The sequence below is a fragment of the Sciurus vulgaris genome (genome assembly GCF_902686455.1).
Source record: "Sciurus vulgaris genome assembly, chromosome: 15".
In the NCBI taxonomy this organism is placed as follows: Eukaryota; Metazoa; Chordata; class Mammalia; order Rodentia; family Sciuridae; genus Sciurus; species Sciurus vulgaris.
Window position 1 is genome coordinate 47,871,823 of NC_136476.1, and position 144,179 is coordinate 48,016,001.

At 33.5% G+C, this 144,179-nt stretch overlaps 1 long non-coding RNA gene across 1 annotated transcript; it reads right to left on the reverse strand.

Annotated features, from left to right (window-relative positions):
- Nucleotides 1-22,680: 22,680 nt before the first annotated feature.
- On the reverse strand, nt 22,681-105,901 carry LOC306645080. Its single transcript, XR_013759536.1, has 4 exons — nt 105,823-105,901; nt 105,400-105,464; nt 76,382-76,433; nt 22,681-24,855 (listed from the first exon to the last, which is right to left on the reverse strand). It is a non-coding gene; the product is annotated as an uncharacterized lncRNA (long non-coding RNA).
- Between the last annotated feature and the right edge of the window lie 38,278 nt (nt 105,902-144,179).

Genomic DNA, 144,179 nt, shown 5'->3' on the forward strand with positions numbered 1-144,179 from the left:
AAAGAAAAGTAAATATGTTTCTTCAGTTTTTATAATAGTGATGGCAAAAGCTTTTCTTTTTCCCTATCAAGTTGGTGTATTTTATGTAAGATTAAGAATATTATTTAAAATAACTAAACTAAATTGAAAACAGGTTAAAAAACTCTCAAAATACTGGAAAATCATTGCACAGAGGGAGGAAATCCTTTTATAAATACTAGATGTAAATGAAAATAACTAGATATAAATGAAATAAATGCTAGTGTAGAGGAAAATAATCAGTCAAAATTTAATCAAAACCAAAATATACATGAGTCATCCTCAAAGGGAAACCAAAATAGTGTTATTCTGAAGGATCAAAAGGGAAAGTATAGAGATTGCCCAAGTAGACAATGTAGAAAAGATAATGATCATAATGATAACAATATTATATAAAATTATAATTAAAGTTAATTCAAAGCATGAATCATTAAATGAAGCAGTAAATTTAGTGTTCAGAAAGCTTTTTGTACCCAACATCCTATTGTTAGTCTATAAATAAAAGATTGACAGAAACAATATAATAATATAATTTATTAACATTCACCCCAATATTGACATTCTAAATACATATACAATAAAAAATAGGGTATAGTATGTATATAACTGATTTACTGATATTATATGTATATAGAATATTTTAAAACATACATATTAATAAACTAAACACTGCAGACTTTTATATACCTACTTACTGTACCCACAGAAAACATACAATGTGTAGTCTGTCATATATTGATGAGGAAGGAAATTATAAAATTCCAAAAAATAGAAATAGTGGAGAATTACCCTCTGATTACATTTCATTCAAAACCAAGAATAAATTGCAAAAGTAGAAAAAAATCCTAACATTGTGGAAATGTATTCATTTATTCCCTAAACAATGATTAGATGAACATGATAATCAAATTTTAATTGCCAAATAATTATAACTGTATATTTGAAATTATTAGTTGTAATTACAGAGTACCATGAGGAAAATTAACAGCTAAAGCCCTTCATTATTCACAAAAAGAAATATTGAAAGTCACTTTCAATTTGATGCCCCCCCCAAAATAAAAACACTTAAAAATAAGGATTATAGCTTATAAGTATAAAAGGAGAAAGTTTTGAAATGGAAAAGAGATACATAAAAGAACTAAAAAAGAAAAGTGATGATACTAGGAAAAATATAAACTAATAGCTGATTTAAAGGGAAAGAAAGGAAATTTTTTAAAAGAGTCTTTCAAAGCAGAAATTATACCAGAGATAAACAAACAAAGAAGGCTATGCAAAGGCCACCTCACTGGGAAAGGAGGATAGAATGCAACTGGAACTCAATTTTGATTCAACACAAGTTTTATTTCTCTTCAAGAGATCTACTTTCTTATTTGTTTTACCCACAGGAAAATAAAGTTTTTCCTATTTTCTTCTTATATTTTTTTACTCTGTATTCTTTTAAAAAATTTTTTTAATTTGTTCTTTTTAGTTGTACGGGACAGTAGAAGGTATTTTGACATATCATACATACATAGAGTATAACTTCCCATTTTTGTGGTTGTACACGATGGGGTTGCCTAACTTCTTGACAAAAGAGTTTTGTAAGTTGGAGTTAGGGCTCCAAAGAATTTAGGTTCTTACTCCCACAGGGACTAGAAGATGGGGCATTGTCTTTCTTGCTAGTTACCATATTAGTCAGTTTTCCAACACTGTGACAAATATCTAACCTAATCAACTTATGAAGAGAAAAGCTTTATTATAGCTCACAGATTTGCAGGTACTAGTCTATGACCAGACAAGCCCATTCTTCTTAGGCCTCTGGTGGAGGTGCCATCTGACAATGTAGGGGAGTGTATGCTGAAGCAAAACTGCTCACCTCATGGTCGGGAATGAATAAAAAGAGAGGAGTGTGAAGGGGTCAGGACCCCACTGTTCCCCTTCAAGAGGATCCCCCTCGGTTACCTATAGACCGCCCACTAGGCTCCCATCTAGGAAGTTCCCCACCTCTCAAACCACTCCCTGGGGATCAAGACCTTAACACACGGATGATTGGGGGATATTTAAGATCTAAATCATAGGAAAGCAAAGGGATGACTCTGAGGTCCTCATCCACTCCTGGGTTTTAAAGCTGGCAAGAGACTTTTGAAAGATGTACATTTAAAAGGGACAGGATTAAAAAAAAAATTATAGTTACCAATTTTTTAAGGTAAATATTCTAAGAAAAGTGAGGGCAGGAGTCTAGAGTCAGGCAGAAGCCTAGCTAAAGTTTAGAAAGTCAAGAGAACAGTAAGTTTTTCTTGGTCGATACTCTGGAGCCACACATCACTGTCTCCAAACTTTAGAACATGTACTACCTGTGATAAGTTAATGGTTTTAGAACACAGAAGGTAGAGATACTCACTACTCTTTGACAAAGGCAGCACATTACACTTATATTTAAATATTAAAATCTAGGTTACTAAGTGTAAAATATCAGTCGATTTCATTTCTCAGACTTTACACATGTACACAGGAAAAAAATTCACTAAATTTAACATTATAGATTAAATCCTGCTGACAATAAAAGAATAACTACTGAAAGAGTGGAGTTGTGTCTTAGTCTAGATTCTAGTAGGGAAAAGATCTTATACTCAACAGGAGTTAATTGAAGAGAAGTGACTAAAGGGACTATTTACTAGAGTGTGGGTCAGGGTAAGGGAAACAGCAGGGGTAGTGAAACTCTCAGGGATGAACAATAGTGACAAGGAGTGATAAGGACTATCACTTAGATTCAAGATCATACATTATATCAAATACTGAAGGCAAGTGACATAGAATAAGGTTAATGGAGTGCAGTGAATAGACAAATCCTTGGTTTTGAAAAATATACAGCCACTGTCAGACTACTGCAGAGTAAAAAGGAGATGCTAAAATAAATACCGTTCCTCATTTCTTCCCATGCTAAGAACTCCTGAATGTGCTTCCTGTTGGTAAAACACAATAGGAAGGCAGAGGGCAGAAAAGCCTTTGGGAGGACAAGACAGCAGGGCAGAGAGAAAGTAGTGACCATATATGGGCTTTAGGAAGGACAGAAAGGACAGTGAGTTCAGGATCAGGAGATATGTTGTACTATATTGAATCTAAGACTACAGTTATTAGAACATGTCATTTTGTTTCACGAAGAAATAAAAAATCCTGGCAATTGAATTATAACATGATATTTTCTAATCAGATTTTTTAAAAATTCATACTGATTAAATTTTTAGATTAATTTTCACAACACATTTTATCCATATCACTGTTTGTCTACATAAAAATGCAATATGTGCAAAAATGAACTGAAAAATTCTTTTTTTTTTTTTTTATTTTATTGTAAACAAATGGGATACATGTTGTCTCTCTCTTTGTACATGGCGCAAAGGCATACCATTTGTGTAATCATAAATCCACATACAATAATGTTGTTTGATTCATTCTGTTATTTTTTCCCCTTCCCCCCACCCCTCCCATCCCTCTTTACCCTCTATACAGTACTTTCTTCCTCCGTACTTGCCCCCCTCCCTAACCCTAACTCTAACCCTAACACTAACCCTTCCCTCCCCCCCATTATGTGTCATCCTCCACTTATTAGCGATATCATTCGTCCCTTGTCTTTTTGAGATTGGCTTATCTCACTTAGCATGATATTCTCCAATTTCATCCATTTGCCTGCAAATGCCATAATTTTGTCATTCTTTATGGCTGAGTAATATTCCATTGTGTATATATACCACAGTTTCTTTATCCGCTCGTCAATTGAAGGGCATCTAGGTTGGTTCCATAGTCTGGCTATTGTGAATTGAGCAGCTATGAACATTGATGTGGCTGTATCTCTGTAGTATGCTGATTTTAGATCCTTTGGGTATAGGCCAAGGAGTGGGATAGCTGGGTCAAATGGAGGGTCCATTCCAAGTTTTCTAAGGAATCTCCACACTGCTTTCCAGAGTGGCTGCACTAATTTGCAGCCCCACCAGCAATGTATGAGTGTACCTTTCTCCCCACATCCTCGCCAACACCTGTTGCTTGTATTTTTGATAATCGCCATTCTAATTGGGGTGAGATGGAATCTTAGGGTGGTTTTGATTTGCATTTCTCTTATTACTAGAGATGTTGAACATTTTTTCATATGTTTATTGATTGCTTGTACATCTTCTTCTGTGAAGTGTCTGTTCATTTCCTTAGCCCATTTGTCGATTGGATTATTTGTATTCTTGATGTAGAGTTTTTTGAGTTCTTTATAGATTCTGGAGATTAGTGCTCTATCTGAAGTATGATTGGCAAAGATATTCTCCCACTCTGTAGGTTCTTTCTTCACATTACTGATAGTTTCCTTTGCTGAGAGAAAGCTTTTTAGTTTGAATCTATCCCAGTTATTGATTCTTGCTTTTATTTCTTGTGCTATGGGAGTCCTATTGAGGAAGTCTGGTCCTAGCCCGACATGTTGAAGATCGGGACCTACTTTTTCTTCTATAATCTGCAGAGTCTCTGGTCTGATTCCAAGGTCCTTAATCCATTTTGAGTTGAGTTTTGTGCAGGGTGAGAGATATGGGTTTAGTTTCATTCTGTTGCATATGGATTTCCAATTCTCCCAGCACCATTTGTTGAAGAGGCTATCTTTTCTCCATTGCATATTTTTGGCACCTTTGTCTAGTATTAGAAAGTTGTATTTATTTGGGTTTGTGTCCGTGTCCTCTATTCTGTACCATTGATCTACCTGTCTATTTTGGTACCAGTACCATGCCGTCTTTGTTACTATTGCTTTGTAATAAAGTTGAAGTTCGGGTATTGCGATACCCCCTGCTTCATTTTTCCTGCGAAGGATTGCTTTAGCTATTCTGGGTTTCTTATTCTTCCAGATGAATTTCATGATTGCTTGCTCTATTTCTGTAAGGTACGTCATTGGAATTTTAATTGGGATTGCATTGAATCTGTATAGCACTTTTGGAAGTATGGCCATTTTGACAATATTAATTCGGCCTATCCAAGAACATGGGAGATCTTTCCATCTTCTAAGGTTTTCTTCGATTTCTTTCTTCAGTGTTCTGTAGTTCTCATTGTAGAGGTCTTTTACTTCTTTTGTGAGATTGATTCCCAAGTATTTTATTTTTTTCGATGCTATGGTGAATGGGGTGGTTTTCATAATTTCTCTTTCTGAGGATTCCTCACTTATGTATAAAAATGCATTGGATTTATGAGCATTGATCTTGTAACCTGCCACTTTACTGAATTCACTTATGAGTTCTAACAGTTTTCTTGTGGAATTTCCTGGTTCCTCTAAGTATATAATCATATCATCCGCAAATAGGGATAGTTTGAGTTCTTCTTTTCCTATTCGTATTCCTTTAATTTCCTTGGTCTGTCTAATTGCTCTGGCTAGAGTCTCAAGAACGATATTGAATAGGAGTGGTGAAAGAGGGCATCCCTGTCTTGTTCCAGTTTTTAGGGGGAATGCTTTCAGTTTTTCACCGTTTAGAATGATATTAGCCATGGGCTTAGCATAGATGGCCTTTACAATGTTAAGGAATGTTCCCACTATCCCTATTTTTTCTAGTGTTTTGAGCATGAAGTGGTGTTGTATTTTATCAAATGCTTTTTCTGCATCTATTGAAATAATCATGTGGTTCTTGACTTTAAGTCTATTGATATGGTGAATTACATTTATTGATTTCCGGATGTTGAACTCTCACCACTGGACAGATCTTCCAAACAAAAATTGAACAAAGAAACCATAGATCTCAATAACACAATCAATAATTTAGACTTAACGGACATTTATAGAATATACCATCCAACCAAGAGCGAATACACTTTCTTCTCAGCAGCACATGGATCCTTCTCTAAAATAGACCATATATTATGCCACAAAGCTAATGTAAGCAAATACAAGAAGATAGAGACACTACCTTGTATTCTATCAGATCATAATGGTTTGAAGTTAGAAATAAATGAAAGAGTAAAAAACAGAAGCTACTCCAACACCTGGAGATTAAACAATATGCTATTACATGATGAATGGATAACAGAAGATATTAGGAAGGAAATTAAAAAATTCCTAGAGGTAAATGAGAACAAAGAAACATCATATCAAAATCTTTGGGACACTATGAAAGCAGTACTTAGAGGGAAATTTATTTCATGGAGCGCATTCAATAAAAGAAGTAAAAATCAACAAAAAAACAACCTAACACTTCTGCTCAAAGCCCTAGAAAAAGAAGAACAGACCAACACCAAAAGTAGTAGAAGACAGGAAATAGTTAAACTCAGAGCTGAAATCAACAAAATTGAAACAAAAGAAACTATACAAAAAATTGACAAAATAAATAGTTGGTTCTTTGAAAAAATAAACAAAGTTGATAAACCCTTAGCCACTCTAACAAAGAGAAGACGAGAGAAAACCCAAATCACCAAAATTCGGAATGAACAAGGAAATATCACAACAGACACGATTGAAATACAAAACATAATTAGAAGCTATTTTGAAAATCTATATTCTAACCAAATAGAAAATCTCGAAGACATCAACAGGTTTCTAGAGACATATGAATTGCCTAAATTGAGCGAGGAGGACATACAAAATTTAAATAGATCAATTTCAAGTAATGAAGTAGAAGAGGTCATCAAAAGCCTACCAACAAAGAAAAGTCCAGGACCAGACGGGTTCTCAGCTGAGTTCTACAAAATCTTTAAAGAAGAGCTCATTCCAATACTTCTCAAAGTATTCCATGAAATAGAAGAGGAGGGTACCCTCCCAAACTCATTCTATGAAACCAATATTTCCTTGATACCCAAGCCAGACAGAGATAAATCGAGGAAAGAAAATTTCAGACCAATATCATTAATGAACATTGACGCAAAAATTCTCAATAAAATTTTAGCAAATCGCATACAAAAATATATTAAAAAGATAGTGCACCACGATCAAGTGGGTTTTATCCCAGGGATGAAAAATTCTTAAAATGCCATCAATCAGTCTGATTATTTGAATTCATTTTGGTTCAGGCTTCTCACACTGACCCATCATCTGCCACATCAAATGACATTAATGTTGTGACTTAAAAAAATGCCTTATCACCATGTTCAGGATTTTCTTAAAACCATGGGCACTCACTTTATTAGTTTTAATGCTAGAACTTTCTCTATGTGTTAAAAAGCATCAGTAGAAACTTCCTAGAACGTCCTAAAAATTCTCTTTTCTAAATCAATATTATTTTGAGTCATTGCTACATACAAATGAACCTATATTACATTATAGAAAGACACTGAAGAATTATTCAAACTCTGATGAATAAAGATGTTTTAAAATGGAAAATGAATGTGTATATTTTTAATCTACTCTTTTCTTTAACATAAATTTTATAATCTATTTTAGGGGAAAAAGAATTATGATCCTTGACTATTAATTTAAAGGAAACTACAGAGGAGACCAAAAGGACCATTATGAGGCACATTTCTAGAGACCTGTTAGTGAAAAAAAGTGAATTTAGTGGGAAGAGCAGCTGTGGAACTAACTGCCTGCTGAGTGGGAAAAGGTCAGGCAGAACTGCAGTATGTTGCTGTGACACAGTTTTTCATTCTGTTTTATATTTTCCCCTTTTCTTCCAGGCAGGGAAACTGCTAGGAAGTTGGAGGGAATGTTCAGAGTGATAATTAGGTGTGTGAAAAAGCTCTTTAATGGCTTCTCTTCAGTAGGTTCTAAGTATGAAATTAAAAGTCCATTTTCCAAGAGGAAGGAGATACTGAACAAAAGCAACCTGCCAAGAGACTGTGCGTAAGGGCACTCTGGATCCCAAACATGTTGAATCTAGCATTAAATATTGCTCCAAAAACAAACAGGGAACTGGTACACACCCATCCCCCAACTTCAGGCAGTACTGCTGGACCCAGGCTAGGCTTACAGATAGAGCCTTTAGAATTGCTCTGGTTCCAAGCAGAGACTTGCAACACAGTGAGACAGACCTGGGTGTGCCCTTAAGAGTGGGTAGTCCCTTTCAGTTATGAGACACAAGTGTGGCCCAACCTATTGCCAGTTTTGCCTGCCAAGAGACGATCTCCACTAACACTACCCCAGTCTTGGGGTAGCATAGTGTGGAGCAAGACTCTACTTGCAGTGGGCAGAACAGTGCAGTAAACAAAGGAATTTGCCTTGTAACTCAGTGCTAGTCTAGTAAAATTATCAGTAAGCAGATTCTAGGGTCTCCATTCCCAGGCCTACCTATGAACAGAACCTCTGGAATAATCCCAATACCAGGCAAGACATATAGTCCTGGTCATTGTTTTCATGCCAGTGTCAACTGTAGTTCATTGTAGTATTCTTGGACCACAAGTCCACCTCAGCAGTAATTAGTCCAAAGAACTGTGTCCTATATCATTGATTTGCTGGTCTTGGCAGATATGGGCTAAGGTTATGACACAGTGATGTGATATTGGTGGTCACAGGTCTGGCAAAGGAGCCTGGGGCATGCCCTTCCGTTGGGATTATGACTACAGCAGGGCAGAATTTCACAGTGCTTTGACCATAGGCCAGAGCCGGGATGAGGCCTCAGTGCTTAACCCAGAGAGATTTGTAGGAATGGACCCTTTTTGTGTACATTTTCTGTTCATGCTGAACAACACAACAACTTCAGATTTGGGGAAATTATGTGCTTGGATCACTCTCCAGTGCTAGAATACTGACAACGCATCAAGGGACTTGCTACAAACTGGACTTAAGTCACCACCTAGCGTCGAAATAGTGCAAGTGACTACAGGTTCAGGAAAGAAGCAGCCTGTTTAGAACTTCTGGCCAGGCAGACATACACAAAGCAAGATTATGAATACTGAAATAAATGTCTAATTCTTTAGTGCACAGATGGCATAACACACCAACAAGCATAGGGAATTTTCATAAAACCACGACCTCATGAAAATGGTCAAAGTAAGGCACCAAAAAACAATCATGTGGTGACAAGTATGAATGAACTCTCAGATGGAGAATTTAAAACAGCTGTTTGGAGGAAGTTCAGGAAGATTTAAGATGACACAAAGAAATAATTCAGTTCTATAGCAGAGGAATTTCACACAGAAATTGAAAAGCAATTACAAAAGAAAAATGAAACAGAAATCCTTAAGCTAAAAAATACACTAAACAAGATTAAAAATGTAATAAAAGGTATCAATAACTGAATAGATCAAACAGAAAAATTAATGGGTTCAAAGGTAGGCTTTTTGAAAATATACAGTTGGAAAAGAAAAAAGAAAAAGGGATGAAGAGGGAAGAAGAATGCCCATGAGAACATTAAAAAGTGCAAATATTTAGATTGTTAGTGTTAAAGGGACTTCCAAATACAAAAGGGGTACAAAGGTCATTCAAAGTGGTAACAAGAGAAAGTTTTCCAAATATAGAAAAGGATACAAATATCCAGGCACAAGAAGGTAAAGGGTCACACCGCAGATTTAAGTCAACCAATTCTATCCCATCACGTTATAATCAAGTTCTTGAAGGTGAATTATTAATAGAAGATTCTCAAGCCCGCAAGGGAAAAGAAAGGAATGCCATATAAAGGAGTCCCAGTTTGCCTAACAGCAGACTTCTCTGCAGAAACTTTACAGCTTACAGTTACAGTATTATTATTATTTTGTTTTTTGGGTTGTTAAGGATTGAACCAAGGGTCATGTACATGTGAGGCAAGCACTCTACCAACTAAGCTATATTCCCAACCCTCAGTCTACATTATTAATAGCAATAATACTCTAACAAAGTTGATTACCTAGAAGAAATGAACAAATTCCTGGACACACACACTTTATCAGGATTGAATCCTGAAGAAACTGAAAATCTGAACTAATCAATTCTGGGTAATGAGATTGAAACAGTAATTTAAAAATCCTTCATCAAAGAAAAGTCCAGGATAAAATGGCCTCAGCATTGAGTTTTACCAACATTTCAAGAAGAGCAATACCATTTCTTAAATTATTCCAAACATGTTTCATGAGGTCTGCATTATCCTGATACCAAATCCAGACAAAAATACAACAAAACAGAAGGTCACAGGCTAATATCCTTGAGGAACATAGATGCAAAAATCCTCAACACCTATACTACTAAACTGAATCCAATAATACATTTCAAAGATTATTCTCAAAAAACAAGTAGAATGCATACAAGGATAGTTCAACATATGTAAATCAACATATGTGATAAAACACATCAACAGAAGAAAAAAAAGAAAAACTTGTGATCATCTCAGTAGGTCCAGAAAGGGTATTTGATAAAATTCAATATCTCTTCATGATAAAAACTCTGAACAAATTAGGTACGGAAGGAACATAATAAAGAGGAAATATTATAAGCAACTAGCTAAGGTCATACTGAATGGTTTTGGAACAAAATATATGTATAAGGTCATTACTTATTCTCACCATAGTGCTTGAAAAACTAGCCAGAGATATTGGCCAGAGAAAAAATTAAAATGAATCCAAATTGGAAAAGAGGATTGCAATGTCACTGATTACAGATGACATGATCTTTTGTATATATAGAAAATTCCAAAGATGTCACCAGAAACTATTAGAAATAGGAAAGAAATTCAGCAAAATTTCAGAATACAAAATAAATGTAACAAGACTGATGCTATTGCTACATGCCAAGAGCCTATTATCGGAAATATAAATCTAGAAAGCAATCCATTTACAATAGCTACAAAAGCAAAATAAAATAAAATTCCTAAGAATAAATTAAACCAAAAAGGAAGCAATATTATTAAAATGTTCATACTACCTGTTTTTGTCAGATTTTTTGCTGTTATGACTAAAAGACTTGACCAGAACAATTTTAAAGGAGCAAATGTTCATTTGAGGGCTCATGGTTTCAGAGGTCTTAGTCCATAGAAGGCTAGCTACATTCCTTGAGGCTCAAGGTGAGGCAAAATATCATGGCAGAAGAGTGTGGTGAAGGAAAGCAGCTCACAAAGAATCAGAAATCAGAAAGAGAAAGAGAGTCCACTCTCCAGATACAAACTACAAACCCCATAACCACACCCCCAATGAACTACTACTCCAGTCACACCCCACCTCCCTCCAGTTACCACTCAGTTAATACCATCAGGGATTAATTCACTGGTTATGTTAAGGCTATAACCCAAACATTTCTCCTCTAATCCTTCTTGCATTGTCTCATATGTTAGCTTTTTGGGGATACCACATCTAAACCATATTAGGACCCAAAGTACTCTACAAATTAAACACAATCCCCATAAAAACACCAGTGGTATTCTTCACAGAATTAGAAGAAACAACCCTAAAGTTTTTATGGAACCACAAAAACAACAACAACAAAAACAGTCCAAGCAATCTTGAGCATAAAGAAAAAAGTAGGTGTCAATACTATATGATTTCAAAATACATTATTAAAGCAATAATCATTAAAATAGCATGACATTGGCATAGAAAGGCACATGGGGCAACCCCTATATGCATCTCCTCCTTGCCTTGGTGGGAATTCTGTTTCTATTCTTCATACCTGAATAAATCCTACTCATTTCATTCTGGGGGAAGAAAATAGGCACATAGTCCAATAAAACCCAATAGAAAGATAAGAAGTAAACCCGTACAACTATGGCTAACTGTTTGGCAAAGGTGCTTAGAACATGTACTGGAGAAAGAACAGCCTTTTAAATAAACATCAATGGGTATATTGGATATTAATATGCAGAACAATTCAACTATGCCCCTATTTCTCGCCACATACAAAAATCAACTCAAGCTGAATTTAAATATTAGACTTGAAACTATGACAAAATTACTAGAATTACTAGAAGAAAACATAAGTGAAATGCTTCAGGTTTTGGAATAGGCAAGATTTTTTTTTTAAATAAGGTCACAAAAACACAGAGAATTAAAGCAAAATTAGACAACTGAAATTACAGCAAAGCAAAAAACTATACATCAAAATAATCAATCATAAGAATGAAGACAATATTTGCAAATTGTATATCTGCAAGGAGTTAATGTGCTCAATAAATAGATAAAGAATACCAACAACTCAATAGCAAAATTCCACCTCACTAAAAATAGGCAATAGGCTGGGTGCAGAGGCACACAGCTGTAATCCCAGCGGCTGGGGAGGCTGAGGCAAGAGGATCTGGAGTTCAAAGCTGTTCTCAGCAAAAGTCAGGCACTAAGTATCTCAGTGAGACCTGTCTCAAAATAAAATACAAAACAGGGCTGCGGATGTGACTTAGTGGTCAAGTGCCCCTGAGCTCAATCCTCCGTATCAAAAAAAAAAAAAAAAAAAAAAAGTAAAAAAGTAATAGATCTAAGAGACATTTCTTAACACATACTAATGGTGAACAATTATATGTAAAAGTGCTCAACATCACCGATTGGAAATGTAAATCAAGACAACAATGAGATAGTACTTCCCTCAGTAAGAAAGGCTCTTATTAAAGAGACCAAAGGGGAAAAAAAAGTGCTGGTATGGATGTTAACAAAAGGATCTCTTGTGTACTATTAGTGGATATAAATTAGGGCAGTCATTAGAAAACAATATGGAAATTCCTCCAAAATTTGAAAGTGAAACTACCATTTAATCCAGCAATCCTGCTACTGGGTATCTATGTACCAAAAGGAAATGAAATCAGCTTGCCAAGGAGATATCTGCTCCCAATTTCACTGTTGCACTAGTCACAAAAGTCAAGAAATGGAAATAACCTAAGCGTCTATCAATTTGCGAGTGGAAAAAAATGTGGTACATATACACAGTGGAATACTATTTTGCCATTGGGGAATGAAATCTTGTCATTTGCGACAACATGGATAGAACTGGAAATATCATGCTAAGTGAAATAAGTGAGCACAGAAAGGCTAGTACTGCCTGATCACACTCACATAAGGAATATAAGAAGTTGAACTCATAGAAATTCTGACTAGATGGTGGTTACCAGAGGCTGATGAGAATAAGGGAAATGGAGGGATGAGGAAAATTTGATTCATAGTTACAAAGTTAAAGTTAGATATGAGTCAGAAGTTCCAAATTGTATTGCATAGTAGGGTGACTATAAATAGTGATGCTGTATTACATATTTAAAAAAATTTAGTAGAAAGGATTCGAATATTCTCACCATAAATAAATGATAAATGAGGAGATTTGTTTTATCTGATTTAAACATTACAGAATTTACATGTTTCCAAATACCACATGGCAACTCACATATTAGTTAAAAATGAATTTAAGAAAAGGAAAAGATATTGCTCTGGAATATTTTTGCTTCCCACAGAGCTTTTGTATTACTTAACTTAAATATCTGTTTCCTGCTTCAGACTATGGTAAGAACAGACACATGATTTGTTTGTGTATCAACATTACGTTTACAGAAGTTTTTCTCCAATAGATTAACAACAGTTAAAGTTTAATCAGGAAATCCTCAAATGAAATTAAATTCTTCCATTCTTTATTCTGATTGTTTCATCATTTTTAATATGACATATTAATGTTAGCCAATGCTTCATCTTTGCATTTTATCAAGAAATATTCTTTCCATGGGAGAGAAGGAATAGAGATTTATATTTAAAATTAATTCACCAGAATTCCTGGCTGTTTCAGATTAAAATATACACATAATATGTATAAATATGCATCTTTATTTGTTGTATAGATAGAAAATGGATGTACATAGATATATAACTTTGTGTTTAATGTATTCCATGTAATAAGCTTTTGGTGAGGATACAAAAAGGAATCAATGCATCCTTTTTTTCATACCTACAATTATGATTAATATTTTTACCTTGATAGTTTAGACAATACTGCTTACAAAGATTTTTTAAAATTTTCTTTTCTCACCATGTACATTTTATATATATATATATATATATATATATATATATATATATATATATATGTATGTATATGCTTTTGAAAAGAATGCACTTTTTCAGTTGTGTTCCTAATCCCTAAATGTCATGTCAAGGTCATGTTCAAATCTTTGATGTCTTCATTGGGTTTTTTGGCTTCCTGTTTAAATTATTAAGAAAAAGGTGTTTAGATCTACTTTCTCTATGTGCTTTACGCTTTAACTATATTTTAGAGTCTTTTAATAGAGTTTTAAAAACCTGATTTTTAAAAATTTCTCATGAACTTACATATTCATAACTGAACTGTCCCTCTTTAATCTTTATAATCTTATTTATTCTATTTTGACAGATCTTTATAATGACAATAATTTTTTATACTTGGTATTGCACATGTATCCTTTCCTGGATTTTTTTTTTTTTTTGCAAGTCCAAAAAGTTTTATTTAAAAGATAGAACAAAAAGAGACAAGAGGTCCAAGTTGGTGCCCTCCTGTTTTTATGGATCTCATATTTCCTTTGTTCTCATGCCCTCTCCTCCCAACCTGCCTATGTGACCCAAAAGGTGAGTGATCCAGGGGTAGGAGTAAAGCTACCCAGGGACACAGACTGGAAGGAACCATACAGGGGCTACAACCAGGGGCTACTCATTAACTCCTTTCAGGGAGGAACAATTCCCTAGAGGCAGGTAACCTTGGCAATAGGTGGAGGAGGGGCAATTGCTCTGGAGGTATTAGCATTTTATTTCCTCTTGAATTAGCACCCCCCCATCTTCCTGACCCAATCATTTATTACCTACACTGACTGTCCTTTTGCTTCAGCCTCAACAATCCCTTTGATAATGGAACCCTTACTGCTTCAAAGGGAGTGGACGATGACCACTCTGGCTGCTTTGAGCTGGGTGGGGATGACATGGGGCAAGCAGTTTGAGTTTCCCTTTTAGGAATGTTTTGGGTTAGTCAAAGGGTCTATGGCAAAGTCTTATTTGGAAGCAAAAGGTTGTAAAGTCATCTGGGAGGTGGGTGCTTCTATCAGAAAAACAAGAAGGTATGAGTACTGGAATAAGATAATACAAAATAAACATCATAGCATCTGGAACATGTCAATGAATATCATGATGATAATAGAAACTAGTAATTTTCATCAGGAGGTGCAAGAACTAAGAAGTTATTCCCATGACAAGACTGGTATTCTATTTGGGAATGTAACTCTTTAAGGATATTAGTTACATTGCCAGAGTTAAAGAATATAAACACAACACTTAGTTTTTATAATATCACAGATACTCCTATCAGAGGTAGTTGAGACATCTAATGTCATGTGATTTTTGAAAAATATCTTTTTATTTGACATAATATCTATGTTTAATAGAGATCTCTTTATTTCTGCTACTTAGGGCTAGATATGCTTCTTATGGCTAGATAATTATACTAGAAACACAAATCAAGCTTATCTGTGCAGTAGGTTAGGAAAATTCATAGGCCTTAAATTGACTATTGACTAAAAATAAATCTTCTGACTCTGATAGTCTCTTTTGATAGTTATCAGGTACTCTTAAGAATTCCTCTTTTGTAGCCTCCAGTCTTACTTACTCTTGGTTGTAATAACACAAGTTCTTTTACATTAAAAGAACTATTGTCTTTCCTTTGAAATGTGCAGGTATGGCTGTACTTTGTTGTAACTTTTTTGCTAGGTGTTTAAAACCAAACTGGTTAAAGTGACCTTGTTCCTATCTATTGTTAAAAGTCAGTTGAGTTCCCTCAGGGTTCACTCTTGGGAACTTGAGAGAAGCTTCTTAGTTCCTCTAGAGACACATGCCAAGAAAGTTTATGATCTCCTTGACCACGTGGCTTCCCATCAGGGCCATCTCCCTCTCCAACAACCCTCCTCTTTGCAGCATGTGTACTGGTTGATTTTCTGTTCTCCAGGGTGTCATTAATCTCTCTGATCTGGAGATCATGTGGCCTAGAGTTGCAAAACCCTTAGAGATATTCCCTTTTTTCCCTGGGTTCAAGTTGACTCAGAGGGTAAGAGCCAAATACTGGCTACTTTTTCTTGTCCCTTTTACTTCCTTATCTTTAGTCTCTAGCTATGGTCTTAAACATCCAGCAAGTCAGTTTTATCATTCTTAAAGTAAGAGTACTAGCTTTTACCTTTAATGTCTATAATGTTACAGTTATTTATGCCTTCTATTTAATTGGAGTTTGTCTTAATATTGGAAGTTAGCCTTACAACCTGTCTCTCCTATAGATTATGGAGATGATCTCAAATTAACTCAGATTGTTATATTAGAAGTTGTACTTCTGTAAGGCACTAACAGATAATAGTTATAAAGTTTACAAGAAGAATATAAAATAAAGTTAATGAGTAAAATCGTATTTAGTTTGTATAATAGCTATAAACTAAGAAACATAATTTTTGTAATCCCAAGTCTTTATTTTAAACTTTAGTTTGAAGAACACCAGTTTGGTAAAATGTTCTTCTAAACCTTGTACTTTAAAGACTTGTATACTTGGAAGATATGAATATATTTAGTATACAAAGAGGCCAGTCTTAACTGAATTGTATATTTACAATATGCCACTTATCCCCTGTACTGGAGATTTTGCCTATATATTTCATTACTAATCATAATGATTTTCCCAGGGTTTTTAATTTAGGTTTGTCCGTACAGTGACCTTTGAACTCTTATTATAGCACTTTACACTCAATACAAGGATTTTTGCAGTTACACAATTCCATTTAACAAAACATTTTATGTTCTTGTTACCATATTTTTATTACTATGTATGTTATAAATTACTGCATATGCTGTTGCTTTTTGTTTCAGCAGTTGTTACACTTTGAAAAAAATTAAGAAAACATTGCTCGTTTATACACATATTTACAATATCTTGGCCTGTTTAATCCTTTGTTAAGATGGAAGTTTTCATCTGTCTTGAGTTGTCCTCATCTTGAACTTCAGTGGTCCTTTCCTTTCTTTTACAGAGTCCAGTCTTCTATTGCATCATCTAAAGGATTTGTTATATCTGGCATTACATGTTTCATTTTTTTCCCAATTCTATGGCACTCCTCTTTCTCTTTCTTTCTGCATTTTTTTGGTAATCCCTAAATATTCATTATATACACCTTTCTGGTAAATTTTGTAATATGCTTATAAAACTTATTGCAATGTCCTGACTTAAGCCTGTGAATTTTTAAATATCTTTTTTTAGTAATCTTTTGTTTTCTACATTTGGTGCCAAATTTTCCTAACTCCTTATATGTTTAGTAATTTTTATTTTACTTTATTTTGCAATTCCTCCACTGTATGAGGGACTTAGTTATGACTCACTGATGAATGTTGAGATTTTTTTCTAGCATGTTATACTACTGGTGGAAAACCTTTATACTATAGATCATAGATCAGCCAACTTTTTTGAAAAAGGGCCAAAAAAAATCAATATTTAACTTTTGTGACTTTACAGGTTATTGTAACTACGCTATTCTGTTGTGCTTCAATAAAACCTGACTAGGAAACTATAGTTTTTACTTCATACAGTTTTTACATGTCATGAAACATTGTTTTTCATTTTTTATTGATATAACAATATAAAACACATTCTTTCTTCATAGACTATAGAAAATGGCTTGTGACTTGTGGGTCCTCCTATGGAGACTTGGCTATAAGCTTTTGAGGATGAATCAAGTCTTCCTTCCTTCTTTTCCCCCTCCCCCTTCTCTTCCTCCTCCTCCTCCTCCTCCTTCTTTTTCTCTGTCCTCTCTTTCATCCTTTCTTTTTTTCTTTCTTTCTTTCCTTCTTTCTTCCACTCCTATGCTATAACTCATAATCAAGGGTTTTGTTCTTTAATCTTAAACTGAGGCACTTGCACAGTTTCAAAAGGCAGTGTAAAAGTTTGTCAAAGTCATTATAACACCTCTCTAAATTAGTGGGACTTTCACTAGCTAATAGTTCTACTTGTGTTTTCAGTAAGTGATCTCCATGAGTTTACTAGATTTTCTCCCTGAACCTTCACAGGTGGCAATCAGTGAAGCATATGGAAAAATTTGAACTTGTATTTCGGAATGTCCTCTTTTGGCACTCTTTTCTTTTATTCACTTGTCTATTTATTTTATTTGTTTTTTGATTGACTTAATATTATGGAGAACAACATTATATATGTGCATACAATGTGTAGTAATCAAATAAGAATAATTAGCATTTCCATTTCCTCAAACATCATTTTTATCTGTTAGAGAACTTAAAACTCTCCTCCTCTAGTTATATTGAAATATATTTCTGTTTGGAGTAAAGTACTTCCAAATGATACTCTTTTCTGTTTAGACTTTATAATTGTTATTGTCGTGTAAATTAGTTCAATACCAATTGATTTATAATTATCTGAAATGGAAACTAATCTCTTCAGGTGTTTCAATTCTAATGTATATCCCAGTATTCAGATCTAGGTAAGTGTTGATCTCACAGTCTATAATTTTAAATACTTTGTTAATTGGATTATGAGTTGAGCTCTCCTTGATTTACCATTATTAATGATAAACTATTAAATTAACTTTTTTTTTCATTTGTTCAAATTTCTTACCCAACTGGAAATATCTAAGAAATATGATAAACTCATTGGTTGAGTATTATTTCTAGTCTGTAAACAATTACAGTAAGCAAAATTCTATTCCTGCTTGTGGACTTAAGGTAAGTTTTATTTGTGAGAAGTTATTCTCTTTTATGTCTCTCCCAAGGCAGTAAGTAGCCTCGTATGGTATGTAAAACTGTTTGTTTGGAGTGACTAACTTTGTCAAAGTATTTATTTGGAGTGACTGCCTTCTGGGATTTTAATCTGTCATCCTTGCTTACAAAAGCAGACAATTATTCCTTGTTTGTTACACAAGTTAGAAGAACTATCAAGCAATGACTATTCATTAAAAAATGATATTAGTCTCTTATTTGACTAAATCTAATATCATTACCTTAACAAAACCTGCATCTCCAATGTTGTTTTCTATAGGGCTACACAATTTACAGATTAGATAACCTGACTTTTCATATATAATTCATTAATTGAGATTCCTTCATGACAGGTCAGAATTTGGAGAGAGAGATGAGAGAGGCCTCAGAAATTTAAAAGAAAATTTTGACACTTAGGTTCTGAATCTCTATCTGTAACATAATTTATTGCTTCAACTGGAACCCGCTGAAATACTTCTTTACTGATTTAGAAGACAGTGGCATTGGTGGTTAATTGGTACTTTGTACATGAGGTAGGAGAGTAGTTGAAGGGCAGCAATTCATATGCAAACAGCACAAATGCCACTTCTATGGTTAGTCTCCTCACTTTTCTAAAACACTGACAAAGACAGAGTTCTCTATCCTCAGTATAAATGCGGACTTCAAATAGACCCTTTCTCAAGTGTGTCAAAGAGACTTTAATGGGGACATTATATTGTAATATCTTAAAGGACCAGTTTAATGGCAGAATAAGTCCTAATTAGTGGGTCCTATCATTTTGCTATTTGATTATAATGTAGCTTCTTAGCAAAGCATCATAACTCTTTCAAATCACTGGAGACACCGAAAAACCTTGCTGCCAAGAGCAGAACACTGATGTGCACTAAGTGTTTAGACTTCATTCAAGTAAATGTGCTCCAAAGTTAGAGTGCAGAAGCATAGCTTCCAGGACAAGCATTGACTATCCCCTGATTCTGAAGGCTTCAGCAGTTTGGTTCAGAAAAGATCATTTGGTTATGTTTGAAAGGTAGATGAAATTCTGACTCAAGGTCTGAAATATATCTTATATCTGATTCTTAAAAATAACATGAAAGGAAATAAAGATATGATGAAGTGTTGATTTTGCTGAACATTGGTCCTAAACAGTTCATTTTGGCATCACAATAGGGTTTACATATGATGATACAAATAATGTAAGAAATATGAGATTCAATCCTTGCTACTGATTGTTTTGGTCAATCACACTATCAAATCATATTGGTGTTTCCCAATATTCTTATTAACAAAAGAAAATAAAATTTGTTGAATCACTTTATCATATCTAATGTTTTCAAATCAGTTTTAAAAAATTCTAGTACATAATGTGATCTCTTTTTAAAAATTGTTCTTTAACTTCTCACATTTGATAAATATGAGAAAAATATTGTGTTGAATGATAACATTCAGATTAATAAGATGTTTGAAAAGCACAATGGAGAAGTATTTCTTATTTAAGTAAAAGTATGACTTCATGGTGATTAGATAATTAAACATTATGCTTGGCTAATAATTATAAAAAAGACAAAGATGAGAGAATGAATGAACTATAATGTGTATCTCAGCACATAAATTAGCTTGTCTATCTAAAAAAAAAAAAAAAAGTATAGGGTATTTCCCAAGCTACTACGATGAAATATAATCTAAATATTGTTTATCTCTGTTTCTCACAGGCTGGAGATTAAGTCAGGGAAATCTATGTGAACCATTATCTATCTACTATACATTCCTTTTATTATCTTCTAATATGCTAATGAACATTGTTCATTTTTATGAATCACTTCTGTAGACTAACTACCTACTATTCAATTTATTGGACACCTACAATCTACTCAAGACTATTTGATGCTATGTAAAACAAAGAAGTGTAAGAAAATCCCATTGTGTTTAAAAAACTTACAATTAGTTGAAAAACAAATAAGCAAACAGCATTAGGCAATTGTTATTGATATGAAGTGTGGTCTAGTGAAAATTCATCTGAAAACTAATAAAAAGTGAAGTAGGATAAAATTCAGAACTAAATTTATTCATTAAAAGCTTCATCTGGTAATTGCATTTGAGTCAACTTTTGAAGAATGAGTAGTATTTACATGAGTAGAAAGAAGAAAATATACTGAATATGTAAGGTAACTAAGGAAGGTAATAAAACAAGTTTATGTAATCCTAACTTTATAAGAGAGAACGAAGGAAGAAAAGCAGTGAGAAAACAGCCTTGTAACCATAAACAACAAAATTGCATTTTATTTTTATTTGTATGCATGCATGTAAGTGTGTGCGAGTGTGCTGGATATATTTACAAAAGCTAGTCCTGAAATAGATTGAAAATGTAAAGGCAAAATAATCATTTGACTTTCCTTATTATAATTCTGTATCATATATCTTATGAAAAATTTATTTCGTTTAAGTACTTTATGCACCTCATGTATATATTGTTATGTGGACAGTGTAATGGCATAAGTAATATTCCAATATCTTATTAATCCTGGGGAAAAGCATAAATAAATTCCTAGTAATTTTGCTTATTCACCAAAGATGTAAATGGAAAATGAATATCGTGCTGCACTAAAGCTATCACAGTTGGGAATGTGGCACAAACATCATTTAAAAGACATTTTTAAATGTAACTTTGAGTTGCATAAGAACATAGAAAAATCTGGGGGAAAATGGTGAACTGTGTTAAAATCAAAATAAGAAACAATAAGAGATCAAGTGTTTGCAAAGCATATATCTCACAAAGACCGCATATCTTTAATAAACTTATGGAACTTCTCCAAATTAAAAAGTACACAAAAGGGAAAAAATGAAAAAAAAAGTGTTGAATAGGAACTTTATCAAAAAGAATATTGAAATGACCATTAAATATATGAAAATATGTCAACTTACCATGAGGAAAATGTACATCAAATATAAAATGAGGGGGCTGGGGAGATAGCTCAGTTGGTAAAGTGCTTGCCTTGCAAGCACAAGGCTGTGGGTTCAATTCCCAGCACCACAAAAAAAAAAAAAAAAAAAAAAAAAAAAAAATATATATATATATATATATATATATATATATATATATAATGAGGTACAAGCATGTATCTATCATTGAGACTAAAATTAAAGACTGACAATAACAACCATGATATGATATTGATTGGAATTATTTAAACTGCTGTTGGAAATTCCAAATGCTACACATTACTCAAGCATCTTTGAAAACTTGATGTTACCTATAAAACTGGATCACCATTTCTCAAATTCCCAGCATTCACCTCCTAGGTATATACACAACAAAATTTCATAAGCAGTAGCTTAAAATTGGAAGACTTTAAATATATATCTCTCAATATTCAAACAATTAGTCATCATGTGAAATATATATGGCACAAATAATGACAGTTACATGAAATAATGTGAAGGATTCACAAATAGTGAAAGTCACAAACAAACTGCTGGGCAAAAGAAGTAGACAGAAAATACACTTGTAATGTTTCCTTATGATGCTCAGATAAACAAAGGTAAATCCATGGTGCTAGGATATGGTTATCGTTTGGTAGTTAATGATGAGGAGAGGCAGGCAGAAGGTTTTATGTCCTGCTGTTAACAATCTATTTTTTTATTTTGAGTGGGTGGTTACATGCATGTGTTCAGTTGGTGAAAATTCATTAACCTATAAACTTATTTGTGAATTTGTGTATGTGTGCATAAATATGAGAAAAGTAAATGCAAGAGATTATCTTTAGGTCTCAGTAGTGGTCAGCTAAACTGAAATCTTGATTAAAATGATATGCCATTTTTATATCCATTTGACTGGCAACAATTAAAATATTAATAATTGGAGATGATGAGATTCAGTAAGATATGTTAATCTTTTTGTGAAAAAATGCTATTACTTTATAAAGTGCAATCGTATTAAATTTAGAAATTTTGCCTTAACTCTAATATCATAAATAATTTCTTACAATGTGCACCTTAAAAAATCAGGAGTGTAATAGCAGAATTGTTTAAAAATTAAAACTCTGTTACAACCAATTGTCCATTTGCAGGGGGATGGACAACACACTTTGGAAGAATCACAAAATGAAAACACTCAACAAATGGACATGTATAAGTTGAAACTTTATTCAACAAAATGGATGAGTCTTATAAATTGTAATATACAGTTTAAAAATAAGTTGTGGAGATTATCTATCATAACATTTTAAAACAAAGGCCAATTAAAATAGTAATTCATTTTTTCAGGAACTTTTACAGAAGCAAGGAAAGAAAGATCACAGAATTGTGGAGGGTTTCTAATTCAGTTCAGGGTAGTCAGGAACTTGGATGGGGCAGGACCAGAAATTGGATAATTTAAGTTCTGTTAGTGTTCTAGGTTTTGTATTGAGTAGTGAGTTCATTGATAGCAGACCGATATGTAGATAGATAAATAGACTGATGATCAGATATGTGACAGACACTATTACAATCTGTCATAAATAAAGCATGTCTTTTCCTGAGTTCATAAAAAGGGGGGAAGCTAAGAACTAAGAAAAAATTTTAAAAGTAGTCCTCAGATCAATGAAAGCTAACTTTCATCAAATAGAATATAATATTATAGATAGTTCTAAAACACTATCTACTTTTAAGATTATGTTATCTATAAAGACTCAGATAATTTGAGAGTGTTCTAGTATAAATACAAGAAAATTAATCTTTTTTGGCACTATATGTTAGGTTTTGATTAATTTCATAGTATATAATACTTCAAATGATATATTTGGGGAGAGTTTTGTACCATTATTTATTAATTCCAAAATATTCTAATTTTGGTGCTGTTGAAATTATTTGTTTTCATTTTGCTAAGTATCTTACAAAATATTATTTTCAAAGAGTAGCACTTCTTCTTTTCAATCTTCAAACTGAAATAAACTATGCTGGTTAGTAGAATTAGTTTACTCCTGCTTTGTGTTTTCCCACTATACTTCCCTTTTATATATTTATTGGTGCACTTAACAATCTGGGTATTAATTTAGTGAAGAATATTGTCAACTCCAATTTCAAGGTTTCAATAAAGGGAAGTTTAGAATTTTGGCCTTTCTTTTTGGGGGAAATTCAGTCTAAGAACTTTGAATATAACATATGCACATTCGGTTTTATAATGCTGTTTATAATAAGAACTTTCATTGGACATGTACTTTAATAACAGTAGCTAAATTCAATCACATGCCAAATAATCTAAGTGATTTTATACATGGTCCTATTCCTCACAACAAAATTATGTCTCCGTTTCTTTGTTTGCAAAATGAGGTTTAAATACACATCATGTTTCTAATAATGAAAACATACCATAATTTGTTGACAAGAAGTAACCACTAGCTACTTTTCTCCTTACAGAGATGAATTATTTATGTTCTAGTAAATTAACACATTAAAAGTAATTAAGAAAAAATTTCCAGCTGAACCCTAAATTTTAATTAATTATTCAGTACTATCGAAGATAACATTAAATTTTATGTCGATATTAAATTTGGTGACTTTAAAAAGAAAATCTTCAGTTTACATCCTCACCACTGTCATGAAATGATCACATCAAATAATCAGATACTATTAGTGGGGGTGGGAAAATCGCTATTTATGTGAATAGTAACATGGTGCAGCCGTGAGAGACATACAGAGAGAGAGAGAAAACTGGAATTAAAATTTGTAGCATTTACCCGCTATATAATGCTAACAAGCAGTGTAATTTCTCTCCGCTTGATTCATTCAGCTGTTAATGCTCAAAACTTATGCATGAAGCAACAGTCACATTGCCTCCACTTTCTTTATGTTGATATATGGTGTTGACCAGCTTAACAGTGGTCATAATCTCAAAGATGTCAGAGTTGATGCATTACACTGCAAACCATAAGACCCGACATGAATGTTGTAGATTATTCCTCAGATAAGTGAGGAACTCTACTGAACAGAGAATAGGGTCCTTTATATTTCAGTATCTCTTTCCATCCGTCTGTTGTTGAATGAATCTCTTTCAAGAATTTTTTTGGGTAACTATATCTGTCTCATTCCACAATTTTTCATACCTCACCTCTCATTTCCTTCTACAAAATCTAAAGTTCTTCCATTCTTCTCACCTCCAACTCCTCCACCTCCATTATATATCATCATCCACTTATCAGGGAAAACATTAGGCCTTTGGTTTTTGGGGATTGGCTTATTTCACTTAGCATGATATTCTCCAATGCCATCCATTTATCTGCACATGCCATAGTATTATTCTTCTTTATGACTGAATTCAGTCTGTAAAAAATAAAAAAGAAACATAATAAGGAACAAAGCAAAAATAATTTTGGGAGAGTTTTATTAGGTAGTTTCCCTCAGGTCTCACTGGCTCTAACATTCTATAATATTATCATTTGCTTTAATTCTTTCTTTAAACTTCTAATGTGTACATTTGTAAGTATTAAGACAGGACAATTTTGTGATTTTGTTTCAGTTCTTATAAACTCTCAACATCCTGAAGAGGCCATTATGTGAATTCTACACAGATGAGCTAACAAACCATGATAGGTGAAATTAAATGTTACTTTTTTTCTCTTCATTCTTCTAATATGTGTTCTCTTATAGATTCTCCATCTATGGATTATTGTGACAAAGAAGTTTCTTTGGAAAGGTGACTTACCTTTGTTTTAACAAATATGGATTACCGCCGCTCCCAGCCTGGGTTGCTCCAAGCGGCTCTCGCTGCTTTTTGCTCTTATGCCAGATCGCGGGACAAAAGACACGTACTCTTCAGAAGTTCATGAAGCAGCTTCCACTTTATTCAGATAACACTCTCAATGTATAAGCAGTCTCATACATAAGTAATTGTAACCAGATATGTCCATCCAATCCTGTTAAATGTCAAGCGATCACTAGCTCAAGCATACATGTAAAGTATATCTGTCCACACGCTAGGCAGCTAAACTGATTATTATACAGCCAATTGTAAAGCTTTCTGCCTTTCTCCAGGCATAATCAGGATGCCATTTGCTCTCTGCCAGTCGCCATCTTTAGATGCACGTGGTGTAACCCTGGGTCTTGCCGCCACAACAATTATCTGCATCATGTTATAACTGGTCGTATAATCATTCTGGATTGCTAGCTGGGTGAGGTGTAGGGGTAGACAAAAGTGGACAGGTTGGATCCTGAGGACCCTAGTGCTGCAAGATGGTCCTTTTCTCTCAGTTCAGTCTCCCTCCTTAGCTGGTTCAGATGATCCAAGACTGAAGAAAAGCAATTCAAAGGATATTAAATTAAAGATCAAACATTCTGTATTTGTTGTACTCTTAGACTGAACTAGGCTGAGAACATTTTGTATAAGAAGAATCAATAGGAAAAGAAAAACACCAATCATGAGTTAAATAGGCAGCCTACAGGATTTTAAAAGTAGGCATGTGTGTGTGACTTATAGGATGTTAAGAGTAATATTATTTTTCTGAACTCAAAACAGCCTATGTTGTGAACCATATTTTTTAAATAACAGATTTTTTTCTTATTTTATTGAATCAAAATTTACATAACATAAAATTAATCAGTTTAAGTATTCCATTTCATTGTAGTTAGCATATTCATGACATTGGACCATCACCCCTCTGTCTAGTTCCAAGATACTTTCATTACTCCTGAATGAAAAACCCTGAACCTGTTAGCTGTCAATCCCCATTTCCCTCTTCAGCCCCTGCCTGGCATACACCAATCTTCTTTGTGTTTCTATTTTGGATATTTGTCGTCACCTGACCTAGTTTTTAGCATTAGAGTTTTATGTGTTTTGTACCGTGTATATTTTTGGTACTCATCTTCGAGGACAGTTAATAATCTTCTGGTGTATCACATCAGACCATTGATAATGAGATTGCAGGAGAAAGAGAGTTTGTATCAGATTTTATACCTACTTTGTTTTTTTAATCGCTGTCATGTTCCAGTAGCATTCCTTTCTAGTAAAAATAAACTTCATCTGTGATGGAGTTAGGTGAGTACCAAATAAACTGTCCTTATAGCAATGCAGAAGTTTTGCATCAGTTGTCATGAAATTGTGTTTCAGTGTTTTGGAATAACAGTCTTCCCGACATTTGATCAAATACATGTGCACCTCTATGTGTGTGCATGTTGTTTATGAGTGTTGAGGTGATACTATTTTTAAAGAGATAAAGGAAGTAAAGCTACAAAATGCGGGGAGAAAATATTTATTTTCTACTTCAGTTGGTTTCATGATTTTGCTTTTTTGACTCCAAGACCTACCTAGAAAAAGTATATATATGCTTGGATAATGCAGTATTGCCAAGTTACCTGAGAACTTTATAGCCATCTCTTCTGCTTTTGATTAGGGTCTGCTAATAATTGGATGCACCAATGTTTTCTCCCCATCTGCTTACCTGAGCCTGGTGATAAATTTGTGTATTTTCTTTCTCTTGGATCAATGAAGGAATAGGATACTGAGTTTTGGATTTCTACTTATAGATAAATAGGAAAGCCAAATTTAGCCCATAGGTCTTCAGTTCCATATTACAGATCTCTGCTTTACGTGTATGAAATGCTTGTAAAATTATTCATGAGGCCATTGACCCATATGTGTTGTTTACTTGTGTAAAACTTATAAGAGAAAAACAGTAGTGATTAACTGCACAAGAATCTGGCATTTGTTTCTCACTAATAAGTAAATAAGTATATTAAGAAAATGCATCAACTTCTAACTAATATCAATAAGGTAGCTGCTCACTTACTCATCTGCTTCTCCTGTCTATGCTGTCTAGGACTGGGTATAGAATGAATAGAGACTAATCACTTGAACAATAATGAAAACAAAGATTATTTTTATTTATTTGTTATTTATCTATTTAATTTATTTTTCATACTGGGGATTTAACCCAGGGATGCTTTACCCCTGAGCTATCTCCCCAGTCCTTTTAATTTTTATTATGAGGCAGTGCCTCACTAAGTTGTTTAGGGTCTTGCTAAATTGCTGAGGCTAGCCTCAAACTTGTGATTCTTCTACTTCATCAAACCAAGTAGCAGGGATTATAGGTGTATATTGCCACACCTGGTAAAGATAATATTTTTAAAACATTTCATCTCATGGTATAATATTCTTTGCAAGGATTATAAAAAATTAAATTCTAGCAAGACTATTTACCACCTATTGAATAAAATATAAATACCCAACTAATTTCATATCCATAATAAGAACTATGATAGTAATAATGGTAGTTAAAAGGGGTGAAGTTAGAACCTCCAATGGTTTGTTCTACCCCAGTTATATTGAAAAAAAAACTAATAAAAATTATCCGAATCAACCTTCTCTGAACTCTAAAAGATAGTCAAAAGTTTACAGCAAGTGAAATCACTTTAAAAAGAGGATAAAGGAATTTTTTTTTTTTACATTTAAGTTTTATTTCAATAAAAAAGCTTACAAAGATTATATTTTACAAAGAAAAACTCCATTTTCTCAATTTTTTTTTATTTTACTCTTTTACTTTTTTATTTGTTCTTATGAGTTATACATGACAGTAGAATGTATTTTGACATATTATACATATATGGAGTACAACTTCCCGTTCTTCTGGTTGTACATGATGTGGAATTACATTCATTGTGAATTCACATATTCATATAGTAAAGTAATGTACCACCATTCTGTTATCTTTCCTATTCCTATTCCCCCTCCCTTCCCTTCATTCCCCTTTGTCTAATCCAAAGCACTTCTGTTGTTCCCTACCTACCCCCATTGTAAGTTAGCATTTGTGTATCACAGAGAACATTAAGCCTTTGGTTTGGGGGGATTGGCTGATTTTACTTAGCATGATATTCTCCAGTTCCATCCATTTACTGACAAATGCCATAATTTCATTCTTCTCTTCATGGCTGAGTAATATTTCATTGTGTGTGTGTGTGTGTGTGTGTGTGTGTGTGTGTGTATATATATAATACATTTTCTTTATCCATTCATCTTTTGAAGGGCACCTAGGCTAGTTGGGATGGGATCAAATTACAAATCTTCTTCACAGTAAAAGAAACAATTAAGAATGTGAAGAGAGAACATACAGAATGGGAGAAAATCTTTGCCACCTGCACCTCAAATAGAGCATTAATCTTCAAGTTATATAAAGATCCCAAAAAGTTAACACCACAAAAACAAATAGCTCAATTAGTAAGTGGGCAAAGGAACTGAAAAAGCACTTCACAGAAGAAATATGATTAGTCAACAAATATATGAAAAAACCTTCAACATCCTGAGCAGTTAGAAAAATGCAAATTAAAACTACACTGAGATTTCATCTCACTCCAGTCAGTATGGCAATTATCAAGAACACAAGTACCAATAAATTTTGGTGAGGATGTAGGGTAAAAGGGACACTCATACATTGCTTTTGGGGTTGCAAATTGGTGCAACCACTCTGGAAAGCAGTATGGAGATTCCGCAGAAAAACTGGAATGGAACCACCATTTGTTCCAGTTATTGCACTCCTTGGCAGATACCCAAAGGACTTAAAATCAGCATATCAGTTACACTGCCACATCAATGTTTATAGCAGCTCAGTTCACAGTAGCTAAACTATGGATAAAGGAATTTTAGGCAGAGCTGGATAGTTTTGTAGCCTTTTGACTTAACTTTGCTCTCTCCCCTGTCCCTGGCATAGTGGTGGTTTTGAGATGGTAGCATTACTAGCATAAGTACCTGGATGTACAGGCAGTGGAGCAGATCTTGTTACCAAGAAATTTGTTTTGCTCCTTTGATATTTCTGGAGTTCCTTGAAGGACTGACTCAAGTGATGTGCCTCTTGTAATGTTCATCTCAGGATTCTCCCAGGGAAAAAGTGGCTATAAGGAGACTATTCCTCCAAAAGCATTGCAAGCTGAGCTAGTTGTAGTAGTGCCTGTAATCCCAGCTACTTTGGAGGCCAAGGCAGGAGGATTGAAATTTCAAGGTGAGCCTGGGCAATTTAGTAAGACTGTGCCAAATAAAAGAATTGGGTGGATGGGATATAGCTCAGAAGGTATAGTGCTTGCCTAGCATGAACAAGGCCCTGGATTCAGTCACCAGCAGTACAAAATAAGCAACACCAACAACACTGAAAGACAGATAAAGAAGTTACTAACTCTTGAAGTAAAACAAAAACACAAAGTCATGGAAAAACAAATGGGGAGTGAAAAATTTTTGAGAAATTAGGCTTTGAAAAGTTCCACCTTTAGAAGAGAATCTAGAAAACTGTGCACGTGCCCAGGGAAGGATACACTCACATTCAAACTAACTCTTAGTCTCAGCATGAGCAGTATGAGAAGGCTAAGGTAGAGCAGAAAAAGACAATGTGGGGAGACGTTGAAGAAGGGTTCCAATTCAGACCCAACATGCAAAAACCTGGAGACTATCAGAATAAATTTAACCAAAAAGGAGTACAACATGTACACTGAAATCTGTGAAACATTATTAAGGGAAATTAAATGAGACCAAAATATGAACAAAGCTGTTAATGTTTATGAATTGGCAGATTTAATATTGCTATAGTAATACTACACAAATTGATGTACAAATTCAAAGCAATTCCTATCTAATCCTATTGAATTTTCTTTGAATAAATGGAAAAACTGGTTCTAAAATAAATGACAGTTTTTGAACTCAAAACTTACCACAAAGCTATAGTCGTCAAATCTGTGTGGTATTGGCACAGGATAGATGTGTAGAACAATAGAATAGGATTGAACAAAATGTGATTTAACCAAACAATGTAATATTATTCAGACATGAAAAAGGAGTTAAATGAAGATACGTGCTACAACATGAATGAGTCTGGAAAACATTATGCTAAAAGTTGAAAGATGCCAGATTCAAAAAGACCAGTATTATATAATATTACTTATAATAAATCCGTAGCATAAGAAAATCTATAAGTACAGAAAGCATATGAATAGTTGCCAGGGGCAGAGAGGAGGGTGAAGGTGAGGAGTGCCTGTTTAAAGGGTTTGGGGTTTCCTTTGAAGTAATGAAAAGTTAGAGAATTAGATGGTGTTACCAGTTGCTCAACATTGAGAATGTACTTCGTGCTGCCTAGTTAACTTTAGAATGACTAAATAGTAAATCTAATGCTCTCTGTATTTTACCATAATAAAAGAAAGCCAAGATAAGACAAAGTAACCTGCTTTTCTCCCTTCTATCTGAAACCAACTAAATAAGACAATATATTCTATTGAATCTATGTTAGTAACCCTGATAATCTGTCTATAAATTGATCTCCATGAGAGGTAAAAAAAAGAATTTCTAAGACTCACCCACTGACTTATTTCAAGAACTATTTGAGGAAAAAAAATACATGGAACAAATGAGAATAGTTATAGTATTTGTCACAATGATGTACAATATAGCATAGGACTCCTAAGAGAGGGATAAATAAAATAGAGAAAGCCAAATTATTTAAAAAACATTGTTCTTAAAACTATTAAAAGGCAAAAACATACTTTTCAACTAAACATAATCTGCAATTTGCAATACAGTAAAAAAGAATAATTGCTTAGTCAAAACCATTGGTCCTACATATTTTGATCAGTAACTAAAAATGATACATGGTTTCTAAAATATTGATAACATTCATGGTTGATAACCTTGAAAAAGATTTAAAATTAACTCAACAAAATTTATTGTTGGTTCACAGTATCTTCTAGCACCAGCCATTTGTGGTGGTACCTCCCTGCTTACGTACTTCCGGATAAACTATTCTCCTTTCTTCCCCTCCCTTTAAGATAAATCCCTGTTAATCATAAGACAGTCTTGAAAACTGAATGCTAAATGTAGTGTCCAACTCTAAAAATTACTGCTTTTTGGTATATACTCTAAGAATATGAAACTTTTAATCTTCCTTCTAAGGAGGTACTTGGCATATGACTTTTAACTGAGAATTTCAGCAATTCTCTACCCATGTGCATATTCCCCAGAATTTATGAAATGAAAGAACTGGGTTTGTCTTTTGAACATCTGTGTATTCTAAACCTGGCTGGGATGGGCTAAAACATAGTTTGTGCACTTACATTTATATTCAGTTACTGACAGGGAAAAATTGCACTAATGCAGGGATTAGCATGAAAGAGATTATTCTGAATGCGTGAACATCATATAGTAGAGATATGCTCAGAGGTGATAGTCCTGCTCCAATTTCAACTCTTCCATCTACTAAGTAGCACCATGTGCATTAAGTCTCATTAGTGCATTTTGAACAGGGGATAATGTGTGTCAATGCCAGGTCAGAGTGATTCATTTCCCCCACTCCTTGGACTCAGAAACCTGACATAGAAGTAGACATTGCCCTATAATGGAGAGTTCTGATGAATGTTCAAGTAGAAGGATACTTACAGACAAGGCTCACCAGGATTCAACTTTATCTGAGCAAGAAATAAATACCCTTCCTGTTAAATAGCCAGGATTTTGAGATCTGGTATTATAGCAACCATAGTTATATTAACTAATATATCAAATATAGTTTATTCATTCTTCAACAAATTCTTTAGAACTGGACATTTATAAACAGCTTGGTTGTATTTGGATATGGTAATAAGGGTGATGTGTTCAATAACGTAAACATCCTGCTGCTGAAAGGATGAAAAATTTTAGACATTTTCTTGTGAATTTTCTGCCTTTTGGGTGTCACGAAGCAGAACTATCACAGTACAGTCGAGAAACTGATGAAATAAAAAGCAGTAGCCTAGCTAGCAACAGCAGTGTGACCAGTAGGTGCCAAGCAATTTTCCTTACTGACTTTGAGAAAAGAAGTGAAGTGAAGAAGCTCATCCTCAAGAAATAGAGGCTTATACAATGAATTTTCTTTAAATAGCTCTTTTCTCCGTAACTGATGCCATTTCATGTATGCAAATTCATCAAAACCAACTGGAAACAAAGGTGGTACTTACTGCCATTTTTCAAATATTAAAATCCAATGGTAATAGATTCTTTTGCAACATTGAGTCATGAAAACATTTTTATGGATATGGATACACAGATATATGTATAGAGAGATATACTTATATGTGTACATTCGTTACCATTGTGCTGAGTATAAACACCTATGCTTTCAAAAATTTATCAAGGACTTCTCTACTACGGATTTCAATCTAGACCTAAAATTTGAAATTAAAAAAATTCTAGATATTTAGGTAAGATAAATACTGCTCAACAGAGCCTAATTTATCTTTATATAATTTTTCCTTAAGTATTTCTAAAAATTATGAAGTATTATTTCATAATTGCTCACATAGAGAGATATATTTCCATGGCATAATGGTAGAAGCCATGACACAGGACATAGATTCAGGTAGATAATTCCAGGAACATCAGGTATATTTCCTGTGATTGTCAATCTTATGTTTCAATTTGGTTGACTCAAGGGGTACCCAGGTATCTAGTAAAATATTATTTCTTGGTGTATGAGTGAAGGTATTTTGAAAGAGGTGGTCACTTTAATCAGTAGGTTAAGCAAATATCCACCCACACCAATTTGAGTAGGTATCTATCAATCTACTGAAATCCTGAATAGAACAAAAGGACAAATTCACTCTTCTTCAGTTGGGACAACCATATTCCCCAACCTTCAGATATCATAGCTCTTGGCTCCTGAGCATTGGATTCCTAGACTTACAATAATAGAATTCCTAGTTCTCACACCTTTAAACCAAGACCAATTTACGCTAATAATTTTCATGGGTCTCCAACTCATAGTAACATTGTGGGACTTCTGAGTCATAATTGCATGATCCAATTACTATAATAAATTTATTTTTATATATCTCTCTCCATATCTTATTTTTTATATTTCTCTGGTGAATCTAATACATTTTTATATCTCAGACAAACAGATATTTTGATAGCAAAACAAAGTACTAGAGAAATATTTTTCTTTTCTCTATGATGTCTCTGAGATAACCAGGACCATTATATTCCCTGGTTATAATATAATATAATATAATATAATAATGATAATAATGTTATATAGTAAAATATTATATAATATAATATATTGCATTATATGCATTCTGCCTTCAGTAAGACCTTATTTTTTATACTGCTTTCTTACTATTAGTGACTAGAATTGGAATATGTGAAGAGAAAGAAGTAGTATATAAAATTCTATTTCCATATCCTGTGGACTATAAATTAGCACCAGGTGAGAACAGAAAGATAAATAGTAGAGGATAACACAGTGAGATTTCAGACAAAACCAATCTTTCTTAGGTCTTAAATATGGCCAGGTTGTTTTTTTAATATGGTTGTATAATTTCTCTACATTGAGGTATATTGAGTGGCAATGTAGTTTGCTCTGACTCTTGAAGTTTATATAAACTCAAGTATCTGTACCAAATGTCCCAACTTGTAACAAAATGTGAAATATCTTTGTGACCTTGGAAAAAATAATATCTTAGAATACAGACATCTCTAAGTATAAATGCAAGAAATATGTCAAATAAAGTACTACATCAAGATTAAATACCTATGCATATCAAAACACCCCTCACAGACTAGGAGAAAATATTTGCAATATACATCTTATAAAATACTCTTTTCTAAAATATGTAAAAAATTCTTAATATTCACTAACAAGAAAATGGCACTCATTAAAATATGCAAAGTATTTCAACGTACATTACACCAAAAATGGTACGCAGATGGTAAATGACAAGATCATATGCCTTACAAAATTGCAAAGTAAAACAACAATGAGATACCACTTACATAATTGCAAAGTAAAACAACAATGAGGTAACACTACATATCTACTAAAATGTCCAACATCTGAAACACCAACTCTACTAAATGCTGATGAGAAGATGACACATCAGGAGTTCTTTTTCATTACTGGCGAGAAAGCAAAAATAGTTCTTACACTTTGGAACACAGTTTTGATAAATACATGTTTACCACACAATGTGCAAATGAATTGAAAATTTATACTATACACACAACAAATGGAACACAAGCATTTATTTTAGCTTTATTTATAATTGCCCCATATTATAAGCAACCAAGATATCTTTCAATAGATGAATGTATAAACAAACTTCTGTATATCCATAGAACAGAAAACACCACATAATTTTAGTGTGAAATAAAATAAGATACTAAGACACAAAAGGATATGGAGAAAATTTAAGTGCATGGGGCTAAGTGAAAGAAGCCAATCTGAAAACTATATGACATTTTGTAAAAGGCAAGACTTAAACTTTTAAGGATTTTGGAGGGAGACAAGGACAGATGACTAGGTGAAACAAAATTTCTAGGTTTGTGAAATTATTCCTTATGCTAATGCTGAATATATGACATTATGCATAGCTCATAAAGCTGTACAACCTAAACAATGTACCTTAAACTATGTGATTTAATTAATGTTCATATATTGCTCTTGTTCATCAATTGTAACTAATATACCATACCAATGCAAAATTCTAATGAGGGCTATGGAGATAGAGTATATGGGAACTCTGCACTTTCAGCTCAAAGTCATTTAAACCTAAATCTTCCCTCAAAAACGAAGTGTACAAAAATACCAAAATGTGACTGCTGATTCAATGAAAAACTGTGAACATTATAAATTACTTTAGTATTTATATACAAAAAGCAGTATGCTAACTGCATATTAACTATTGATTATAAATGAGTGTGCTAATACAAGCTGATGTCATATGCTGCTGGTATTACTACCTTTTTCTAATCTTACTACAAAATTAAGGAGTCAGTTCACAAAAGGTGCCAAACTAAGAAACATGTATTTTGTTAACTTCACATATGGAGTCTTAAAGGGGAAGTAGATAGTAGAATCCTATAATTAATTTTAAAGTAAATCATCATTTTTATCCTTTTTCCAAAGCAAACACTGCTTATAAGGTAGTCATAGAGTAGACATTCTAGTATTTCTTCAAATACATAATATAGAATATGTCAAAAGAAGAACCACATTAGCAATCAAATCACAAAATATTTTTTTCTATTCCTCATGCCTCTGAGAACTATAATATGCCTTTCAAATGAAACAAACATAATTTCATGTTTCTGGGTTAAACAATACTAGTATCATACACACTTCTATGTCATTATCTCATAAAATGCAATATTCAGACATATTTTCCTGTTCCTATGTAAAACAGTGGACAAGCCAAAATATCAGAACTACTTGCAGTTAAGAAAAGCTTGCTCCCAAAAGATAACAGTAGGGATGACAAGCAGCTTATTTATGTCTAAGTAGTTTTCTAATCAACAGGTTCTTCAGAGTTTCCAACTCCATGAGCCATCGAACCAAAACCTCAGCCTTGGTTTCCCTTATTAAAGTTTTGGATTGGTGTGGTATATTTGTCACATCCCTGTCCAGACCTAACTAGTTTTCCTCTGTGCAAAACTGATTTTAAAATTATTCACACATTTATTATCTTTTAATTGCTTTTCCTGAGTGTTAATGGTGTCAGAAATATCCATGAACAATATTTCAGCACTGCATAGTGGGGGTTTAATATAGGATAAAGATTCATAATTGGATAAAGTCTTAAAATGGATTCAATCACTGAAATAAAATATGAAATAATATAGTTTAATGCGGTCATGGATTTTTTTAAATTTTATTTTGGTAAGAACATTTAACATTAGATCTATTGTTTTTCACAAATTTTTAAATGTACAATGCATTATTATTGACTCTGGTATGACATTATACTGCTGCTTTCTAGGATTTATTTATATTGTTTGGCTGCAATTTTATACTCATTGATCAGTAACTCTCTATTTTCCACTCCCCAATACTTGACAACTGTCATTCCACTCCCTGATTCTGTGAATTTAACTATTTTAGAAAACTTATATAAGTGAAATCATAAAGTATATGTCTTTCTGTGATTGACTTATTTCACTTAGAGTAATGTCAAGTTTTATCCTTGTTGGCACATATTGCAGATTTTCTTTCTAAGACTGAACACAAAAGTATACATCACGTATTCTGTATTTGTTGAACATTTTATTTATTTCCGTATGTTGGCTCTTTGTGAATAACACTCCGAAGAACATAAGAATGCTAATATCTCTTTGAGAATTAATTTCAATTGTTTTGTATAAACATCCAAGGGTGGGACTACTGAATCATATGTTGGTTTTATTCTTAATGTTTTGAGGAACTTCTAATTGTTTTCATTATAGCTGTATCATTTAGTATTCCCAGGAACGGGTTACAAAGTTTACAATTTCTCCACATCCTCAACAACACTTGCTTTTCTGCTTTTGATAGTAACAAACCAGTCTTTTATGACATGATATCTCATTGTCATTTTGATTTTCATTTCCCTGATGATTAGTGAAATTGAACATTTTTTTTTTCACGTAAGTATTGGTCATTTGTATATCTTAGTGAAATATTTATTCGCATTCCAGTCCATAGTCCATTTTAAAATTTGAATTTTTATTTACTATGGAGTTGTAGGAGTTCTTTATGTATTTTGAAATTAAACCCTTTCATAGATTAAAAAGAAAAAAGAAGTCTTATATGAAATCAGAAATTAAAGGAGGAGACATTACAACTGATGTCACAGAAATTAAAAAAAAACTTGTAAGATACTATAAGAAACATTATATATAAATTGGATCATATAGGAGATACGGATTAAAAACAAATTGTTAGAAATCTACAAGCTATCAAGACTAAATCATGAAACAATAGAAATTCTGAAAAGATCTGTAACAAGGAGGGAGATTGAATCACTAATCCAAAACCTCTTAACAAAGAATAACTCAGAATTGGATAGCTTCCCTGGAGACTTCTACCAGCATTTGAGGAATTAATATCAATGCTTCTCAAACTCTTAGAACAGTATAAAAAAATGAAAAAAATGGGACTACACCTAATTTCGTTCTATGAGCCAACATTACCCTAATACAAAAATCAGACAAAAATACCAAAAGACAATTATATTGTGAACATTCCTGATAAATATATGGATAGAAAAATCATCAACAAAATATTACCAAACTGAATATAAGAGCTTCTTAAATGGATTATACACAATGACCAATTGGAATCCATCCCTGGGTTTCAAGAATGGTTGAATACAGAAAAATCTATTGATAAAATATACCACATAAGAGAATAAAAGAATAAAATCACATTATTGTATTGATAGTTGCAGAAATCATTTGAAAAAATTCAAGTTTCCCATAATAAAATCTGTCAACAAACTAGAAATGGAAGAAATTACTTTGGTTTTCTAAAGCCCATATGTGTTTTTTTTAAATTTATTTTTATTGTAAACAAATGGGATACATGTTGATTCTCTGTACATGGAGTAAAGTCATACCGTTTGTGTAATCATACATTTAATTGGGTAATGTTGTTTGATTCATTCTGTTTTTTTTCCCTTCCCCCCACCCCACCCCTCTTTTCCCTCTATAAAGTCCCTTCATTCTCCATTCTTGCCCCCTTCTCCCCAATATGTGTCAACATCTGCTTATCAGCGAGATCATTCTTCCTTTGGTTTTTTGAGATTGGCTTACCTCACTTAGCATGATATTCTCCAATTTCATCCATTTGCCTGCAAATGCCATAATTTTATTATTCTTTATGGCTGAGTAATATTCCGTTGTATATATATACCACGGTTTCTTTATCCATTCATCAATTGAAGGGCATCTAGGTTGGTTCCACAATCTGGCTATTGTGAATTGAGCAGCTATGAACATTGATGTGGTTGATGTGGCTGCATCTTTGTAGTATTCTGCTTTTAAGTTCTTTGGGTATAGACTGAGGAGTGGGATAGCTGGGTCAAATGGTGGTTCCATTCCAAGTTTTCTAAGGAATCTCCACACTGTTTTCCAGAGTGGCTGCACTAATTTGCAACCCCACCAGCAATGTATGAGTGTACCTTTCCCCCCACATCCTCGCTAATGCCTATTGTTGCTTGTATTCTTGATAATCACCATTCTAATTGGAGTGAGATGGAATCTTAGGGTAATTTTGATTTACATTTCTCTTATTACTAGAGATGTTGAACATTTTTTCATATGTCTGTTGATTGCTTGTAGATCTTCTTCTGTGAAGTGTCTGTTCATTTCCTTAGCCCATTTGTTGATTGGATTATTTGTATTCTTGGTGTAGAGTTTTTTTGAGTTCTTTATATATTCTGGAGATTAGTGTTCTGTCTGAAGTTTGGTTGGCAAAGATTTTCTTCCACTCTGTAGGCTCTCTCTTCACATTGCTGATAGTTTCCTTTTCTGAGAGAAAGCTTTTTAGTTTGAATCTATCCCAGTTGTTGATTCTTGCTTTTATTTCTTGTGCTATGGGAGTGCTGTTGAGGAAGTCTGATCCTAAGCCGACATGTAGAAGATTTGGACCTACTTTTTCTTCTATAAGATGCAGGGTCTCTGCTCCGATTTCAAGGTCCTTGATCCATTGTGAGTTGATTTTTGTGCAGAGTGAGAGATAAGGGTTTAGTTTCATTCTGCTGCATATGGATTTCCAGTTTTCCCAGCACCATTTGTTGAAGAGGCTATTTTTTCTCCATTGCATATTTTTAGCACCTTTGTCTAGTATGAGAAAATTGTATTTATTTGGGTTCGTGTCCATGTCCTCTATTCTGTACCATTGATCTACGTGTCTATTTTGGTGCCAATACCATGCCGTTTTTGTTACTATTGCTTTGTAGCATAGTTGAAGGTCTGGTATTGTGATACCCTCTGCTGCTTCACTCTTCCTGCTAAGGATTGCTTTAGCTATTCTGGGTTTCTTATTCTTCCACATGAATTTCATGATTGCTTGTTCTATTTCTGTAAGGTATGTCATTGGGATTTTAATTGGAATTGCATTGAATCTGTATAGCACTTTTGGTAGTATGGCCATTTTGACAATATTAGTTCTGCCTATCCAAGAACATGGGAAATCTTTCCATCTTCTAAGGTTTTCTTTAATTTCTTTCTTTATTCTTCTGTAGTTCTCATTGTAGAGGTCTTTCACCTCTTTTGTTAGATTGATTCCCAAGTATTTTATTTTTTTTCAAGGCTATTGTGAATGGGGTAGTTTTCTTAACTTCACTTTCTGAAGATTCATCACTTATGTGTAAAAATGGGTTTCAAGAAAGAGTAAATAACTGCAGATACATTCGAAGAAACAACACTTAGGTTATTGATGACATTCCAGGTTGTCTTTCCCTGTGAAGATTGTCCTCTTTACTCAACTCTTTGATTTGAGGCACTTCAGCACTCTAGCACTTTATATTTCCAAAGTCAAAGAGACAGTAACTCAGGCAGCTCCTACAAAGTGTTGTCACTGAAATGTGCTTTCTTTGAATAAAACCAATGTACGACATGTCTTATGCAATAAATTCAAACACACATTCATTAGATTCAGGGTTCTAATGAAGGCAGTTAGAACAAGGAGCTAGCCAACCTACAAAATGGGGAAGACCATACAAAAGAGAACTTTCATTTCACCATAATTCATGCTAATAATAGAACTTCACACAAATTAAGGAATAAATAATTTATATTATTAAGAAATACCAATCAATGATCTCAGAGTATTTTCTTTGAGTACAGTAGAAGAACAACTATTTATAATCAAAGAGTCAACTGAATTAATTAAGAGTACAATTTTAGAAACCTCAAATTTTCTGATGGAAAAATAAAAGATGGAGGTTACATCTAACAAGGATAGTCAAAATTGATCAAATGCCTTCCATGTTGTCTGATGTGTTAATTACATGAGAAGGCAACATCACAATAAAATATTTCATTGTGAGAAAACAACCCTGTAATCACAGTATTAAATTTTCAAGGACAATTAACATAAACACGACAGTAATATAATAAATATATTAGCATACAGTAAAATTTTATGAAGAGACCAATACAGTTACTGTCAATAATTTCCATGATGTTTAGCAAATTACTAAGCACTGCACTGCATTTACTTTATCTAACATGTAATGTGTCAGGATTTTGCTAAAATGATTCTGGGACCCATCAAGGTCATCAATGTTTAACTATTTTCTAATAAACTTAGTTTCATATTTTCTTGTGTATAAATATTTTTCTCAACAGTACTTCATTTCCTTTATGCAAATTCATTTCACTGTCAAAAATAAATGAATCTGAGAAGCGATAAAATGAACAACTTCTTCTTACTTAGGGTAGAGCACAAATCTAATTCTAAATCAAAACTCTTTTCATCATACTATACTACTTACCTGAACACTTAAGATTTCCACAACAAAAAGACTTTATCATTTTCAGATCCCAGTGGATTCTTGACCATGTCCCATAAAGTATAGTTCTGTGCTAGAGAATCCAGAATCTATTCCTACTCTGTAATTTTGTACCAATTGCCCAGAATCATCACAAAGTAATTGTGTTTGTGGTGATGGACAAGGTAGTTTCCCAAACTTGATCATTACCACATTCCATACATATGTGGAAGCACCACAGTGTACTACCTAAATTTGTGTAATTATTATATCAATGAAAAATAAGACTCACTCCTATAGTAAGAGTTCACTGTTGAGATTTGCAAGCATAGTTCATTTATATTTCATTTAAATTAAAGCTATTTATTAAGTTTCAAGGCATCAAGATATTATTTACTGAGTGAGTGCAGATCATCTGAAGAATAAAAGAGAAAAAGAAATCTGATTTTACAATCTGGAATTTTTTTCCCCCAGCAATTAGAACAATGAAATTTGCTAAAACACTAATGAAATAGAGCAAATCATTTATAAATTTAAAGGCAAGAAAGCATTTAATTGGTATACAGAACTCATGCACATTAGCCTTCTAAGGTTTTCTTCCTTCAATTGACAAATGCTGTCAATAACAGGAACTAATTATAGAATTTCTTGTGTTTTATACCTTGTATTATGCTCAGTAAAAAGGCTTAACTAACATAAATTGATGCAGTAATTAAAAAAATTCTCATTTTACAAATGAAGGGATCAAGATAAGGGTAGATTAAGTAATTTGGTTAAGGTATTAGGTTGAGAAATTGTAGAGTTAGAATTCAAAATCATTTAGTTTAATGCCACACTGTACTTCATAAATATGTATAATTGCTATCTTTAAATAAAAATAAAAAGTTTTATTACTATACTGAGAGTTTAACGTTGGGAAAATTTGCAAAGATAACTCCCTTGTGTTTCATTTAGTCTCCATGTTTTTCAACTATCTTATCATATTTCATATATTATGAAGATTTGCTGAAATAAATGTCTGGGAATAATTTATGGTGCCCATCATAGAAGAATCTCCCATTAATATTATTTCTTTTTTTTTTTTTTATTGTAAACAAATGGGATACATGTTGTTTCTCTGTTTGTACGTGGCGTAAAGGCATACCATTTGTGTAATCATAAATTTACATAGAGCAATGTTGTTTGATTCATTCTGTTATTTTTTCCCTTCCCCCCACCCCTCCCACCCCTCTTTACCCTCTATACAGTAGTTCCTTCCTCCATACTTGCCCCCCTCCCTAACCCTAACACTAACCCTTCCCTCCCCCCCATTATGTGTCATCCTCCACTTATTAGCGATAACATTCGTCCTTTGGCTTTTTGAGATTGGCTTATCTCACTTAGCATGATATTCTCCAATTTCATCCATTTGCCTGCAAATGTCATAATTTTGTCATTCTTTATGGCTGAGTAATATTCCATTGTATATATATACCACAGTTTATTTATCCACTCATCAATTGAAGGGCATCTAGGTTGGTTCCACAGTCTGGCTATTGTGAATTGAGCAGCTATGAACACTGATGTGGCTGTATTTCTGTAGTATGCAGATTTTAAGTCCTTTGGGTATAGGCCAAGGAGTGGGATAGCTGGGTCAAATGGTGGTTCCATTCCAAGTTTTCTAAGGAATCTCCACACTGCTTTCCAGAGTGGCTGCACTAATTTGCAGCCCCACCAGCAGTGTATGAGTGTACCTTTCTCCCCACATCCTCGCCAACACCTGTTGTTGCTCGTATTCTTGATAATCGCCATTCTAATTGGGGTGAGATGGAATCTTAGGGTGGTTTTGATTTGCATTTCTCTTATTACTAGAGATGTTGAACATTTTTCCATATGTTTGTTGATTGCTTGTAGATCTTCTTCTGTGAAGTGTCTATTCATTTCCTTAGCCCATTTGTTGACTGGACTATTTGAATTCTTGGAGTAGAGTTTTTTGAGTTCTTTATAGATTCTGGAGATTAGTGCTCTATCTGAAGTATGATTGGCAAAGATATTCTCCCACTCTGTAGGCTCTTTCTTCCCATTGCTGATAGTTTCCTTTGCTGAGAGAAAGCTTTTTAGTTTGAATCTATCCCAGTGGTTGATTCTAGCTTTTATTTCTTGTGCTATAGGAGTCCTGTTAAGGAAGTCTGGTCCTAGACCAACAAGGTGAAGATTTGGACCTACTTTTTCTTCTATAATCTGCAAGGTCTCTGGTCTGATTCCGAGGTCCTTAATCCATTTTGAGTTTAGTTTCGTGCATGGTGAGAGATATGGGTTTAGTTTCATTCTGTTGCATATGGATTTCCAATTCTCCCAGCACCATTTGTTGAAGAGGCTATCTTTTCTCCATTGCATATTTTTGGCCCCTTTGTCTAGTATGAGAAAATTGTATTTATTTGGGTTTGTGTCCGTGTCCTCTATTCTGTACCATTGATCTACCTTTCTATTTTGGTACCAATACCATGCCGTTTTTGTTACTATTGCTTTGTAGTAGAGTTGAAGATCTGGTATTGCAATACCCCCTGTTTCACTCTTCCTGCTAAGGATTGCTTTAGCTATTTTGGGTTTCTTATTCTTCCAGATGAATTTCATAATTGCGTGCTCTATTTCTGTAAGGTACGTCATTGGGATTTTAATTGGAATTACATTGAATTTGTATAGCACTTTAGGTAGTATGGCCATTTTGACAATATTAATTCTTCCTATCCAAGAACATGGAAGATCTTTCCATCTTCTAAGGTGTTCTTTAATTTCTTTCTTTAGTGTTGTATAGTTCTCATTGTAGAGGTCTTTCACCTCTTTTGTGAGATTGATTCCCAAGTATTTTATTTTTTTCGAGGCTATTGTGAATGGGGTATTTTTCCTAATTTCTCTTTCTGAAGATTCATCACTTATGTATAAAAATGCGTTGGATTTATGGGCATTGATCTTGTAACCTGCTACTTTACTGAATTCACTTATGAGTCTAAGAGTTTTCTGGTGGAATTTCCAGGTTCCTCTAAATATATAAGCATGTCATCAGCGAACAGGGATAGTTTGAGTTCTTCTTTTCCAATTCGTATCCCTTTAATTTCTTTGGTTTGTCTAATTGCTCTGGCCAGAGTCTCAAGAACGATGTTGAATAGAAGTGGTGAAAGAGGGCATCCCTGCCTTGTTCCAGTTTTTAGGGGGAATGCTTTCAGTTTTTCACCATTTAGAATGATATTAGCCATGGGCTTAGCATAAATGGCCTTTACAATGTTAAGGAATGTTCCCACTATCCCTATTTTTTCTAGTGTTTTGAGCATGAAGGGGTGCTGTATTTTATCAAATGCTTTTCTGCATCTATTGAAATAATCATGTGATTCTTGACTTTAAGTCTATTAATATGGTGAATTATGTTTATTGATTTCCTGATGTTGAACCAACCTTGCATCCCTGGGATGAAACCCACTTGATCATGGTGCACTATCTTTTTAATATGTTTTTGTATGCGATTTGCTAAAATTTTGTTGAGAATTTTTGCGTCGATGTTCATTAAGGATATTGGTCTGAAATTTTCTTTCCTTGATGAGTCTCTGTCTGGTTTAGGTATCAGTGTGATATTGGCTTCATAGAATGAGTTTGGGAGGGTTCCCTCCTCTTCTATTTTATGGAATACTTTGAGAAGTATTGGAATGAGCTCTTCCTTAAAGGTTTTGTAGAACTCGGCTGAGAACCCATCTGGTCCTGGACTTTTCTTTGTTGGTAGGCTTTTGATGACTTCTTCTATTTCAGTACTTGAAATTGGTCTATTTAAATTGTTTATGTCCTCCTCATTCAGTTTAGGCAATTCATATGTCTCTAGAAACCTGTTGATGTCTTCGAAATTTTCTATTTTGTTGGAGTATAGATTTTCAAAATAGCTTCTAATTATGTGTTGTATTTCCATCCTGTCTGTTGTGATATTTCCTTGTTCATTCCGAATTTTAGTGATTTGGGTTTTCTCTCGTCTTCTCTTTGTTAGTGTGGCTAAAGGTTTATCAATTTTGTTTATTTTTTCGAAGAACCAACTATTTATTTTGTCAATTTTTTGTATTGTTTCTTTTGTTTCAATTTCATTGATTTCAGCTCTGAGTTTAACTATTTCCTGTCTTCTACTACTTTTGGTGCTGTTCTGTTCTTCTTTTTCTAAGGCTTTGAGCTGTTGTGTTAGGTTGTTTATTTGTTGAGTTTTACTTCTTTTATTAAATGCGCTCCATGAAATAAATTTCCCTCTAAGTACTGCTTTCATAGTGTCCCAGAGATTTTGATATGATGTTTCTTTGTTCTCATTTACCTCTAAGAATTTTTTAATTTCCTTCCTAATATCTTCTGTTATCCATTCATCATATAATAGCATATTGTTTAATCTCCAGATGTTGGAATAGTTTCTGTGTTTTACTCTTTCATTTATTTCTAACTTCAATCCATTATGATCTGATAGAATACATGCTAGTGTCTCTATCTTCTTGTATTTACTAACATTAGCTTTGTGGCATAATATATGGTCTATTTTAGAGAAGGATCCATGTGCTGCTGAGAAGAAAGTGTATTCACTCTTGGTTGGATGGAATATTCTATAAATGTCCGTTAAGTCTAAATTATTGATTGTGTTGTTGAGATCTATGGTTTCTTTGCTCAATTTTTGTCTGGAAGATCTGTCCAGTGGTGAGAGCGGCGTGTTAAAATCACCTAGTATTATTGTGTTGTGGTCTATTTGGTTTCTGAAATTGAGAAGGATTTGTTTGACATACATAGATGAGCCACTGTTTGGGGCATAGATGTTTATGATTGTTATATCTTGCTGATTTATGCTTCCCTTAAGCAGTATGAAATAACCTTCTTTATCCCTTCTGACTAACTTTGGCTTGAAGTCCACATTATCGGAAATGAGGATGGATACTCCAGCTTTTTTGCTGAGTCCATGTGCATGGTATGTTTTTCCCCATCCTTTCACCTTTAATCTATGGGTATCTTTTTCTATGAGGTGAGTCTCTTGCAGGCAACATATTGTTGGATCTTTCTTTTTAATCCAGTCTGCCAGTCTATGTCTTTTGATTGATGAATTCAGGCCATTAACATTCAGGGTTATTATAGAGAAATGATTTGGTTTCCCGGTCATTTGGTTCATTTTTAAAATTTTGTTTATTTATTTGTTTGACACAACTTGTTTCCTCCTTTATTTGACAATTCCTTTAGGATAATTCCTCCCTTTGCTGATTTGCTTCTTTGTTTTTCATCTCTTCCTCATGGAATATTTTGTTGAGAATGTTCTGTAATGCTGGCTTTATTTTTGTAAATTCTTTTAGCTTTTGTTTATCATGGAAGGATTTTATTTCATCGTCAAATTTGAAGGTAAGTTTTGCTGGGTATAAGATTCTTGGTTGGCATCCATTTTCTTTCAGGGCTTGAAAAATGTTGTTCCAGGACCTTCTAGCTTTTAGGGTCTGGATTGAAAAATCTGCTGATATGCGTATTGGTTTCCCCCTGAATGTAATTTGGTTCTTTTCTCTCACAGCCTTTAAAATTCTGTCTTTATTTTGTATGTTAGGTATTTTCATTATAATGTGCCTTGGTGTGGGTCTGTTGTAATTTTGTGTATTTGGAGTCCTGTAAGCCTCTTGAACTTGATTTTCCATTTCATTCTTCAGATTTGGGAAATTTTCTGATATTATTTCATTGAATAGGTTGTTCATTCCTTTGGCTTGTTTCTCTAGGCCTTCCTCAATCCCAATAATTCTTAAATTTGGCCTTTTCATGATATCCCATAGTTCTTGTAGATTCTGTTCATGATTTCTTACCATCTTCTCTGTTTGTTCAACTTTGTTTTCAAGGTTAAATATTTTGTCTTCAATGTCTGAGGTTCTGTCTTCCAGGTGTTCTATCCTATTGGATATGCTTTCTATGGAGTTCTTAATTTGGTTTATTGTTTCCTTCATGTCAAGGATTTCTGTTTGGTTTTTTTTCAATATCTCTAACTCTTTATTGAAATGATCTTTTGCTTCCTGTATTTGCTCTTTTAACTGTCGATTGGTGCGATCAATTAATGCTTGCATTTGCTCTTTCATCTCATCATTCAATGCTTGCATTTGCTCTTTCATCTCATCGTTTGCTTCTCTGATCATTTTAATTATGTACATTCTGAACTCCTTTTCTGTCATTTCTTCTGCCATGCTGTCATTGGGTTTTATTGATGTAACATCCAGATTTGTTTGCAGCATTTTCTTTCCTTGTTTTCTCATATTGTTCAGATATCAGTGGACCGCTGATATATTGCAGATTTCCTCTGTTGATTTACAATGTCCCTGAAGATTTCTATATATATCCCCTCTTAGCCTTCAGTAGGCTGAAGTCTTGGAGGAAGTTGATAATGCGGTGCTCCACAAGGAAGCTGCCTCTCTAGGAGTGGTGGCCTTCAGGTGGGGTATATTCCCTGCTAGTGGGCAGAGGTGCCTCCATTTGTTGACCAATGGTCATCCAAAGGGGACCTAGGCTGTGGGCTGAGTCAAGGCCTGTTTGGGCCTGTGTCTCTGGTTTTACCGTCCTTGTGGGGAAACCTCACCAGGCAGGGAAGACTCACCCAGTGGGGAGGTCTCGCTGGTCAGTTTCCTCCTAGAGGTTCCCCTCAATTTACAGCTACTGCCTGGGCTGGGCTGCCTTCCTCTGCAAAGTTTCCAGGGGCCCGGCCCTACCTCCTGGGCCTGGGAGCCTCACCCTTCGCAGATGAATCTCCTTAGGCTGCCCCTCCTCAGAGAATTTGCCCATAGGCCTGGAACCTTTGCTCCGCCCTAAGCCTGTCTCTGTGCGGCTCTTCCACCCAGAAGCCTCCTAGATCCTGGGACCCTGTTCTGCACCTAATCGCCTGGCTGCGTGGCCCCTCCTCTGAGCAGCCACCTGTGGCCCCGAACAATCGCTCTGAGTCCCAGAGATCCGCCACAGGCCTCTTCCTCCAGACAGCCGCCCAGTATGCCGGTGCGGTCACTAGGAGTCCAAGAAACTCACTTTGTGCCTCCTCCTCCCACCAACCACCCGTAGCCCGGGGCAATCAATCACTCCGAGTCGAAGTGACCCTCCCCGTTCCTCCTCCTTCTCCAGATAACCCCCCGGGTGTTCAGGAGCAGTCCCTCTGAGTGGCTCTGAATCCACGTGACCCGCTGCACGGGTCCTCTGGGCACGGCCCGGAGCTCAGGTGTGGCCTCTCAAGACCAAGCGTCCCACCACGCTTCTCCTCCAGGCAGCCCCCCTGTGTTCAGGAGCTGTCACTTTAAGACCAAACAACTCACCACTCGCCTTCTCCTCTGAGCAGCTGCCTGGAGGGCTAATGCAGTCACTGCGAGTCCAAAGGACCCGCCGCGCTCCTTCTCCTCCTTCTCCTACTCCTCCGGGCAGGCCCCAGGGTTCAGAAGTGGTCAGAGTCCAAACAGCTCGCCATGCAGCCCCTTCTCTGGCAACCGCCTGTAGCTCCCGTGTGGTCACCCGAATCCAAGCGGCCGCTCCTCTTCCTCCTCATCCTCAGGGCAGGCCCCGGTGTTCAGAAGCGTCGTTCTGATTCCAAACAGCTCGCCGCACAGCTTCTCCTCTGGCAACCGCCTGCAGCTCTGGTGCAGTCTCTCCGAATCCAAGTGGCCACGCTCCTCTCCTCCTCCTCAGGGCAGGCCCTGGTGTCCTGAGTCCACACAGTTCTCCCCGCCACTCCTCCCCCAGGCAGCCGCCGGAGCCCCAGTGGCTGCTCCGAGTCCCAGCGCTGTGCCGAGCGGCCTCCTCTACGGCGCTCCCCAATATTATTTCTGATTGATACTATCAACCTGTAATATTTAGACCTAATTGTAGAAGTAGGGAAATACAATATTATATTCTTCTTCATCATCATCATCATCATCAACAACATGATAATGAATGTTCTGAAAGATAAGGGCACAAATAAACTTTTAAAATATTTCTCTGCTTTAAATTTAATTCTGCATGGAAACTAACAAGGAAGCAGTTACCATAAAAACAAAATGCCTTAACATGAAAATAAAAACGACTGTAAGAGAAAGTTATATAATCCTACACAGTCTGTTGATATTCAAAACATTAATATTTTCTTTTCAAACACAATGTTTTGTTGATATTATTTAAAATTTTAGGGGCATATCTGTTTCTTGAGGTAATTTGCTGCATTCTCTGAAATCATGATCCAATTTAAATCTCGGCTTCTGTATGCTAAGCATAAATTCTCTTTGATTTTCTCAAAATTTAAAACACAAAATATTCATGTTGATAGCAAGGTAAAGCAATATTTTCAATGATGCAATATAGCAAAATAAAACAAAATTAAATATTAGACACTCCTGTCCTCAAAAGTCCTTCCTTGAAACCAGCAAGTAGAAACTTCAAGATCTTCACTCTCCTAACCTATTTTTGAGACATGGAGTCCAACAAAAACGTCATTTATACTACCTTAATTTTTTTCTTCATTTGAATATACCTACTCCTACTCAACTTAAGATCTGCTTTGACTTAGAAAAAGAACATATTCAGTACATTAGCATTTAATGGCTCATAGAACTTGCTAACCTTAATAATTTCAGGGAATTTTCTTCTTTTATTAATCAAAATAGTGCAGCCCAGATATTTAATGTCTGCCTACTATAAATAATGATATCCCTTTCCAAGACAGTCTAAGTTAGAGTCAGTTTTGATCATTAATATTTCCCCAAACAGATCTGGCTACATAATTTGTACAACCTTGGCCAAAAAGCAGGTGAAACACTATACACAAAAGATCACATACTGCTTGATTCCATTTATGTGAAATAATTAGAAAAGGCAAATAGAGAAAGAAGCTTAGTGGTGGCCCGGAACGGGGAGGGTGAATGGGAAATGTTGAAGCTTGTGAATTTGACAGTATTTGACCAACTTTTAAATTCAAGATGGCACATTCCAATCTCCTTTGAGGCTGCAATGTTGGTTATTTCAATTATTTATATGTCTCGATCCAAAATTTATTGACAATAATTACTTTGATGAGATTCCACACATTGTGGTTAGTACAACTGGACTCTCAAGTGACCTCTAAAGTCACATAGTTCCTTGTCACTAAAGATTAAACTCCTGGGGAACAAATGCTTTTTGTTGATGAGAAGTTATTTACTTACTCATATCTCTTTTAAGTAACAAAGATTTGTTTTTCTTTTCTCTGCATAACTTTACTGATACTAAAACTTCATTTTCTGTTTTTATTTCATTTATGTTGTACCTTTTATTTCTTTTTATCTTTAATTGTATTTATCATCCCATTATTTCAATACTCTTCTAATCAGACTCTTTGCCTTTAGTCTCTATTCAACTCAATCTCTAATTCACACTGTTACCCAAGGGATTACTTTAAATTATGCACTTTGTTTGAATCGCTTTCCTTCTTCAAAACATGTTTTGGTCTCTCATTGCCTCTTGCATAAATTCAGACTCTCCAGGGATGTTTTATACAATGTATGAATCACCTGATTGAATAGGCAGGATTGATCAAATGGAGATTTATGAAAGGGAGTCAAACTGCAGAATCTCCATAGAATCTCCGTAAGAAGACAGTAAGTTATGTCATAGTCACTTCAATAAGTTCATTTAGAAAGTCAGGAGAAATGTTGGAAAGAGAAATAGAACATAAAAAGAAAATGGAAAGAGAAATAGAACATAAAAAGAAAAATCAGAAAAAAATTCAATACTTTTCATTCTTGCTGCCATAAAAGAGATGGTTCCCCAAAATGGAAAATTATAGCCAAGAAAGTAAAAGTAGTTACTGAAAGGAGCTCTGTGTGTACTCTACTTCCTGTTGGGCTTTCTATGGCCACTATTTCTTTCTATGAAACCCCCTTAGGATGATAGTGAAAAAAAAAATTTTTTTTCCAGTGGGAGAGATCTTTTCCATTTCCCCTCTATTATTTCATTATGTGAAAAATTGTAACATTCTTTAAGATCAATACAAGATCTTCTCTGCTGTGAAATCTTGTGAAGAAACCCCCTGTCAGTAGTAACTATCCCCATTACAACTCTGTAATAATTTATATGCACTGCACTTCTATTATTAAGTTGATGGTATTTACTTATATCTGTGTCTCCAAAGATTTCCATTTCACTCTGGATAAAACTCAAAGTCCTTATTAAAGGTGTTAAGCCTGCGTGACCTGGCTCCTGGCTATCACTCTCACCTCATTTACTTCTATCCTTCTCATGTTCAGGCTTCTGTAGTCACTCTGACCTCCTTACTCTTCCTCTTTCTGCCTCTCCAGGACCTTTGCGTTACTGGACCCTTTTACTGAACATCTTTCCCTTTAGATATATGATGGGTTTATCCCTTCATTTCTCTCTTTAAATTGACTTATCAAAGAGATTCTTCCTGACAACTGCACTTAAAATGAATCTCTTTTCAACCATGTTGCTTTCTCAATTTTTACCAACCTTTAGGTTTCTTCATAGTACTTTTATTCACTGATTCTTAAAGTCTATTTATTTTGCAAATTTTTAAAATATATTTATTTACTTCATATCGTTTATATAGTCAATCAATACAATGTATGTTTCATGAGAGAAACATTTTAAAATGAATTTTACAATAATTGAAGATTCATATGTCATTATTAAAATTTGTACAGAGATACCATGTACTTTTTACCTGGTTTCTCCCCATTTTATGGTTCAGCTTTGATATGTCCTCCCCAAACTCAGGTGTGAGGAAATGCAGGAAAGTTCAAAGGACAAACAATTGGGTTATGAGAGCTTTAAACTAATCTGTGCATTAATCCACTGATAGGGATTAATTGAGTGGTAATTATAGGCAGGTGGAGTGCAGCTGGAGGAGATGGGTCATTGGGCGCATGCCTTTGGAATTCATATTTTGTCTCTACCAAGGAAAGTATCTCTCTGCTTCTTTTAAAAATTTTTTTAGTCTTTGATGAACATTTATTTTATTTTTTAAATTTATTTGTGGTGCTGAGAATTGAACCCAATGCTTCACACATGCTACGTAAGTGCTCTACCACTGAGCCACAACCCCAGCTGCTCTCTGTGCTTCTTGATGGCCATATCCTGAGCTGCTTTCCTCCAACAAACTCTTCCATCGTGATGTCTGTCTGATTTCAGACCCAGAACAATGGGGTTAGCTGTCTATGAACTGAGACCTTGGAAACTGTGAGCCCCAAATAAACTTTTCTTCCTCTGAATTTGTTATTGTCAACTCTTTTGGTCACAGCAGTGAGAAAAACTGACTAAAATACACCCAACAGTAACTTCTTGCAAAATTATTCTAAAATATAGCAAATAGGATATTGGTGTTGATTCAGTCAAGACATTGACGTTTCCATCACCACAAGAGCAGAGGAATTTTCTTTTGTTTTAAACATATTATTTCAATATTTCAATTAAGCAAGATGAATCATAGGATTAGGATCTTGTATAGCTTCTTCCAGGTTGGATGGAGTAATTGCTATGACTATGATGATAAAGTTATTAAAAGGAAAGCATCATTGATGATAAACACTTTAAGAATTACTCAGCCAAAATAAGCAGGAAAAAGTGCTTTTATGTGTTTTTTTTTTTTTTTTTTTTAAATACAATTAATCTCCTTTCTGTGTTGCAAGTTTTCAGGTCATGATACTGCAATGGACATGGGAAGGCAAATTAGTAGAGTATTATGTCTGTGCCTAAACAATTTAAAAAATAATTACTAAATGGACTGAAATAGGCAAAAGAAGCACCTATGAAATTGTACCTGTCAAATCTTGGCTAACAGGTTAGAAAATCATATCTAAAACAATTTCAGATTAAATTGTTGATATAACTGTTCAAGTTAGAAACTGTGAAACATTCAGTGAGACTTTAGATAAGAAATGAGTATGAGATAGATGTGACAGGCAAGTAAGCTGCAAACAACTGGGACAATAACTCATATATTCTCTAATTCCCCCCCACACATAAAGACTGCAGTCTCTCATGAGATGGCATCACTGCAAATGGGAGAAACTAAAAACAAAATTGGCATTTTGGAAACGTTTCATTCATGCATTCACATATCCATCACTGGCTGAACCATGGCAAACATTCAGGCAAAGAGGATTGAAAATAGAAATATTGTTTCTATAAAAGCTAGGAGCCTAGTGGTTGAAACACAAGTTGATTGATTATCCACACAAACATATTTGTAATTATAAATTTAATACATGTTAAGTGAGGAATATGTGTTACGGAGAAGAGGGAACCGAACTGCCTGTTTAACCGCACTCACCTCTTCTTCAATTTTAACCACAGTCATTTTTTGCATGGCTAATGTCTTTTGCCCTGTTCCCTTTCCTTCCTCCTGGAATCATCTTGACTAAAGGTGAAAGGCCTGGGGCTCCAGCATGTGTCTTAGGAAAAGAGCTTAGAAACTGGGGATGACAATAAGAAGCTTTTTATCTTGACATTGTGGTCCCACTGTAAGCCCACTGGACCTACCTAAAATAAACTAATTAAACTTATACAGTTATGTGGGTAATACTTGGTTATATAAAGCCAAATACATCCCACCAACAGCAATAGAAATAGAATATTATTCTATCTAATATTTCAAGAATATTGCAAAATTTCTCTGTATTTCCCCAGAACCATTCCTACATTTTGTGACACTAGAATTGAGTTATTTACTAATTACAGCACACCAGAAGCACATGTGTTTTTTTCTAATTCTTACCAAAGTTGAACAGATAGATGTTCTAATTTTCTTTAAAATGAGGAAACTGAGGTATAGCGAAATTAAGTAACTATTACAAAATTAAAGCTGCTAGTGAGTTAAAGGTGCCAGGAGTCCAATCTCTTTTATAACTTCAAAGTCCAGGATTTTCCCAATAAAACATGGCAGAAATCTAATCATCCTGACATTAATTTGATTCAACATCTTTTAATTGTAAAACTAGGAAACCAAGAGATTTAATTAATTAATTTTATCCTTAGAATGAATGGGTGAGTAGAGCCTCAGATCTCACACATGGAGGCATTTATTGTTGTCACACTGGTTTTTAAATTAGTGCATCTTTCAAATAAGTAGGATAAAGATATAGAATTGTTCATTAAACATCATGAAATCAGGATCCAGGTAAATAATTATTCCAACTATACTATAAAATATAGGCAATTATTTCTGTGCTTGAATAGAAGATTTTACCATAAATTCATAATTTGTATAGTAAAATCTTTAATAATATAAAATTCATGTAATCCTTTATGTATATACACACACATCCACGCACACACACACATAGACATAAACACACACACATATTCGCTTCTGGATGTAGCTGCAATTACCTCCATGTAATTGTTCAAATTTTATAAAATGATGTTATCTAATTATTTTAAATGGACATTTAGTTTGAAGAGTAGATGATATTAGAGAGAAGTGTTTATTAAAGATGACAGCATTGCTCTCCTGTGTGTCAGAGTAAATTTTACTTTTCATCATTTCTATTATCACCCACAGAAATTTAGGTTATTGCTTTAAAAGGTTTCAAATACAATTTTTAATGAAATTCTGATTTTTTTTTTCTGCCTCACTAATGCAACCTGTTAAAGCCAATAAAGCATTTTAGAACTGTTTAGGAGTAAGCGAACTCAAGGGAACAGTGTTTTCCAGGGAGATGATAATGGGATACACACCTTTCTTTTCTGGGTCACTAGTTTGAAAGTAGCTCAGACTGTAAGTGATGGAAAGTCATTACTGTTCAATGGCCTATGTGAAATTAGATGGTGGTTTCAGTCCAGTTCCTAGTGAACAGGCGTTCACATCCCAATTGGCATTAATTGGCATGTATGTTGACAGTTTTATTATGAGGATCAAGGTCTGTGGACATTGAAATTTGATTTGGGGCCACATAAGAAACAATAGGACACAATGCTGGGGAAGGCAAGTTCCTAAGAATGTAACCATGGAGAGTTTTAAAAGGTTTCTTTTATGCTCAGAATTTTTAAATGCCAGAGGGACATTTACAATATTGATTTTGTATATCTCTATCACCAAATCAATTGTTTCAGATTTACCAGATATGATTTTTAAATCCCCAATTATTGGAAACATCAAACAAAACGAATAATTGTTACTTAGACTACCTCCACAAACTATCAGTTGTCTTAGATCAATTAAGTTATATCCTCCTAGCTGGATCTAGTAATCAATATTATGTGTTTTCATGGATTATATTCAACTGACTTTGGAAGTGAAATGAAATGTCTTTTCTAGAGATTCAGTAAAATTTCTTCACTCAAATTGTACTAAATATGATATTTAAAATAGAAACTTAACTGTTGTCTATATCTGATCTCTCTTAATTATTTGTTAGGTATATTGGTAGGGGCTAGGAAGCCAATTAATCAGAATTTCAAAAAATCAAGAAAATAAAAATGTAATGAACAAGGCAATGATTACTAATTGCTCCAAATGGTGAAACTGGATAATAATGTCTCCTAAAAATCATTCTCTAAATGTGGTGTGCCTCCTCCCTCTCTCTCTTTCTCTCTCTCTCTCTCTTTCTCTCTCTCTCTCTCTCTCACACACACACACACACACACACACACACACACAACCCAATTAGGATATAAGTCATATGGTAACTATTTATTGAGTATCTATATCTTTATCTTTACATGTTTATATATTATATATACATACATATATGTATACACACACACACATATATATACACACTATATATATATATATATATATATTACTTTCTAGCAACTTTAAATGTCCTCAATATGATGGTTTATTAAAAACTGGCAAGACACCTAAGAGTTGCCATTCTTATTTCCACTTCATAGGTGAAAGAAGGGTCTTAAGGAAGTAAAACTTCTTATTCATGTTCCAGTGACTGATAGGTTCAGGTTTCACATTCTATGTTTCCTTGACTTCAAAATCCATATTTATTCCACTACATGAAGAAGGGACTCTTATTTGAAATTATCTTTTTAGAATCCATAATCAAGTAATTGCTACTTTTTTAGGTATGTTATGTATAAATGAGATTTGAACTAGATACATTCTCAAATCTCTGTTAGTTCAACTGTCATCAGATTCTAATGATGTTTTATGTAAGCACAGTAGGATAAGAATTAGGATCGTCAAATAGTATGTTCTATTTAGAGTGCATCTTTATGGCAGGCCTGATGAAGAGTGCAAAGTAGAAATGGAAGTTGTCTAAATGTCAAAAAACATCTTAGTGACTAATACAAACATTAAGTTTTAAGTAAGGAAAAAGGTGAGGGTGGCAATGGATAAGTGTTCATTGCTAGGAGTAGGAAGAAAAGGGGAAGATTAAAACAAGAATACTAAGAAGCATACTAAGAAGACTGTGGTAAGTGTGGAAACAAGTTTCAACAAGTATGAATCCAAGATCAATCCTGGGTGGGATTCATTGCTACCTCTTCCACTTTTGAAGCCTCTGAACTTAGGTCCCCAGGATTTCAGGTACTTTTTATTGTTACATCAAACTAAAGAAAGATTACACTATTGGATAGATACATAGGCATAATATCGTGTATGTGCTAGTGACTTGATTCACTCTGGGATGACAAGAGAACTAACCTAAGGAAAATGAAATAATTTTTCCATGTACTTCTGAATTTGAAATTCTGATATCAGAATTACTGAAATTCTTGGTAAAAGAAGATTTTTTTGGTCTTTATTTAGTAAATTGAACTTAGTACAAACCAATATTAGCAAAATAAAAGAAATTGGACATTAAAAATCAAAAATCTAAACTGAACAGAAAAATTTCACTTGACCAGTTAAGGAGCCAAAGTAGTGGCTCTTTACAATAAAAGACCTGTGTTACAATTTTTTAAATGTGGAAAATTATAAAATTTCTTAATACTGTGCACTTCAATTTATTCATGTTTATAGAAAATATCCATGGTACCTAATTTGAACAGAAACTTTTATATTTTCTGCTAAAATAGTCTACAGATCTCAGGGAATGTTTCTTTAAAAATAACATACACAAAGAAAATTTTCATCCACTTAAGGATGAGTTTGATTTGGGGAAACAGTAAGACCCAGTTTAGTACCAAATATGGTGAATTAGATGAAAAACTCTAGGTGTAAAATACTGTTTTTGATCAAATTGAAGTGTGACTACAGGGTAATATGAATGATTTGTGTGTCTGTGACTTAAAAAATAGGACTGATTGCAATTCCAAAGGAAGACTAAAAAAAAATTTAAGAACTTTCACAATATTTGAACAGTGTCCAAAAATCTCTTGAAATGGCTATTTTTCAAACCATTTGGTATGTTTCTTAGAAATTTAATTTCATATAATTGTCTATAATATAGGAAGCAAATGTAACAAACAGAATTAGACATAATAAAATTGATGTTAATCCTAAGCAAAGAGAGAACTGTTTTCTTCAATTTAGTGATTGTGCTGTCATAATTATTGTAATACAACAGTGAGAAAAGTAAAACAATTAGACTAGAGCTTTGAAAGCCTGGATTCTCTTCCTTGCTCAGTAACCAAGGCAAGATGACACCAGATATATCATTCAACACATTTAACTTTCATATTAGTAATGCCCAGGCTTATTTTGGGGGTTATTATTAAAAATTGTCAGGGACATTGTTTTTTTTCAAATTCCAAATGTGGCAAAAAATTTAATATTTTGATTGGGGCCATATCGATTTTCTTCTCATTGTCAGTGTTATGTTTCATGCTGTATCAGGTAGGATGCTTTATTGAACCAATAATATATAATTCAGAGGTATATAATTTCAAAGGTGTTTAAACAGTAAACCTACTCTCATCTAACATTAAATTCAAGGTACTCAAGCATCGAGTATGATGAATTAACTGGCTCAGTGATGTGAATGTAGCCAACAATCCTTTGTTCTTCATTTCATCATCCTGCCATATTTTACCACTCCTGTGGTATTTCCAAGCATCACATGCAAATACAGAAACAGTTGAAAAGAGAAAACACTTCACTGTTGAAAATAAAGCAGTATTCTTTCAGACATTCACTATTCCCAGGTAACTCAGTCTTGTTGAACAGAGCTGGGTTACCTGACAACACTAGAACAGACACTGACAAAAGATAATATCATTATGGGGCCTTAGACTAACTGAGATTTTCCCCAAATTGGGGAATGATAGTATTCCTAAAGAGATGATTACCTTAACTAGAATTCAAGGCTCTGTAAGAAAGATATCAACATTCATATATACCTTGTTACTGGAAGATATTCGTTTCATATTTTTTTCCAGATCATCAATGAGCCAATAATAGCATAATGATAAAAAATTTCATGTTATTCATAAAAATCTCACATTTTTGTAATACAAGAGCAGTGCTTCATTTCTTATTCCAATAAGAGCCAAAAGGCGGATTATGAGTTGTTTTTAAAAATTTAAATTTAGTATCCTAATTTGTTTACATTTTTTTAAAATTCTTTTGGTACTGGGAATTGAACTCAGGGGCACTTAACCACTAAGCTACATCCACAGTCCATTTTAATGTTCTTTTTTTAATTTTTTTGTTATTTTTATAGACTGCATTTTGATTCATTGTACACAATTGGGGTACATCTTTTTGTTTCTATGGTTGTGCACAATGTAGATTCATACCATTCATGTAATCATACATGTTCATGGGGTAATGAGGTCTGTCTCATTCCACCATTTTTCATACCCTCCTTCCTCTCATTTCCTTCTACATAATCTAAAGTTCCTTTCCTCCATTCTTCTCTCACTCCACACTCCCCTACCCCCATTTTATATCATCATCCACTTATCAAGGAAAACATTCAGCCTTTGGTTTTTCAGGATTGGCTTACTTCACTTAGCACGATATTCTCCAATCCCATTCATTTATCTGCATATGTCATATTATTATTCTTTATGGCTGAATATTTCATTGTATATATATAACACAGTTTCTTTATCCATTCATCTGTTGAAGGGCTTCTAGGTTGTTTCCACAATCTAGATATTGTGAATTGAGCTGCTATAAACATTATTGTTTACGTTGATACAGGGTCTCTCTAAATTATTCAGATTGACTTTGTATTTGTGATCCTCCTACCTCAAACTCCTGAGCTGCTGGGATTATATACATGTGTCACTGTTACCAGCTAGTATTTGTATTTGATTGACCAAATTAATTAGAACTTTTCCCATAAATTTGTAATAACTTAATTGCAATATTTATCAGATTTCACAAATATATATTGTGGTATAATATCATAACCGCAGGCCATTTTCATCTCTTCAAAAAGTTCCCTTATTTTCCATTTTAATTCATCTCCCCCACTCCAGAGCTCTGTCAATTGCTGATTTTCTGTCATTTTATGCCTTTTCTAGAATTTTATATAAGAATTTAACACAGAATTGTGTAGCCTGTTGTGTCTTATTTCTTTCCTTTGCATTCACCTTTACAAGATACATTCATGTTGTGACATTTAAAAGTAATATGTTCCTTTTTTTGCTTCATTTCATATACTGTATGTGTTAATTTCTTCACCAGTTCTACATTATTAATATGACTAAAACTAGTTTGCATTAAAATGTATGTATTTTTGTGAACATGTGCTTTCATTGCATTTGGGTAAATTCCTGGGAATGGAATTGCTAAGTTAAAGGGTGAAGCCATGTTTACTTTTCTATATGTTTAACCTTATTAGAAACGATTCCTCTGTTGTCTGAAGGGGCTGAACCATGCTGGGTTCTCAGTCTCAAATATGAAAGATCTGATCGTTCCACATCTGCTAACTGAATATTGTAAGCTCATTTTTATTTTATCTATTCTACTCTGTGTAGAAATATGTCATTATTACTCTTTGTAAACAAATTTTTAATAGGTGTATTTTAAATATTTTATTATAGTCTTCTTCTTAACAGTAGCTTTGGAAGAGCAAAAGATAGTTTTTCCTTATATACTTATTGTTTTGTTTTGTTTTGTTTCACATGTACTATCTGAAAAAATTTGCCTAACAAAAGATCACAAATATTTTTGCCGATGATATCTTCTATCAGTTGTATCATTTTGGCTGTTACTTTGAGCGCTATGACATATTTAAGGCAATTTTTTATGGGGTCAAGGCTTATTTTTTAAGTGTTAGTGTCTAATTTTTCAGTATCATATATTGAAAATGTTATCTTTTCTCTGTTGAATTGCCCTTACACCTTTGCTGGAAGGTCTATTTCAGGACTCTTTTCTTTTCCATCCTTTCACTAATACTACACTGTCTTGATTGATGTACATTTATGGTAAATCTTAAAATCACAAAATATGTCTTCAGTTTTGTCTGATTTCCAAAACTGTTTGCCCATTACAGCAATTTGCATTTACATAGAAATGTCATGATTATCTTGTTAATTTTTTACAAAAATATTACCTGAGATTTGATGAGTGTCGTGTTGAGTGTGTAGAATAATTCGTGAACGATTCATATTTAAAAAACAGGCTCTTCAGATTCACAAGCTTATCTCTTCATTCACCTTTTGAAGTGGACTCTCAGCATTATATTTTAGTTTTCATTGCATAAATTTTACACGTTGTTAAATATTTCACATATTTGATAAAATTTTAAATGTACATTTTAAATTTGAATTCTCATTTCTCATTGTTACTACTGAATAAAAATAACAACTGATTTTTCAATTAAAATGGCATCCCGTGCACTTGGTAAACTAAACTACTTAATTATTTTTGGCAGGATTGTTTCTTATCTTGTTTTTTCTTTTTTTTTTTTTCAGGAGGGATAGTTTTCATAGAAAAACAATTCTAACTTTCTAATAAGGACTTCCACTTTTCAAATTTCCAATGCTTTTTCAAATCCTTCTTTTCATCCTAAAATCTGGGATCTCTGATGCAAACTTAGATAAAAATGATGAGAATGTGAATCCTTAGTTGTTACAGTTGTCAGTTAAAACCTGCAGCCTTCTTATCTTATCCTTAAGTACTTTATTAGTAGTAGGTAAATGGTAGCATATCTGCCCTTTCTTTGGTTAAGATAGCCCTATTATTTATTATTTCAAGTTTGCAAAGGTAATGATAATGGTAATGGTAAAAGAGAATTCGTTTTGTTGGTTTTTTTTTTAACATATTGAGGTAAAAATATTATTTTATAATTTTTATCCTAAGAATAATCATCAATGACACTAATCTTTATAAGGTAACCTACTTACATTCTTGATATTAAATTCAATGTGATTATGAAATATTGTTGGATTTAATTTGCTAAAACTTTTAGACATTGTTGGATTTAATTTTCTAAAACATTTTAAACAATGTTTTGCTTTGGTTCATAAGGAGTATTAACCTTCAGTGTTTCTCTTCTTTTAGCTTTCTTCTCCTAAGTAGTTATTAATAATAAAAAATTCTAAATGAATGTGAAACCAACCATTGAACTTCAAAAAATTACATGAAAATGAAGAGATCTAAAGGAGGAATGGGTAAATCAGCAATTATAGGAGTATATTTAACACATCTTTTAAAGTAATAGAGATTAAGTAAATAGAAATAACTAAGGATGTAGAGACTCAAACAACATTATCAACAAACATGACATGACATATAAAAATACTCCATCAAATGATAATGCAATTTCTTTTCCAGGATCATGCCTATGTCAGCAAGATAGACCACACTATTTATCATAATATCAGTCCAATAAATGTAAAAGACTGATACAAAAAATAAAAAATACCCATAACAGAACAATATCTGAAAAAATACCCATAACAGAATAATATCTGAAAAAAATGGTCCCCAAATTTGAAATTAAACAACATACTTCTGAACCAGATATGAACTAAAGAAGAAATCATAAAGGCAAATTGATATTATATTTAATTAAATGAGGATAAAAATGCCCTATCAATATTTATGAAATAGAGCTTAAAGAGTGAGCACATAAACATTTCAAATCTTCATCTTAGCAGAAACAGGTAAACAAAAATAATGCACAGAAAAACTGAAATTATTGAAATTGAAAGGAGATGCACAATAAAGAAAATAAATGAAACCAAAAGTTGGAATATATTCAGAAAATTGGTTATAGGAAAGAGTGAAAAAAAGACACACATTAGTGAAGTGAAAACAAATGATGATGGGACATCACAACAGTTGCCACAGATATTGAATGTGTAATAGCATAATAGGAAAAACTGTGTCAGTACTTGCTGTAACTGAATGACATGGACGAACTCCTTGAAAGACAGCAACTATAGCTCATTCAAGAAGAAAATCCTGAAGAGTCACATATTTAAGAAATTTAATTTACAGTTAAATTGTCCTACGATAGTTACCCTGTAGTACATATTTCATACTACAGATTGGTTATCATCATGTGTTTAATCTTTGACTAATCCCTCAAGGGTAATGCATTTTAATTCAGAGACAATTAAGATCTAGATAATTATTTGGTGTTATTTTCAAGGGTTTTATACTTTTACCAAATATTTTTATCTTAACTTTGGGGGCTCAAAGCTAATAATGATATACTTATTCATTTAATATGCTTTAGATCATATTTATTTTGATTGCTCACAATATTATACTTCCTTTGGTATAACATGTCTCTATTTCCTCATAGTGTAAAATACTGGTTATAACTCTTGTTTTCAGAGACATGTTTTTTATTCCATTTAATGTATAATGCCACTTGAAAAAATAATGTATCTCACTTTAAATTGGTAGCTATATATAGTCTACAGTAGTTCCAAATTCCTTGTGTTCACTGTCTACAGTCTTTAAAGCATTAATTACACAATTAAAAGGATTTACCAGAACACTCTTTCTATTGTAAAAAATTAATCTGGAAGAAAAAATATATCCAATACGTGAGAATATATGGCCACATTGCTATAGGCATATTTGATAATGTAATTCAATAACCATTCTGGGAAAGACATGTTTAAATTTTGCTAAGTATTGTTTTTTGAAAGGAAACAAATCTGCTTTTGAGTTTGATTGAAAAATGCTTAACTACTCAATTTCTTCAACTAGCTTTGTTTGCACATAATTTGGTTTCACCGCTTTGTGATTGTACATTTGCATTTAAATAGATTCATCTTCAAATGGTTTGCAACATACAATACAAATGTGGGAGTGTGAGACCATTTTGTAGAAGACATTTTTACTGACCTAATAGTCCAAAATGCTGTAATGTTCTCTCTGACATTTTAAAAAGTGCACAATGAATTTTATCACATCTGTAACTCACAATGAAATTGCAATTTGGAATGATTTCTCAATGTGTGGCTTGAACCTGACTCTTTGACTCATTCTTCACCTCATTCTAATGCAAAGTGATGAAACTGAATGTCTCAGCTATTTCCTTAACCTCAAATCTGGGTAAAGGACTCTGCAATTTAAGGTAACTCAAATGACATTATGCACATTTATTGATCTTGCTTCTCAGTAGTAATGTCTACTTGACTTACTAATATTGGCAAGCAAAATCTTTCTCTTTGAAAATCAGGGAGATGTTAAAGCTACACTCAATGTCTTAGTAGTATTATAACAATTGAACACAGGCAACAATAAAATCATTACAGTAGTCCCACCTTTCTAAACCCCACTACATTTTATATATATGTACTGTGGATCACTTGTACCTGACCAATTTTCTCCACAGAAAGTTAACTTGAGAAGACATATCACACAATAGATGGTGTGAATACTCCTAGTATATTCTCAATATTGAGAAGACCAGTTCTATTTTTATTTTATCTTTCAGGTTTCATCTTATTTGTCTAAAATATTAACTTGTTTGATTCTTTCCTTATGATATCAAAATTTTTAATTCTTTCCTTAGCATGTTTCCAATTTTTTGAAATTTAATGTTCATTATTTGTTTTTTCAATTAAGAATGCATAATTATAAAAAAAATGCATGATTATAATTATTGTACTTAGTATAGTAGTGTCATTTATTCAGGCAGTAACCAATTCTTTCTGAAATAACTATTTTTAGATAGAAACTAATTTTTTCCGTTAAGAGTAGGAAATAGAACTCAGGCCTAACGTAATCAGAAAAATTCCAATTTCATGGTGAAAGCAATTATTTCAATAGTGTACATTTGAATTAAATTAATTCAAAGTTTAGTGGAACCCACCCCCAAATAATCCACACAAAAAGTCCTCTCTTTTTTTTCTCATATTAAAAGAACTGTGAACAACCATATTGAGACCATAAAGAAATAACTAACATGATAAAATATAAGGAAAATAAATTTTGAAATATTTTATGTATACAGTATAGGAGAATAGAAAGAAAACAAAAATAAAGTCCCATAAAAAGACATGAAGAAACAGAACTTACAACCTGGTCATGTCCAATGAGTGCTGTCCCACTATCTGAATTTGTACTTTGAAAATATATATTAACATGTTGGAAGAAAATTGAAGTTTGCTCATATTTCTTATGACTGGTAATGTTCATCCTTCTTTAATAGTTTAAAAGTTTCATAATTTACAGTCTTCAAAAATATATATATATATTATATGTTTATATGTCATAAAAAGAGAGGCAGAGTCAAATGCATGATGAATTAAATGTAGATTGTTTCTGGAATCTTTGTTTCCACTGACTTCTTCCTAAATCACAAAAATGGCCCTAGAAATATGTGTACATGATCATGTGTGCTTGTAAAACTATCAACAGGAAGTTATTTAAACAGTCCTTTCAGAGCATCATCTTTCACAACTACCATTTCCCTGCATTTTGTGTGGTGCAGAAACTTACTACAGTTGGTATTTGCTGAAGCCATGAAAAAGCCAGGACAACCCAAGGAATGTATTTATGTACATTTAAATAAAAATGGGTACAATTAAATACTAGAAGATCATATTTGCAAACAGAATGGGGAAGGAAAGAAGAGAATTACAGAAAAGGAAGTAGAACTCTATAGCTTTCCAGTACTATTTGGGGTCAGAAATTCAAGAGGAATATTTGACAAGGTGACTTCATAAAATGCAAGAATAGAAATGAAATAATTGTATTTGGTTATAAGCAATTTATTAAAAATTACCAATTGAAGAAGGTAATGGGAAAAGAGACCAGATAGCAATTAGAAAAAAAAGCAAGAACATATGCTCTTATGCAAAAGGGTGGTCATCTTTCTTGAGATATTTGTGTGAGATGAAGAAATGAATTAGCTCCAGGATTACCCCCAAATTTAATCTTGGATATGAATATCCTACACACACACACACACACACACACACACACACACACACACCCAGAGAGAGATTATGATTAAATAAATGTAATTTCTACTACATATATAATTATCTTGTCTCTAGATAAAATCAAAGCAATATTAATAATCAAAATATTGATAAAATTTTCACACTTAAGAGATTAAACACTTAAGAATGAACTACATAAGCATCAATCTAATGTCTGGGTTTTGTTTGCCCTATTTAGCATTTTACAAAATTTCATTTTGATATAATATACATGTATTTGCTCTAAAGAAATGAAAGGTATCATAGGTATTTGTTGAAATCATGGAAAAGTCATGACAATGTAATGAATGCATATAAATATAAAAAAAATGGACAAAATGAAAACATTGGAATAGTTGGTACAAAATAAGGGGGTAAAATACAATTGCTCATTGCTCAAATCTAGTGGAAGTGATATAGGACAGATAATTTTAGAAAACTCTGTACAAGCTAAAAAGATCTAAATTTTCATGGTATATTTGGCATGGAAGAATTAGTATTCCAAAGCTTGATTTAATGCGTAACAAAAGCCTATTTGGTGTTTTATCAGTAACTATTTTTCCCTCACAATGTAAAGAAGAAATATTATTTCTTTTTAAGGTATTTATTTTTTCCAGATCTCTCTACTCAAGAAAAAAAATTAGATATTTTTTTCTACATTTACAAAATACAGAATGAAATGACTGCTCTGAAGTCATGAACATTTTTCTTCATAAAGAATGGGACACAAAACATTTTTACTCAGCCTTATCTTCCATTGGTTCAGGGCCAAAACATTTGGGAATAGTGCCTTTATTATTTCCATTACAGTCACTGCCATTTTGGGAAAAATTAATTTTGTCTAAATACACAGCTTGCATATTTTGAATCATCATTTCTGGAAATAACAAAACATATAATATCAGGCTTAATGTTATACTGCATATTATCTGAAAATGGAGCATGCTAGCAACTGAATTTTCTTGATTATAAACTTTTTTGAGTATGTATAATTCATTTTTTGCTTAGTAAACTAAATATATCAATGCTCTTTTATGGGATGCACTGTGGGAAGACTGAGGGAGGGAAAGAAAATAGAAAACACTACAAATTGAGATGGGTATTAGAACACCAGAAACTGGTAACTTCAACTTCCAAGCAGGAGGATGTACTGAATCGTCTGGACCCTTGAATTGAAGGAAGTTAAGCTGAGTTTGAATTACTGCTCTACCATTGGCTGCTGATAAATTAGGTATTTTTCTATTTTACTGTTTATTGTGAAGAATAAATTAATAGTAAGATGTTTGATATTTTTATTATAAGATTAGTAATAAATATGAGATATTATCATTGTCTAAAGCAACATGCTTTTAAAAAGAGGATGTGTGGATTCTGAGACAGAGATAAGAAGGAAAAATGTTGGACACTTCCAATATTTGGCACAACTGTGGGATTGCTAGAAATTTGTAAAGACATACTACACAGCAGTGAGTGAGTAAATCTATTTCTGATATCCTCTCAAGAGTATAGTCTTGGAAGTAACTGGTAAGGTAAATGAAACTTTAGGTTAAGATATCTGAAATTTTCAGTGCCTATTTTCAGCCTATCCATTGAATGCTTAATAAATTCACTGTATTTTAAAAATTCACTTGACTAAGTTACTTCAGTCAAAACTTTTGTAAGGATTAAGAATATTAAATAATTGAATGTGAAAGTTCCTCTAGGTTCTAGAATTTCAAAGATAACTTTTAGAATTGATATGTTCTAAGAAGATTTGGAACCAGTACTATTCTCTAAAATCAGGATTATGAAATCCCTTTGATTAAAAATATACATGATCTTCCTTAAACCAGTGTGCCAATATTTAAAAGTAAAGGGCTTACTAAATAGCAGAAGTATATTTTTCATTTTTGTATACTGAGATAAATATAGCTAAATTTTAGTTAATTGGGTCTGTCAATTCATTAATGAGAGATGATTTAAAAAGCTGATTTAATTTTCCAAGAAAAGTTTTGATTTACAGTTTAATTTCTTCAATTTCTCCATTGTCAGCACAGTGTAAGTCAATATTCACTGTTTCACAGAATTCCTATAAGCATTAAATGAGAATAAATATAAAGCAGATATAATCTCTGACAAATGGTTATCTTAAATATGAGTTGTTCTTACTGATGAAAGTATTGGTACAAATATTAAATTGTGAGATCCCAGAAATTCTATCTATACAACTAGCCAAGTTCTATAAATTTGTGTGTATTCTACATTTCAGTAAAGGAAAACAGAGGTGACTAAGATTAGTAAAAGTGGACATAGGAAAAAATAGTAAAAACAGATTTTAATCAGTAATAACTACTGCGATAGGGAAAAGAGGTTAGCATATACTGAGCTCAACCTTGATGAGTACAGAAGTGAACAGATGTTTTTAAAGGAGAACGAGGAAGGAGGGAGAGTGGGGAGTGGGGACTCAGAAAAGTTAAGCTGAGTTTTGTCAATTATCCATTGGGATTCTATATTTCCATAAGACTGAGAGACTGGCATCCTATGTTGGCAGAAATAAAAAGAAAATTCTTTGGATAGCCTTGGTTTTTCTTCCATAGTCACTTCAGGGAGGGTTTGAGTCATCATCATTTTGTGATCTTGAGTTATTAGAAATTATCTTGGTGTTTGCTCAAGTCTTTATTGGCCAGAATTGAGGCCTAGTGGAGAATAAGGTTTGAAGCAGCTTGACTAGTGTTTTGTCAAGAACACAATCAGGAATCAATAAGAGAAAAAGAAAACAAAATATGTGATAAGTGCTTTTGAACATTAGTTCCATTCTCACCTAAGAGATATTTATATTATGTGGCCATTTGATTTTACTTAACTACCATGGATTTCATTATAAATCTAAATCACATGTGAAAGGTTATTTCTTCAGAGTATGAAAAATATCCAAAATAAATTTTAACTTATGATAATTGAACTTCAAAGATTAAGTTGGACTCACTGTGCTAGGCAAATCACATAAATACCTGTCTTCCATATACCATTTTTGACTGTATAAAAATATAATTTTCTTACTAACAGCTCAAATTTCTTTCAGTAGCGTCAAATAAAACGAAAAAAAGTATGATTTACTTTCATTATCTTCCAACCAAGAGATTTTTGTTGCGCATAGTACAAAACACTTTGGAAAACTTTCAAGCCCAAGAAAAATACACCAAATGATTTCTCTCTTCACCTCCAGCATCCTCACCTGACTTTCTTCCTTCCTGTCTTAAATCTGCACTTTCTTTTCAGTCCTAAAGGAAATAGTCTAATGATGATTTAATCATTTCACAACTGAAATTTGAAAATATCTCTTTACCTACCTTGACTCTTTCCACAAACTCAAAAAAAAAAAAAAAAAAAAAAAACTACATAGAGGCTATTCTTTCCTTATTTTCCAACATTATTGATTTTCTTGGTATGCAAATTCATCTCCCTACTATATAAATCATGTGTTGCTAAGTTGGATAGTCCCAAACTTAATGTTCTTTTCTTAAAACAAAAATGGGCAATCCTATATTCCTCATTTCCTTGGAATATATCTTACATATATTCTGTGGGAATATTGTTATTTAAACAATGTTTGACCCAGGAAGTCCTTCTTTCCTCTTGGATTTCTTGATTTTTGTTCCTTTTGACACTTCACAATATCCATTTTTTCTGCTCCCTAAATTCAGGTAAATCTATGCTTAACCTATGTGCCAATTGTATTGACTGGTCCCTCTCAATCTTATTTACAGATTACTATGGAACACTTAACATCTTCTATTAAAGCAAACACTAAAAGAAAACACCTAATTATGAAATTTCAGGAAATTTGAGCTAAAGTATAAAAGATATTCGGGAGAATTATTATACATAAAACATCTGCCTATTTGTGTTGTAACTAAAGCCTACAACATAAAAAGTACAGATCTCATCTACACCAGCATTGTCTGCAGCTTGATAAAATGGGTTTGACCATCATGAAAGATCTCTGCCCAACTCCTAACTTGTCCACTTATCCGGATAAACATAGTCTTGCCATATTTTTTTCTCCAGATCTTAGTTCCCTTCTCTATATGCTCAGGATTATGTTGCACTAAAAACTGACCCGTAAATACCAGGCAATGTAAACACCATGATAATGGAAATTATAATATGACAGGGATGATGATGATAATAATTATAATGTTACTTTCTTTTGATCACTTCCTATTCTCCATCTCCATTTGCCTATATTTGGTATGATATTTTAAGTTCCAAATATATGCTTATTAGCTTTCTTATAATTCCTATTACTTTGTTTCATTTAAATTACCCATGTCCTACATTTTATCCTTTGTTTTATGCTGTTTATCCACAGAGGCTCAATCAGCTCTGGAAGAATGTAATACATGCAAAAAGACCGACACACATCTGTACATGTAGCATTTACACATATGTATATCAAATAGAAATATATATATATAAATAAAGTAGCATCATTTTAGAGTCATTATGCTTTCACATATAGGCACAACAAAGGTTTTACTAATTCATTCAATGTTATTTTTTAGAAAATTTGTTTTTGAGCATTTTGTAATTTTGAGATATTTTGTTGTACTTGAAAAAACAAGTCCCTGAAAACTTGCCTCGATTATCTTTGGTTTCTAGGTGGCCAGCAAACCAAATTTTGGACACAGATTATTATAAAAAATAGGCATTTTGTAGATTCCTACACCCTCGTGGTTGGAATATGTTAAAATACTTACTCTAAAATATTATACAAATAATGATTTTGTCTAGAAAGTTACTATTATTACAATATCCAAACTTTCCTCAAAAAAATTAGAGAAGTTTGCTTCCTCAAGAACTAGTCTTTATTGCTCTGATAATAGAAAAATGCTTTCTTTTATTAGGTATAAAATCTGCTTCCTTTGGACCAACCAATGCAAAGTATTAGTTCTGCTCTCCAGAGTTCTACACTGCGAGTCTAATCCATCTTCCACATGACAGCCCTTCACATATTTGAAGACAGCTTGCACTGCTCTGCTAAGTCCTTAATCTATATATTCCTGTGGTTCAACTACATTTTTGTCAGCTCTAGTTATTCTTTTTTGACTTCCTATGAGGTTCTTTTCTGTCATTCTTAAACTTTAGTTTGTCAGTGCATAGTTTCAAGACAATGTTCACTTGAAACAATCAGTCCTCAAACCAATGAGCATAATATCAAATAGGAGTTATGAAATAGTTGAGTAAGAATGTTTTTAAAAAATCAGTCATCACTTTTCAATTTCTGTGTTACAAAATGTCTTTAGCCTTAGAGTGTAACATGATAATCATTTAATTAAGTGTATAAGTTCTGAGAGCAAAAATTTTATGGGTAATATGCATATGAGGACAGACTGAATCTCTGCTCTGAAATCCTGAGGCCACTTCTGGGAGAACTTAAACAACCAGAATGACTTGCATGTGTTGGTCTTGTAATCACCTGGAGGCTTCTTCACTAACATGCCTGGACCAAGGTAGGGATGAAATAAAGACTGACCTCAGCTGAGGCTAGAGAATGGAGCACACACGTATAGTCTCTCCTTGAGGCTTGGGTTTTTCAAAGCCTGGCAGCTCAATTCTGGAAGTGTGCAGAACAAGCACTGCAAAAACAAGACTGAAGTCGATAGGTCTCTTCTGATCTAACCTGAGAAGACATTTGGGTTCTGTATCACCCTTAAATTAAAGGAATAGAGCAACAACATGTCCCAGTTCCTGGGGTGCTATTAGAGCCTGCCCAGGCAGGAATAACTTACTAAGTATTATCTGGACAATCACTGACTTTGCTCACTTATGCTGGGACTAGAGCAAATTAGTGTTATCAGTAGAAAGCAAGCAAGAAAGCAAGGCTGCTAAGCAAGTCATAGCAGTTGCTTCTTGGGATGCTGAACAAAGAACAAAGCATACTAAAATAATTAATGATGCCACTACTTCTGTAGTCTAACTTAGAAAATCCCTCTCCCTGTAGTGAATGAAGTTGCTCATCTAGCCAGCAGCCACTGGACAAGAGTGTTATGAGGGGTAAAGACACTATTTTCTGGTGAACACTATTGTAGGCCTATGTGAAGCACTGTAAGCATCTTGAGCCATGGAGGTGCACCTGCCCCACTGGTCACCATGGGCCCTTCTCCCTGCCCCATCTCCAGGTGTCTTTCTTTGATACTTAGCAATCTAGCCCACTGTCCTAGCACATCTGGGCTTTGGATGTTGCAGAGTCACTTTAACCAATTTTATTAATGATAAGTGAGTTGCTAAGTACAACCAGATACGAGTACAGGGTAATCTAAATACTTCTCTTGATAGATGAGTGACAGAGGAGTGTGTAGTGCAGTAGATATTGTTGGAGTAATTTTGAAAAAATATTGTTTGTCTCAGTCTGCCCTCTGGATACAATTCATAGTCCTCCACCTAAAATATACACTTACTTCAAAAGACTCACAGAGACTAATCACATAGAGCATCAGATCTAGGTCTGCTTGTAAACTAAGAGGAAGTCATCTTCCTCCATCAACCCAGCACATCAGCATGAACCATGTATGGAATCCTTGGGGTAAACAGTAAACGCTACCACAGGAAGAGGAGAAAGGAAAGGTTCCCAACAGTCATGGTCACATCATCCCATCATGGTTTTAGAGTCCATTTGGGTACATGTTGCCAGCGCTGAAGCCTTCTTCATTTTGTATTACCTTTAGCATTTTAGGTCTAAGTATAAATAATTAAATAAATAAACAAATATGTTATATACATATATTTTTAATTTAGTTTTCTTATATATCAATTTATAATCCACTCCATTGAATGAAAGCCATATCTACTAATTTCTTTGTGACAAGCTCTCTCAACCTTGGACTTCCTACGAGGTATTTGTGGGACAGCTTTAAGGTTACTAGAAGGCTATTCTTCAGCATAGAGCAGCTCTGGAACACACAGAAGGCATTTTGCCCATTTGAAAGAGTCCATGAGGCATCACTTAGGAATTTTTCAAGGATTTTTTAGAGAAGATTTTCAGTCACACTCTTGGCCTTGTCTTTACTCAGAGGCCATATTCTCCTTACAACATGTGGATCAGATGTTTTCCCTGAGTTCCTTTACTAGTTTGAATATCATGCCTTCTGAAAAGGATGGAATTGAGAAATGGTTTTATTTTCAAATTTTAGCAAGCCCGATCTTTTTCAAATGTTCTCTGGTTTTTCTTAAAAATGAACTTTTAAAAGTCTTTAGCTGATTTCCTCTATTTGTACATTACAGTACATAAAGACAACTGCTAGCATTTTTAAAATCCAGAATGAAAATATCCTTAGCAAATTCAACTAGTTTGTTGGAGACATTTTCTATTTTTCATGTTATCTTGGGTGGCAATCAGGTCATGTTTTGCTACCATTTAAGAAGGGTCATGTTTCTTGTAGCTGAATAATATTTGTTTTCCTTTTTATAATCCTTAACAGACAGCTGTGTCAGTTTCTTTCAGGTTTATGCCTATGACTCAGTCTCCAATTCAGAGCCAAATATATTCAGTTTATTTTATTTATATTATATTTCGATAGTAATTTTATTCCAGGTTTCCCTTACTCACAACCACCTACACCAACTTAGTGATATTAAAAAAAAAAAAAAAAAACATAACTTTAACTGATTATGTAATCAAGAATTTGAATTGCTCCAGGAGAAGATGGATTGTCCTCGTTCCCCACGTCTGGGGACTCAGTTAGGAATAATCCAGCAATCAGGAATGATTTAAGTGGCCCTATGCTAGAATCTCTGAAGGCTTCTCCATGGAGGCGTCTGATGTGTAGGTTGACCAAAAGGCTAGACTCAGCGGGAGATTTTGATTAGAGCACCTATACATGGTCTCACATGGGGCTTGGGCTTTCACTGCTTAGCAGCTGAGTATTAAGAGGAATTCTTGAATGAGGATATAAAGCAAGCATGCATTTTAAGACACCAAGACAGAAGATGCAAAACTAGTTTCAGAAGTCAGCCTGTTTCACTTCAGCCTCTCTCTACTGATTATAAGTAATTCACTAAGGTCTACATGGTTTCAAAAGCTGGATTTAGGTTCCGGTTTAAGACAGGCAAATAGATAGTATGCAGTACAAAAGAGTTTATCAGGTGAGAAATGTTATCGTAATCATATTTATAAAATATGACTGGTAAATTATTAACCTGTAATTTATCTCCAAGTTTGACTACTTTGTATTATTTTTGAAAACAACCAAAAAACAAACAAATAAAAAGAAAAACAATGAACACCCACACCTGAATTGATTTTGCTATAAGTTTGTTCTATAATGGAATTTGAGTTACTTGTCAAATTAGCATTGAATCAAATACAGATTCCATAACAGAAATACTAAGAACTGTATTACAAGTTCTCTGGTGAGTCAATATCACTTCCACAGATCTTGTCTGATCTAATGACTCTATATTAGTTTTTTTTTTTTTCTGAATGAATTTGGTAATAGTGTGAATTGTGGGTCAAATTTTAGGTAAGCAGTTTGCTTTTGAAGATATCTACTTTTTATGAAGAGCATGAAATTATGGTAAACTAGATAAATTTTGCAGGATAAAGACAAGGATGGAGAAATAATTGCCATCCTGTCCTTGTCATATGGAAACCTAATTCCAATTCCATTAGAATAGTTCCATAAAACAGTCAGTTCCCCGATGTGACCAAAATAACCATTTGACCAGAGACTCATGATGTTCAGAAGTCCAGGTAACCAGAATGCAATTAGGTAACCCCTAATCATCCTGCTCACTTTCTCCAACATTTCTATTAAAACTTCTTTAAAATGTACTGATAACCTCTGATTCTTTGATATTCACTCACTGTCATCTACTTAGTCTCACCTAGTTAATTTTCCATGAGTCTTTATTATGACAGCTCATTTACAAACTCTCCCAATCCAGGTGATTTCCCTACAGCTCCATTATACTAACCCAGAAACATTCGTTATGGAATGTTACAAACAACTATGTCCTACTCTTTGTATGCCATTTTCAGCTTAATATTGCTGGAAGAAGAAAAAACACAGATAAATCCTGAAAGAAAATTGTGTGACCTGAACAAATTTGATTTAGCCTTAACTAAAATCATGCTTGTATGAAAGTCACAGGTTTCAAACTTCAGTTAATAAAAAAGGCCTAACGGGAAATTTTAAACAAGTAAGCTGGTGACACAATGCTTTGGTAATGTTGAGCTGCAGACCAGCTATTAACATTTGTTTAAAAAAATAAGGAAAGAAAGACATGAATATTCACATCTCTGTAACTGAAAGTTTTCAGTTAAAACTTCATGTTTTGCAACTTGTCATGATAATGTTCAAGTTCTACCTAAATTGTGTTTACCAAAGAAGACAAAGAGCCTTCTCCTTCAAATTTTAGAATAGCTACTGTGGAAAGCAGTGACTTGAATCATGGTCTCTTTGTTTCATGGCTGTGTTAAGCTGGGAACTTCCTATGCAAAAGTGCAGGTCAAGATGGCCCAGTTGCTGTGGTGATGCCCAGCCTCAAGAGGCTCTGTGCAAAGCGCAGAGCTGTATCAGTCTGGACCTTGAACTCAGGCACCAAATTCCCATAAATAGAGAAATATGAGTATACCAAGATAACCCTAATAACCCCTAGTCCTGTGTCCTTCAGATTGCCTGCTTTACTGAAACTTTCCCACAAATAACCTGTCAATGAAACCTATGTAATAAACATGCTGTACTAGTTTTGAGTCTTTCATCCTCCATTGGAGGGTAATGTCCCATCTAGTCACGGCCTTCTCTCTTTGTGTGTCTGTTCATCTTTTCTAAATCCCCCATCATCCCTCATTTGGGTTTTTATAAATTAATGGCCATGGCTGAGAGACAGGCCATGGTAGTTGGCGCCCAAAGAGGGACATGAGGCCCAGATAAGCAACTTGATAGACTGTTTGTTTTAAGAAACTTGTGTCTCACCCTAAGTTTGAAACAATTTTGGCATAGGAATATGGTTTTCACACTAATAGTTGACCATTGACTGTAACATGGCTGAAAGAATTTAAAAGACTTAGTATTTTAAGTAAGTTAGGATCAGACCTAATGACAACTTTCCTTGCCAAAAAGAGTATAGTCTGCATTTATAATAATGGATAATTTATCAGTTTTCTCCTTAAGTTACTTCCCAAAAGCATTTGAAGGCTGAAATATCCATTTGCTTTGATATATTTTATAAATTCAGCATTGGTATCACCACATTCTACTGGTTGGGCAAATTGATTTCAAAAAAGTTTATGTGTATTTAATATATCAAAATATTCTACTTTAATCCTTTAACCTAGGTTTTTGAATCTTGAAAATTAAGTTTTACACACCCTAAAATTAAATCAACTAGGATATGGTTGGTTTCTTTAATGATCTGGACTTAATAGGTTCATAAAATAATTCACTTATTCACATTGATACACCTTCAAACTATTCTGTTCAATTGTTCTTCCCTACCCTTGTATAAAATAATGAACAGATCCCAAAGCATTTATAATCATATTCTTTTATTAAATGTTCCTTCTGATCTATTGGCAACACTTTACTGTCTCACTGAAAGCTATTCCCTTTAAGCAGGTTTAATTTGAATCTATCAAAGAAACTTTCATATAGTCATCATGTTCATTTTCTTTCTCCTGTGTGCTTTATCTCTCCATCTACACTGGAGTTGATGATTATGTTTATTCTGACTTAGGGAAAGTGTAATAGTCTATAGGAAATAAACATAATGTTCTGGGACAGCATAACTGTAATATTACATCAAGACCACCTTTGCATCCAATGCCGAAATAATAGCAGCTTGATCTATCAAAGATATTTTGGCAGCTTTCCCAAGGTGCTCATCATGGGAGACTACTTTTCTTATAGTTCCTGATAAAGATTAAGTTTCTCCTGATTAGCTTTTGGTGACCTTTTTTTGCTACTGTCCACCATAGTCTCTTGCTTCTGGTTGTCTATCCCAAGTACTTTTTCTTCTTTTGATGCCACCTTGTCCATGCTCCTTCCATAGATCCACCTTCCGACCGTATGGGCCTGCTTTGTGGAGTTGTTGAAGTTCTGTTCACTCCCTAGGGAGCTTCCTACACTGTGCCACAGAATGTCAGGTCTATCATCTTCAGGCTTGTATCCCTAAAAATCCAAAAGACTCACACAACACTGTAAGGAATTCTCTAATGTTTACTTCAGTGACTTTGAGACAGGAAAAATGTGCATCACATTAATAGGTCTAGCTCCAAATAAATTATGTAGATATTTTTGTGATCACTCTCTTCTCCCCTAACTTAGGTGTGATTGGATGAAGATCTGATTTTATAATGTCTTACCATGCACATTCTGCTTGTGATCTAACACCTAGTTTCCTTGTCCATTGGAGCACTGCCAAAAGCAATAAATAAATAAATAAATAAATAAATAAATAAATAAATAAATAAAAATTTAAAGAATAAGAAAGCTTGCATTTAACATTGTGTTACAAAGATTCCACTTCTATAGAATCCTTGAGACCTTTAAATCTAATTCTATGCCTCCACAAAAGTCACGAAAAAACTAAAGAAAACTAAGGAAAATTAAGGGCCATTTTTTCAATTTTAGTTACTTCGTGATAATTTTGCACTTTTTTTTACAATGTATAGAATAATTTTAAGAAATCATATCTTTATTATTTCTTAGATTACTTACAGATATGAATTACTGAGAAAAGAATCTAGAGTCATATTTATACTTAAACTTCTGGTGATTTATTTTGCACAAACATAAAATCATTAAAAGTAGGTTAATTTAAATCCACTAAAATAGGTTGATTATGGTGGAAATTTATATTCCTAAATTGTTTAAAGACTTACTAATTAGAGACGTCACCTGCAAGCATGGATATCACATTGGATTATGCGTTTCCTCAGTACATTCAATACTTTTTCATTGCTTATAAAATTGAATTTAAGTTCCCTCCTTAATATCACAGATTCTCTTTTTCTACAAGGTTGAATGGTAGCAAGAAAGTTGTAAGCAGAGATCTGAAAAGACTTTTACTTACTTAAAATGTGCTCACTTGCTGGAAATTCATCTACTCATATGAAGAGGTCTAAACTAACCTACTGGAAAGTAAAACACATAGAAAAAAATCAAGCTGAATCAACTGTGGCTTCAGACTCCAACCAGATTGTCAACCACCAGTAGTATTAATTGACAACATCATAGGTACTGATTAACTGACTGCAACATTCAGCTAAGTCAGTACAGCTCAGAAGACCTGCTGAGATTTTCCACAAAACTAACAAACTAAATGAATGACTTCTAGTTAATTGCTACAGTAGTTTTATGCATTTTGTTATGTATCATAGTCTAAAATGGTATTTACCTATAATTAAAAATTGATTGTGGCTATAAAATATAAAGTTAGATTGCACATATATCTTAGTTTAAAGAACTTAGCCATAATATTCATTGTACAAGGCATGTTTATGTGCCTGATGATTGTGAAAACTTGAATTTTTCTCCTTCCTTATGAAATAGGCTATGGATTTTGGTCTGTGGGCATATTGAGAATCTAGAGGATTCCATAGTAAGACTGATTCGGATGAATGTATTGGTAAACAACCGGATCCTGCAAACAAACTGCAGTAATTTGATTCCAGGAAAGCAAAAGCGAGAGCCCATGGAGTGATTACATTTGTGTTTCACATTCAGTAATGTGCCCACCAATAAAATGAATTTGATATGATATATAAATGAAACACTTTAATTTATAAAAATGGCCCGAGTTTTATAACTGAACAATGGTAATCATGTTTTTTAACCTTTGTGTAAAAACAAAATGAAAAACCCAAGATTCTTATCCATAAAGATTATAGCACATTCAGATCCTTTATGAGACAATTTCTCCTTCATTTATGTTTCCAACATCTGAATTTTTCTTAAAATAAGAAGAGATTACAAACTAAGGAAACAGGATGTATGCATATATAAATAAGAAAGAAGACAATATAGATTTATTTCATATCTGTTTTGAGCTATTTGTTTTTCCTGACATCATTTCATTCAAAGGGCAATGACTGAGCTAAGGAGATGGGGTATAAGATGAGGCACCAGTTCCAGAGAATATAATAATGCTTAAGAAAGATAAGGTAGTGTTTACTATGTTCTAGACCTTGTTTTAAGTGCACTAAATATAAATCATTAACTCTTCAGGTTTTGTGCCAATCCAAAGAAGTGGGTATTATTATTCTACATCATGCATCTGAGACCGAAAAGTTCTCATGTTCACTAGATATTGGGTGGTAATAGGGACTAGAATCTTGGTGTTTATTTAAAGAAAAAAGAAAAAGAAAAAGAAAAAAACGGCCAATTTTTTTTTTTTTTTCCTACATGGAGAGAATGAGCTGGAACTTATTTATTTAGGGTCATATAGTAGGCAAGCTCAAGAAAAATTACTTGATTCCTTAAGTTGACAGTTAATGGCCACAGGCAGTTATAGGTCTTAGTCTTTCATTATGTTGGCCTCTGGAAATTTGAATCAAGTGCGTTAAAATATTAGAATTTACCAAAAATTAGAAATTTCTCTACTTCATTTCTTAGTTTTTGAAGGGAGAGTCCAAAACATGCCCTATATCAATATCTTACCAAAACACCCTGTGAGAGGGCGCTGGTATCTCTACTTTACAGAGAAGGGAGCTAAAGTTCAGAGGGACTGACAAATTTCCTATGTGTCATTTGTTGGTAAGTAGGTCTTCTTACTCCACCAGCGCTGCTACTTCTCTTATGTCATCTTACATAGTTGTAGTATATGGGTCAATTAAAGAACTCTTGCAGTAAGTGATCCCCCAATAAGTTTCATACATGATTCCTTCTTCCCTTTATTTTCTGAGTTTAGATGCATGAATGTCTTTCTCATGTTTTTGTAATTACCTGCAACTGCAAGGGAAAATGCAAGGTAGAGAATTTATGTAGAATACTACTATGTAAATTTATGTGGTTTTGACTTTCCCTTCTCCTGTTGTAAAATAAGCTACTTGCCTCCAAGCAATATTACCCCTAATTATACTAATAGGAGTGATAAAATTAAATTTCTAGGTATTAGTGCTGGAAATTGACTATTCTTGTTGGCAATCACTGAAGAACTTATAACATAGTTGGTACTAATTTGCTGGTTCCTCTCAAAAATAACCTCTAATGCCTAGTATAAATTAATTTTGTAAAATGCTTTTACATTTGGAGAATAGGGATGAAATATTCAGGTCAAGTATAAAGGAAATTTGAACTTCTAATGCTTCAGATTTTCTTTTCTTCTGTAGTTTATTTGAATTTACAAATAAATGTGCCTTTTGTGAGTAAGGGCTCCATGGTATTTTTGTTTTCTATGTAGTTTACTTTAAAAGTGGTTTAAGTAGATAGTGTAAAAGAAACACATTAAAATTAATTAAAGCCAAGTTTTAAATGATGAAGCAGCGGCACAGATTACAAGATAGAAATGGCAGGATTTTGTGTGCCCAGGTCTACAATATAATCGCCACAGATTTAATGAGCAAGTGTCTCTCAAATACATGCAAGAAAGAACCACCCTGAAAGCAAATATTTGGAAAGTGATATATGAGACATACAAAGTAAATATGACAGGGAGACATTGTGAAAAGATAAATATTCTTACCTGCATGACTTTTGGTAGGAAAATTTGAGTTGAGTCAAAGAACAGGTTGGGTGACATGGGAAGAAAACTTAGTTCAAGTGAAAGGAAGAACATAAATAAGGCAAAAATGCCATGAAGTTCTTGGTGGAATAGAATGCTGATCTGGTTATAGCTAGATGGAAGTTTCTCCACAAAATCTTTTCAATTTCTGCTACACCCAGGAAATGGAATTCCCAACTACAAACATAAGCTTTGCATGGAAATCATGACTAATCTTTTGAAATTTTTGTTTGTTTGTTTTAGTCATAACAAAAAGCCTGAAGACAGAATATACCAGCATTGCTTTCTCTGAATATGAAAGCTGGGAAGATGGGGGAAGGTAATGCTCTTTTATATTGATTGTGAGCATTTTAGCACCTGACTCATTGCAGATGACAATTTTAATGGATTTTTAAAATTTGAGTGAGGTGAAGAAAGTGAAGTTTCCCATTAAATTAATTGTAAAGACAGATTCTAAGGAAAAAGAAAAGACAACAAACAAGAGACAGGGTAAATGAGCTATGTTTAAAACATTTTAAGGAAAACCTCAAGCATTTAGTCAAAAGGCTAATGTAGTAATTGCCAACAATTCACTAACATTCACTAAAGTGTCATCTTTAATGGTTTATACTTGAAAACACTTCATTTGCCATAGTTAAAAATGTATTCTTATTTCTAAAATGTATGATTCAAATAATAAAGGGCTTTACCTTGGTCTTGCTGGATTTAGTTTGAATGAGGAAGATTTAAAGTTTTCTACTTGATTTATCACTGTGTGTGACATCCGATTTTTTAATAGTATCGTACCAAAATAACTTTTTCTCCTCTTTCAATTTAAAGATGGGCTCACCTACTCCATTACTGACAGGATAAAATGCACTTTTTTATTGTATTCATGTTATATTTGACAATTTTAGCACAAATTTGTACATGGGTGGTACTTAATTTCATACCATTTCTGTAATATGGCTACCACAGCACCATGCAACTCAGTATTAATAACTATAGTAGACATTTTTTGAGCACTTATATATACACAATACCATACTAAGCATATTAACTATGTTATATAAATGCTCAAAATCTAGACTTATATTTCTAATTTTTCTAATCTATAAACAAAGAAGTTGTTGACTGACAGGGTGTATACATGTTACCCAAAATCTTTTAACAAGAAGATGCAAACTTCTGATATTTTATTCTATAAAAATCTGTAACTGTAGTTCAAGGCTAGGAATTGTACTATGCTTTTGCCATTTCTGAATAATACTAACTCTATGAATAACTTACCTCTCTAAGCTTCAGACCTAATCAACAGTCAGAGTTATGGTACAAATTTTAATTCTTCTCTTGCAGTTTTGAAAATTATTCTTGAGATTGGGGATATAAATCAGAGGTGGAACAGTTGCCTCACATGGGCAAAGCCATGAGTTTGGTTTCCAGGACTATAAAAATAGATAAATAAATAAATTGAATAAAAATAATCTTTTACTGAGGTATAATTTACATGTAGTGAAACACACATATATTACTTACAAATGTAAACATGAAAAATATATCCCACACCCAAATGTACAGTATTTTTGTCACCCCCAAAATAGTCTTACTACTCCAGACAATTCCTTCCTACCCTTGAGTCGAACTCATTACGCTCTGTTCTTATTTTTTTCTCCAAGATTAATCTTGCTTATTCTATAGCTTGGCTTACATGGGTTCAAAAAGTATGCATTATTTCATATTCTGTTTCTCTTGCTTAGAATTCTTTTGCATTTGATCCATGTTTTTGCTTATATCTGTAGATGGTTCCTTTTATTGCTGAATATTATTCCATTGTATGACTAAGTCACAATATTTTAATCCATGTTTCTGCTGATAGACATTTTGGTTATTTTCAGTTCTTGGTTACTATGAATAAAGAAGCTCTGAATGTTTGGTGTAAGTCTTTTTATAGACATAAGTTTTCATATCAAAAAGTAAAATTACTGGTTCCCAGCCTAGGTGTAATTTTAACTTCAATTAGAAATTGTCAAACCAAAATTTTCAGCTCTTTCATCATTTTATTCTCCCTGCAGTAATAAAGATTATTCTGCATTTTTGCCAAGATTTGGTATGATCATCTCTTTTAAAATTTTAATAGTGCTGATAGGTGTGCACACCTACTCTTTCCTATAGCTGTAATATCAGAGTGTAACATTTCCTTCCGTGCCCTTGTTTTTGTTTATGCTTTCACCTTAGGGTGCCTCTCCATACTTTTTAAATAATGTCTGAAATTTGCAGTTTTTTGAAACAAACAAAAATACTACACAGAAGCATTATCGATGTGGTGGGAAAGTGTCAGTGGAGGTGAAACAATCTAGAGTCTTACAATTAGGTCTTCACTGGGACTGAATTGGGTATTTCCTTTCCCTGGGGTTGGATGGGCTTTGGTAAAATAGTTTTCTGTGAAAGCAGGCCTTTTGAAGGAGACCAGAGATCTCTGGGCATATTGCAGAATGATTACTTTTCCCTTCCTTTGCTAGTAGTGCAAAAGAATTTTTCTCCAGTTTTTACCCTAAAGACTTCTAGGACTCCTGGAGCTAAAATCATCAAATTGTGACTGCCTGTCCTCTCCAGATTGGATCTCCTTTGAGTTTTTAAATCTCAAATTAGTCCATACTATGCCTTCAGCAATTTTTCAAGGCTGGTTTACTTTTTTTTTTTTTTTTCTTTTTTTTTTATGGTACCAGCAATTGAACCCAGAGACACTTAACCACTGAGCCACATCCCCAACCCTTTTTACTATTTTATTTTGAGACAGTCAATGCTAGCTTAGAACAGGATAGTGATTTCAGCTTCAGACTTCTGCTCCTTATAAGCTGTGATTCTATTTGCTTCTCTACAATTTGGGGGAGCCAGCAGTTTGCCCTGTGATAGGTCAGATAGGTCTCACTTCCAGTTTTTTAAATTTTTTTTCACGTTATGAAGATAGTAATGATGACTTTTGGGTTTTATACATGTGGGAATGGGAACCAGAAGGTCACTTTTAGTGCTGTTGTTAATACTCTATAAATATAATTTCAAACAATAAAATATATAATTGATTATCTTTATTAGCATTGACATTCAGTAGAATTTCTCTTCTGACAATCGTAATACTTTTTAAAGATACTTCAAAGATGAGAATGTGTTGGAAAAATATTTTCACTAGCATTCATATTAGTATATATTATTCTGTAGGTAGGTGTGCATTATATAGATAAGTGTGATATTTTGCTACAGGAAGGCAATTATTATTTTATGAGCAGTGGATTCATTACCTAAAGTTACTTTACTGTAGAGCATCAAAGCAAAGATTTCATTTAGACAATTTTAATCAGGCAAGGATGACTTTATTTGAGGATACTACAATAGGGGAGAGAAACTGACCTCAACTCTCCTGAAGGAAAGGGCTGGATTTTTTTTAACAGTTGATGTAGGGGAGCTCATAGATCACTTGTATTAGATAGTTGAATTTACTCAAAGAAAAAATGAATTTTCTTTTATCTTCATGATAGCAGGTAGTTTTGTAATTTGGAGTAAGTGCCCACTGCTTATGGGATTTTCCTAGATTACATCTCAAAGAAAGGGTTGACAGAACCATAAGAAAATTATTCCTAGATTGTGAAACTAGTGGGAGAATTTTAAAAAAGATTTATAACTGAAAGAAGTAGAGAAAGATTTACAATTATAAGTTTTCTTAACTAAATGCTCTAAGAAGAGTGAGCTCAGAGCCATGAATCAGGGAAAAGACTATCAAAATTGAGTCAAATTGAGGGAAATGTTAAAGCATGTTTGTTCAATAGGCATGGAAACCAAGATTCCTAGTTTAACAATAACTATTTCTTATCATTCAATACAGCTGCTTTTCAATGACTTGAGTCCTACATTCAAGGTCATAATGATCATAGCAAACTTTATCAAGTAGGGACACTTAAAATAACAAATTTACACTTGTAAGATACTTATATTTTATTAGAAAAGACATCTGAAAAAAGTCCTAATATTGCAAAATTTTAAAGTGCAAATAGCATCATAACTGAATTTGATGTATCATAAATTTAAAATATTAATTTACTTAAGAGTTAACAGTTTTGCATATCAGTTATGACATATCAGCAAGTTAGATGCATAATCACAAATAAAAGTTTAATAATATGCTTAATTTCAAGGATTTTAAAAGGTACTGGAATATAAATATTAAAAAAATTATTGCTACAGTGATTAGGATTCCTGAGGCAATTTTTGAAATGTTCAAGGGCTACCTATAGCTGCAACGATAAAATCAAGTTGGCAGTGATGATACAGTGCAGGAAACACTTGTTGGTGAGAGGCAAGGTAGGTTATTTTTTTCACAGTTTTCATTATATCATCCTCAGCTAAGGTTGACTCTCCTCTTATTTTACCTTTATTTAAAAGTTGTATTTCTTCTTGGCCTCTTCCTTCAATGTGCATTCTTCTTTAAACTTATTTCTAGGCACAGTACAACATTGCTGAGCATACACAAAATAGGCAAAGGTTTACACAAAAGCAGGTTTTGTTGTAATCAGAGATAATTATGATAGCAGCAACTGGTGCAAAGTGTAAGTGGAAAAATAAAATGTAGAGCTCACTGCTGGAGGCATTCAAATAAGGCTCATCCACCAAGGCAGTGTCCCTTGAGGGAAGCAGAAGCAAAAAAAAATGATGGCAATATTCTACCATTAAGAAGCAAACATAAAAGTATAGGGCATTGACAGTCACTGGGAAAAACAAGCAATTTGGTGAAGTGCTGTGTGTTCAGCAGGTTAGCTGGGAAAGAGAAGAAGATACAGAGGAAATGTAGGGAATGTGAGCTATGGTGAATGCTTTCAAGAGGACTGACAAACAATAAATTTTCTTAATATAATGTTAGAAGAAGTTTGGAGTATTCCATTGGGCCTAGAACAAGGGATATCTGGAGAAATAGAAGAGAGGATGAGCAGATAGGAAAGTATCATAATGATCTGGGTAAAAAGACTGAGAATCTATAATTCCCAAGCTTACTCTTATTTCAGATACTGAAATGTTGATTAATTTTCAGTGATGATCCATTCAGGCTTCTTTACATGAGACCGATTGCCAATAATTCAACTGCACATCCTGTGATAGACTCTGGAAAAACAAAACAAAACAAAATAAGACAGCATCTGACACAGCTCTGAATATCATGATATACAAAATGGAGTATAAAGGGCTATTGTACAAAGTTGGGCTTTCCAGCAAGATGAGGGTCAACTAAAAGAGTTGTCAAGTGCAGCAGTAAAGAATTTTGAAAGAAGAGTATTTAAGAAAAACCTCCAATTTTGAAATGCAACTGTGAAACGTAACTGTGCCGGCGTTCATAATATCCTTTGGTTTCGTTCTTCATAGTTTTCCCCTTTGCTTTAAATAATTTAATTAATGTCATTAATTTTATATAAATATATGTTAGTTAATTATGCAAGATGTAATTAGACTGTAAGTATTCTTAGGAAAAAAATGCTTTGTTTTGGGTTCTTAGGGAAAATTATTTGTCTATATCTGATAATTTGCTTTCTTATTTAAACACACATTTACCACTTTATCTTAGGAAAGCGGTAAAAGAAATCTATGTCAATTATTTTCATGACAATATTAAGATGCAAAGTCAAAAGAAAGGGTTGGACTCATAATATCAGAATAAAAGAAAAAAATTAAAATTGGGAAGAGAACAAATGAGCATAATAAAACCAATCTAGACATTTTAATGCACTATTTCAAATTATTTATAATCTATTATTTTAAGTTCACATTTAACATAAATTCTAAATTTAGTTTATTGTAAATTTATTGTTAAATTTGGGTTTACTTTTAATTTTTTGCACTCTTAAGTTTGCAATTCAGTATTTCAAAGAGGTTCTTTTTTGCTTTCCAAATCTGTTCTTTAATATTTTTTAAAATAATGTATGTTAAAAAGTTTAAAATTAAGAACCTAACATACAAAATGAAAATTATTTCACAGAAATTTTCCAAATACATATTCAATGGAATGTTCAAGAGATAAATGATTTTTTAATTTTTTAAGAATGACTGTTTAATAAAACAAAGCTTTGAATTGACATTTTAATTTAGTAATTTCACTTTATTGTAAATAAGCTCTACTGAAGTTTATTTTTGCTGCACCATACTTATGAAAAATGGTCACTGAATTTTATCAGCAGGAGATGATGTAACTAAGTTTTTAAAAGATCAAAAGAAATTTACTCTTTAGCTTTCACTACTTGTAGACCTAGAACATACATCACCAGTTTCAAAAATTGTCAGGACTATGTAACAAATAGTTATGTAATTAACAATTTCTGTACCATGTCATTCATTTGAATACTTTGCCAATGTGAGATACATGAAGAAGATTTCAGCTTATAATCATCTCTACCCTCCTATAGCACTTCATCACTTTGCTTTTTTTCTGCTTGTGCACCTAAAGAGTTTCATATTAAGCTCCAATCCTGGTCACTGTTTTGTGTCAGCTTAGATCTAGGAAGAAAAAACAAATTAAGTGAAGAAACCCTCAGAAGTGTTCTGGAAGTCCCAAGGTCCCAGAAAAACTAATTGCCTACTGCATATTTCTAAGATATTTATTCTTCTCATTCAGGTTTGGATTAAACATGAAACAGGAACATGATGAGACACATCTAGAAGCATCTTCACTTCAATATCTTGTCTGACAGAGGATGCCATCATGCCCATGTCCATTTGGACATAAGACATAATGCGTAAACTCTGCAAGAGTGTGTCCTGGGTATCTGCTGTACTACAGTGTGCTTATAGTTAAGAAGACTGCATTGTTCACTTAGAATTTGCTAAAAGATTAGATCTGATGTTAACTGCTTTCACTGCAATCAAAGAAAAAATATACTTTAGGCTGAAAGCAAGGAATGAGGACTTTGATCTTACATTCATATATAAGATTATCCTGAATTATCCTGAATTGATGTTCAGTTGTTTGGATTATGTACCATTATATTTCCTTTAATTTTATTCTATTACTCATAATTTTACTCTTTCATTCATATTTTGGAAAGCTGCCTCAGATAAACTACCACAGATTCCCATATTCATCATTGAGTATTGTAGCATTTGTACATTATCACTTACCATACACAAATAATTTTTGAAGAATCTATGTGACTTATTGCTTTAGTTCAGTGACCTCTTATAAAAACCAGGTTGAACATTGGAGGAAACTCTTCAAGTCTGATTAATGAGCTTAATATGAAATTTTCAGAGGTTTAAATTTCTCTTAGGATTCCATACTTTGATTCTTTGTGTCTCATATTTGTAGCCATGGATTTAAATTTCAGTGCAGATATACAGTAAAATCATTCTTTCTTGGATATCTATTGCAAAGCTGTAATAATTGATGTCTAATAAAACGTTAAATTTCAAGATTTTTAAATAGAAACTAGACATCATGATAACAATAATAAATAATAACACCGTTTATGTTAGTGTATTTATGCAAAATATAAATAAAAGTCAGCTGAAGCTATGGAGGTAGAGAAATTCATCTAATTACAGCTAAATATAAATTCTAAGGAGGTAATTTTTTTTTATTTTGGCCTAAATTTATAAAGGAGCCAATGACCAAAATTTTCTTAAAAGGACAAAGTCAACACTGCAACAATATATCTCAGTTTAATCTAAATAGTTCTGCTTTAAATTATGTTCATCATTGTAAATCTGAAAAAAAACATTGCAAGGCAAAAAAATAGTATATGAATAAAACCTTCAAAGACCAATGAGAGGGAACAAAAGATGTCCTCAAACTTTTGTGTAGACTAAGATTTTATGCCTCGAGCCATCCTTTCAATTATAAATAAATGCATGGTGTCTAGGATTTAAAAAAAAAAAAATCTGTGATGTTTTTAGTTTAAAAATGGTAGTGGGAAAAGTACATTGTATTAGTGCCATAAATCATAGAGTTATGCTTTGAAATATTGACATAGATATATACTTATGAAAAATAATTGTAATATCTAAGTTGATGTATAAAATGATACAGCTTAGTTGAATCTGTCCATTAAGTTGAGTACTTTAGAAGAAAATTCAAACTTAATACCACATAAAATATTTTCCTTGATAAAGCATTATGTTTCTGCTATCATCTCTGTATGCTGCATAATTTATAATGGTACCTTTATATTTGTGGTCAATATGATCTGCTTGAAGCATTGGTAGGTCTAATATTCTACAGAGCACCAACACAGTTTTGTGAAAAATCAATGTCACCGGCGTTCAGGTCAAGTTGGAGCAGGGAGTTCATACTTTCATCATCCTCTCTGTTCTAAACACATAATAACAATTGATAAAATATTAAAAAGGAAACCCTAAAAGGCACGGCTGGGCTCAAATACAAGATTAAAAAAAAAATCTGTGTGCCTGGAATAGAATAAAAAACACAGAATAATGAGCTGTGCTGAAGCTGCGGGCGTACTGAGCTCTAGGTCCAAAAGAAGGCAGTGTTGGCCAGGAGTACAGCTCCTGCAGGGCAAATGGTACTAGAATAGTTTAATGTACAGTGAAGACTCTGAGCCAAGCTAGACTCTGAGACAAACTAACTACATGAAGCCAGAAATGAGACCTGGACCCCCATTCCACAAACTTTCAAATGGAAAGAGAATTTTTAAAAAATAAGGTGACATAAATTGCCAGTAACTGCCTGACTCTATAGATGGTGGGAAGCTTCAACACAGGGAAGTGAGTGGACAGAGAAGCCTTCCAACTGGGAGTTGGTTCAATCATTGACTCCCTATGACTGGATCTTCATGCTTCTCATACAACCACAGAGCAGAGAATCTGAAGTTTACAGAAGACTTGGTTCTTTTTTGTGAACCTGGAGGGTTAAGTGGAAACAACTAAAATACTGCTAACAATCCAGGGAGCAATCCCAGAACGGTAGAAGGACCAAACTCCAATTCCCCAAATTTCAGTTTCCATTCAAGAACACAAAACACCTGCCAGGCACAGTGGCACATGCCTATAATTCCAGTGACTCAGGAGCCTGAGGCAGGAGAATTGCAAGTTCAAAGTCAACCTCAACAAAAGTGAATTGCTAAGTAACTCAGTGGGACCCTGTCTCTAAATAAAATACAAAATAGAGATGGGAACATGGCTCAGTGGTCAAGTGCCCCTGAGTTCAATCCCCAGTACCTCTGCTCCTTTCCCAAAAAAGAACCAAACATCTAAAATAATTTAATGCGAAGATAGACAAAATATCATAAAGTGGAACGAGAATGTTTCATTTGAAATGAATTTTATACAAAGTCCTTAGAAAGACTTTATGTAAAAATATTTGGAGAAATGCAGGTGCATAAATTCCAGTTTTAAAAAGAATTACCTTTAAAAGGAAAAAAAAGGAAAACAGAAAAAGGGAATATTAAATAAGAAATCTTAAAGAGAAAATATTAAAATGCAACATATGAGGAAAATTTTAGACTGGAAAATGAATAGAATAATGTTTGATAATAATATTTGATCACCTCACAAAAATCAGCTGAGAAAAATGGTAATGGAAATATGAATATGAATAATAGTTAAGAAACCTGGATATAGTTTGAAAGACTCCATTTTTAAATTATACTTGTTCCAAAAGAAAAGAAAATGGGTAAGAGAAAAGTATTAATTAAGATAATGATAGCCATGATTTTTTTTAGAATTGAGATGTTCTTATTTTGAAAGAATAATCAGAATAAATAATAATATAAATAAAAGAAATTCCGTCCATTACATTGTGATTAAACAGTAGAACATCAAGGAAAAACAATAAAAATCTACATAACAAAAATACCTATGGAGGAACAGTAATTAAACTGACATGTCTTTCCTACTGCAGTCAATGCTTGCAAATAGTGCCATTATATAGTTGGTTTACTGCTAAAATATAACTGACCACTCAGAAGTTTATATCAAGCTAAACACTCATGTAGTAGTGAGAAGGAAAAAAAAAAGATATATTCGGAGACAAAATTATTCGTGAATATTAGTGAATATTGGAATATTACTATATCTCAAGACCAAAAAATCCTTATTAAACTGACTATAAAATACTACCTTTGGCAAAAAGAAGTATACTGGGAAATATACAAAAAATAAAAACGAGATTAAAAATAATAGTAGAAACTTTAAAAAATCAAAATTCTAACAAAATTCATTGACAACAGTCTTTTATAATTTAACCATGTTCTTATATCAAAAATAAAAATAAAAAAAACACCTGAGGCTTCAGAAGGGAACATCAATGTGGGTAGGTGGCATGGATGCAGGTGGCACTCATGTTCAGTGGGTGCTTCAGTAAGGCCCTGGTTAGCATCAGGAGTAATGTGGGAATACTAGATGTGTATAGACTCAGAGATGTGTGAAAAGACTCAGAGATCTATAAAGTGTCTTGCAAAGTTAAATCAAGGAGCCTCTAGGAACTCATCTTCAGCAGATCCAAAATAGCCAATGGTGATATTCAACACTAGGCACCTGCACTTCACTTTGAAGATGAGTTTCTGAGTAATAAGTCAATAGTGCTGATATTTAGCAGCATAAGAGAAAGATAAGAGGCCATGAGTCACTGAAATTGTTGACTGGCTAAGTAGGTAGAAAGCTGGAACTACATCATAGCTTAGCTTGTTTCAACACATTTCACTATGTTTCATATATGCGCTTTTGAATAAAAACCATTGTATAATACATACCTGTAAAGCATTTGAAATGTGGTTAATGTGAATGAGCACTGAATTTTATGATACACATGTGGCTAGTGGTGACTATAATCTCAGTGTTTATTAACAAAATCTAGTAATATTTCACAATACTATGCTCATGAAAAAATAATCATTTTAATTTACTGAGTTATAGTAACTATCATCAACATGGATAAATTTCAAATTATGATGGAATCATGAAAGAAATGACTCTATAATGCCATATAAAAATAGAAATACCAGAAAACTACTCCCAGTTAATATTGGACAGTATACAAATATGTAGTAAATATGCCTGAGAAAAACACTGCTGCTGGGGTAAAAGAAAGGTAGACCTGGAAAAGACTGAACAGGAGGGGGTTTATACTCCTTTCCTCCATCCAAATAAAAGGGCCAAAAATTATTGTTTAATAGTAAGATTTTTATAACTTTATGTAACATCCATGTGTGTGTCAACTTTGATTATTAGTTCTTACCTATTTTTTCTTGGTAAGTGGTTTAAGTGTTGCCTGTGGGTGGGAGAAAGAAAACGAGCTTCAGTGTAACTATTTGCTCACACAACTATGGGTTGGCTCTCTGAGGACATGTTAGGCAAGCACACCTCTTGCCCTTTTTGTTTTAAGACAGGTCTCTTTAAGTTGACAAGGTCGACCTTGGACTTGCCATCTTCCTGCCTCAGCCTCCAGAATAGCACCATTGTGCATCCTTATTTTCCCACTTTATTCCATATATTTCTAGATGTTTGTCTTATTTTGACATGGAGAACATTAGATATAGAGAAACTGAGTAAAACTGATTATTTAACAGAATATTAACTACTGGTGAATAAAGGCTGTGTTTCACTTAAGGTGGGATGCACATTACTTGTCAAATAGTCAACTAAAATTCAGCACAATTATTGACTATAGGGTGATTATAGATTCATTGTTCAAATTATTTTTCATTTTCTTCATTTTTACCTTCATTTTCAAAGATACCTCGTGATCTCCGTGGAAGGACACTGCTAATTAAATGAAGATTTTGGGTCAAGTGGAATCAAATTCCAATACAAATAGGTTTGAATCCAAATTTAGTGACTACTAAAAGGACAAAAAATTAATATCTGGGGAAAATATTTTTTTGAGGTGTTTATGTGTGGTGAGGAACAGTCTCCACAGTAGGCAGTCCAAGGCAAGAGTTCAGTACTGATTACCCTACTCTTCAAAGGGTTCTCTTTAACCTCCTGCAGAGTTTTTAGTATAGCAATACCAGAAGTGTTAAAGAAAGGAAGAGAATTATTAATTGCAATATTGAAATAACTTCATTATAGATTCATTTATTATTTCCTAATGTTCATAAATAATGCTTGCTGAAATAATTTTAGCACCCTCCAAAAATAGGAAATTTGTGTTTTCTCTGAGAAAAGCAGTAGTTCATCAGTTTCAAGATTTTTACTATTTTTTAAAAAATATTTTCATTTTGTCTAAACAAATATAAAAATGTAATATATAGCTAATAAAAATATCACAGTTATTTAAGCAATTAATATTATTCATTTTCCTTTAATTGTTTTTACTCAATATGTTCTCAGAGAATAAGAAATGGGATATTTTTCCCTCAAAAGAGTTTGCATGAGAACCATCATTCAAGAGTTTTAAGCCCCTTAGAATTTAAGAATGTTCCTTTCATCAAATGTATTTCACACAGAATTTTCAGGAACAAATATTTTTCTTCAGTAAGAAATTGTTTTCTTTTATGTCAAACTTCCCAAGGTAAAGTGTTAAGATGGGACTGCTTTTCCTCATTAACTGATTTCAATCAAGAGATTTTTTTTCCCAGGTCTTTCCCCAACATACTCTGCCCCAGAGGAGGAGCTTACAGCAATTAACCTTCTTATTTACCTTGAGGAGAAGTGGTATCTCTCTTGCTTCTCTGGGGCAGAGCCTGGCCTTGATTGTTGAGGTCTTTTGCTGGCCTTGGGTTTTTCTGTGGCTAAGCCAGACCATCAACCCGTACAGCCTGTATCGCTGCTGATTCAGGCAGCAGGCATGGCAGCTCTCCAGGAAACTGCTCCTCCCACCTGCTTTTTATTTTTTTAATGATGTAAAGATTATATGCTAACTCCTGTCTTTTATTTCTTGTTTCATTTCTCTGTGAATTGAAATTTGGATGGAGAAAAAGGGCCCTATTTAATGAGAAACACTTTTAAGATTCCAATGTGAATAATGGTTAAAACAGAAAACCAAAGTCATGTAGTCTTGGGTTTGAATCTTTTCTATGCCTTATGTCATCATTTTGAACAAACCAGTTTCTCTGAAATTATTTTCTCACCTATAACCAAGAAGTAGTAAAATATAGTATGTATTATAAAAAATTACTTATGTATATGTACTTATAACAAATACAACTGTAAAATGTAACCAAAGTAGCTATAAAACAATACATAATAGTTAATATTGAAATTATAAAAAGTGAACTATCTTTTACATAAATACATGACAAAAATACTTAACACAGTATATGACAAAAAGTTATTCAATTTATATATTAACATAAGTAGAAACCTTAGTAAAAAATTTATACATATGAGGTAAGAGTCCCATAGGATATCAAGTATCAAATAGTGAATGGAATAATAAGGAAAGAAGAGTTTAGAGTAGAAAAGAAAAACTAGATTCTTTACTGTGATAGTATCACGGTCTTTGCTGAAAATGTCCTTGAATACTCCATCTGTCACAATTCTCTTTTTATAAGAGGCAGGATTCTCTTTTTATTTCTAATACCATTTTATCATAGTATTCCTCAGTTTTTATTCTATCATTTTCTCTTTCTCCTCTTCAGGAGACAGTTCTATGATGCAACTCCTTGTCTGGCTTAGTTTCATTGCCATAGGTTAATTTTTGGTACCATGGAGTATGACTGTTAAGATATAAATACTGAGAAAATCAATAAAATAAGTAACATGAATATTTATCCAAAATGAGACAGAACTTCTATATATGATGACCTTGAGAAATAATATTACTTTAAGGGAGGTGAAAGGCTAGTGGAGATACCCTCTACCAATCTCAGAAGTAAGTAAAAATGATCAAATATAGAGTGCCAACTGTAGCAAGAGAAAACAAGTGGAACTCAGGACAGTTTAGAAACATCAAGCCTATTTGAAGAATGCAATCCTTAGTGTTGCTCATGTAATGGATGACATAAAATAAGTAATGATAAATAGTACATGAGTCACACAAGCGTTTCTTGGACATTTGAGGATATGGACATTTCTTTAGTGAAGCAAATTAGTATCTGCTGCTTGTCATCAGTGTTTTTTGGATCTCAATGGCCATAGGTCTCAGGAAGACTGTTCACATAAGGCAAGTTGATGCAATGATCAATAATTACCACCTCAAACATTTCCCCTACTCTTCACCCAATGACTGCATTCATTTTTATTTTTACCCTCTGGAGTTAGCTTCTACCATACCTTATTCCAGCAATAAGGCTGTAACAAAAAACCCCCCAGCATCTTATGGTAACAGATGTGACAAACTTATGAATGAAGAATATACCTTATTTTAGTTATCCTACCAAAGCATGTAGGCTTTTCAGTTGTCTTAAGCATAGTATCACATCCAATAAAGAAAAGGAAATTTCTTTGACGAATGGTGCTGAGAACACTAGATTCCCACACAGAATAAAATGAACATTGACTCTTACTTCACATTATACTTGAAAATAAATACAAGCTGGATCTCAGAATTAAATGTAAAAACCAAAATCATATAGATTATAGATGAGAACATACAAAAAGTCTTTGTGATTCCAGAGAGTGAATTTTTTTTGAACAAAAAAGAACAAGCTATAAAAATAATAAATAAAAGTTTATGAAAATTAAGAAATTGTTCTTCAAGAGGTACTACTGAGTAAATTAAAATGAGACTTAGAATGGTATGAAATATTCACCATAAATATATCTGACAAGGAACTTGTACCATATTATATAAAGAGTTTTTATAACTCAATAAGCATTTGCATTTTATAGTTATTGCTTTATGCATATTTTCATATGTAATAAAGGACCCATTATTAGAACAGATAAAACAGAGCAAGATTAAATGATGTACAACACCATACAGTCTAAAACATTTTAAAATATACAAAATTCACGATGGGTCTGGAGGTGGTGCTCACTGGCACAGTTCTTGCTTGCCTAGCATGCCAAGACCATTATGTCAATTCCAAGCACAGGTAACAAAACAAAAAACTCATGATCAAATGACAAGCAAATTGTGCTTTTCAAAAATGATTGGATGATGAATTATATGATGAACAAGGCTTATACCCAAAATGGCTTTCAAAGTTAAAAGATACATGTTCTCAAATATACTTTATGAATATAATGTATTATAGTAAAATATGAAATTTTCTAAGAAAAAAAGGAAAGACTAAAATATGTGATTTAAAATTTGGCTATGTCATATTCATATTAATATGACAATTATTAATGTCAAGCATAGCTTATTTTCTACTTACTTGAATTAGAATTGAAGAGTTTAAATTGTATGTGTGTTTATACACAAAACTCTATTCCTATGCAGTAGGAGGCATGCATGTGAGAGCATATATGTATACAAACATGTACATGCATACATATTGTTTGAGTCACCTTTTCCATTGTTGTTATTAAAAGACTGTACAGTAACAATTTTAAAGGAGGAAAAGTTTATTTGGGGGCTTATGGTTTCAGAGGTCTCTGTCCATAGACAGCTGGCTCCATGCCTCAGTGTTCTAGGTGAGGCAGAATATCCTGGTGAAAGAGTGTGGTGGAAAGAAGTGACTCACATGATGATCAGAAAGCTCAGCTCACAAAATATATACCCCAGAGGCTCACCCACAAAGACCCATGTCTTCTAGCACACCTCTCCTGCCTTTAGTTACCACTCAGTAAATCCCCATTGAAGGATTAATTCACTGATTGGGTTAAGGGTCTAATAACCCTTAACCTCTAAGCCTTCTTGCATTGTCTTACAGATGAAATTTTGGAGGACACCTCATATCCATATCATAGCACATATAACATCACACATATGCAAAAGAGAGTGAGAAACTATATGTCTCCATATCATATCCAATGAGAACACATATGTACACACACAATATAGAGAAAATATGAATCTATAAAAAGCACCTGGGGAAATTACCCTGTGAACTTTCCCTGTATTAGTCATTTTTTAGTCATTTCATAGGAATTAATTTGCTAACCCAAATTGTATCTGTTTTTACAAATATGAGATGGAGATTTAATTACAATAAATTCTCTTATTAGGGTAAACAACAGCTAACTGAGGCATCATGATAATTTGATAAGGTGGACTACATATAATGAAATAAGACTTTTGAATTATAATAGTGTACCAATGCTTCGTGATCATTTTCAACAGTATTACAGTCAGTGGTTAATGGCATGCACATCCTGGAGAGAGAGCATATTTTATTTGATCAGGGAAGTTAAAAACTGACAAAATAGTGTAGTTGTGAGACTTGATTGCTGAGTTCATTCTTGCTGCTTGCTGGTTACTTAAGGAGAAGCTTACTGATTTCTTTAAGGATACTAATTGGAAATGAATGAGCTCTCAGAGTTTATCAATTTAAGAAGTAACATAAATCATCCTAGACCATGTACTCTTCACATTGCCTGTGGGTGGTAGTGCAGAGGTGGAATTTAGCTGAGCCATTTCATAATCACAGTCAAACACATCATGGTGTGATGGTGTCTAATGTTTTAAAGTATGCTCAGGTTATTCAGATTAGAATCTGCATTACTACTGCAAATGTTTTTTTTTTAATTGTTTTATTTATTTTTTACAATGATAGCTTTTATTCAACTAAAATGGAAACAGGGATCCTGCTGTTTAAAGTACATGATATGCTCAGGTTTAAAAGGTATAAGGGACCAGTATTTTTAGCTACCTTTAACCAGGATTCCTGAGGGAGCAGCAGCCCTCAAGGAACCCTAGAGTTCCTGGAAGCAGTTGAAAATGTGTACTTCTAAATCTACACAATTAAGAGTCCAAGTATCACTTTTATACCAATTATGTATTTAAATAACTTCATTTTTTTAAATGTGGTTTATCAACATTTGGTCCAATTTTTAAAAATTTACTTTTCTTTTGTATGTGTGAATGTATGCATGCATTTCATTGAAGAGGATTCACAATGTTTAAAATAGACTGTAAGGTGGCTGAGATTGTAGCTCAGTGGTGGAGCGCTTGCCTGGAATGTATGAGGCACTGAGTGTGATCCTCAGCACCACATAAAAATAAATGAACAAAATAAAGGTATTATGTCCATCTACAATTAAAAAAAATTAAAAATAGTAAGTAGATAGCCCAATAAATGAAAAAAGAGTTCAATTTCCAGATTTGTTTGATTTTTCTTTTTAATTTTTTTCTTGTATTTTTTAACTGGACTTTGTTTTTTGCATGAGTTCTTGAATCTGTATGTAGAAGATTATGTATGTACACTTTTCTAAAATATTTTCTATAGCTTTCATGAAATTATTAGGTGGAATTTTGATGTCCACATTTAAAGAAAGGCTTTGGAATCATCCTGTAATAATAGTTTTTCAATTTTGATGCTAAGATATCTGTAAATCTCTTCACTGGCTGCATATCTAGAGGTTCTTGAATGACAGCAGTGTCAACATTCTGGCAGTCACTTATTTCTTCTCTTACTTCTTCCTTTTATGTTCAACTCAAATTTCACTTCAAACATCGTACCACATGACTTCTTTGGTGAAATACCACCTTTGTTGACCAATTCCTTTCTTGAGTACCAAGTTTTGTAGAATATCATGAGTTTAACACTGAGAGACAAGAAGGCAATACAACTACTGGTTTTACTCCCCAAATGCCCTGTGATGTGATTAGTCAATAATCATGATGTATCTCTATTATTCACCCTAGTGCTTTGTAGACTGATGGAAAGCAAAGAAATTTGTCCTTTATGTCATTACAGTTAGTACACTGTGATAACTGAAATTTGAATCAAGTTTTGTGGGAATGATATTATTTAACTGACTATGGTAACAAATACATTCATATCAGAATCATGTAAGAACTGCATGTATTAAATATCCTATGAACATATTCTTTAAAAATGAAGAAAAAATACTTTTTCAGATAAACAATAGCAGGAAAAAAATCATAGCTACCCAATTAGAATATTTAGAAATTTGAAAGGACTTCTTTGCACCCAAGAGAAAGATATTAGCTTAAGTATATGGAAACATACATTTACAGAAAGGAAAGAATCTCACTAAAAGGAACATATTCCTGGGCAAATAAATTTAAAAGAATATGAAATTTTTTCATCTTTTAATTTATCTTAAAGTCAGTGGACAGTTTAATTAAAATTATTCTGAGGTTTATAACTTAGGTAGATATAAGTAATTTGAAGAGTATAACTAGAGAATGTGGTAGCTTAAAGGAAATTGAGCTATGCAAGATTTGTTATATTTTACATGAAGAATGATTTAACTTATAATTTCATTCTGATAAGAAAAAATATTATAATCTGTACATTATCAGTTAAAATACTCAGAGATAGCTAAAAGCACCAGTAGAGAAATTAAAACAGAACACTAATTTTTTAAATGTATTTAGTAGAAAGCAGGAGATGAGGAACATAGAAATGATAATCAGATGGAATCTTCAAATATCATCAGTAATTCCACAAAATGCAAGTTATCCTATTAAATATAGATAACTTTTGTCCTACTTAATAGTCTTATTAAAAATAGATATCATCAGACAAAATAAAACATATTTCCAAGTGCATGCTATCTAAGAGAATTTAGTTTGAAATATAAAAATAGAAATAGATTGAAAAAGCAGGTGGAAAAATATATGTTCAAACTCTAAATGTATGAAGGGTATTTTTTGTATTTTAATCTTAATATGGATCTCAATATTGGCTCAAGTAAAGAAGGATAATACAAATTAAATACAAGTCAATTCATAAGGAAATGTTCAAAATCATAAAAAATAAAATGTGAGAAGTACACGAGCCCATAAACATATATGAGGATTTTAACACATATTACACTTGTTACCCTCATTATGTTACTTCATCTCTTAAAGTTAATACCCTGGTCGTTTTAAGAAGTATAATGTATATTTGTAAACATGAAGCTCAAATGAGATAATATATGCTATGTTTAAAAGGGCAAGATTATAGAGCAGTTAATAACATTTCTGTAAAAATAAATGCTAATATGTATTTAGATTTATAATAGTCCACATATAAAGAAGAAAAGTTCATTTTAAAACTTTGGCTAATTTTGACATATTTATAAATATATATAACATAATTTTCTTCATTTTAGTCCTCAGTACTATCCCCCCCTACCTCCTTCCTCTACTTTATTGGTCTTTCATCTATTAGTTGTTTTATAATTATATCTAAAAGTGGAATTCATTGTGATATATTCATACATGCACATAACATAGTTTGATCAATTTTTTCCTTCTTTTCCTCCCTTTTCCTTCCCTCCTTCTCCCTTTATTCCCTTCCTGGAGGGGATCCCTGGGGAGGACCAATGTTCTCCCTTCTATTTTCATGAGATTCCAACACCCCACCTTTTAAATTCCTTATTTCCAGATAGCTTCCACATAGAAGAGAGAACATCTGAACCCTTGGCTCTCTGAATCTGACTTCTTTCACTTGGCATGACTTTTCAAATGCAATACTTTATACTTTGGATCTAACCTTACATTCTATAGAAATTGATCTCTCGATGATTACATCATCTTCTAGAAAAAATAGATTGCATTTCCAGACCTCATGTTCTTTCATGTTCTTTGATGATTGTTCACCGTGGTAGAAACTGAACAGCCTTTCCTAGTTTGAAATGCTATCCTCATTCTGGCTCCACATGATACTTCTTTTCAAAATTCCTTTGGAGTCTTTGATTTACTTCCCTTTTTCTTCTCCCACCTTGAGAGGGTGTCTCTGTAGGATCTGACCATTTTCACATGAACTCTTCTTTCAAAATATACGCTTGAGGAATTTATTAATTTTTTATTATCAAAGTGGTCACTTCACTTGTTGATGACTACAAACTAAATTTTTGGTACCCAAAATGCAAGTGTATTTATTCACCTTAAGTTTAAAATAATAAATCATGTGCACTATGGTTCCCTATGTAAGACCTTGTCCTTAGTCTTCATTTATATTCAACAATTTTGAATGTCAGGTTAATTTTCTTTTATAAATGGTTCGGGTTTGTCAGCATTGACTAATTCTATAAAATGTCTGTATTATGACAGTAGTTCCGTTACTTGACTCTAATTAATTCTCCCCCTCTTCCTTCTGATTCATCCTGAGACCTGAAACATTAGTCTTCTTTAACTGATATTGATCTCATAGCACCAACCTCACTTACAAACTTCAGTCGTTGTATAGTGAAATGTATCCAAATTACTGTCTGATTTTCTCCATTTTTCACTTCATTGCTCTACCCAGTTTTATTTGCATTTTCTTTCAAATATAAATCTTTCTTGGTAGGTCACACTCTAGTTTTCCCATCTTGTGAAACTTCCCTTTCCACGAGAGCCTTCCTCCTGCTCCTACCAAGTTTCTTGCCCCATGCTAGAACATTCTCTTCTGACCTTGAGCTCAGGATACCCTTTTGTTAGACTTTCCCTTCCTTTTCTTAAACCTACCCAGCGTATCACTTAATAAAGTGTTGTTACTCAGATTCTCTCATTAAAACTCACTCTTCTACGCTCAGCAAGGATTCTAAAAGCCATGTTTTGGATTTGCTACTTGTCTTTCTACTATTTTCTGCCACTGGAGGCAGTAGAGATAACTCAAGTTAGAAGATGAGAAGGGTCAGTGCACTATGACTTGGATATTAATAATTCACTTTAGTAATGGCACTTGATTTTGGCATCTGTTTTGTCCTACAATCCCAGAACCAGCCTCACCGTGTTCCCTTGTAAACACTAGAACCATCTTTTTGGTACCCCTCCCTCAAATCTGAGTTCCATATCCATGATGCCCTTTCCTTTGAAATCTGGGGTATTGTCGCAGGTCTGAAGTACTTGCTCCTTAGAAGTCAGAATTCCAGATCCACAATGTCCTTCTTTTGGGCTTTTAAATAATCATTTATGCCTTTTTCTTCTGTTTTCTCAGCCTGAGTGGTTAATTGCTACCATGGTAATTCTTTAATGTTCCTTTGTTTGCCACAACAGTTCTCAAGCAATGTTAACAATTGTTTTTATTAAAACATACCTGTTAAACCAGGGATGGTGGCATATACTTGTAATCCCATCAGTTTGGGAGGCTGAGGTTGGAGGATTGCAAGTTGGAGGCCAGCCCCAGTAACTTAGTGAGTAAGGATTGGGGATGAAGCTCAGTAGTAAAGCACCCTTGAGTTCAATCTCTAGTCCTCCCCCACAAATAATCTGTCACCTGTCCTAACTTCTCCTCTAATTCATCTCTCTGTCCTATATGTTCTTTTATGCCATTTGTCAGTTTAAAATATTTTTATATAATTTTTTTCTAAAAGTAGGCAGAGTTTCTTGAAGACAAGCTACTTATCTTTCTTTTAGGCACTCTCAAAACCCAGCACACAGCTTGATGAAGAATACAAATTTGTTAAACGAACAGAAGAATGAATGGCAGCATTGAATTATCCCAACTGTCGGTTTCCATCATGCTATGAAGCATTTGGAAGCCTGGCTTTGTAAACTAAATGTCAGACGCTGTGGAGACCACCAGTTACCTAATCAATGACTCACCACTTACCCAGGTTTTCATCACTGACTAGGGAAGGACAGAAAGATCATTTTCTCTCCTCTTTGCAGAAGATGTACTGCATGAAACCTTCTGAAGAAGCGATCTCATATTAAGATTTATTTTAAGAGTCTCCAATGCTAAAGGATGTTTCTAAACTCTTATCACTTAAAACCATGGGGATGAAGTTTTACATTGCTAATTAAATAGTATAAATTACACCCAATTGGTATTCTTTAATAAGAATTAATCATATAATGAAAAAATGCTATTATGCATCATTGTAAGCAATATCTCCTAGAATTGTTATTTTTGTATTGTGTATATTGTGATTGATTATTGAATATAACACTCCATCAATTTGGCTGCTTGGTCAGAGGATATAGATTCTATATTTATTTTTAAGCACAAAAGTGAGTTTATTTTAAAATTCTATTTTCTGAGAAAAAATGATAAACCATAATTTTCACATTGTTCTAAAATTCTTTTGAAATAGTCCTTGCGTTACAATAAAGTAAAAATTACAGTGTTAGATCTTTGTACCTAAATAAAACAATGTGTGCCATTTTCACTGAGAAAATCTTCTAAATAGTTTAAGAAAATAGTAGAGAATCTAGGCAGTAAGAAAAACTAAAGCATGATTTTTTAAAAAGCTATTTAAAATATATACATAATTGTGAAAATAGATTCAGTTCACACTTTTCTAAACATTTTAACTTAAAGAGGGCCCCAAGGGACATTCTTAATGCAATTATTTTATTTGTACTGTATCACTATTTTTTCTGCTTTTGGCTTCCTTTCCTGAAACTAACTCTTCCTGTCCTCTATTTCATAATCACTGAGGAAAATAATCATTCTGAAATTATTTATCAGTCTCTTGTTTTTTTTTTGAATACCACACAGAGAAAGAAGGTGCCTTTTATTATGTAGAAAACGTGTTTTGTTTACACGTGTTCAATTCTAAAAAGCATTAAAACTTTTCTCAAATAACATGAAAAATTGAGAGTATACTCTCTTCATTCCAACATGAACTAATCTTTTTCTCTTCACAGGGGAGGATAGTTTATGCAACTCATCCTCTGTTTTTTATGGGTACAGCACCATCCTTCTAGGAGGAAAGCCTCAATCAATGTTATGGGCCCTAAGAGTTCAGATTTCTTACCTCAGAAAGCAATTGACTACAGTTGTATATAATCCATACTCTCTTTTCCACTGCTGTGATTTCATTCTTCTGACAACCAGATTTCACACAGTAGGATTCAGCAAGGTCAACAATTAAACACCTTGAGCTCATCCATAGTCCCAAGATCGTGACTTGACTAAATGATAAGGCATAAAACACACATTAAAAGTCTAGAGAGGTGGAGAGTATAAAAAGGAAAGACACAAATTACAAAATCTGTACAAATCAATGGGACTGTTTTAAAAAATCAGTATTAGGCAGCATGGTGGCTAGGAAAATAACATTTTTCCCCAGGGGTTGGTAAGTGTAGCATAATGAGTGCAACCTTTATAGCCAGCAATTAGTCTGCCATGCAAGGCCATCAGCCGAAAGTGGAATTACCAAGATTCATCCTGATCAAGAAGCTATATATGCTCTTAATGAGTAGCCTATATCTTTTCTTTCTTATTACCTTTACAAATTCAAGGGCAGCACAAGTTGAATACTGTGAAGTAGGAAAAAAAAATCATTGCCTGTTTTTAAAATAAAGGAGAAAAATTCAGTTGGTTGTGGATATGTTCCACTTGTTATAATAGCTGTTTAAACTCTTCCTATTTTTTTCCTTAGCTTTTCAATTGATGAGACATTGTTTTGAAAATTTAAAAGTAAAATATATTTTTTGAATCTGAGTTAGGCATTTCTGATATTATTTGACATGCAGTTTTAAGCCAAAATTTTCTGATTTATGGGGAGGACAACACAAAACAGTATTGTAAGAGGAAGAAACATGCTTCCCACTATGTACTGTTTTTTCTTTTCCATTTCCTTTATATTACGGAAACCAGTGTTGTCATCCTTCTCCAATGGAAATGTGCTGGAGAGGGAATTCAAATTCATTCAAACTGCAACTTCCATAGTCAGTAATTCATGGTAATCTTTCCTTTTTCTAATGTCCTGCATGCATTATTCCACTTTTGTAAAACGTATCTATCTGTATTCCACTTTTGTAAAATGTATCTACTTGCTTTACATAGTTGGAAAAAACTAACTCATCCTTGGAGCCTCAGATCTAAAGTTCTGCTTATCTGTTCAAATGTTCATGTGATATCTGACCTTGGATTGAGTACAAAGAGGGTACTGAAGTTAGGGAGCAGAAAGACAGTCACTACAGATAATAAATAATTGGGTCCTATCAGGAAGGTGGGCGCTGGTTGGAAAGAAAATCAAATCAAAAGCTGCCCTTTCCCCCTCCTCCTCCCAAAGCCCCTCCCACTGCTCCTATTCCTACCTGTTACTAAGGTAACCTGCCCCAGAAATTGTTCCTCCCTACAGGGAGTTTTAAGAGTTACTAATTGATACCTCTCAGCTTTACCTTACTGCCTGGATCACTCCACCATTTGACCCTCCCACCTTGCCCGTTTGCTTCGCACCTTTTGGTACATTCACCCTCCCCTTCACACTGTCACCCCCCCCCCCCCCCCAACACTGGTCTCTTACACGGGATGGGGAGAAATAAGGGGGAAGAGGTCAGGAGAACAAAGAGAAATTAATTTTTTTAAAGGGGCAGTACACTCCCACTTCTTTGGATACAAGTTAGGTCCCTCTTCTTCCTCCTGAGAGAAGTCTATGTTACTATTCTTTAAATAAAATTTCCTTTCTATGCTTGCCTCAGCGTTTCTCCCATGTTTAAACTTCATCACCTGGGGAAATGGAACTCGTCTTCAGTAAGGTGGTATCAGAACTTGCATCCATGTTTTGCACTTTAGATGCTCCACGCTTCAATTTTAGAACTTATTACCTTTAAGCTTTGAGTTACTCAAATCCAGGTTAATAGACCAATTATCTTTGTATGCACTGGGTTAACAGAGTGCTATTTGCATAGTGGCATTTGATAAATTGCTTTCAAAACACATACAGAGAATTTAGAATTTTAGCCAGCAGACAACTAGATTGAGAAAATGTATTTTGGTTATGAGAAAAATTGTCCAAGCTTCCCTGAATTCTAAGCTTGCCCTACAATTACTCTTTTTGAAGATTCCTTCTGAAAAGTCTGATAACTTCTATCAGTGCATCACTGTCATGTTGTTGCACTGGTCACTAGATTGAACTTAATTCTTAACTATGCATTTTTAGTTCACAGGGTTCTAGTGCTTCTTCTGGGTTCACTGCTGTATCAGAGCCTCTCCAGGGCCTTCACGGTGTGCCTGGTTCACACTCAGATTCTGTTCTTTACACACTATCATTTCCTATGGCAGTAATCCATAGATAAAGGTAGTCTTAAGTAATATTATTTGTCTTCTCTCTAGCCCTCTATTTATAAAACTAAAAACTAATTTGATTTTTATTCTTCATGGACAATCTTCTGTCTTCTGTGTTATGATATTTCCTTTCTGGGTAGACATCCTGCATCCCCTAGTAGCCACAATATTTAGCTTTTCAAAATCTGGTGACTGGAAACTTCTCCATAAATGGAGATGAGGCCTTGCCTGGAATGTTGAAGTTCTGCTATTAGTTTATCAGATTATTTGCCCTCCACCTGAAGCCGGCAAGTCTATTGACAAGTCCTGGCGCTCTGCTTCTGTACCAGGTCTCCTGACAAATTCTGGACACTTCCATCAGCTAAGATTCATCCAGGTGAAAAATGTGGTGGCAGAAGTAGAAGAAAATTTAATTAGGAAGCAAACCAGATTTATTTTAGCCTAAATTAATAATTCTGAAAAAGCAGTGCCAGAATCGTTAAATTAAATTTTGACTTGACTTTACACTACCTTAGACTCTATTTTTCAGTATTTTTCTTCAGTAGTTCTAGACTTTTTAAGGCATTTTTATTTGTCACTAAAAATATATAAAAGAATACTATGATTTTAGACAAATGTGGATTGTAAGCTGATGAAATATATAATAGTAAATTATTGAATACTTTAGGAAAATTTGCTAATATATTGACATCCTACTAAATTTCAATAGTTGCCTTTTTTTTTTTTTTTTTTTTTCACTTACTCTTGCATTATTCTTGGCATTCACCAGATCTCCCCAAGGAGTTCACATACCAAATCCAGGTAGACCTTGAACATTGGCCAAAAAAAAAAAATTATACTTTTATTTTCAGTGACAGTCAATTAATAATTTTCCTGAATTTCTTAAGAACATAGATGGCCAAACAGATTATTGAAAAATAACTATGATGTAATCACCAAAAAATGTTATAAATATTTCTATTCTATGGTCAAGTTTCTATAAATGTAATTTGTTTGTTTCTATTCTACATTAGAGATGTCCCACATGTAATTTATGCTTATAACTAAATTGAGGTTTTCATAGTTATTAAGTAAAATTCCAGATCACAGGTAAATCTAGTCTTCTAGTCTGTAAATGTTTATTTAACATAAGAGCTTTCAAAAACTAGGAAAATTCCACACTTACCAGACATTTATCAACTAAATCTTCAAATCATGTATTCTCACCGTGATGATATGAATAGCTATGCTGCATTCAAATGCTCTACAACTACTTTATTTATTTTTAGAACAAGAAAGTTCAAGTGTCAATTCTTAACTTTCCTAAAATAAGTGCTAACTGCTATAAGACACACAGACACTTTAACTACAAGAAAATGTCCCATAGGATTGTCTTGAAAAAATAAAATTTAGGACTGGGGTTGTAGCTCAGTGTAGAGTATATGCATCCTCAAGCTTTGGTTTCAGGCTCCCAAAACAATACAAATACAAAACTATCAAGTTTAAATTATCAATATTTTAAATATGTCACCTTATCATATAGTAATTTTATTGTGATGTGTCATTGAATTACATATTTGAATTTTTAAATATTTAATAGTGTGATACAATTATTTTATTTTGTAATCCTATGGATATATGTGTATTTAAAAGAATTGTTCTAGTAAGGGAGCCTATTGGTTTTACCAGCTATCCATATAGAATTCATGAAAAAAAAGTTTAAGAACATCTCCTATAATTCTATTGTTTGTGGCATACTTAAATAGTGAAATCCATAGTTTGGGCTCTGTATATTAAAACTTCTCATGAATACGTTGAATATTTCCTCCTAGAAAATTCTCAAGGATCAAATCTACATAATGAGCTTTTGGTTTCTTTATGCTTTCTGGATGTTTTTTAGGAATCTAAATATATTTTCAGGTCATAACCAGAAGACTGTTCTTTGAAATTATATTCACTATGTCATAATCAAGTCTTTACATAGAAAGAATGGTACAAAATCATGGAAATCACAGGTCTCAGAAATATCTAGATAGTTAAATAGGTAGATACACAGATGTATATCTTATCAACTGATATATACTCTAAACATATGTGGTATGCTTATAATATAAAATTTGGAATCATAGCACATAATGATTTGACAATTTTGCTTCTTCATTTATAGCCCCAGCAGACTGTCTAGTAACACCACTTTGCCTCATGACAGCATTCTGACACTTCTATTAACTCCTCAGTTATTGATGTTGGAAAATGACTGTTAAACTAACATCTAAACAAAACAACAAAGGCAAATGCAAGTTTATGACATTATCAAAGCCACAGATGAGTGTTGGAATCCTTTAGGAAAATGAACCACTCATTCTTAGTTCTACCACAGTGTTAAATTTTTCCTTGGCCAAGAGGCTGTGATTCAGCCTTCCTCCACCCATTTCTCAAAATAATCACTACAGAAAACACTATGGAAAATCCTTAAACAGAAGTTTGTGGTGGTTCAAGTAAGAATGTATTTTTCCTAGACGTCTTCATCATAACACAATAAGGGGGCTTCATGAGAAATATCTAGTCCCTATTCTGATAGCTATATGAGAGCAATTGCTTTCTTTTTAGTCTTGCTTTATGGTTATGTTGGGAGCTGCAAATGAATTGTGGGCTTGTCTGAGCCATCTCTAAGCAGAGGTGTGCCCCTTGGAGAACTCTGGGTGTCTTCTCACCGATATGAGACTGCTTCCTTGCCTTGGCAATGTCCTGCCCAAAGAGAATTCTGTGATACCTCGGAATTTATTGGTTCAGACAGCCCTAGGTTTAAACCTCGTAGGTGGAAAGGGATACCAGTGTGCCACCCAAGTAGCCTTGGGGTGCCAGCAGCCTGGACGAGGAGAACTACTGCACAAGTGACAAGGCAACAATCAGGCCAACTTCCCTACAGCTTCTTGCTTCTTGTTTACTTTGAAAAACTTTTCTTCACAATAAATCCCTTTGATATGTTCCCCTGCACATAAAGTGTGGGAAGCCTTACTCTTTGTTAGAGATTGATTCCATCAGGTCCAATCCATCCACAGGGCCTCACTGGGAAACTATCTTTCATGTCTTTTGTCTTTTATTTCTTATTAATTATTTCAGACTTTTTTTAACTTCTCATTTGGCTCATATCTTCATGTGGTTACCTGATCCCTTGTTGTGCAGGACACAGAGACAAGGTTACCATATTCCTTTTCTCTGCTGTAAAGATAAGGGGGACAAGGAATAAGCCTATTTTGTTTATCATTATATATCTGCATGTACCACAGTATTTTAGTATAATTAATAACAAATTTACTTACTGAATAAATACCTTGAAAGAGTTCAGTCTGTTTAAATAAATGCTAATGTAATTTAGGTATTTCTAATCACATTAGGATTTGGAGAGAGATCTTGAAAATTTGGAGAACAGAACATGTATTGCCAGATACTGTCTTTGCTAAACTACTTCTTCCAGTGCTTTTTGGATTCATAAAAAAATGGAATAAAAGCTGTCTTCCATATAATTGAATCCCTGCTTTTGAAATTAATTGATCAAATGCTCAATTGTCACAGACACAGACTGTTCCAAATGCTGATTATAGATACTGAACTAATTCTAGGTAATTAGAAAGTTCATAACAATCTTCATGAATTTGTACCCTTATATAAAAAATAAAAATGTGACAGCCAAACACCCCAGGAACAGTATTTTGATTGGAAGCAGAAAGCATCACACTCAATATTTGGAGTTCAGGTGGAGAAAAGTATGTCAGAAGAAGTAGAAAATGACTACAGAAGAAAAGAATTTTGAAAAATTAAAGTAGTACTTAGGCAAAGACTATTCCTTTTTTATCTAAGTCTAAGATGAACTATAAAACTGTTCTCAATTCTGATCTGAAAATTGAATAAGAAAAACAAATAAATGAAATAAACATGGAGATGTGAACCTACAAAAAGCACATGAAAAGACATTTAACAACATCAAGGCACCAAGGAAATTCGTATCAAAAAAATCTTATTGGCATGATATTTTGACACAAATGTACTTATATAAATACACTTTAAGAATTATTATTTAATTTAAATAGCCTTCAAAATGTCATTGCTAGTCGTTGTGTGGCATTTACAATAAGCTTCTTCATAATTCCTATACTAATAATCATCTATGATTTTAAAGCCTATACACACACACACACACACACACACACACACACACACACACACGATTTCAATAAAAGCAAGATCTCTGCATTTCTTTTCCAGCCTTCATTAATATTCATTTTTTCATGATCGATATTAAAAATAACTCTGATTTATGAAGAGGAGTGAGTATTTATGTATGTATTGAAAGCTTTGCCTGAAGCACAGAGATATTTGGAGCAGAACCACACTTTAGCAGCTTTCAGATCTGCTAATAGACTCATTCGCATATACTGAAAATGCATAGCCTTGTCAAAATTAAAAAAGTATCAAACAGACAAATGAATAAACAAATCCAAATCCACACACTTTGTGAGAAAACATCTAATGTCATTACTGGACTTTTAAAAAATATTCAGTGGTTCTCTAAACTATGACATAAATGAGACAAGTTTAAAGTAACTTATTGGCCATTCTTTAATTTGTAAAAGAAAACACGAAATACTCATGGCTGTGAACAACTTGATATCTACCAAAATTAAGGATAATAAAAATGTTCTCTGTATTTCACAGAGGAAATAAACAGGCAGTAGTGCATTGGTCATAAATAGGAAAAACTGTAAACTTGTAGTAATTAGAGAATGCTTGTACTATAGAATGATTTAAACAGATAAACATTCTAAAATTATCAGTGGCAAAAGTACATAAGTTCATTTTCAAAATGGATGCCATTCCATAATTTCCCATCATTACCTTAATTTACACATGAATGTGCAGATCACTAGAATAACAGCACCAAGGGGAACACATCTGTTGTTCAGTGCTCAACAAATTCCAAATATAAACCTGAATATCCTGCCTACTGAATTTCATACCAGAGTTCTAATGTTTTACTTAAGGGAGAGGAAAAGTTAGTACATATTTAACAATTAGGAGAAAGGACTGGCTATTTAGCACCTTGCCTGCATTTTTTAAAAAATGCTTTAAATAGAATGTTACCAGTTTTACATTGCATACAATTTTTCAGAAGATACTCAAATCATACCATTTCAACATTTTTTTACTGGCATACCTGTTTAAAGAAATGTTTGCTTAAATATGCTTATTGTGATCATGAGATTATCTTTAATGAGATTAGTTTGTAACCAACTTAAAATAATTTTGTGGAATCCTTAAAGATTTTACCATGATGATGTTTATATTATTCTGCAATTTTTAAATGCTATTTTGTTAAATGAATTCTGTATTAAAACAATGTAGAGGTTCTATTTCTTATCATATTTTCACACATTGTCACATACCTTCAGTTTAAAGACTGAATTTCATTATTTAAAATTTCTCCCTGTGGTTGAAGTTTGTTGAAAATCAAGGTAGGAACAGAAACAGCATCTGAAATGGATAAAATTACTGAGGTATTACCTCAGTGCTTCTAAAGATGTTGATCAAATTTATGAGTTTTTTTCTCTAACACATACCAAGAATTGAACCAACTTTTTCTTTTACTGCTTCTTTCTTCTGTTATATCTCTAAAAGAGAGCTTCAGTCTAGCACGAGGAAAAAGAATGACCACTTTGACAATGAGATTGAATAGCTCTAAATAATTTGTTACAATAATCAATAATATCAGAGTGGAGCAAATGTATTCCTCTTTTAATATACAACATACAAATAAGCCAAGATTATTCTTAGGCTAAAAACACATTATAGGCTTTTGGATACTGACAAGTCCCCAGGGTTCTCCATTCATCTAGAAAAGTATGTGTTAAATATTAAAATAATTAATTTACTTTAAATCTGGAATTAAAACAATATTAAATATAAATTTTTTAAAAGTTAGAATGTTAGTCTCTGAACATTAAAATGAATATGCCATCACTTATATTGAAATGTGAAAACATTCTTTCAAAACTTATTTTCATTAATAATATTTTTTATGGTGCTGGGGATATTCACTTCAATGTTATTTTATCTATACATCAAAGATCTAGAAGAGATTTAGTGTTTACTTCTAAAAATTGTCATTCTTTCCTTGTGAGTTTGAAAAACACATTAACTTTCAAAAAAGTGTTAAGTTGATTAAATGTATGAAGAAAAACACAAACATACTTATTTTTATTAACTCTCCATTATAAGGACAGCCATGTAGCTGTGTAGTAGACACTTGGGGAAATATTAAACGTGGTTTTCTGGTAAAAGCTGCCTAACCAATTTCATCATTCTAAACTTGAGAAAGGCAGCAATGATCATGAAGAGTTATGAGAGGATGCTCCTTGTTATGTATGTATGTATATATAGAATTTATAGATGCAAACTATTGAGAAATGATTATAGGCTAGATTTAGAAGGACAAAAGATTAAACATGGGAACAAATAATTATTATTAGAATTTTTTCTTTATTTTAAGTAAATAGCTTTCATCAAAAATTATTTAGTATTACAAAAATTTTCAAAAAGTTAGCTGACTTTTAGCAAGCATCTTTGCAAATGGGGAAAAATAAGTGTAGCATAATATTTTACTGCTTTTTCTGGAGAATGGACTGGATAGTCAAAATTTTTTTTTTTTTTTGGTACAGAGGATTGAGTCCAGAGGTGCTTTATCACTGAGCTATATATCCAGACCTTTTTAATTTTTTATTTTGAATCAGAGTTTCCTTAAAGTTGCTTAGGGCCTTACTAAATTGCTGAGGCTGGCTTCAAACTTTCAATCTTCCTGCCTCAGCCTCCCTAGATGCTGATATTACAGATGAGGGGCACCATGCCCAGCTCAAAGATAATCTGCTAAATGCCTGAAATGTAATGGTTTTCAGATTGTTGTCATTTACTATCATTTCTTTAATAATTTTATGGATTTAAATGTAAGTGAGGATAGATAGGTGACTATATTAACCCTATTAGCATCTTACATAAAGATGTTTTCATCTTAATGAAAGTGTCTAAAAAGTAAATAAGAACTTAACAGACAGTATATACAAGTAAAAACAAGTCCTAATTACACTTAAATTTTCTTCTTAGAAATTTTTATTTCCATAGAAATTGCAAAAGACTTCAGGTCACCAAAAACAGTTTGTTATTATTTCTACTCGATGTTAGTCAGAAGACCTAGATCATTTTGGACTTATTACTGTACAAAGTAATCAAATCACAATAAAAACAGCCTGAGATACAACACACGTTTTAATAGTTTATATGGAATAGCCCAAAAGTTTATGAGGGATATTTTGAAAAATTGTGTTTGTTAAAAATGTTTGTATTTTGACGCTTTTTACATGAAGCTGAGTTTTACATTTCCAAAATGTTTCATAATGCCATTCTATTTTTAAGCCAAGTTATCAAACCAATCAAAACAGTACGATTAGTCCAAAAAATTACCTTGTTTAAGGTATTACATAAATATTAGATTTTCAGAAATTTTGTGTATTAACATGTCAACTATTTTAAAAATTTCAGAAATTTCTATTGCAATTTTATGACTATTAGATTAATAGTCTTTGTGTATTTTGTTCTTCATCTAACAATCACCCATTCTTTTGTTTTGTTTTGTTTTGTTTTTTAATCACCCATTCCTAAGTCGACTTTTCCTGAGTGGGTGGCCAACAATTGTTAAAGCATTGGAAATTAAAGTCAAATAAAACGGAAATGATACTTTCAGCTCTGAGAACATAACAGAATAAGCTATATTAGAAATTCACTTCCTTCTCTTGGAATTCTCCAGAACCTTCAACTGAAATTTAAATAAGTACTTAATAGTATCAATAATCCTACCAGAAAGCAGCTCCCTCACACTTGGGATATTTCATCTAATTTATTGATTTCCTGTTGAAGTAGGCAGTTTATGGCAGCGTGTTTCCTTAGAAAATAATCCACGTACATATGATGAAGGAATTTTATCAAACTCCCAGAAAAGCCTGGGAATGTTGATGTTGCTTTTATAGTTAAACATCATTCTCCTTGTGGCTGATATTAACCGCAGATCTCAATGCATGTGTAGAATTGTAACCTAGAGAACACTGGAGTGCAGAGTTTGCCATCAGATGGTGGGTTGAGCTAAACTTTAACTCAAATTTCAGTGCCATATTGTTAACACACAAAGCTTTGCCTCTAAGTTTGAATTGGCTCATTTGTATATGATATTTTCTCACTACTTGTAGAAGAAAGGGTTGGGACCTCAGATATAAGTAATGGGAGGTTCTGAAGAAGCCAGATAAGTCAGACACACATCAGCATGCACTTTCTAGCAGATTCACCTCTGTTATTAGACACACGTTCAAACCTATTTCCACAATCATTTAAGAAGCAAGCTAATGTTGAGTGAGCAGAGATCTCTGATTATGCAAAATTCATTTGAATTTACATTAAAAAAATTCTTTTATTTTTCCCTTTTGGGTAATAGATCTTGATGTGTGATACAGTTATTCCTAGAATAGAAGCAAAGACAGACCTGGATAATCAATTAATCCACAACTGCCCAATTAAGTCATACATATGCTTAGAGTAGTCCTGGTAGACAACTTTGTAGTACAAATTTAACCTACAGTTAGCCTTACAGTAGAATCTGCTTAAAATGTTTGTTATGATGTGGATCTTAGATTAGGTGTTCATATCCAAACAAAGTAAAATTTAAAATATAAAACCAGGTTTGTAAAACCTTGGACTCACAAAATTTAAACAATCTGTGGATTTATAATACTGAAGTTCTGATAAGTAAAAATAAAGACAAAAGAAGAACTAATAGATCATTGTTTTGAAACACTATTTTTGAATAAAACTTTAGGAAACATATTTATTTATGCTTTAGTATTAAAGTCTATTTTTAAAAGATTGATTTTCTAAATTAAAACATTCAAATTAGTGGGTAATATGCTTAAAATTCCACTGTAATTACAGAAGCATATTTTTCTCATTTGTGACAAAGATAACTAGTACAGTATCAAATGAAATAGAAAATGATATTTTCAGCTCTGAGAACATAATATGAGTTCTGTTAGAAATTTTGCATCATCTACAGAAATAAAAGATTTTCCATTATTTGTGACTGTCTTATGTTTAAGATACAACTCTTATTCTTCAATATGCAAAAAACCCCAATCACATATGAAAAAATTAGGTATGGTAAAATAAATAGTAAACTTTTTATTTAAAATATATATTCATAATTGTTTAATAACCACTTTTTTGTTTTATCTTATTAATTTACTCACCAAATAGGATGTTGGTGAAATCAGTTATCCTATCAGTAATAAATTAAAATACATTAAAAAGATAAAAAGATTATGTAATTGGCTAATTATTTTGTATCAGGAATAAATGTTTTCCTAAATAACTATTGCTTAAAAATAAGCAATAACAGTGATTATATAACTTCAACTCTGCTTTTTTAACCCATGAGTTAACAGCAAATGTACATTTAAACAACTCTTTTGTGGCAGCATGCACCATTTGAGGATTTTTTTTTTCTTTACAGCAAAGCTAAAATACTATCCATTGTGTAGGGTGTCATATGGAACAATTTTTTCAACCATACAGATGACACTGGGGCTTGGAATCTTGGTGAAAAACCAGTTACTGTGACCTGTTGTAAATAGTACCTCAATTACTAAATTCTTCTGCAGAAACAGAATCAAAGAGAGAGACACACACACCCACCTCTTAGCAGTTGGTACTTGAGGAAGGGACTAGTTGGTCATTAAGACAAGAAATCAAAGTTGGATATAAAAAGAAAATTGGACACATTGAGTATAAGACAGAAATTATGCAGAAATAAATCAGGAGAGGCAAAAGACCTTTTTTTGTACAAGGAGTCTTCCCAATGGATAAAAAGTAATTGCTGGGAAAAGGGAGATTGAAACAAACTTCCAGTCCATGCAATTCATTAATTGCAGAGCATTAGTCCTAGTGGATCTATTGGTGGGATCTCCACACTAGACTGCAATAACAATAGACAATTTTCTTTGAGGATAGAATGAAACATTTTTATTCTTGGGGTTGTTTGTTTTTTTCTTACAAGTAAATCATAATGGAAAGGAATCTAAAGTTCAAACAATTAAGTTCCTGTAACAGGGAAGGTTGTGCTCATAACTCAGTTATTATAGCCACAAATTTTGATTGGAAAAAGTTTGGGTGGACTTCAAATTAAAAATACAGAAATTACTATCTTCAATATTAAACAGTTACTTGCTTGTCTCATGATACTTTTAGTATAGTGCTATATTCATGGTAAAATTACTGAAAAGTAGGGGCCTCAGAAATGTAAATTTTTCTGTGCCATCATGCTTAATTTCTAACAATGTGTCAGTCCAAACCAAATGCTAATGTCTTATATTAAATTTCATCTAATCTTCAAATGAAAGACAAATGCTAAGTAGCCTTTGGTTTAATAAAAACAATAGGACTTTCAATCAGATTTGTGCAATCCCAGGGGTAATTTTTGACAATTTAAACCTCCAGCATCTTTTTGATCCTTTTCTTCTTCTTCTTTTTTTTTTTAAATGTTTAACCCCAAGGTACAAACATTTCTCCAAGACAGCTTGGATGGCTAGATTTTTGAACAATTCAGTAAGTTCTACCATGAAAGCATTTTCCTTTCTTTTTTAGGATAGATTTAGAAGATAAGAAAAATCTTGATTTCTTCTTAGTATAGTCCCTCTACATTTGTATTCAAAGAGTCCCTGTTCTTCTGCCTTGAGACACATTACCAAAACTTTCAAATTATTATTGACATTGATTTTTGCTAGGTTTCAGATGAGGTCAAGGGAAGAAATTAAAAAACAAATCTGGTTGCATATTTCATCTAGACTAATGACTGCTATAATTCTCCTTTTGAATCCTGAATTTATTCCAGTGTGCTATCATTTTGATTTTTTTCTTTTATAGTTTGGAATTTGACTGTCCCCAAAAGGTTCACAGGTGGAAGGTTTGGTCCACAAACCTGTGGTGCTGTGGGAAGTAGTGAAATTTTTGGGAGGTGGAACCTAGTAGAAGGAGGTTAAGTCATTAGGCTGGACATGCTTTGGAAGGGAATATTGGGATCCCTGACTTTCTCTTCTCATTTTCATTTCTCATCCATGACATGAGTCACTTTGTTCCTCCATTTGCTTCCACCATGTTTTACTGCTTTGCCTCAGGCCCAAAAGCAATGGGCCAACTGACCTAGGACAAAAATCTCTGAAAACATAAGCTATAATAATTCTTTCCTCCCTATAAGTTGATTATCTTAAATGTCTATGATTCACTAAGATTAATACATTAAAAAATAAGCTAGGTATACCTCAAATATCACCCCTGCTTATATTCAATTTACTCCCAAACAGCACCATGAGAACATAGTAATTGACACTCAATTTTTATAAGTTACCAAATCACACATTTTGTTCAATTCACGATGTCTGTCATGAGTCACATCCACAGCTTTGGTGTTAAAAAATTCTATATAATTTCAGGTGACTTCTCTCTATGAATTATTAGAACTAACAAATATAGAACACTTGTTTTAAATTTATAATTTCTTTCAGTTTGATTTTATTTTTAGTAGAGAGAAATCACTTTCTCCAAATATTTAAAAACAGCATGCATGTTTGCTGTTTCAGCTGTGATTAATCTTTCCAGAAAGACATTTACTACTAAGCTCTCCAGTTTTTTAGCTTCCAAGAGGTTAACCTGTATGTATTTAGATGCTCATAAGTTTTGGCAACTGTTCCTAAATTAGCATGACTATTGTAAACTCTTGAGTAAGTCAAATGACTCATCTACCTGGGCTACAAATAGCATTATAATGATTTTATAAATAGAACTGAATTACCCTTATCTCTGTTTTCAAAGAGACCTTTTGAAAAATCCAGGGTTTGCATGACAGTCAAGTGACTATGCTTTTGAAATACTTAGCTATTTAAAGGAAAAGACTTAATTATTATTATTATTATTTTTTTTTTTTTTTCCAAAAATGAATTTGGGTCTTTTACTACCTTGAAAAGGCAAAGAAACCTTTCTTGAGATTGACACTAAGGTCAAACATCAGGGTTTAGTGTTTAGCCTGTGGTGCCTTCTTTTATCTAATGTCTGTCTAGCTAGATCTGTAGTCCTGAGATGATTTTTTTGTTGTTGTTATTTAAATAGAGCAAAGATATAAGAAACATTGCAACTTCAATATTCTGAATGTTTCAGAATTTTAGTTTGTGAAACAGGATACTTCTAGGCCACATCTCTACCATATACTTTGCTTTTAAGATGTAAATATCATTTGATCCTTACATTTATCATTAACACATTAACTTGACTGATTATAGTTTCAGTTTTATAGATGAAAAAACTGAACGACTTTCAGGTATTTTCATTTCATTAAAAAACACTACTATAGTACTTGTGTGTATGTATAAACATACACACCTCCTCTGCACCAGACTGAATAATATGAGTAGCAAAAGCAGAAGAGAAAAATAATATACATAGAAAAAATTAGTGAATATGTAGTATATTTGAAAATTGATTAAATATTTATGATAAAATCTAAAAACTGTAGTGATTGCATTAGCAAACTGATAAGTTTTTGGCACCAACCATGCCTGATCTGCCTTTAGGATTTTAACGTTAGTTTGAAAGTACTCCGTACACATCACTTTATAACAGGTACTCATTTTAAGATCTAGCATGAAATAGCTCTTATATCCTGAAAAAATGTATTAAAACCTCAAAATACATTTATGAATGCTCCTAAATACAATCTTAGCAGTGGCCCTCTTTACTCTTAAAATATGGCACATCAATGTAAACAGCTCGTGAAATAATCTCAGTGACAGGCAATTTCAGTATTTATCATTCTGGTTTCAGAAATACATTTCTTGGTTTAAGAAGAGTTTGATCATCACTTAACCATTGTTTTTTTTTTTTTTTTTTTTTTTCTGTTCTTCCTTTTATTTCTGTCCACAGCTAAATGTTTGGAAAAGACATTATCTGAAGTGGAGATGTGACTGATCAAACTTTAAGACTTTAATTCATATAAAAATTATAATATCACTGAATATTTTAAAGACTTCTTTAAAAGCTTTCGTTAAAGTCATTAATAGGTACGTTAATATTTCTGTTTTATGTTCATATAAATGACAATGTATTGGATGCAGTTCCAAAGGTATTTTCATACTCCTTCTTTGAAGTATGTAGACCAAAGGAACCACACCAGTACTTCCTTTAGACACATGCATATGATTGACTCCATGGACCTCTGAATTCCACTATTTTTAAAAACTTAGTATTGTGAATCTGATGGTCTCTATTTATATCCCTAGGTTCACATAACAGAAACCTAAGTAAAATGTATTAATTTTGTCCATAAATTATAAGAACAAATTTCTGTTTTAATGTGACAATAGTCAGCTTTGAAATTATGCCTTTATCTTCAAGATTCTGCCAGAGTTAATTACAAATATGATTTAATCATAAATGCAAATTCTAAAGCTAACATCATACTTGAAACCTGCCAATAGGGTGAATTTTCCAGTTGGCCTTTCTTTTTAATTTTATATTACATTTCTGGTTTTGAATACTTCCTATAAACTAGTCCATTAAGGTAATCAAAATTACATTACATATAGTAATCTTAGGACAGACAATTACAGGAATGAAAATGAAAAGGACTAGGGGAAATGTGGCTTTCCAGAGAGAAGCTGTACAGAGAATAATTTGGGTTATCTATTTAACAGAATCAAAGTGTTTTTCCTCTTACTGAAAGCACTTTTTTTTGGACTCACATAAATGCTTTTAAGACTTTCTTTGGAAAACCCGTCATTTTCAAAGTACCCTTAAGAGCACATAATCCCTACATAATTTGAAAAAATTGCACTTTTCTGAAATAATGGCAATTTTCTAGATAACTAGTTTATACAATAAGGAAATGCCTCAGCCTTGCTTTGAAAAGGGGAGTGCATTACAGATGGACACCTTGTGCCATACTTTGGTTGGAGTATATTACCTACAACTACAGAAATATACAGATTAATGTGCAGTAGATGGTAATCTATACCCTTTTCAGGGAAAAATATGCAGCTCAGAAAATATCTAGGCACTTTTAGGGGGAGAAGAGGGTAGTGCTATAAACCAATAGTTTTCAAGACTTGTAAAAAGAAAACACAGACGTATTTGGGAGTTATTTGGAACATTGACATTTTTAATGGTTATTTTACACTGTATATGTGGTGACCTAGAAAAGAGAAAAGAGAACGCTGGTTGAACCTGACCTACCTTGACAAATCATACCTATCACATTTGCAATGAAATTTTGACATTATCTATACTCTACACAGGGCAAGGAAAGAAAAAAATATATATGAGAGAGAATGAGAAAAAAAATAACTCCTATACTTGAGATTACAATCCACTTCCCTAAAAGAGAGAGATTGCAATATTTATCATTCTTCCCATCTTTGAAATTCTGGTTTCATATGCACTGAACTGGCTGACCTGATTTAAATTGTTTACAATCACCCATCACATATCAATGGCATGTCTGAACTGGTTCTGCCACCATCCTTAAAATAACTAGTGTGTGTACAAGAACGTCAGAATTTTCTCCAGCAGAAATCTTCTTGCAAGGGGGTCAAATTTTTGGTTTGATTATTATCAACATTTTACTTACAGAAATAATTAACCATTAATATTTTTTTTTCCCCAGGGAACTAAATGTCCCTTATGAGAGAGAAGCCAAATAAATAGGTCTCTTACAAGAAGGTAGTCAGTGATGCTTGTCAAATCTTGAAAATATATCATTGTCATTCACAGTCACACTCAGAAATCTGATAGGAGAACTGAAGACAAACCTTTTCCTTTGTGTAAATACTGCAAAATTCTTTAGAATAGGAAAATATTCATTATACTGAGAAAAGGATCTGAAAATGCTCAATCAATTGTAGAGATCCTCATGAAAGCATGAGGCCAATCCTGTATATGAAAACTCAACAAAGAGAATTGAATTGGTAATTAAGTCTGATGAAAATAACATATGTCACAAGCTGTTACAAACATTGAAAAAGACAATGATATTAGAATTATGCCTTGTTTTTTTTCTATACAATGATACTTTTAAATCATAAACATTGTATATACATTATGGCAATGTAGACCTTAGTACAAAACAGATCTGTGTTCTGTGTAATCTTCACTAAAATTTAAAAAAGCAAAGAAAAAAATAAAATCCAGGTAAATAATATTTAATAAGAAGTTATCTAAATACTAAATAAGGTAAAATGCAATGTGACCAAAGTGATCTTAAATATATGTGTATAGGATAGAAATTAAAAGAGAATTATTAAGCACTGTCAGTTACAAAACTGTAATGAAATATCAAGCTATTCAATATTTATGATGAAAGAAACATGAAGACTCTTCTACTTTGTCCTCATTTTGTATTGATAACAATATATAATTATGAGTAGCTTGTATTGTTTCTCTCAGTAAAGGGTGGAGTTTGAACACTTGTTAAATCTTAGGAACCATGCTAAGTATAGAGAAATATTTTATCTTTGAATTCTAACCATTAACCTATCCTTTTAGGTTGGTATAGTGGACATAATGAAATTGTTTCTTCTACAGAATTGATAGGTAATTAAGTGAAAATTTCATAAAGTCAAATTTCTCTGCAAAAGAACTTAGGGGAAGGTGCCAATGTGAGACATTAAAGCAAAATATCTGCACTAATGCTCATGGCTTTGCTATTAGTTCTACAGTCATATCTAGAAGTACAGATAGGTAGTTGGCTTGGTTTATATGAAAAAAAGATATCATTGAAGACCAGTATCACAAACATGTGTTGTCATATAATGATTGTTTTAAAGAAATCTCCCATTCAGTAGCATGGTAGGCCATTTACAATGTTTTTTTATTTTTTTCTTTTCAGTTTAGTATTTTTCAGAGATCACACACATGACTTCGTATAAGTTAAAATACTCAGCTCAACTTTGTTGCATTAAACTTTAGTCCTTTTAAACAGGAGGAACATAAAGATTAGAGACTTTACTTAATTTACTTAGCTGAAATTCACATAAGTTGAAAGAGGTCAGACAAGATTTAAACCATTTCTCTCATACTCCTAAATTTTTATCTTTATCTTTTGACTCAAACTAATACAAGGCCCAGAGAAGTTAAGGTGACAAAAACATAGCAATTTAACTGTGTAACTTAATCAACTCCTATTTCATGTGATCCCATTTCAGTGCATTCTCATTTAGTATGAGAAGCTGAATCAATTAAATTTCATGAGAGTCAGCTAAAGGGATCTCTAAAATAAAAGTTTATTATAAAACAATTTTAGAAATACAGAAAAATTGCAGTGATTATGTAGAGTTTACATGCTTCTAGTCAGTTTTCTCCTATCATGAATACTTTACATTAGGATGTTGTCTTTGATGTAATTAATGAACAAATATTGTATGCAAAAAGCTGTACCTTATTATGATTTCCATAGTTTTCACCTATGTCTTTTTGATGATTCAGGATCTCATTCAGGATAACATATTGCATTTAATCATCTTGTTCCCTTGGGGTTCTCATGGCCATAACAGCTTGTCAGAATTTCCTTGTTTTTGACGACCTCAATAGCTTTGAGGAGTGCTGGTCAGATATTTTGCAGTTTCCTTTAATTTTACTGTTTCTGATATAATAGAAGGTCTGTAGGTCATGGAGGAGAGAAGACCACAGACACAAAGTGCCATTTCCATGATATTATACTGAGAGTGCAGTCTGGCAATAAGACTTGTCACTTGTTAGATTTACCTGGGTCACCTGAATGATGAAGTTTGTCAGCTTCACCTCACTCCACCCTCCCATGTTGTACTCTTTTGAAAGAAGTCACTATGTGCATCAACACTTAAATAGTGAGGAAGGGTGAAAATCACAAGGAGAAATATTCTAAGTGATCTTTAAAGATTTCTTTGGAAATTACTTGGAATTCTGTGTGGGAGACTGGTTGATTTTTACCTTAATAATTTAACTTATTTTTTAGCACTTATTTTCTGGTGTTATGAGATATTCTAGACTGATCTCTTGTATTTACTGACCCTGTCCTTGAATTAGCCACTTACTAAGGAGCACTGATTCTTTCATTGGAGAATAATATTAGAGAGCAAAATGTGAACACCATGTCAGCTCACTTTTCATAAACTGTCATGATTTCTGAAAATTTAGAGAACAGCATAAATAAATATGTATGCTACCTGCCCATGCATGTACTCAGACATATAAATATTACTATATGCAACCATGTCTATCTCTATTAAAGTAAACATGACTTTACTAATGTCTAAGGCTCTAATCTATTACCAAATACATAATTCCAGAATCTTCCCCTGATTGATTTGAAAATTCCAACTGCAGCAGTTAAAAAACTGGCTCACAGCATCCACCATTAATATGCTTAATTGTTCAATACTAGCATAATCTTATAGAAGTATCAGAAATGCTACCCTATAGACCTGTAAGCATCTTGGTCAACTAAAGAATAACAATTATGAGCATTTTGGTTTTTGTTTAGCCTTGCAATCAGAAGATATCCAATTTTACAGTTTTAGTTCAGTGAAGACCAAAGATTAGAAATAGAAATGCTAGAGAAACCTCTTAGATCACATGAATAAGATTCATCTTTTGTAGACCAGTTCATTTCTGTCAGGAATGTTTCCCTCTATCAAGTATATATTATTTTAATACATCTTGGCTTACATGCAGGAGTAAAATCTATTATGTTGCAGGTAAGTGACATGCTAATTCTGGCATATATCTGAGTGAATTCTTTACATAGTCTCAATCATTACTGATATTGATAACATTTTAAAGTAAATATATATTCTACTACTGCAGCTGAATTGTTATTCAGATCATCTGTACAGATAAATAGAAACCTGGCACATGAGACATTTTCTTGAAAAGAAATTCTAAAAGGTGAGAGAAAAGATGTGATATTCACAGTTTAAACTGAAAATCATAAAATCTTATGATTTTAATTAATGAGAATACTTGCTCTTACAATAATATTATAGTCATTTCAATGTAATTATTAATATTTTTTGTGCATGATCAAATTTAAGCAACACATGGTTTCAGGTAGGATAGGTCAGATCGGACTTCCAATCTTATTTGCGTCTAATTGATTGATTAGCATATTTTTCTACTATTTAGCTTTTCCAAATACCAAACAAGGAAAGTAACTTCAAACACATAAAACAGTTATGATTTAACATCAAGGAGGTAACACATACAGCATGTTGAACTGTCCTTAGTAAATAATAGGTGATTCAACTGTCCTTAGTAAATAATAGGTGATTCAAAACTATCATTTGTATCCATATCATTTGTAATTTCTTCTAGGAAAAAATGATATGCCAGAAGGCACACTCTTGGGAAATCATGCCGCAATATGAGTTTCTACCATCATCACTTGAGACTTGACTTTGATCAACTCCTGTAAGTTCCCTAATGCCATTCTGTTATCAAAGCAACAGTATTCTCTTCTCTCTTCTTCCCTTTTTTGTTTATTCTTATCATAAATAACTCAATCTGATACACAGAATATGTGACAACTTAGAGACCTGAAATGGAAAAAAAAAAAAAAAAGAAAGAAAGAAAAAAGAAACCTAAGAGATCTTTAACATTTTTTTTTTTTTTTTTTTTTCCCCAAGAGTAGAGGACACTGTTCCAAAGTACACAGATGTGCTTCTCGAAGCTTTAAACTCAGGCTTTTTAAGGGTAGGACCATGTCTGCTTTTCGAATCACTGTTTCTTTTGTTTCTATTACTAAGGCTGATGTTCGTTATTCATTCAATATATATTGGTGGTATGAACAAACAAATGAAATAAAACCTGCTGTCTATTACATCAATGATATTTAACTCTGTGCATATGCTACTCAATGTTTATTACATTTATTACTTCTTAAATATCGATTCCATCATTTGCAAAATATTTCTTAAGCGGGGTAAAATACTTGTTATAACTCTGCAATACATAAATATGACTGGTTACTGAAGAATTGGCAAGCTATGTTTCACAGAAGCTGCTTCCCACTTTCGTAAATAGAGCTATTCATTTATTTAGTTATGCCTATAGCTGCTCTCTTGCAACCATGGTGATTGTCTTGCATAGTTTCCATAAAGATGATATGAACCACAGAGCCTTAAATATTTACTCTCTAGCTATTTTCAGAAAAAAAATTGTTAACCTTTAAATTAGAGGAATAAGATGGAGATTTAGAAGCAATGTTTAATAATCTCCATATCATTTATAACAATAAAAACTTTCTGGGGAAAATATCATCTGCATTAAATGTAACTTGGTATAGAATATAGGAACTTAGGGCTATGCAACTGACATTTTGAAAAAAATTTGAGAGTCCGTAGTTCTCAATGAGTGCTGTTTTCTGGGGCACATGCATTTATATACTTCAATAGTACAAATGAATTTGTTCTTTCTTTTTTTGGGGGGCGGGGTTGGTGGGTACTGAGTATTGAACTCAGGGGCACTCAACCACTGAGCCACATCCCCAGCCCTATTTTGTATTTTATTTAGAGGTGGTCTCACTGAGTTGCTTAGTGCCTCACTGTTGCTTAGTGGATTTGTTCTTTAATGGTGAATTCAAATTTTGGAAGCACCCAACATTTTTTTCGGAGCTTACATTACTGAATAAAGCTTTGACAGCTAGCAACAGTTTTTGTGCGAAAATGTGAAGCACTGGTACTTACTACTTTTCATGGCCTGTAATCTGACTCTAAGGTAATATCAAAAAGACAGTAAAAAATATTTTGAACAAAAGAAGCATCAGGGAAATAAGTGTATTGTTTACCAAGATTTCAAATGTCACAATTGTAAGACCCAAGAATCCAGTCACATCTGGTATGAACAGGGCATACAAACATAAAGTTTGTGGTATCATCTGTGATATCATAAAATATTACTTTTGGTTATCAACTTTTAGTCTTTTTTTTTTTTTTTTTTTTTTTTTTTTCCTTTCTGGTGAACATTTGTATTAAATAGGAAAAAAAAAAAAAAAAAAAAGAAAAGAAAAGAAAAGAAACCCAGACATTGAAAGGTCAAATGAATTTGCAAAGTAAATTAATTAATATTTAGTTTTTTCCAAAGTGCATTACAGAGCATCAAATAACTTTCCTAATGTTCAGCAAAACTAACAATTGATTCTTATTCTGTCTGGGCAGAGTGACATTACACATTTTAACTACATTGGTTATGAAAACATGTGTCAGCTTGAACAGAATTTCTTAGGAATGCAAGGGTATTAAATATCGCCTTGCAGATGCTCACAAAATATGTACCCATTTTCGCCATATGGAAGAGACAAATGAAAGTCTTCAAGGATCAACAAGAGAAAAACAAACCACCCATATGCAGATAAAATTAAGTGCCAACTTGGGATAAAATTCTCTTTTGAAGTGTCTGGAATGATAAGAGCTTTAAAAAGAGATCTATGAATACACAATGGCAAGAACAGCAGAAAACAAATCCTCTTATTTTGAAACAAGTAGATGAATCTATTTTTATATTTCAAAATAAATATTGAGTGATGATGCAAGAGATATCACGGCACTGTCTACACCTCAATTTTAAATATAATTTAGAAATAAGAACCCAGGATAATAAGTTAGTAAGTCATTTTTTCAGTATAAAATACTATTAAACACCCAAAGAAATATTAAATACCCTCATGGCCACAGGATACAAAAGAACCAGCTAATAGTAAGGTTAATGCTGTCTTAGTCAATTGGAAATCAATATCTCTTCTCTTTCTACCTCCTAAATTGACTTCACGTATTGCATTTATAGTATCAATAATTGGCACCACCCTCAAATGAGTCAGCCACTTGAGTCATCCTGTCTCTTTCTTTCTCACCTTCCACAACCTGTCGCCAAATCCTAGAAATTGTACTAAATAACTAGATCTTTGATGTCCTTCCCCTTATTTCCATTTCCATTACTTCTATTTAAAACAAGGTTGACATACAGTCTATCACTATGATTATAAGTTCCTTCATAATATGTTCCTCTTTCACAGGACCTTGGTTACATAGAATCTAATTAATAATAAACCTCTCCCTATGACTTACTCCCATAACTTTTCAGTGTGGACTGTTTCAATAAAAATATCTGTACTTGTTTTCCAGTGCATATATCACACACTTGGGGTGAGGGAGGTACATACCTAAACTGTAAGCTGTTACGTACTTGAGAGCATTGATTTATAAAGTAATGATAGCTTTTTAAATGGCTGTACTAATTTCATTCCTGCCTGCTATATATGAGATTCCCTTGATCCAAGTCTGCTGTACCACTTGATACTGTCAAACATTTTAATCTTTGATATTGAAATAAATGAAACATTTTAATTTCATTTTATATCTTAATCAGCATTTCTTTAGGAACTATTGAGATGGGATATTTCCTGTTATTGTGTCTAGATTTGCCTTATCCTTACCTCTGATGGAAACATAAAATAAACACATGTAAAAAATGTACATATACACCATGTGCACACACAACTCACACAAACTGACACTCACACATCCTTCAATTGTGTAGTTGTTACTCATTTCAAATCTCAGCTTAAACATTATTTCATGGAAGGTTTTATTTTCTGGGTTCTTCTGTATCTTTTACTTCAATATTGTGGGCTCCCTATAACATTTTCTATTCCCTTTATCAGAATAATTAACTTCTACCATATGTTACATGAACATCTACTTGTTTGAATTCCCCAGCAGAGCCCATAAAAGCAAACTATTCCACAGCACATCCTCAATGTTTGCTGAGATGAATACTAAAGTTTTTGAAGTTTTATTTTTTTCTGGCCTTAAATTTATCGTTATTTTAGACAACTCTGAAAATATGAAAAAAGTTATTTCCTCTTAGAGGCATCAGTTACTTTTGGTATTAATTTCTTGTTCTTGCTTTCAGCTTTTAAAAAAATTTTAAAAGCATATGTATGCATGTGCATATGCATGTATGTGTATATGTATGTATGTGTATATTTATGGTTCAAATGATACTGATTTGCACATATAATTATGTCATGTTGTCACATACATTTTAATTCAAAATTAAATATTTGAAACTTCATCCACATGATTAGCAGTTCAAAAAACATTCATGAGCCCCAAATGCCCCAAATGGTTTCTAATGATCTTGAAATGTTTCACAAAAATCCCCATACCATTTTATTCATTTATCTGCTGCACAGTATTGCCGTATTTATCCACTTTCAATACAGTAAAGAGACTCCAGAGAGATTACTTATTCAATTACTTCACAAATACTTTTGAGCCCTTGTATGTTTCAGGTTCTTCTAGACTGAACAGTCAGACGTGTTCGATGCCATTAGAAAGAACTTCAATCTAGTAGGGGTGACTAATATTGCATAAGACAAAAAATGAATACAAATTAAAAATTCAGAGAGACACACAGGAGTTATGAGGAAAATAAAACAAGAGCCATTGGTATAGTAACTGAGCTGCGTGGTATTTCAGAGAGCCACAGAGTTTGAGTCCTCTGTAGAAGAAACATTTGAGTTTAGATCTTACTGAGGAGAAATGGGGCTGGTGTTTATTGAAAGCTGATTTTAAAATATCTATTGCCAGTTTTGTTTGTGCTCCTGATGGCATTGCCAATATCATGCCAAGAATGCTACCTCCAGATAGTCTCACAAGCTACTGTACCATACAGCTTGCCACAGTGTGCATACCCTGTGCGTAAGAGAGGCAGAGGACCCTCCTCTAGGATCCTACCACATGTGCCTCCAGATTCACCACTTTCATGAAAGATGCTGTTGACTGCAGACACCCTCTTCTGCTCATTGTCTCCCGAAGCCAAATTCTACAACTTCAACAAACTTCGTGAGAAAAGTTCTGTATGTGGATTCTGTTTACCAACTCCAGGACTTAACACCTTCTTCTCATGAAAATAACCTGCAAAATAAAGTGTTCGATGTTTGTAAGCCCAGTAATTCTGGAGGCTGTGACAGGAGGATCATGAGTTCAAAGCCAGCCTCTGCAAAAGCAAGGTGCCAAACAATTCAGTGAGCCCTGTCTCTAAATAAAATAAAAAATAGTGTTGGAGTGTGGCTCAGTGGCTGAGTGCCCCTGAATTCAATCCCTGATATCAAAAAAAAGAGTAATCCTTAGGTTAACTATGCCAGAAGGGAGCAGAGGCCCTGTTCAGTCTCTCTCTTTCTCTCTGTGTATACACACATATGTATTCAATACATAAATTGAAGAATCTCAAGCAAATGTGATCATAGTTGTGTACACTCAAGTGTACACAAAAATAAGAGCTGATAGCAAAATCAAGAGCTACTCAACCTGTTTTAATGCAACAGGAAAGCATTAATTTCTCAGAACTGGTGTAACAACAGACTGCAAGTTGAGTGATTTAACAAGACAGAAACTTACTCTCTTGCATTTCTGTAGGCAAGGAGTCAAAAATTAAGGTTCCAAAGAGTTGGTTCTCACATAGTGATGAGAGAATGCACTTCATATGCTTCTCTCTGTCTTCAGCAGACAGTCACAGTCCTTGGCATTTCTTACTTGGTAGATGCATAACTCCACTCTGTGACTTCATTTTTAATGTTTTTTTTTATTATTATTATTCATTGTTTGCCAATGGGGTACCATTTTTCATTTCACTGTACAAGATGTAGAGTCACACCATTTGTGTAATCCTACATGTACATAGGGTAATGATGTTTGTCTCCATATTTCTTACACCCACACCTTCCTACTTCTCATTTCCCTCTACAAAATCCAATGTTCCTTCATTCTTCCCTTACCACCACTCCCATTATGTCTCATCATATACTTATCAGAGAAAACATTTGACCTTTCATTTTCGGGGATTGGTTTACTTCATTTAGCATGATATTCTCCAACTCCATCCATTTACCTACAAATGCCATACTTTTATTCTTCTTTATGACTGAGAAATATTTCATTGTGTATATATAGCATAGTTTCTTTATCCATTAATCTATTGAAGGGCATCTAGGTTGGCTTCACAATCTAGCTATTGTGAATTGAGCTGTTATGAACATTGATGTTGCTGCGTCACTCATTGTAGTATAGGCCAAGGAGTGGGATAGCTGGGCAAGAGGTGATTCCATTCCAAGTTTTCTAAGGAATCTCCACACTGTTTCCCAGAGTGGCTGCACCAATCTGCAGTCCCACCAGCAATGTATGAGTGTGACTTTTTCCCACATTCTCCCCATCACCTATTGTTGCTTGTATTCTTGATAATTGCCATTCTAATTAGGGTGAGATGAAATCTTAGGGTAGTTTTGATTTGCATTTCTCGTATTACTAGAGATGTTGAACATATTTTTTCATTTTTTAATCTGTTGATTACTTGTGTATCTTCTTCTGTGAAGTGTCCGCTCAGTTCCTTAGCCCGTTTATTGATTGGGTTATTTGTATTTTTGGTGTTAAATTTTTGAGTTCTTAATATAGTCTGGAAATTAGTGCTCTTTCTGAAATACATGTGGTAAAGATTTTTTCCCACTCTGTGGACTCTCTCTTCACATCATTGATTGTTTTCTTTGCTGAGAAAAAGCTTTTTAGTTTGAATCTGTCCCATTTATTGATTCCTGCTTTTATTGTGCTTTGGGAGTCCTGTTAAGGAAGTCTGATCCTAAGCTGACATGATGAAGATTTGGGCCCACTTTTTCTTCTATAATGTGCAGGGTCTCTGGTCTAATTCCAAGGTTCTGGATCTATTTTGAGTTGAGTTTTGTGCAGGGTGAGAGACAGGGGTTTAACTTCATTTTGCTATATTTGGATTTCCAGTTTTCCTAGCACCATTTTTGAAGAGGCTATCTTTTCTCCATTATATGTTTTTGGCCCCTTTGTATAGTATGAGATGGCTCTATTTATGTGGGTTTGTCCCTGTGTCTTCTATTCTGTACCATTTGTCTACCTATTTTGGTGCCATTACCATGCTGTTTTGGTTACTGCTGTTCTGTGGTATAGTTCTGGTATTGTGATACCTCCAGCTTCACTCTTCCTGCTTCACTTTTTCTGCTATAGCTTTGGATATTCTGGGTCTCTTATTCTTACAAATGAATTTCATGACTGCTTTATTTCCATGAGGTACATCATTGGGATTTTAATTGGAATTGCATTGATCTATATAGTGCTTTTCATAGTATGGTTATTTTGACAATATTAATTCTGTCTATCCAAGACCATGGGAGATCTTTCTATCATCTAAGGTTTTCTTTGATTTCTTTCTTTAGTGTTCTGTAGTTCTCATTGTAAAGGTCTTTCACCTCTTTTGTTAGATTGATGCCCAAGTATTTTTTTTTTTTTTTGAGGCTTTTGTGAATGGGATAGTTTTCCTAATTTCTCTTTCAATGGCTTCAACACTTATGAATAAAAAGGTATTAGATTTATGAGTGTTGATTTTATATCCTGTACTTTACTGAATTCTTTTATGTGTTCTAGAAGTTTTCTGGTGGAATTTTTTTGGCTCCTCTAAATATAGAATAATGTAATTGGCATGACAGCTTGAGTTCTTCTTTTCCTATTCATATCCCTTTAATTTCTTTGGTCTGTCTGATTGCTCTCTCTAGAGTTTCAAGGATGATGTTGAATAGAAGTGGTGAAAGAGGATGTCTTGTTCCAGTTTTTAGAGGGAATACTTTCAGTTTCTCTGCATTTAGAATGAGTTTGGCTGTGGGCTTAGCATAGATAACCTTTACAATGTTGAGGTATGTTCCTACTATCTTTATTTTTTTCTAGTGTTTTGAGCATGAAAGGGTGCTGTATTATATCAAATGCTTTTTTTGCATCTATTGAAACAATTATTTGATTCTTTAAGTCTGTTGATCTGGTGAATTACATTTATTGATTTCTGGATGTTGATCCAACCTTGCATCGCTGGGATGAACCCCACTTGATTGTGGTGGGTTATGTTTTTAATATGTTTTTGTATGCTATTTGCCAGAATTTTGTTAAGAATTTTTACCTCTATGTTTGTCTTCCTTTTTCACATGACCTTCTCCTAGTATGTATCCTTTTGCTTTTCTTTTGAGGACATCAGTCATATTGGATTAAGTGCCTACCTTACTCCAGTATGATATCATCTTACCTAATTACATATAAGACAACTGTATTTTCAAATAAGGTCACATTTCTAGGTGTAGGGGATTAGGCCTTTGTGTTAGGGTTCATCAGAGAAACACTAACAATAGGATGAATAGATTATTCATGTGAATGGGCTTATGTGATTTTGGAGACAACAAGTCCCATATATTGGCTACTATTTAGAGAATCTGAGAAATCAATGGTGTGTGTAACTCATTCCTTGTCTGATGAACTGGGGAATGCTGGTATAACCCATAGAGTTTGAAGGTTTGTGGAAGAAGAGCTCTGAAGAATATGGATGCCCTACCTGAAGAAGAGAGAGGGAGAAAATTAGGTCTTGCTCCATTGCTGCAACCTACATGGCCAGTAATTCAAGTATAGGACAAGGGGTGATGAGCAGTTGAGGAAAAGACAAGCAGACATACACATAGAGGAAAATCTGGGGCTCAATGGTTCACTACAATCCCTGGTAGGAAAATAGTGATCCAGAACAAGCTCAGCACATTTATTATATAATTATAATCATCAAAAGAGTTATTGTAAGGAAGTTCCTTCAGAACAAGTAGCCACAACAATGTTCATAGCTTCTCAATTCACAATAGCTAGATTGTAGAACCAACCTAGATGCCCTTCCATTGATGAATGAATAAAGAAACCGTGGTATATATACAAAATGGGATATTACTCAGCCATAAAGAAGAATAAAATTATGGCATTTGCTGGTGAATGGATGGAGTTGGAGAAAATCATGCTAAGTGAAATAAGCCAATCACAAAAAAACAAAGGCCAAATGTTTTCTCTGATAAGTGGATGATGATACGTAACATGGGGAAGGATGGCAGGGTCCAAGAGAAGAATGAAGAAACTTTGGATGGTATAGAGGAAAGTGGGTTGGGATGGGTTGGGGGAAGGAAAATAGTAGACTGAGACAGGCATTATTACCCTGTGTACTTGTATGATTACATGGTTGGTGAGAATCTACATTGTTTACAACCATAGAAATGAAAAGTTGTACCCCATTCATGTACAGTGAATCAATATGCAATCTGTAAAAATCAAAATTAAAAAAAAAAGAAAAAAGAAAGAACAAGCAGAACCAAGGTCATAGGTATGAGCAGGCCAATTATGATTATCAACTTGCATATATAACTTTCTATACCTGGGCAGCTGATGTCTGAACCTCAAGGTCAAAAATGGATAACTCTGTGGCAGGCACAGAACCTCCTTTTGAACAGGGCATCACCATAACAACTGGGCAATCTTTATTCAGCACCTTCACACTGAAAGTTCCCAGGAGAGGCATTGCCTCTGTCACAGGACAGCTCAAGAACCCTAATCCAGCCACAGCTCCTGACATTCCATGTTTTGTTTTACTGGGTCCTCAATGAATTGGATAATGCTCACTGGCCTATCTGTGCATTCCTTAGCCCAGTCAAATTGAAACATAATTTAACCAGTAAAGATTTTGACTTATCTTACTTTGGGGAAGAGACACAATTCAACATATAACCAAGTATAATTGCATATTCAGTCAGGTACTGCCCGCCGATAATATGTAACAGAATCTCCCAGAGATTAGGGTGATAATGCAGCTATACTCCAGGACTCATGAATCAGAATTATCAAAGATGAAGACTACACATTTGATTTTTAAGCAACTTTTAATAATGTGTTTTACAATCACTATTTTAAACAGATATACCAGTGATATGTTAATGTTTCTATGGCAATAGATTGTGTTATTCATAATATAGTGGAACAGCTTTTTCACATTAAAACTCAAGGTAAGACAGAATACCAATTTTCAAGTTAACCAAGCAGTATTAAGCATTGTTTTTATGAGGTTGCTATGTTACAGAATAAATAAAATTTATTTCATCTGAAAGTGAAGTATCTTGAATTTATCTGTATTCATCATATTTTTCTCATACTTTTTTGATTTCTGTTTTGTAATAATCCTTATGCTCTCTTTTCTTGATATTTCTACAGTTTTTTTCTTCTGTAGCATAATGAATTATATCACAAATACACAGCCATTTTAACAAATTCATAGTAAGTATATATTTTATTTTATGATAAATGTTAAAGAAAAACTGTCCTTTAAGATACAGTCATAGTTCAGAGGAAAAGTTTTACTAGGTGAGAGAGAAAGAGCGGGAGAGAGAGAGAGAGGGAGAGAGAGAGAAGGAAAGGGGGAGAGAGAAAGATAAAAGAAGGAAAGAAAGAGATGGAGGGGGAGTGAAAGGAAAGGAAGGGAAAAGAATCTGTGAAATGTGAAGGTGCTTCTAAAACTTTTAATATGCAGAAGAATTGACTTGAGATCTTGTTTAAAGTAGAATCTGTTGCGGTAAATGTGGAGTGGAGTCTGAGAGTCTTCATTTACAGCAATCTGGTAGTGCTTGTGATTTGCGCCCTGTGCTTTTTTTTTTTTTTTTTTTTAAAGATAGTTGGTATAAAATACAGATGCATTCAGAAGGCTAGTGGAACATAGGTGGGAACAAAATTATTACAACCTCAGCGTTATGGCTTAGATATTAGGTGTACCCCATAGCTCATGTGTGACACATCCAGAGGTGAAACAATTGGGTTATGAGAGCCTTGACCAAATCAGCGGATCAGTCCCCTGATGGGGACTAACTAAGTGGTAACTGGAGGTAGATAGGGTGTGGCTAGAGGGGGTGGGCATTGGGGGTGTGCCTTTGAGAGTCTGTCTCTCTGATGCCTGATCATCATGTCTTCAGCTGCTTCCCTCTAGGACCCTGTTCCGCCATGTTGTTCTGCCTCATCTCAAGCCACTAGGAGCAAAGGTGGTTTTCTGTGAACTGAAACTTCTGAAACCATGAGCCCCCCCATAAACTTTTCTCCCTCTAATTTTTTTTTTTTTGTCATATAATTTAGTCACAAAAGTGCAAAAGTTGACTTAAACACTCAGTTTTAAGGTTTAAGTCTTAGTGGCTTAAAGGAGGTTACATAGAAGAAGGATGTTGATATTGGACATGAAATATCACTGAGTTAATTGTCTAAATGAATAAAGAATATTCCTAGCTATGGCAGTGGAACATTTAAGGGGTCAGAATATGAGGAATAATCAATAATGAGTATTGCTAGATTGGTGCATTTCAAAATGCATTTGTTATGAGAGCAGATGTATGAAACACACCCCAGACATAATGATTTAGAGGCCAGGCGATGGGACTCTTCTCTTCAGTGAGCTCTCAGCTGCTCATCTCAGCCCTCAAGTGTGATAGTTCTCAGATAATATTTTGCATACTGATAGAAGAAGGAAATAGTGTTCTGAGAATATCCTTCAACATAGTTTAAGGTCAAATAGTAAGAAGCTGTCTGTACCTTGTCTAGGAGTTGGGATTTTATTCTTCCAAAGGGATATTCAACATTTAAAATTTTTTTTGCTTTTATTTTTAAAAATTTGAATATATTCCCCATAAATATATCATTACTTATTTATAATATAGTGCATAGAGTAATTTTCCTATTTTACATTAAATAACTTCATGAAGTAGAAATGGGGAAATGGATGATATACATCTTATCCATAAAGATGAAATACATGATGCAAATTTAAGAAGGCAATATATAGCTAAGTGAAGTTTACTATTATACATAGTGAATATAAAGAACTATTTGCAATTTACTATTGTAGTGTTTATTATAAGGCTTATTTCTTATAAAATATTACATCAATATTTTCCCTTGAACTAAAGAAGCTTTGAGGTAAAATTAATTATCACTTCACTAACACTTACATGATTGATGTTATCTGCAGTCTGGCACTATTTGTTTTTTATTTGTTGCCATTTTCTTCATTAGGTAAGAGTTAGATGAGTTAAACTTATAAAATGTAAATTTCTATTATGTGTAATTGGACAGGCATAAATATCAATATTTTGCAATGTCCCCAGACACAACAAAACTATACATGTGCTGGTTTCAATTTCTTCCTGGAGAAGAACTATTTTTTCTTCCCTTGGAATATATCACTACCTTGATTCTAAATTGTGCTGATACATTGATTATTTGTAGATCTCTTGGGTGTTTTCTCAGCATCAGCTTCCTCCAATCATATGGAGTTTGAATTAAGGTAAGCTAAGGGCACTGAAAGCTTGCCATAGAAGTAACTCAGTGGCTTCTCTCTCTCTCTACCCTCACCCCATATGAAATAAGAAGCAAACAGAGTAAATTGAGTTTCTAACAATAAGACTCCTCTGAGCATCCCAATCAACTATTTATATTAGACTAGAAAATGTTTATATCTCTTTGGCTTTGAGAATGAAATTATTCACAGCTGACTTTGGTTGCAAGCTTTATGATAATTTTAATGAAATGTTCTCCAGTCCCTCCAAATATAAAGGATGCTTAAAGTGTGAGATAATACTCAACAATTGAAGGGATATAACCAACAGGGGAGAAATGATGCAGTAATAAGCAATCTGAATTGTCATGTGACTGTTCTCTTCCAACTGCCTTACTCACTCCTTTTTATGCTCTGGATAAACTATCTTCTATAGTAGTGAATAAGTAATAATGAATCATATCCCAGCTGTGAGCCGTTTTGTGGTTAGTAAAATAGGGAGCAACCAGGGATTTTCAATCTCAAATAATATTGTGTATGACAAGTGAAACTTTAGTAATTTGCAGTGAATAATTCCATGCAAGAAGAACAGGAAACTATAGCTATGTGATTTAGTTTTTTTTTACATATAATTGGATCTGTGTTTAAAGTTTGAGGCTTGGGAATTTAATAAATCAGGGAATTCATCCTTGTTAGCTCACTTACAATATCAGAAAAACTAACTTTCCCAAAACTTGATTATTCCCATCTTTAAAACAGGGGAGTGAATGATACTTTTGCATTTAACCCCTGGGGGATATAAGGTAATATAAAATCTAGTTATACCTCCTCCCTAAAGCTGGTTCCTTCTCTTTTCATTTTCTCAGATTTGTAATGCCCCTACAAAGCTTTCCTCTTCTCTTTATCCTTAGAAACACTTTCCTTGTCCTTTGTCTTAAATACTTTGTGAATTCTGGCAGTTCCTAGGTTTATGTCTGCAGATCAGACAGGTCTCTTTCTTCAATCTGGCTTTACAATATCTTACTCAAAAACTCCCCCTTTTGTTTAAGAGACATCTCCAACATCACATATTCAAAATTGAATACTGATTTATTCACCTTCTGCTCAAACCACTAATCCGAGGTTATTCCAATTTACCTCATATCAACAAATAAGACAACCCCTCTTCTCTTACAACTCATGCTAAATCAGTAGCAAACACTGTCTTCTTAATTTCAAAATATCTCTGAGACACACAAATTTGTATTATCCCTTACCATTTCCTCATCCTCCAAACCATTATCTCTTACCTGAACTGATAAAATTGCCTTTTAATTAGACTTTCTGCTTTTTTCTTTACCCTGCCACAGGAACTTTCTGATGAGCAGTGAGAGTAATTCTTATAAACTATGTCAGATAATGCCACTTACTTGCTACCCTCATCCTGCAGAGCACCACACAGGTATATGTCCTGGCTTCCATAGCACTGCTCTTTCTGACCTCACCCCTTGCTGCTTGACCTGCTCTTCTTCAGTTTCATCCAAGGAGTTCAAGTGAATAAATCAGTACATCGACTAAAAGACAAATGCTCTGAAGTAAAAGAAAAAATGTACATAAAATATTTTTGTTATTATAACATCAAATATAGAAATCAAAATAAAATATAATTAATTAAGTCCTTAAAGTCAAGGAGTTAAGGAAAAAAAAAACATTTTTCTCATGAAAAATAATTAACTGCACAGAATTGCAAAGCATGAAATTAAAGATATCAAGAAAAATCTTAGAAATACAGGTTTAAGTGGAGAAGGAGGTCAGGGTTAAAAGTAAAGATTAGATGCTGTTTATTTGAGATAAGTTAACTGTTACAACAAACAGCCTTCCCACTTCAGTGACTTCACAAAATACCTGTTTGTTTCTCATATCAGAATTCACTGTTGGAGGTTCCATGTAAGAAGGACAAGAGGTGGATAAACATCAGGTGGAATCTTCTCTGTACACTCATTTGGGATCTGGCCTTCTTTCATCCAGCAGTCTCATTCTCTTTCAAGGCCAGGAACTTTCCACTGGAAACATGACATACATCCAGTAGTAACAGTGAAAGGTATATTGGATGTTGTAGGGAAACAACAAGAGAAGTGGTATGCATAGTGTTTTAGTTAGCTTTTTCACTGCTGTGACTAAATGACTGAACTAGCACAATTGTAAAGGAGGAAGAGTTTATTTGAGGGCTCATGGTTTCAGAGGTCCTAGTCCATAGAAGGCTGACTCCATTCCTTGGGGCTCAAGGTGAGGCAGAACATCATGGCAGAAGAGCATGGCAGAGGGAAGCAGCTCACATCATCAGGAAGTAGAGAGAGAGAGAGAGAGAAAGACTCCACTCTCCAGATACAAAATATCTACCCCTAAGCCATGCCCTGATTCCTACCTTCTCCAGCCACACTCTACCACTTCAGTTACCACTCGGTTAATCCCTATCAGGGGATTAACTCACTGATTGGGTTAAGACTCACAACCCAATCATTTCTCCTTCAAACCTTCTTGCATTGTCTCACATGTGAGTTTTTGGGTGATACCACATCTACATAACAAATGGCTTCCAATAGAACCCCGTGGATTAGATTCAGCTTCTCTCCAGATCCACTAGGAAATGTGTTTACTATGTGCCTCCGAGAAAACAAAATGGCCAAGAATTTGAAGACATAGTAGAGTCTATACTGCAAAGGTCACTTGCAAAGATTAAGAGTTGAAAATACTAGAAAGGATGAAAACCACCACAGCAAGACTATGGACCCAGTGTTGCAGCCTTAGAGAACCCAACAATTCAGAGAGCTATTTCGGGAACCCACACTTAGGAGAACAAAAGACTGAGAGAGATGGATGATAACCCTGACATTATTTCTTATTAAGCCAAGAAAACAGAATTTTAACACTAGATAAAAGTGTAGTTAATAGACTGAAAGATGTAGATCTAGAAAGAGCTTAGTAGATTAAAAAAAAATGCAAGTGAAGACTGGATTTGATTGTGAGAAGAACTTTGGTGAATTCCAGAAGACATTTTTTATACATAAATGACAATATAGAATCAATTGCATTTTGTTCCTATACTACATAAATTGTTGGTTCTTTATTTGTGTGCTATACAAAATTTGTTGGTAGAGAGCTCTCAATTAAAATTAAGGTATTTGTTAATGTGATCATTTGCTGGTATCCTTGACTTTTTCTGGAATCAGAATGATATTATATGTTTTTCCTTTCCAAAAATAGTTTAATAATATTAACCAAATTTTCTAAACAGGAATTGAAATCAAAACATTTTGTTTTGTTTTTTGCAAAGCTGTGAAAATTTAAGAATCACCTGCATATTTCTTTACCACTGAAGTACCAAAATATTACCAAGAAAAATAATGAAGGTGATTTTGATGGTGTCACAACCTAATGTTTAGGTATTCCTAAAGGCATTTCCTCTCTCATCCTCTTATAATGTGATTTGTAATTCAATATATATATATAATATATATAATATATATTCAATATATATATATAATATATATAATCTAGTTCAAATTCAATTTCGGCCCCTTGAATTGAGCACTAACACAATTCTAGATTTTTATATCAGAAAGTTGGGGAAATAGTTGTTTTTGTTGTTGTTGTTTTGGTACCAGGAACTAAACCCAAGGGTGCTTAACCACTGAGCAACATTACAATCTTTATTTATGTTTTACTTTGAGACAGGGTCTTGCTAAATTACTGAGGCTGGCCTTGAACTTGTGATCCTCCTGCTTCAGCCTCCCAAGTCAATGGAATTCCAGGTTTGAGGAGAATAAGTTCTATGCTGCAAAATTTCTTTGAGTATAAAGTAAACTTGGAAAGAAGGAAAACTAGTTAAAATTAAAGACTTTTAAAAAAAACTTAGAAAACATGAATATGATGAGATTTTACATATGTGTGAAAAACAAGTTATATGAGTAAGAAGACACATGAAAAGGATTGCCAGCAATGGATGGAGGCTTTATTCCCTTACATTGTAAATGAAGAATCTTTTTGTTTTGTTGAATTTTGTTTAGGTTTTTCATGTCTTAGCATTAAAGTGCTTATCTTTCAATATGAGCATGATAACTATAATCTACTCTTATCATTACATTATTTCATGTCTCAATATATTCCTAAAAAAACATTTTTATAGAAGTATTTTGCATAATTCTTAGAAGTTCACTTGGCAATTTCTACCTACCATTTTGCAATAATAAATAATATTTCTATAGTTAATTTTAAAATTGTGATTTTTTCCCAATACTGATTTTTTCTTTAAAAAATAATCAATGTCCAAGAGGTTCTTTTTCACTAATACTCTGAAACATGAATAAATACACTAATTTGCTTTTCAAATTAGCAAACCTTTATTTTTTTTGAGCATATTCCATACATTTGAGAAAGTTATACACACTGGAAGAGTCATTACTTTGTTATGGAATTAGTTCAAATGTGCAGAACATAACTTGGCAATATTCCCTAAGAATATGAAAAGCTTATCATTTTTTTTAAATCATTTTTTTTGGCATTGGGGATTGAATCTACAGGTTCTTGACCACTGAGCTTCATCCCAAGCCCTTTTTCTTTTTTATATTGAGAGAGGATGTCATCAAGCTGCCAACACTGGCCTTGACTTACAGTATTCTTGTCACAGCCTCCTGAGCAGCAGAGATTACAGGTGTGTACTGCAGCACCTGACTAGAATCTGAAGTTTTAAGCATGTATGACTCAATATTTTCTTCTTAGAGTATATAAAATATAGTGGAAATAATTTTCTACAAGGCAAAAAATTTATGTATAAAAAATACACAATATTTTTAGGTTAAAATTTGGAAATCATATAATGGGATTGACTTATGCTATAAGCAAGAGCCAAATATAATATAACACTCAAAATAATATTCGGAAATTTTGTAGCATGAAAAATGTATGTGTAAAGTTGCAAGTAAAAAATTGTACCCTTAAAATAACATTAATATTATAATATTGCTGTTAATATATACATTAATAAGAGTATTGAAAGAATTTTAATTGTAAATATGCTGTCTGATTTTTCTCCATAAAAATAAAGAGTTCTCATGCTTATTAGAGTCTACATATAATTTAACCGTTTGACTGTATGTGTACTAGATTGTTGCATTGGTTCTGAGAGTAATTTTAGATAAAACTGGAGAAACTCCTGGGAAACAAAAAATTTGTGGGGGAAATAATCTATCAGGTAATACAGTTATTTCCCCAGTTGATGATACAGAAATGAAATAAACTTTCCAGTGTCCATGTGGTTGAATAAACTGAACAGCATAGAACCTCCAGGCTAGAAAGGGCACAAGAGAGGTCATGAATTTTGTACCCAGCTCTCTATAAACTGCCCCCAGAAAAATGAGAAAGCATCCTATTCTCTTTCATTACAATTCCCTAGAGAACACATCGCTATAACTTCTCACTTTAACTAAGCGTTTTCGATTTTCAAACTTCTTTTAAGGAAACTTCTTTCTTAAACACCCAAGGCAAAAATATAAAGAACTTTCTCTCTGTAGATATATAATTTCTAATCACCACTTTGAATCCTTGACATCATTGATGATCACCATCAAATCATTTTCTAGGTTTCTACTTTAATTAAAACAATTGTACATTGTTCAACTTTTCCCAATATATTTTGTCTTTTGGCCGACTAAATATTTCCAAGATCTTTCTCAACAGTCCCCAAGTTCTCTGATCATCAGTTTATTTTTGCAGCAAGAAACTGATCAGACTCCTCTTTCCTTAATTTTTAAACTTAGTAATCACTTTGATTTTTAATGCAATGTTTTAACAAAAAATTTTTATTAGTTAATTATATTTACGACCAATGTTTTATCATTTTACATTTTATTAGACAAAATTAGTAGCATTCAATGAACACCATGACATACCCATTGTCAAATTTTTCTTGACTGATCTCTTAGGGTAATAAATAATTTTAGATATTTTTTTTTTCACCCAAAAATCAAGGCTTTATCTTTTAAAAGAAGGTTTGGTACAACAGTCAACCAACATCCTGAGGAATACCTATTTTTATGTAATAATTCTTATAAAATCAAAAAAGCACCCAGCACCTTTTACAGGACAGCACAGCAGAGGGAGCACACCCCCCTTAGTGGAATTACAGTGAAATAAGGAGAATCCCAGTGAAATCTAGAGGACAGGACTTGGGACCCTGCAGACATAGATTCTAAATGAATAAGAGACCCGGAATTTGCATAGTGAGTTATCTCTGGAGTTCTCTGCATTTCCCCTGAGCTTGTACCTATTGGAGTTAAAAGGTCCCCTGCATTTCCCCATGCTGGGTACTCCGAAGGCAAAATCATTGCACATACTCAGCCACCTGCCACACAGTCAGTCTGGTGCTTTGGGAAAAGACCCTGACTCCCCAGAATTCCATGGGATGGGAAACTAGGGGAACAGAAGGTGCTTCCCTTTAAATCTCTGTTTGGAGAATCTGACTCTGAAAATCTTGGGGAGGAAATGGTTACTTTTGATTTATTGTGGGAGGCAAGTCTGGGAATACCCAAATTGTAGGAAGTGGATCATGGAGACCCCTTCACAAACACCCCCACCTCAGCACAATTATTTTGTGACTCTATCGTGTCTTGCTGCCCTTGGGGGAATTTGGGGCCATGCCAGAGAACCAGCATTAACCCCATCCTTCCTCAGAGTACACAGCCTAACAAGCTCTGGAGAGAATCTTTGTGGAGTTCCACATTCCCCACTAGCACTCTAACAAGCCCTAGCATGTTGTTAGCAGCACCCTCAAAGCATATAGATCAAAATCTCCAGAGAATCTGCCAGGCTATTCCTGCATTCTTGCTTCCTAGGTGCACTGTCAGTTTCCCCACAGTTGCTGTGCACAGTCCAAAAAGCTCCAAAGAAAATCTTTACCTGGGGAGCTCCACTTTACACTCTGGCTCATTATAGTGAGAAAAGCATCAAGAGAGCAATTCCAACTAGGTTCAACTACAAATCACTCCTGCTAGTCACTGAGACAAGCACCACAAAGAAAGGGAGAGAAGGGTGAATAAAAATCAGCCTTTGCTCTGACCATGGGATGCACAGTCTAAGACCCAGAGAGGAGCTATGATCAACATAGTTTGCAAGCATGCACTTCCATCCCTTCTTCAAAGTGCCTTAATGGGGAGGAATTTTCATTTTCCCCTAATATGTTTTTAGTTGGTGCTGATTTGTTTATTTTCCTCTTTTTTCTCTTTATTCTCACCTCTTTTAAAATTTTAATCTCTCTTTTATGCCTTTTTTACTTTTTAATCTGCTTTTCATTTTTCTCTTTTCTAATTTTTAATATTTAATTATTTTTCTCTTTTTTTTACTTTTTCAAAAAAGATTACTTCTATGATATTTTTAATTTTTTACGTTCTTCTGTATCACTTTCCTCCCTAAAATTTCTGTAGTTTTTTGGTATTGCATTTATTTTTGTTTTTATATTTTTTTAATCCTTAGTTTTTCTTCACAGTGCTGGGGGTCAAACCCAGGACTTTGCATATGTTGCACAAATGCTTTGCCACTGAACTATAATCCCAACTCAGCTGAGAGAAATTTTGCCTAGCCATTATGTAGTCCCACTCAAGCTTTGGAGGATACTTCAGTTCAAAAGGTAAAGAGGGAGAAAATGTCCCAGCTGAAGACTCATCCTCAAGCAGCATGGGTAGGAAAAGAATCTGATGGCCAGATCTTAGATACTCACCCCCACAGAAAGAAGAACGAGAAATAATACAACTATTGTGGATATCCTACCTATGAAGATCCTAAACATTGGTTGCTATCATATGGCACACTGACTGGAAGTGAAAGCCCCAGAAAGGGAGATGTGACCCTGACCCTTTTTACCCCCCATGAAACACATGATCTCAAACAGTGTATAAACAGAGAATCCAACCACAGTTGTAAAAGTCAGTACCAGAATTGCTTTTAAATAACAGAACCCAAATCAACAATACCTGAGGAAACCCACATCACCTGTTAGGGTTTCCATTCTCATTGTAGGAATAACCATAGATGGTATAGTCCATTTATTCTGTTGTCTACACTGTACCTACCTGAATTCCTAGAGGTACTCCACTGTTTTGAGACTTACAGAGAAAACAGATCCCACAGTGTCTAACACAGTAGGCATTGTGTCAAATCCCACTTATCACAGTAAAGAAAATGTTGGGAGACTATAGTCAAAGGTTTAACCAGGAAGATTTAATGTTAAAAAACAAACTGATACCCCGGGTATTAAAGAAGACTGCTTGTGAAGAAGTACCTCACATAACCGTGGAAGAATTATATACCCCAACAGATGCATAGATCTCAACAGAGAAACACAAGAAATTTGAATAAACAAGACAATATAATAACTAATAAAATTTCAAAGATATCAAAATGTATGAAATGTCATACAAAAATTCAAAAGGATTATTTTTTAAAAAGCTCTTTGAAATCCAAGAGAATACAAATAAACAACTGAATGGATTAAGGAAGAAAACTAAGACTATGGATAAGCATTTTAGAAAAAAGAGATTTTGAAAAAAAACCAAATCTTAGAAATTAGAAGCTCAGTAGTCAGATTTAAAAGTCAATAGAGAGCCTCAGCAATAGAATAGATCAAGCAAAAGAAAGAATGTCAGAGTATTAAATGAAGACAACAATAAAGAAAGAAGGAATAAAGAGAACATACAGTTCTATAGGACACTATGAAGAGATGAAACATCCACATGATCACCTGGAGGGAGAAGAGATACATGCTGAGGACATAGAAAACCTTATTCAATGAAATAATAGAAGAAATTTCTCAAATTCTAGTAAAGACATGGACATACTGCCACAAGAGGCATTTGGAACCTAAAATATGCAGGGTCAGAAAAGAACTTCTCTTTAACTATTATAGTTAATTGACACACACATACACTCACACACACACAAGCTGTAAGAGAGAAGCACCAAGTCAAAATTAAAGGCAAGCCCGTGAGAAGAACAGCAGGTTTCTCGGCAGAAACTATAAAGGCCAGGAAGGCATGGATTGATGGATTTTAAGTTCTGAAAAAAAAAATAACTGCCAATCAAGATAATTATACCCAGGAAGGTTATCCTTTATAATCAAGGTAGAAGTAAATATCATCCAAGTTAAACTACCTGAGGGAATTCATGACCACT